General features: G+C 40.0%; 2 protein-coding genes across 12 annotated transcripts in view; both read right to left on the reverse strand.

The window, feature by feature from the left end:
• Nucleotides 1-18,466: 18,466 nt before the first annotated feature.
• stk33 (serine/threonine kinase 33) lies at nt 18,467-114,354 on the reverse strand. 7 transcript variants are annotated; one of them, XM_062967686.1, is made up of 14 exons: nt 114,201-114,352; nt 74,317-74,449; nt 59,783-59,902; nt 57,960-58,073; nt 56,249-56,353; nt 53,000-53,138; nt 51,472-51,560; nt 46,891-46,975; nt 40,959-41,034; nt 29,957-30,069; nt 29,598-29,683; nt 23,391-23,639; nt 23,140-23,220; nt 18,467-19,586 (listed from the first exon to the last, which is right to left on the reverse strand). In XM_062967686.1, the coding sequence occupies exons 2-14, from the start codon at nt 74,440-74,442 to the stop codon at nt 19,407-19,409; spliced, it is 1,563 nt and encodes a 520-aa protein (XP_062823756.1). In that variant the 5' UTR covers nt 74,443-74,449; nt 114,201-114,352; the 3' UTR covers nt 18,467-19,406. The 7 variants fall into 7 exon arrangements, 6 of the variants coding, with proteins under 6 accessions (XP_062823756.1, XP_062823759.1, XP_062823758.1 ...); XM_062967689.1 differs by having other exon boundaries at nt 74,317-74,445; nt 114,201-114,325; XM_062967688.1 differs by lacking the exon at nt 114,201-114,352 and adding an exon at nt 92,391-92,540.
• A 12,380-nt stretch (nt 114,355-126,734) lies between these two features.
• Nucleotides 126,735-144,179, reverse strand: part of trim66 (tripartite motif containing 66) — a 90,445-nt gene continuing 73,000 nt past the window's right edge. For all 5 annotated transcript variants that reach the window (XM_062967692.1, XM_008104387.3, XM_008104386.3 and 2 more), the window contains 9 exons: nt 140,005-140,224; nt 138,162-138,222; nt 137,375-137,549; nt 135,478-135,758; nt 133,639-133,777; nt 131,758-131,832; nt 130,600-130,752; nt 129,074-129,292; nt 126,735-128,048 (listed from right to left, as the gene is read on the reverse strand). In XM_062967692.1, the coding sequence (XP_062823762.1) occupies nt 127,989-128,048; nt 129,074-129,292; nt 130,600-130,752; nt 131,758-131,832; nt 133,639-133,777; nt 135,478-135,758; nt 137,375-137,549; nt 138,162-138,222; nt 140,005-140,224 (1,383 nt within the window). In that variant the 3' untranslated portion in view covers nt 126,735-127,988. The remainder of the gene's footprint in view (nt 128,049-129,073; nt 129,293-130,599; nt 130,753-131,757; nt 131,833-133,638; nt 133,778-135,477; nt 135,759-137,374; nt 137,550-138,161; nt 138,223-140,004; nt 140,225-144,179) is intronic.

The following is a 144,179-nucleotide window of genomic DNA, read 5'->3' on the forward strand; positions in this document are numbered from 1 at the left end:
TGAGAAATTCTCAACAATTACTTTAGTGTGAGGCTCACCATTAGTACTGATGATAGCTTTTTTTCTTTCTTCTGGGCCTTTTCTAATGGGTGAGGGAAGTAGGAGGAGAGGTGGCTTCCACTGAAAATGACAACATCAAGTGCACTGGCAAACCAGCAACAATTTTGCAATTTTCTTAACTCTAGGATCATTTTAAAGAATGCGCTTTTTCTTTCCTTCTCTCTCTCATATACAGACATACACAAAGATGGTAGTATTTGTAGGAAATTCTTCGGGGCAACATTCCTCTTCTGGTCAATGTGGGAAGAAGTGAAAGGGGAAATTGCAAGGTTGTCCCATTTTTCTTCAGCATTGTTTATCTGGGCTCCATGTAGACTAGTCACACAGCCATGCTTTTCATTGGACAGACTTGTCCTCAAAAGCTTTTATCCTGTCTTTATTTTCCTCATGTTCAGCCTTTCTACTTATGATGGCAGTAGGCCTCAGTGGGAGCCTGGTTTGCCCATGTTAAGGGTTCATAAAAACATCACTGGGTCATTTAATTCTTCCATTAAAAGGTGCTTCTTCCAGGATTAAAACTCCCAGGACCTTCTCTAACAACAGCATGATAGAAATTGTTTTCTATCTTGCTAAGTAAGGTGGTTTTCATGTTAACTAGTCCATTAGCAATCTGCCATGCCTACGCATTACAAGTTAATCTTGCCTCAGGCAACATTAATTTAGCTTTGCTTTTTAATGGCACCTCCTCAGGGTTAAATATAGATTATGCGGTACAAATATTTTCATGTGTAATCCCACACACAACCCCCACTCCCAGTTCCTGCAAATCATTCATTTCTTGAATTCATTGCTATAAAGATTCCTAATCAGGTGCCAAAAAGTAAATTTTAGATACATTAAGCAACATTCCTTCCAATCCATGACTGCATGCTCAGCAGTTTTCAGAGCTTTGTTTAATAATCCCTGTTTTGGTTTATTCACTAATATAGCACAGGTGCGTCATCTTAATGATTATTACAAATACTTGTAGCTCCAGTTGTTATTTGGGGAAACAAAACCAGGAAGCAAAATGAAAATGCTTAAGCAATGAAGTTATACTGCATTTTGTTGTTGTTTATTTGTTCAATCGCTTCCAACTCTTCATGACCTCATGGACCAGCCCACACCAGAGCTCGCTGTCGGCGGTCACCACCCCCGGCTCCTTCAAGGTCAAGCCAGTCACTTCAAGGATACCATCCATCCATCTTGCCCTTGGTCGGCCCCTCTTCCTTTTTCCTTCCTTTCCCCCCAGCATCCTTATCTTCTCCAAGCTTTCCTGTCTTCTTATGATGTGCCAAAGTACTTCAGCATTGCCTCTAATATCCTTCCCTCCAATGAGCAGTCGGGCATTATTTACTGGAGTATTTACTGGTTTGATCTTCTTGAGGTCCAAGGTACTCCCAGAATTTTCCTCCAACACCACAGTTCAAAAGCATCTGTCTTCCTTCGCTAAGCCTTTCTTAAAGCCCAGCTCTCGCATCCATAGGTTACTATGGGGAATACCATTGCTTTAACTATGCGGACCTTTGTTGCCAGTGTGATGTTTCTACTCTTCACTATTTCATTGAGGATGGTCATTGTGCTCCTCCCAAGAAGTTAACGTCTTCTGATTTCCTGGCTGCAGTCTGTGTCTGCAGTAATTGTGTGTGTGTGGGGGGGGGTGTTAGATACACACACACACACACATACACACACACATATAGAGGCCCAGCCTAAGGAAACTCTTTGTATTTAATTCTCTGCTTTAAGAAAATAACTTGTCACCTTTGTCTTTTCAAAATGCTTTATGTTGGGGTGAAAATCATATATCCCAATGCTATTTCTGCAGCATCTTGAGCCGGATGTCCCTTTGTGATCATTGTGGGAGCAGGTGCCCAGAACTTCCTTCATGTAACAACCCACTCATTGCTGAGACAACTATGCTGTGAAGCAATTTTGCTGAAAGAAGGTATAAATTCTCCCTTTGTCTGTCAGAGTGCTCTAGAAGGTCCCATGTTAAAGTGTGAACATCCCTAGAAACACTCAAATGTAGAAACTGGTGCTTTATGTTAAAAAAGTAAAAAGAGTGGACTTTTTGATGGACTTTGTGGTTCCTGAATTTTGATCCTCCAAGTTTTTTTTTTTTTGGACTTCAACTCCCAGAAGCCCCAGCCAGCTTGTCTAAAGAAATTATGGGAGCTGAAGTCCAAAGTATCTGAAGGACCAAAGTTTAGGAACTACACTGCTATAAGCACTCTAGGTGTGAGCATTTCACAGATGCCTACAAATAAATTCCCAGTTTATGTCTTTGGCTGTGGAAAGCTTAAATAGTATTTGAGCAACAAACCCCATCAAAGAAACTGGAAATAATCCCTTTTGGTATACAGTGATCTCACTCCAATCCAAACTTAGATGAAAATCAAAAATCACATAAAAATCATGTGATGAAGCACTAAATCATTATTGTGAGAATATGTGAACTAAGAGCTTTTACAGAAATTAATGCCATGTAGTAGCTAACAGCCATGCGCACACATTTTCAGATTCAATAATTGGAAATAAGCTTCTGGAAACACAGTACGGGAGCCCCTCTAATGAAACCTTTGGAGAGCATGGATAATCTTTAGTTCAACCATTCAACTTTAGGGTTTTTTCCCCTGTTCTTTTCAGATGTTTCCCCCAAGGTGTCTTTGCTGAGAGAATACCTTTATGGTTAGACAAGTTCAAACACAACTTAAAGAAAATGTGTTTCATGTAATTTTTACAAGCTGAGGTTGGCACCTCACTGTTCTACAATGTCCCTAGCAGGTAAAGAAAAAAGCGAATGGTAGATGCAAAGAGAAATTTTCAAGCTAAGCAGTAATTCACTGAAAAGTTTAATTATTTTTCAAGTGTGTTTTCCCCCAGACATGCTTATCTATTGACCAAGCCATTCCCACTTTTTAATGATTTGCATTCCTTGTCATGTTCAGTACTATCTTTCCTACCATATTGATTGAAAGAGTTACTTTGCCCTTTTTTCCCTTCTTTTTTCATGAGACAGCCATATTACTGGCAAGCAAATGACAGTATCATCCAAGTAAGTACAGTCAGTCTTCCACATTTTCTGGGATTAGGGACACAATATCCCCATGAAAGTGAAAAACCATAAATAAAGAAACTGCTAATTTTTTACCTGAGAGCACCTCTCTCCAGGAATGTCTAGGTCTTCCATCACATTGGAAGACACAAAGATTTCTAGAGAGGTGTTCTCTCTAGAAACCTCTAGGTCCTCCAGCTTGACTGGAAGATGTTGGCCACAAAGTCACACTAGAGAGCCCAGAGCTTCCGAGAAAGACTTTTTAATTATATCCATGAATAATAAATTCTACAAAAGCCAAAACCGCAAAAGTGGAGGAACAATGTATCTTAGTGTATAATAGCAGTGTTTTCATCTAAATAAAATATGCTCCTTACGCAGTCACTTTTTCATCATAGTTTTGTCCAGCAAGTTAGAAGATTGGGTACAAGAGGCAAGGATTGCCAATGGCACCACTATGGAGCTTTGCCCAGTGGAAAGTGCTGTTGTCTGCTGAAGTTCATGGAGCTAAGTTCCACCAATTTCTTCCACCCACTGCAGTTCTCTCCACCAAATTTCATTCTGTTTTGAAGTATCTTTGAGCACTCAATGTTTCATAAAAGTGCTGAGATATAAGATTAGGGAAGTTACAAACACCTGACTTACAAATGACTCATAGTTAAGAATGGGGTGAGACAATAGGAAGTGAGAGAAATCTACCCCTATGAAGGGAATTTCACTTCTGAAAGAGTTATCATGGGGAAACGGTGTCTCAGACGAAGCTTTCTCGCGAATCCTTGTTTTCACAACAAGCCAAATGTTTCAAAATCCAATTATCACAGGGACAGAAAGTGAGGTAAAATCTTTTGAACAGGGGACAGACAACAAAACAAATATTGCAGGGGTGTTAACTATGCTGTTCAAAATTTATATATATGGCTGGAATTAACTTTAAAATGTACCTGTTCCAACTTACATACAAATTCAACTTAAGAACAAACCAACAGAATCTATCTTGTTCCTAACTTGGGAACGGCCTATACATTATTATTATAGCCTAACAATTCATAACTTCACTCCTTTTCTAACATCACTATATACTTTTAATTACATTTAAAGCTCCAGACATACAAATGGGAAAAGAAACATATCACTTGGTTGAAATGTTCCTTCATGCTCTGTTATGTATATTGAGACAATCATAAGGTAGGCAAGCAAATACGTTTTGTACCACAGCACAACAGTCTGTGTCATTCAGGCTTTGTTAAAGTAAATTAAAACTACATTCTAATTATTTCCAGGTAACAGAAATGTAAGGAGTTATTTTTTAAATGGTTATTGAAGCCAAGCATTGTGGCTATAACTGCCTATTTACAATTTAAAGCTAATTTTCAGCCTAGGACAAAACCATCATTAGCTACTACCCATTGTAAGATGAAAAGAAAAGGAAGACAACAGATGGCAACATCAGTTTGCTCACACACACTCACAAAGCAGCAATATCCTCTTCCAGATCCAATAGACTATTTCTAATCATGTAGTTGAAAAACTCATGCCTTCTTTGTCTTTCTGAGTACAATATTTCTCTTTCAGATGGTTTTTCCCACTTTGGCAATATAAGGACTGTCTCTCAGGTGAGATAATTCCTCAGTTCAAAAGCCTTTCTTCTTCTGAGTAGTCTCTGTTCTATTGAGAGGTGTCTAAGTCTGCTGTACTGGAAGAGAGGTATATTAGCTCAGCCTGGTCAACAGCCAGTATGGCCCTCTGTGTGCAATTCTGCCAGAGGTTGACCACAAAGTCCCACTGGAGGACCAAGAGATTCCTAAAGAGAATATATTAATAGTCACATCAAACCCACAAATGTGGAGGGTCAGCTGTATTTTAAAATGTAGTACAACAGCTAAATTAAGTGGGGTGGAGGGAGAAAAAAGTATAGCGTAATTTCTGTCACAAGGTGACAGAAGCTGCTTGAGTGGCCTGAAGTTTTTAATTTACTTCTAATTCTCAATTTACTTTTCATTTTTAAATTAACAAAAGGAGAAATCACATCATGATTCTAAGTTAGGAAAGCTACCTCTACTCATCAAAACTCCAAAGAACCTCAGTCTTTTGCAATTTTTCTCCCCAAACCTGGGGAGGAAAATTCAGCTCAACTCTAAACCACAGCAAAGAATTGTCAGAGCTTGAATGGGTTAGAACTGGAAATGCCTTCAGTCTCTAGACTAGTGGTTGTCAACCTGTGGGTCCCCAGATGTTTTGGCCTACAACTCCCAGAAATTTCAGCCAGTTTACCAGCTGTTAGGATTTCTGGGAATTGAAGGCCAAAACATCTGGGGACCCACAGGCTGAGAACCACTGCTCTAGATAGCCTTTCTCTTGCTGGTCTCATTTGGGACAAAGTAATCATATAGTTACATTTTCGGGATGTCCATTGTCCTACAAAACATTTCACATGGAGAATCTTGCCTCTTCTGCTACAAAAATAGCCCAGATGGCTCATACTTCTTGCCAGGCTTTAATTTTATAGCAGTTTTGTGGAAATAGTTTCTCATTTGGAATATCACCAAATAAAATGGAATTACACTAATAAACACAGTTTCCCCATAGATAGATACATAGATGATAGATAGATACATAGATAGATAGATAGATAGATAGATAGATAGATAGATAGATAGATAGATAGACAGATGATAGTTAGTTTACTCCACCCTAGCTGGATGTGATTTTCAAACAGTCCAATTTCTTTGACTTAAACAGTGTGTTCCATCAGGCTCCTTTGAAAAGCCCGGCCTATAATTCTTGTATTTCTTTCTTTGTTCATTTGCTTTACTCCCAACCATATTTGCACATATGATTATAATTCTGGAAACTAGGGGCCAAGCCCCACCTGGTCATAGAAACCTACCTTGTCAAGCCATCTTTCTCAGCCTCAAAGGAATGCAAAGGCAACTCCCTCTGAATGAATCTTACCAAGAAAAGCCCATGATAGGGTCATCTTTATGTCACCATAATTCAGAAATGACTTGAAGGCACACAACAACAATAATTCTTGTAACTCTTTTTTATTCCTCTCCTGTGGAGATTGCACTTAACTGTAATAAGGCAGCTCTAGTCCTTCCATTGCATTAAAAACCTCTTTCTCCATGATCACAACTAATGTCTTTTATTCTTTGAGATGGAGAAATGCCCTGCATGTTGTTGCCTTTGAATTTGATGGGATTGCTCCTCATTAAGAGCAATAAAAAGGCCACTTCTTAGCCATGAAATTATATTAAGTGACAGAAATACCCTCTTTTTCTGATGTAAGCATATGGACAGCGGCATTCTTTCCCATGCCGTTAACATCACCCATCAAGTGCATTAATATTGAATTAGAGGCTGTAGATCACTTTTCCATTCTTAATGAGTACTTAAATTTTCCTATAATGAAAATACTAATTGGTATTATGTTAAAGTGAATCTTTTTAGTACAATTTGAAATATTCTCAATGCAAAGAGGCCTAGAATGAGAAGTGATATTTTTAAAATGAGTGATTCCTATAGGGAAACTATTTCCATATTGCATGGATATATGCTTATTATGCTTGTTGCAAACACATAATGCACTCGCAACATGTTTAAAGTAACTGAAAAATGGGACCTTTAAATGAATGGGAGATTTAGTCTTCACATTGCTGATTTTCCTTTGAGCAACCTCAGAGAGAGAGAACAGGACAATACAGTATGGCCCCTTATCGATGGATTCAATATACATGATTTCACTTATCCACATTCCAAAAAAAAAAAATCCTTCTCCAGAAGTTTTTGTGGGTCCTTGAGTGCAATTCTATAGTATGCTTCTGGCCCAAGTATAGACAAAATATAGAGTTCATTATTTTCCAGTTTTAGGTATTGATAGAGATCTTGGATCATATCCTTGAAGTGACTGGCTTGACTTTGAAGGAGCTGGGGGTGGCGACGGCCAACAGGGAGCTCTGGCATGGGCTGATCCATGAGGTCACGAAGAGTTGGAAGCGACTGAACAAACAAACAGTAACAACTATATTTACCAGTAAGAACTATCCTGGAAGAAAAGGTGAAAAATACAAACTAGCATGGTTATAATGTCTTGTAAAGTGTGTAACTCCTGCAAGAAATAAATAAGAGTACAAGGTTTGTATAGAGTATTCACATTTCCATACTCTCAAACATTTCACAAATGTGTGGCCAAGCAATATCCAAGTATGGCCAGGACAACAATAGTTGTTAACGAAGAATAGCAAGCGAACCACTCTTCATATGCAGAAGCTTATCATGTGTATATATCTATGCATAGAGAACCTTGTTTTGCGAATCTTTCTCCAATATATTCATCCAAAATTTATCAAAGGGGGGGGGGGGCAATTCCAGAAGTAGGCTGTACAGGATTAGCTCTGTGCATAGTCACTGAAATGGCAAAGCAGTTCACATGAGCATAAAGAGGGGTACATGTGATATCTCTCCCAGAAGAAGAAACTACAGTGGAAAGTTGTCACTGTATCTTTGATTCACTTTCCATGCCGTGTAGAAACTATTCGTAGAGCTTTGGTAATATTGGCCAGTAATGCAATCTAATATACCCTTTTATGCATCTGTGAAACCATTTGCAAAACTTTCTCCAATATATTCATCCAAAATTTATCAAAGGGGGGGGGGGGCAATTCCAGAAGTAGGCTGTACAGGATTAGCTCTGTGCATAGTCACTGAAATGGCAAAGCAGTTCACATGAGCATAAAGAGGGGTACATGTGATATCTCTCCCAGAAGAAGAAACTACAGTGGAAAGTTGTCACTGTATCTTTGATTCACTTTCCATGCCGTGTAGAAACTATTCGTAGAGCTTTGGTAATATTGGCCAGTAATGCAATCTAATATACCCTTTTATGCATCTGTGAAACCATTTGCAAAACACATAAACCGTGAAGAGATGAAATCTTCTCCCATACTCTCATGGTCATATATACACCTGAATCTTGATTATATTATTGAATCCATGTCTACAGGATAAATACTGCAGCAGCATTATATACCACATATTTTATACCATATGTCCTATTTTAAAGTAGGGGCAAAATCCTTCTAAGGGTCAATTTATCAGTTAAAGTAAAAAGTAACTCAGGATTGCCACTTTGGAGCATGTGGTGATCTCCATTCAAAATATGTCTGCAGAGACTTCACTGGTTTTCCAAGAATTCTCAAAGATTACAGAGGCTGAGAGTACATCTGCAAGTTCTTTTGTATTCTTGAATGTACTGTTCATTTGACCCTGGAGACCTCAAATTCATTTAAAATATTTAGGTATTCCCATATCATATATTTACCTTTCTTGGGCTGCTGCTCCACATTGTATGGTACGGCACCCATTATTCACGGTGCCAATAGTCATGGTTTCACTTAGCCACATTTTCAGTTCTTGACTTAGGACCTCCTGTACAAGCTACACCCTTTTCTCGGGACGTTCCTTATTTGTCCCATTGAAAATAATAGTTTGCTATTATCAACATGTATCCATGCAAAGTCTGGGAATGTATCTCCCACAGATATAAGGGTTGTACTGAATCTCTTATTTTATTCTGATCAGGTTGTGAACTGTTGTTCTCTTGGGAAAAGACTAGATACTGAGTAGTTCCACTTAGGCCCCTTCTGCACTGCCATATAATCCAGATTATCTGCTCTGAATTGGACTATCTAAATCTACACTGCCATATAATCCAGTTCAAAGCAGATGATTTAGATTTTATATGGCAGTGTAGATGGGCCCTTGTCTATGGAACTCATCAGTATTTTTTAATCTTTTCCATTCAGGGGACCTATTGCTCCTTTGTTTTTGTTTTCTTCATTTTCTTTCTGGAAATGGTGACTTATTTGTACTTTTCCTTGGTGATTTATCCCTTCTATCATACAGGCTAACTTTAAATCTCAAAACAGCCAAAAACTCCTTATGCAGAAATTCCCTTTTCCTTATATTCCTACCACTTTTCTCTTTGGAATTACAATTAGCACCAAAATTGCAGGTTTAAATTTTGTAGATTTGATTATTCAAAAAAGACATGCACAAGTGGAAAAAGGGAGAAATCACCAAATAAGAATTCATACAAATAGCCAACTCCTGTAGGGAAATGGTTCACAAGGCTAAAGCGCAAAATGATCTCAGGCTTGCCAGAGACATTAAAAACAATAAAAAGGGCTTCTTTGCTTATGTCGGTAGGAAAAGGAAGAACAAGTAGGCGATAGGGCCTCTGTGAGGAGAAGATGGGGAAATTCTGACAGGGGATAGGGAAAAGACAGAACTATTTAATGCCTTTTTTGCCTCAGTCTTCTCACAAAAAAAAAGCCAGCCTCAACCTCAGCAACATGGAGTGGATGAAGGATTTGGGGAAATCCAACCCCAAATAGGGAAACAAGTTGTCCAAGAACACCTGGCCGTTCTAAATGAATTCAAGTCTCCAGGGCCGGATCAACTACACCCAAGAGTATTGAAGGAACTAGCAGAAGTTATTTCGGAACCACTGGCAATCATTTTTAGAGTTCTTGGAGAATAGGAGAAGTCCCAGCAGATTGGAGGAGGGCGAATGTGGTCCCTATCTTCAAGAAGGGAAAAAAAGGAAGACCCAAACAATTACCGTCCTGTCAGCCTCACGTCAATACCAGGCAAGATTCTGGAAAAGATCATTAAGGAAGTGGTCTGAAAACACTTAGAAAAAAATGCAGTCATTGCTAATAGTCAACACGGATTTACCAAAAAACAAATCATGCCAGACTAATCTGATCTCTTTTTTTGATAGAGTTACAAGCTGGGTAGACGCAGGGAACGCCATGGATGTAGCCTATCTGGATTTCAGTAAGGCCTTCGACGAAGTCCCCCATGACCTTCTGGCAAACAAGCTAGTCAAATGTGGGCTAGACAAAACTATGGTTAGGTGGATCTGTAATTAGTTAAGCGAATGAACCCAAAGGGTGCTCACCAATGCGTCTTCTTCATCCTGGAAAGAAGTGACGAGTGGAATGCTGCAGGGTTCTGTCCCGGGCGCAGTTCTGTTCAACATCTTTATTAATGACTTAGATGAAGGGTTAGAAAGCACGATCATCAAGTTTGCAGACAACACCAAACTGTGAGGGATAGCTAATACTCCAGAAGACAGGAGCAGAATTCAAAACGATCTTAACAGATTAGAGAGATGGGCCGAAATTAACAAAATGACGTTCAAAAGGGACAAATGCAAGATACTTTACTTCGGCAGAAAAAATGAAATGCAAAGATACAGAATGGGGGACGATGCCTGGCTCGACAGCAGTATGTGTGAAAAAGACCTTGGAGTCCTCATGGACAACAAGTTAAACATGAGCCTACAATGTGATGCGACGGCGAAAAAAGCCAATGGGATTTTACCCTGTATAAATAGGGGTATAGTGTCTAGATCCAGGGAAGTCATGCTCCCCCTCTATTCTGCCTTGGTCAGGCCACACCTGGAATACTGTGTCCAATTCTGGGCACCTCAATTGAAGGGAGATGTTGACAAGCTGGAAAGCGTCCAGAGGAGGGCAACTAAAATGATCAAAGATCTGGAGAACAAGCCCTATGAGGAGCTGCTTAAAGAACTGGGCATATTTAGCCTGCAGAAGAGAAGGTTGAGAGGAGACATGATAGCCATGTACAAATATGTGACAAATATGTGAGGGGAAATCATAGGGAGAAGGGAGCAAGCTTGTTTGCTAGGACATGGAACAATGGTTTTAAACTACAGGAAAGGAGATTCCACTTGAACATCAGGAAGAACTTCCTCACTGTGAGAGCTGTTAAGCAGTGCAACTCTCTCCCCTGGGCTGTGGTGGAGGCTCCTTCTTTGGAGGCTTTTAAGCAGAGGCTGGATGGCCATCTGTCGGGGGTGCTTTGAATGAGATTTTCCTGCTTCTTGGCAGGGGGTTGGACTGGATGGCCCGTGAGGTCTCTTCCAACTCTATTATTCTATGATTCTATTCAACAATTTATTAATATGACATCTCCAGGAATATCTAAGTCAGGGGTCCCCAAACCTTTTAAACAGGGGGCCAGTTCACAATCCTTCGAACTGTTGGAGGGCCGGACTATAGTTGGCCACCGAGCAATAATAATGAATAACAACAACAACAACAACAATAATAAAAAAGAGGGTTGGAAGAGACCCTTTGGGCCATTGAGTCCAGTCCCCTTTTGCTTTTGTGCACCGAAAGCACAAGCAAAGCGCCCCTGACAGATGGCCACCCAGCCTCAATGTTAATAATAATAATAATAATAATAATAATAATAAATTAATAATAATAAAGAGGGTTGGAAGAGACCCCTTGGGCCATTTAATCCAACCCCCTTCTGCCTCTGTGCACCAAAAGCACAAGCAAAGCATCCTTGACAGATGGCCACCCAGCCTCAATGTTAATAATAATAATAATAATAATAATAATAATAATAATAATAATAATGGTTGTAAGAGAAGAAGAGACCCCTTGGGTCATTTAGCCCGACCCCCTTCTGCCCTTGTGCTGTGGGGGCCGGATAAATAGCTTCGATGGGCCGCATCCGGCCCCTGGGCCTTAGTTTGGGGACCCCTGATCTAAGTCCTCCAATGCATCAACCTCTGCTAAAAGTTGACCACAGAGTTGTGCTGAAGAACCTAAAGATTCCTAATGAGATGTTCTTTCAAATTAAAAAAAGTTTGTATTCATGGTTTTTCCATGTTTGTGGGGTCCTGCACCGCAGCAAATGTAAAGGGCTAACTGTATTTGCAATTGTGCCTGCAATATCTAATCCAAGAAATTCCTGTCTGTCATAAACCACCTTCTCTTTGGAGTATTTCTGACCATAACTTTTTGATGAGTATTTTATTGTGTTTATAGAAATTAACATTCTTAAAGTACAGAGTGTGCATTCATCTATGCTCAGCTTTTCTTTTTGGCGATACAACAAATCCCAAATTAAGTCCCACAGTGTTCATCAGAGCTTTCTCCCATATAACTGTGCGCTTGACTGAAGTCTAGATTACAGTATGTACCTGGATGCATTTCTAAACTTTGGATTTCTCCCACAATATAGTACTCAAGATATAGCAGCACTTCAATTCGAATTAAACATGAAATGAAGTAATACCAGTGCCGTAGTGATTTGTTTTATTTTATTTTCTATTCATAGGGAATGTCTACAACTCCTTACGGGGACTGAGTACAAGTTAATTAAGAATGCTGCAGAGCAGATCCTATGGGAGATGCTCGCATATGGCAAGATGCAATATGCAAGTTGATATTTTCGCCTTTTCGGTCCCTAAATGCTGGTTTTCTTTTTCAAATTTGGATAGGAGGATATTCCCTGCCATGTTTTTTAATGCAAATCAAATTTGATGTCTTTGTAATTTCAGGGTCTTTGAATTCAGAAATACTAAATATGCAAGATTTTTTTTCTTTGAAATAGACAACAAGCAGATTTAAAACCATTTTAGCAATCATATTTATTTTCAAAGATGCATTTATGAGTCTCTAATTCATTATAAAGAATGAGACAATGCTAGAAAAAATAGGCAAGACTTTGATTTCACAATTGTTAGAAACACATATATCGTCATCTATATAATGGAATTTGGAGGGCAGAAATGGTCCAGTAAGAATCATGCCCAAGATATGCATTGTAAACACTGCAGTACTTTGTGGACTTTATCTATAGATGTGTTTATGTAAGGTTAATCAACTAGAGCTAAGAGCAGCCATTCATGAAAGCCTGTAAAGGCTAGTATCTCCAACAAAAAAGGAAAAGTGGGCATGCTGAAGGTTAAAATGACTTGCTGTTCTGAAATCCCATTTTATTTATCTACCTCTGTAGGAATTTACAACCCTTCCATTATTTGGGATTTTATGTATTTATGTCTCTAGAAGGGCATAATATATTTTCTCCAGTTTTGATTAAAATCTTAGATGTCACTGATCTTTATACTTTCATGATTTGGGAAGGAAAAGTCTCCAGCTTGCATTAAAATTCATAAAAAATCATGAAAGTATGAAGATCAATGGTATCTTTACAGCTAATGGGGCACTTACACAAATGGTGGATAAAGTGGAAGAACGGGGTTTAAAAGTCTGCAAGAATAAATCCTGGCAAACATGTGTTCCCAGCTTCATAAATCTCCTCTTTTTGCTGCCTGACTGAAACAGGGAACATGTCTGGAATCTGGCCGTACATAATATACATGAACCATAAACTTTTGAAGTTCAGTTGTTGTGCAGTTCTTAGGCTTGAAGTGACACGATTCTGAGCAGAGCTACATTTTTGGACTGCAATCCCCAATCTTCCCCAACAGTATAACTATGATGCTGGCTTGGAAAACTTGGGAGATGCAGTCCAGAAAAGTAACTTTTGCTGGCTCTGATCTTGAGTCCAAGCACCTGGACATTATCCTATCACCCTGAGAGGCAATTGACTTTTTGTGCTGCAAGTATGCAGGCTATTTTTCTAAAAGTTCCCATTGAAAGAACTTTAAACAATACATTATTATTTCTCGAGTATTCAAAACAATAATTAATTCATTCATTCATAGAAAAAAGTTCACTTTCCATACAATTAGTTTCTCAAATTATATGCTGTGGAAGTTCTGGAATTTTTCATCTTTCTTTGTAGCACTCTAGCTCAACACAATCCCTGGGATGCTGCTATCCTGATTTATACTAGACACATTCAGTACAAGTGTAACAAATGCATAGCAAAAAAATGAGAACTGATTAAAATAAAGAATACAAATTGGTCTAAATAAATGACATATAACATGTTCCTATCCAGTTGAAATGGCAGCCAGAAAGTTCCACATGGGTAAGCTCTCCATAGAAAAGGGCCTATTCATATTTTCTAAAAGATAAGATGTTTAGTCTGTTAAAAAGATCAGCTCGACCAAGCTTAATTCCTATTAAGGTGCAAGGCAAGGCTTTTAAAAAAAATAAAAAAGGGAAAAAACCCTTAGGGCAAAAGTCATAGTCAACACTTTGAATTTCTTCTAGAATGTGTGTGTGTGTGTGTGTCTTTGGAAGCCAATGACAGAAACTGAGCAAAGGTGTTCTGGTGCTGGCTTAAAGTTAGCCCAAGCACAGCACATTACAGAAGTCCAATCTAGAGGTCACAATAACAAACAAAGGATTTCTGGAACCAGAGACATCAATTAGGCACCTTTAAGATGTACCAACATTCACTAAAAAGGTAAGAAAGGGAAAGATTAAAGTCCTTTTGTGGCTTTGAAACAGCTCATCCTAACCTTTCTTTACTCTAGTTACAAGGAAGCCCATTTTTCCCCCATCGATTATATCAAAGAGAAGCAACCCTTGTGCTACCAGGTTTGCTTTCTGTCCTTCACCTGCACATCTTTTCTTTTTTTCTTTGATTGTGAAGTGCTGTGTTCCATCTTCTTTTTTCTTCAAAACAGCTCCATGCTTAAATGCGAAGAACTTTCTACTACATTCCTGATACATTCCCTACATTAAGGGCACAGGAATATATGTAATTTAGTTTGCAACTAATCTGTTCATCTCTCATTGTTATCAGCAGTTAGCAAACTAGCTATATAAAGAAAGGCAGATGGTAGGCTCCCTCCCCCCCCCCACCCCCCAAAAATCTTTTATTTATCAATTGACTCAAAGCTTAGGAGGCCTTGAAATTTGCACAGTGCCTTTCTAGTCCTTTAGTAGATTACAAGCATACAAATAAGTTATGCTGTACAGTGTTATTTCATAACATCAACATGCAAGATGATTTTTTAAGAAACATTTTCATTAAGCTTCTCTTCTTTCATATAGGAGTCTGAAATATTCAAACACATTTTATAAAAATTTCTGATGGAATTTTAATAGAGATGCAGAAAAGATAGTATGAATCAATTTCTGAAAGAGCTTATTTACATCACACATCGTCAAAAACAATACCCTCCAAGGCCAACTATTTTTACATGAAATGATATGTTGTTGTTTTTTAGATGGGGACTCCATTTGGGATTTCTGCTAAAGAATTTTGTTATTTAGGTTTTTATCATTCAGTGCACAGATCAGATAGCATGATAAACATAAAGAAATCACAACAAATGGTAGGCAAAATCCGTTCACTTTAGCCATGACGGGGCTGAGTCCATACTTTTTAGATCAATTTGTGAATGCTCTAGCTTTTACGAAGATTTCTTAAAACTTGGAAAGGGACACTCTCAGAAGAGCTTCTCCTATATAACCTGGTCCTTTTCAACATTTTTCTCTCTTATCTAAACTTCTGACATTGCAACAGTTGAAGGCAGTGATCTGTCTTTTACCATGCCTTAATGCATGGAATTTAGCATGGTTTAAAAGCATGCCAAATGCAGTTAGGTGTGATACAATGGGAATCCAATATAATTCTAAATTCACACCACCAGTTTTGATTTCATTTTTTCTAGTATGGTAACAACTGGATTTGATGCCACAATTCCAGTGGCTGTGAGACTTGGGCCTGGGTCCTATGAAATTAAGTCTTGATAAGGTGTCCAGGAAAGGAATAGAAATGACATGCAATGACAAAAACTTTGATGAAGTTAACTATTACGGTCTTCTAATTGAGCTAATTAAGGAAATAGAAAATTCATTCACATTTCTATTAGTCAAAGAGAAGTCAAAATCTAATCATTGCAAAACAGCAAGACCCAGAACCTTTATTTTTTGGGCCAAATGCACTATCTAATATTTTGTGAATACTGTAGATCACTCTGCTATTCAAGAATGGATGTTCTCCAGACATGTTTTTTTTAGCTGTTCTACAGATGCAATTTTTGCTTTCTTAAATAGAAAGCACATTAGTGGGAAGAAATGGTTATATAGAACCACAATAATTACCTGTTCAGAGTTTTCAAGCATATATACACAATAGTGATATGGACCAGTTTGCAGAAAGGCATTTTCTGCTTAAAAGTAAGTAGAAGGAACCTAATGCCCTTATCAAAGGATACCATGATGCAGCAGTAGAGATGAAGGGGCTGCTTATTTCAGCAGCAGGCAAACACAGGTATATAAGTTGCAATACCCATGTAAAACATTATCTTTTTGGACCACATGTGAAGTAGTAGTCTCCATGCCTCCATTGCAATGTCACATAGCCTTCTGAGTAAATCTCTATCCTCCTTATAACCATTCAGTAGCAGAACCTTATTGTTCTCCACCTGACAAATTGCTGATGCAAAAGCCTGTATGGATATGTAGCAAAATATGTATCTGCAATTGTCAGTATTAGCCAGAGGAAAATCTGCAGAAACTTTTAGAACTGACATTTTAAACAACACTACTTTCTGTACATTGGCAGAGAAAGAATGTTAACATATTCACACATACCTTTCTTCTGTCCAGACACATCCAGTACCAAATTCAAAGCATAGCTTAACAGAGCACAGGCTTTTCAACAACTGGCGAGTTATAATGGAAGCACTACAGAATGTACAAAATTCAGTCCTAGGACACGACTGCTATTGACTCTGGGGAATCAGAGGTGATGGACACCATCAATAATCAGTTTGATATTTTCACAATCACATCTGTTTCAAAAATTTACATATGCAGACATACGTCCAGAGACAAGCAAGAAATATTCCAGTGGCCTCTTCTACATGTAGATGCATACATGCATTTATACATACACACTCTCTCACACAGAAGCAACTTTATAAAACTCAGCTTCAATTCTTCCTTTAACTAGATCTAATATCCATTAATAAAATCTTAGTGTAGAACAAAACTACTGCATGTGCAAACTACTTGTGCTATTCACAGCCCCTTTTTACATAAGTAGAAAGGTTCTCTGTTGTGTCTCTACATAGCATTAATATTTGAAACATTCTTCAAGGTGATTGTATCTATCAAATTTTCATGTAGATAGGCTGAAGAAATGAAATCGTATTGCATTTTTAAAGGATCGGGCTGCTGTTGATTAAGGCTTTGTCAGATCAGGCACTTTCCTTCCGTTTTCCCAGTGGTGTTCCTGACAAGCCACTTATACTAGCATTAGCATAGGCAAGATGCCATTACAATATGAAAGTGTCCTGGGATTGAAAAAAAACTTTTTAGGGACAAAAGCTGAGCTGGTTTCAAGCTTCCACCCCAAGACCCTGCAACAACAACCTTTGAGACAAGGGACATAAAGTGACATGCAAAGGCCACCCCAGTCAGCTTCAGAGCTAAGTGGGAATTTGAACTTGGACTTCCTAACTTGTACACCAAGACTATAGTCATTGTAAAGGGAGACCATCTTCGATGGCGAGCTAAAAGCAGGATGCTGGAAGCAGTGCATTATTGAATGTGTTATTGGATCCTTCAAGCAATTGTTTGCACACTCACAGTAAGTAAATAAATCTCCCTACTTACGAGGGAAATTTACCGATGTGCTCCATTTACATAAAACTCTACACATTCACAGGCCTATGGTACAAAAAGAGAGAGGGCATCATATATGTCAGCTTGGCTCATACAAAATTCCATTTACAATACCCAAGGACTTATTTGAACACAAAATGAAGTCACCCTTAACACTATATAGTCGGCTTGCAGCTAAGCAAGTACTGTGATCAGGTAGGACTGACCTGAGGTTGGCTAATGATGCCTCTGCCGCTCTAATAGAGCAAGTCCTGACATACCCTTCAAGCAACTGTCTCAACTAAAGGGAAAGAACTAGCGCTGAGAGTTAATAGCTAACTAGATCTGCTCTTTTAGGACAAAAAGGACCTATTGTGCTTCTGTCAGGAGAATCAGAAAGCTGGATGGACTTTCTAAGAGACTCTACCTGTTTTATATCAAACTAGAGAAACTGTCAGATCCAGTATCCAGAATGAGGCTTTGTTGAGAATAGCCTGAATGTGGATCGCAGGATGGCAGTGTAAGTTCAAGAGAAGTACTTCTGAACATAAATTGCTACAAAATTTAGCTCTGTCACAGTCACACGAACAATTCTTTCTCCAGCTTAATGAAAACATTATATTCTTGTAATAAAGCACTTAATTTTTCATATGAAATTAACACGAATAGATCTATTTATTTCATATAGACAGAGGCAATCTCCCATCACCCATTCATATTTAAAATAATTCAAATGTCAAAAAATTTAACTGTATATACAGAATTATTTAAGAAATAGAAATTGTATTTGGAACATCTGAAGTATCATTACTTAAAAAACTGTTAAATGCAAAGTCATCTAAGTAACAAGTTATATTGTTAATTATGACACTGGTGGGCACCAGGGTGAAGAAATCTCTCCACAGCCTGTCATTGGCACAATGGGTACTCAGCACTGACACAGTCACCTCCAAAGGGGGAGGGGAAAAACCATACAATCTGTACCATACAAGCCACAGGAACACAGAGGTAACAGATTATCTTTATAGGTAAGACTGCTTGACATTGCAGGAAGAATGAAGACAGAATTTATACAGTTTTCAAAACAATATAAACATATTTGAAAGAACCAAATGGATCAAACCACTATAGAAATATTTAGCCTAACAGCCTAGATAATTCACAGTCAAATTGTGTATTCCTCCAAGCATAATGTGAAAGCAGAATTTTAAAGAAAGAAGGCATTATTTCTAAATGAAATCACATGACATCAACATTTAACTTTTCATTCGCAACACAATTTAGCTTTCATTTACAAATGAAGATGAACTAGTATGTGAAAATAATTTCTCTAAGCTCTGGTTAATTTAAGCATGCACAACTTTTAGCAGCAAGAAAATACCTAATAATATCTAAAATATTTAAAATAAATTCTTTGAACAAACTATTATATTAAAATATCAGAAAAAAGATTCACTTGGCTTTAGTAGGTGGGTTATAATGTCTACAAATTTATAAGCAAACTCCTAACAAATTCTTAGAAGTGCAAAATGCACAGTTATTAAAACACAAAGACACAAAAGCACACATCATCTAGCCATCAAAGATTTAGCTTTTCATTTCCTCCTCTCACAAATCTTTGTGACAATACTAGGAAACCTTCAACAAAACACAGCAATGCATTCAAAGAAACTAGTTGTTTGCCCAAATGATGCATACTAGCCTACAATAAATAAAAACCAGATTTTGACACACTTCTGTGCTCTGAAAAGAATACTATTAGTGGATACCCTCATATAGGTTAGGAATTCACACTTTTAACAGCACTATTGTGAGGCTATTGCACCTAATGATGATAAGTCTCAAAACAAAAATAATTAGAATTTAGACTACATTCGTCCTTTCAATACATTTGCCATATTTTGGCACCAACAATAGTGACTTCATAAGAACTGCAATCTGGTTTCTCCTTAAGATTTCTTTTTTGTTTTGTTCAGGCCACTAGGGACAATTGGTTTTGATGTACTTTTGCCAGATGATCCCTGACTCAAAAATGAAGATTTTTCCATTTCCATTTTCTTCTCTTGATTATCCAGACTCCGTTTTGTGATTGATCCTGGAGACAATGGCCCAGATCCACCACTCTGTATCTTTAGAACAAACAACAGACCTCATGAGTACAAACAAACAATAGTGTATTGAACATATTAGTTAAGGTGTGGGAGTGAAAAAGGCTTTGGTGTTCATCTATGTGGGATACAAATCAGGAGTATTTGTCACGCACTTTATATAGTTTACTAGCTGTGCCTGGCCACGCGTTGCTGTGGCGAAGTATGGTGGTATGGGAAATAAAGTATTGAGGAATTGGTGGTAGTTAAGGTAAAGGGTAAACGTTTTCCCATGACATTAAGTCCAGTCATGTCTGACTCTGGGGATTGATGCTCATCTCCATTTCTAAGCTGAAGAGCCGGCATTGTCTATAAACTCCTCCAAGGTCATGTGGGATGACTGCATGGAGCAGCGTTACCTTCCCGCCAGAGCAGTACCTATTGATGCACTCACATTTGCATGTTTTCGAACTTCTGGGTTGGCAGAAGCTGGGGCTAACAGTGGGGGCTCTCTCCGCTCCCCCAATTCAAACCTGCAGCCTTTCGGTCCAGAAGTTCAGCAGCTCAGCGCTTTAACACGCTGCGCCATCAGGGGATATTATTTCCTAAAGGTTGTGAATATACAATATTTCTGATTGTTTTTTGTTTGTTTTTTTGTCTGTTGGAGGCAAGTATGAATGCTGCAATTAGGGAAAATGATTAGGATGTAATGACCTTGCAGCTTTAAAGCCTGGCTGTTTCTTCCCTGAGTGAATTTTTTGTTGGGAGGTGTTAGCTGGTCCTGATTGTTTCCTGTCTGGAATTCCCTTGTTTTCAGAATGTTCTTTGCGATATTTTATGTGCTTCTACTGTCTGTGGCTCTCAGAAAACAGAGGATTTGCCAGACTTTGATGGGAATACTTTGTTGGGAGGTGTTAGCTGGCCCTGATTGTTTCTTGTGTGGAATTCCCCTGTTTTCAGAGTGTTGTTCTTTAGTGTTCTGATTTTAGAGATTGTATTGTTCTGTTTTATTATACCACAGTAATTTTTATATATTCTGATTTTAGTGTTTTTGAATACTTGGAGCCAGATTGTATTCATTTTCACAGTTGACTGCAACACAATAATAGTAATAATAGTAATGATAGTAATAATGACTTTGGTAATACACAGTGCTTCACTCCCTTCTCAGGTTCCTTTCTGGAAGAATCCTTTCTTGGGAGGTGTTAGCTGGCCCTGATTGTTTCCTTTGTGGAATTTCCAATTTCCATGCTTTCAGAGTGTTGCTTTTTATTTACTGTCCTGGTTTTAAAGATTATATTGTTCTGCATTATTCTATCCCAGTAATTATTTCATATTATAGTAGAATCTCACTTAGCCAACATTCGCTTATACAATGTTCTGGATTATCCAACGCAGTCTGCCTTTTCGTAATCAATGTTTTTGTAGTCAGTGTTTTAAATTCATTGTGATATTTTAGTGGTAAATTTGTAAATACAGTGGAGTCTCACTTATCCAACATAAACGGGCCAGCAGAATGTTGGATAAGCGAATATGTTGGATAATAAGGAGGCATTAAGGAAAAGCCTATTAAACATCTAATTAGGTTATGATTTTACAAATGATGCACCAAAACATCATGTTAGACAACAAATGTGGCAGAAAAAGTAGTTCAATACGCAGTAATACTATGTAGTAATTACTGTATTTATGAATTTAGCACCAAAATATCACTATATGTTGAAAACATTGACTACAAAAATGCTTTGGATAATCCAGAACGTTGGATAAGCGAGTGTTGGATAGGTGAGACTCTACTGTAATTACTACATAGCATTACTGCACATGGAACTACTTTTTCTGTCAAATTTATTGTATAATATGATGTTTTGGTGCTTAATTTGTATAACGATTACCTAATTTGATGTTTAATCGGCTTTTTCTGAATCCCTTCTTATTATCCAACATAGTCACTTATCCTGCCGGCCTGTTTATGTTGGATAAATGAGACTCTACTGTATATTGATAATCTTATATTATCTGCTTAGAACTAGATTATATGAGGCCTTCTTCACAGCTGTATAAAATACACACTGAAGTGGATTATATGGTAGTGTGGAGTCAAGATAATCCAGTGCAAAGCAGATAATATAAGATTATAAATGGGTTATATAGCTGTGTGGAAGGGCCTTGAGTTTACACTGCCATATAATCCAGTGCAAATTAGATAATATGTGGAAGAGGCCTGAGGCCTAAGTCTGCCTGTCCCCTGGGCTGAGTTGGTTGCTAGGAGACCAAGTGGGCAGAGATTAGCCCTCTAACTGGTAGCAATTGGATAAAAACAATTATTCCTTTCCCTCTAATTAGGACTTTATTTTTTCTTTTCTTTTTGTTGTATCAACCTAGAGGCATGGATAATGGGTTGTGTTGTCAAATTTCGAGGTTGGGGGGCCTGTAGTTTTGTTGTTTTGTCGGTCGCCGTGATGCCATCACTCATTTATATATATAGATTTTGCCAAGATGGTGGAACTTTTTCTCATCAAAAAATGAGGGATTCACACTGTCTGGAGAAAACAATGTCAATATATTTGGGGAACCAAGTTGAGGAAGCTAATTTAAAAATATTTCCACATGATTCAAGCTGGGGTTTTTTTCAGATCCATATATATGTGTGTGTGTGTGTGTGTGTGTCAAAATATGTTGGTTTGTACCATAAAGGCTCCTAAAACACTTGATAGATCTGGACCAAACGTGGCGTACATACCCTTGATTACTCAATTTAAAATCTATCTTGTTTTGGGGTGAGTCAAAAATGGCAGTATATAGATAGAAAGGATTAGCTACTGGCCTATAGGTATGTGTGTATGCTCAGAAGGCAAAAGGATTGTACCATAAGGCCTACAACACAGCCCCAAAGGCCATAGCTGGAACATTCACACCATCAGGAAGTAAACAATTTAGTGAAAAATTATATATTAGGTGTGTGTGTCTGTGCCTTTTTCTGAGAGACTGTGAAAAGGCCAGAAAAAAAAACAAAGGAAAGGGATAAAGGGATGAGAGGAGGGGAGGGAAGAAACAAGGGAAAGAAGAGGAAGGAAGGAAGGGAGGGAGGGAGGGACAAGGTGCATGAGAGAAAAGGAGGAAAATAGACACAAGGAAAATGCAAACCTGGGCAATGCTGGGTATGCAGTAGAGTCTCACTTATCCAACACTCGCTTATCCAGCGTTCTGGATTATCCAACACATTTTTGTAGTCAATGTTTTCTATATATCATATTTTGGTGCTAAATTCGTAAATACAGTAATTACTACATAGCATTACTGTGTTTTGAACTACTTTTTCTGTCAAATTTGTTGTATAACATGTTTTGGTGCTTAATTTGTAAAATCATAACCTAATTTAATGTTTAATAGGCTTTTCCTTAATCTCTCCTTATTATCCAACATATTCGCTTATCCAACGTTCTGCCGGCCCATTTACGTTGGATAAGCGAGACTCTACTGTATATCCTAGTTAATAACTACTAAGGTGGTGAAATGGGGAGGGAAGCCAACACAATTGAATTGACCATAAGAGGAGGGGTTGGGGTGAGGATCTTTTTGTAAATGTGCTTACACTGCAAGTTGATCTTGGAGATGAATTTTTCTTTTTAAATGTCCCATTTTGTAAAGCATTCGTATGTTTTTTCTTGCTAGTCTGAAAAAAAATACAAATAAACTGGTCTGAAACATAATACATAATACAAGAAAAACAGAAAGAAATCTCTGTGATGCACAAAGTTTGATTTTCTCTAAGACAATCAGCCCTATTCTATGCTATTATCTCATTTACTTTATTTAATTGAGCAAGTATCAGTAAACTTTTACTTGTTTTGTTGGTGTTGAGGGTTTGCTGCTCCCACTTTCTGTTTCTGTGTCAATATTATGATCTGAGTTGCCATTGCTGCTAACAGGACTGTTTTGTCCTTCACAGATTTCATCCTGTTGGATAGTGGATGATGAGCCATTTAGTTCACCTTCAGAAATGCTTGCTTCTCCACCTTCGGTGCTGGAGCTCTCATTCCATTTCTTCATCAATTCTAGGACATTAAATTGCCTCTGAACGTTTGTTTCACCCTAAACAGTAACAGTGAATTCATTATTTGCTTTGAAATTATGAACAAGAAAAAAAAAACACTTGACATTTCTGATGGAGGACTTGTGTTTTTTTTTCAGTTCTCTGAAATGGGTCATAAGAGATGTCATGTAGTTAAAGAACTATGGGGCCTGGTTTTTTTTATCCTCGCTGTCAATTAATGTGGAATGAGGCCTGCACCATCATTTGCTTTGTGAGGCCTCCACAATTATGAAGCTGAGGTCTGGCTACTAACCAGTTGCGCTAGGCTGTGGCGCAGCTGGTTAGTAGCCAGCTGCAATAAATCACTACTGACTGAGAGGTCATGAGTTCAAAGCCTGGGTTGGGTTAAGCCCCCGACCATTAAATAGCCCAGCTTGCTGTTTACCCAAGCAGCTCGAAAGACAGTTGCATCTGTCAACTAGGAAATTTAGGTACTCTTTATGCGGGAGGCTAATTTAATTAATTTACAACACCATAAAACTGCCAGCAGCACGAGGAAAGGAATTAGGAAGTACAGTACTTGGTGTCACTAGTGGATGGTGAAGCAACAGCTCCCCCTGTGGCTGGAATCGAGCATACCCTCATGAAGCTGGAAATGTTAAATTGCCTCTGCGTGTGTCTATACTCTATGTTGTTTGTCTGATGGCATTGAATGTTTGCCATATATATGTGCATTGTAATCCGCCCTGAGTCGCCTTCGGGGTGAGAAGGGCGGAATATAAATACTGTAAATAAATAAATAAAAGTCCACACTCACATTACATGAAATAGCCTTCAGACACATTAAATAGACTGTCTTTAAAGTGGTACAAAGCTTAGAAAATAGCTTATTCTATGGGTTTTTGAAAACAAGCCACAGTGTGTTTCATACATTTATAGCCTGGATAATTTGATACACAATAGTTTTAATAATTTCATGCATGAAACAAAGTTTATTTACACTGAACCATCAGAAATCAAAGATGTCTCTATTTCAGCTACCCATGAGGACAATTTTAGATTTTGGAGCATTTTGGATTATGGAATTCCAGTTACGGGATAGTAAACCTGTACTGGACAGATGTATTGGTGCCTGGTCATCTAATTCTACATCTGGGAAAGGGATAGGTGTGACTGATGGACAAAACAAGGAGGATTCAGAATAATAATTCTGATCATATCTATGTTCCACAAAACATCAGAGCTAAGTATCCAGCCCTCATAGCTATTAAGGAACTGACAGTCTTTCTGAAAAGTGGCTATGTCAGTACTCCAACTAAGCATTAGGACAACTATATCATTGTATGTTAATTTCTATATCAAAGACAGAAGCATTGCCAAAACAGTTGGTGGTATAGTTAGAAATGCAGAAACTGTTTGTGATGTCAGGCTTGAAAGGAAAAAGACCCTGGTGGCATGCCACCACAGTAGGAGAAGCTAAAACAGAGTGCTGCATCACAGGAAATACCATAAGGAATACTTGAATCAGCCCAAGGTAGCTTTATAGGATTTGGATGGTTTGGTTTGGGATTGGGCAGTCTAAATACTGTAAACATAACAACAACCAATAGCAACTAATATGTCCAGTAAAGGGAGGCATAAATCTGATAGACTGATAATAAGTGTAGCAATCCCAATCTCTCAGTTCATTCTCTGTGTACCAATCTTCCCAAACAGAGTATTTAGACAGAGCTTGGTCCCACCTATACAGAGATCACCTGTTTCTTATTCTGACAATGGTATATTGGCTAAACAAGGCCTTCAAGGCCATAACCACTGGGATGCACAGAGAGCATCTGAAGGTAACAACTGAAGACGAAAGGAAATGAAGATCTAATGGCTAAATAGAGAGGTATAACTATAGAATAAAATATAGATGAAATTAGAAAAATTAGAAGTTGTGAAGATAGACAAAAATCTTCAAAAAGAGATAATATCACAAATGTTGCTGCAACATACCAACAGGGAATAGCATGAGCATCATTTCAGCATACATAGTGGCAAGTCCTTCCTGAAACAGTACTCAGTGCACATCCTCCCTAAAACAATACTCAACTCTCGAATGCTAGTATTGAGCTACACCAGCATAGAAATCATGTGTCACAGAAAGCACTAAAAAAACATAAGATTTCACCCATACCATACATCCTTCTATACTACAGCAAGACAAATTCAGATCAGTGTAACTCATGTCCTGTTTTCCAGCAACTAGTTTATATTGTCTCTACCAGTGAACTCCATTTTTGTCTTCCTGTAGTACATGTACACATATGTGTTTTTTTAGCACTTATTGCTAGGAGGAGGGAGACATTCAAAGGGGAAATTAATTCTACATGGATCAAGGTAATGTATTCACAGTCCTTCCAAATTTATAGAATGATTTCCCAATGTGGACTCCAATTCTGCAGGTGCAAATTTACATCTGTAATTAACTATAGACAAATTGATGTTGTAGACAACCAAATAACTACCTTATTTGCAAGCACATTCAGGTAATTAAATTTCTAAGTGCACCAAATCACACCTACAAAATAAGAGGCAGAGTTGTGGCCTCAGGAAAAAATACCCTATGTTTTAAAGAGCTACAAATACTTAAATAGCACATGAAATGGAAGGGTGGTTGTGTTCTGACAGTTTTTAAGAAAGTGGAACCACTTAAGTTAATTGTCTGTATTGCCTCATTTGAACACCTGTTGAGTTTAATTGGCTAGCATCTGGTGCTAATTGTAGGGAAAGTGGAGGATTACTAATTGGTTGCCTTTTAGATTGTTTCATTTTCTTTTGTCTTTCCTTCAAGCTTTTTTATTTCAGATTTTAAGGGAGCACACATCAGTGAGATTCAAAGCACAGAATGAAATAGTTCACCTCTCCATCATGTGGCACCCAGCATATGTTAGAAATACATTTTCCACTTTGTGATTTCTAGTAGATTCTGTTCTGAATGGCAATACTCCTACACCCCAGCACCCAGAGGGAAAAAAGATTTCTTGACAATTTTGCTCAAAATGAAAGAAGCTGTTCATAAACTAATTATCTTAAAAAGTATATCAACTGCATAATGGATACATTCAAAAGTATTTACATAACTGCAACTAAGTGGGAATGGTAAATTATCAATTGGTAAACAATTTGTGAGTGAGGGAACACACAAAAACAGAAATTAGATGTAATCATTTATATACTCAGATCAAAAATATGGTCAATAGGAAGGCAGGGGGAAAACAAGTGAGAAGGCTCCCAATAGTTGAAAGTGAAAATGTAATACTCAAATTGGGAAAGGTAGATAGATATAAACACTAATGGAAAAATATTCCATCAGCTCCAAATATGGACCAACATGTGGAAGCAAAATGTTTGTTAATATTAAGACAAAACATATATCGTTCTTATAAGAAAACCCCATTCCCTCCCTGAAGCACCAGAGAAATGCATTACAAATTCAAAGGACATGTCCTCACAAAAATCTGGTGCATTTGATTTTTAGGAATTAGTAACTAAAATAGTAGTTCCTAGAAATTCCCAGGCAGTATAGAATTGGCCGTGCTGACTGAAGGATTTGGGGAGTAACAGTCTAAAAAGTAACTTCCAAAGTTCTACTGGTAAGTAGGTTAAAAAAGCACACACACACACCCCGCCCCAAAGTAGCGAGAAGTCACTCCAAGGCATCCACATAACATATGGGGCTTTCTCAGTCCCAGTGCAGGTTTTGCCCCATGTTAGGAAAAGCCAGGGAATGCTCTGGAACTTCCTTAAAGCTCTGGAGCAGCTTCGGACATCAGTGTAGTATGAATAATCCACATAGGACAGTGCCGCCATCGGAATAGCTCTCATCCAGCACTGCAGCAATGAAAAAACCAGGCAAGTAAGGGTAGCTATCCAGTGGCACCAAACCAGGCAGTCTAGGCTCTGTCTGGCCACCACAGTAGGATGAAGGCAGGCAGCATAACCAGTCCTGTATTAAGAGGCTCATGTAGATGGACCCATAGATAGAGGAACAGTTCTGGCCTGGGTTGTTGTATGTCTTTCGGGCTGTGTGGCCATGTTCCAGAAGCATTCTCTCCTGACGTTTCGCCCACATCTATGGCAGGCATCCTCACAACCTCTGAGGATGCCTGCCATAGATGTGGGCGAAACGTCAGGAGAGAATGCTTCTGGAACATGGCCACACAGCCCGAAAGACATACAACAACCCTGTGATCCTGGCCATGAAAGCCTTCGACAACACAGTTCTGGCCTGGTTTAACTTCTGAGAAAGTATGAAATACTACATTTTATTTCTCTCCTTTTCCCTCCATTCATCATTGTAGTCCCTTGTCATTCATTTTCTCTAATTTGGGAATATATTAGACAAACATAACATCTATCAATATTAGCCTTATACATGATCTTTTGCCTCTAAGACCACCCAAAAAGTGGTATCAATGAGGTTTATCTGGTAGGTAGGAACAGCTGTGCAAGGTCAGACCTCTTCACCTGAAATCAGATTTCTCTCTTCATTCTCAAAGGGAACAGTAAACCCTATAACCCCTAAAACACCATGCTATGGACCATAGTTGCAGCCTAAAATTGGGAAGCACATACAAATGAATGATTTTTTAAAAGCAATAAAATACATATAATATTTCTTAGTCCAACTATTATGAGGGATTCATTGTTTTCATTATTATCAGGAAGTCTCAAAAGCCAACAAAAATAGATTGGTATACAGATAGATACACACACATATGCATTTTTATAATGAAGTGACATTTTACTTGCTTAAGGCAAAAATCTTTAATTCTGCAAATGCTTAATAAACATTAATCCAGCTGAATAGAGTCTTACATGCACTGGATTGGACTTTGCATGTAAGTAAGAAAACTACTTTGGATAACAACTTTCTATGAATACCATGTAAATGAAGTGTGGATTTCCCCAATGGACTGTGCCCTTGATTGTTTATTTAGAATGCATTATGCCACTTTTTAGATTTTTTTTACTGTCACATTCAATTATGTAGAATGATATCTTGTGCTTTATAACTTTTTGGTAACAGTAGTCTCCTAATGGAACAATTCAGTGCCACATGCACCAAGCCTGAAGAGCATTATATGACATTTGGCATCAAGGGGTTAATTTTTTTTAACACAGTAGAATCCTCTACATGATAAACCACTTTCAAGACTATACCTTTGGACATTTTGAAACCACCTTAGCTGTCAAGGCAAAAGTTTGAAACCTGTTTTGGTTTTCAGTGGGGCTGAACATGCAATCATGATGTAGCGTAGGGATGGGAAAACTTGCTGATGAGGGATGCATTCCTTGAAGGTCAGTCTGCTGAGATTTATAAACCAATGCAAGGGAAAGGAAGAGTATGAAACCAAAGACCATCTCTCTTTCTTTCTCTCCGCTATTCTCCTTTATTCCCATCTCTCCCTTTTTCTTTCAATTGACAAACTGCACAAGGAGAGATAGATAAATCTTACAAAGAGTCTTAACTGGTCACCTGCAGGGGATTAAATTAAACCAAAGGCCACACTCTCCTACCTACTGTACTGAATTTGGATCTCAGAATTTTTGAAAATTAAATTTGTAAAGGATATCTTAATAAACATAGATGGTGCACAGTACTGTACATATCAGTACAGTCTGAGTTTGTTCCCCTGCATTCCCTTATCAAATCTTTTTTACTAAAATCTTCCACAAAAATTATTTGTACAATTGTAACTATTTCTTTTATAGCTCTCTGCCACAAACGGGCTGAACATACACAGGCACTTCCTAAGGCATTATTAACATATGTATCAAGTGCTATTAGTATAGTCTGCATTCATACAAGACTAATGGCATGTGACATGTCCCTTGGCATCTTCATATTGGTCCACGTGTAGTATGTAAGCCCTGACATAAAAAGTAATATGACTTTCATCTAAATCCAGCATGAAAAAATTAAGGTTACCAGATAGGTAGATTTTTTAAAAAGAAAATAGAAAACTTACAGTTATCCACTGGCAGTCAAGCAGTTCATTTGCAGTGAATCTGTGAGCGGGGTCTACTTTCAGAAGTTGCTGTAACACATTTTTACCTATAAAGGGAGACATTCACAAACCTCATTTCTCATAACTGTTAGCACCCACATCTCCCAGTTTCCTCAGAGTACTTTAACCGCATATTTTACTTTTAATGCTGTGAAACTAATACTTGGCAACTATTTTGGAGTTCTTCTTAACATCACTTTTACATTTATGGGAAAACAAATCAGTTAACTGCTAAAGAGTTCATAATATTGCAAAAACAAGAAAGCACTTCATGCCAGTAGGGCTTTTGTCTTGTTTCTTTAATGCAACAGTCTACTTACCAGCTTCACTGACCGATTGCCAAACTAAGTGCTTAAATTGAAGGTCTCCTTTCTTTATAACTTCAAAAAGTTTTTCTTCAGAGCCTGCTATAAAAGGTGGAGCACCGCATAACCTATTTTGAAATAGGAAGAGGAAGTCTGTTTAATGTTATGATTCTGGAAATATGTCCCTAATCTCCTCCTACTCTCTTTCTATTCTGCCTTTTATTTGAGGATAGCATTTTTCACTATGTGTTGAATGATTATGATTGGGCAGCAGAATGTTAGCAGCTGAAGTGAATCTAGAATACATATGATAGCTCTCACCTCTCCAAGGATCCTGTCCACTTCTTCAGGCTGCACAAATTGAAAGGTATCCAGTAACACTGGACAAGCAGGAGCCAAAGTTACATCCATTGGAACTGTATCAATAACAGCATCCAAGTTGGAACAGATCTGAGCAACTTTATCTGCAAAATGCCTTGCAAATTCTTCACAGTGGGCTGTTGAATGGTCAGGAATTTTTCCTTGAGGACCAGTATGTAATAGCCCTCTGACCACTCGAAACAGCTCAGCTGAATGGTTCCTTGCAGATGCAATGGTGGCAGCAAGGAATAATTTCTCTGCTGTCTTCATTGCTGTGAAGTAGGCTTTCAAATACGCTCCAGTCCATGCTCAGTCAGATTCAATTTGAGTTCTCCACCAACATCTCTCTAGTCTCTGTCTCACTTGCTTCATCACCGCCAACTTCTTGGAAAACCAAGGTTTGGCTCTGTTCCATGAGAGGGGACATTCAGGAGTGAATTGTGTCCCCCACCCTGGTCATTTCCCCATTCCAGAAGTCAGCCAGAGCTTCGACAATCACCTGCCAAGTTGACAGGAAAATCCCCAAGAACAGTCAGAAATCCATCCACATCCATAAGCCTCCTGGGGCAGATCATCTTAATCAGTTCCCCACCCCTGCAGAGGTTGGAAGTCCTAGCAAGTCTAAACCTGACCAGGTAGTGATCGGTCCATGACAACGAAACTGTGACAAGTTCCTTCACACTACAATCACTGTCAACCCGTTCTGCACAGAAAACAAGGTCCAAAGTGTGCCCAGCAGAATGGGTAGAATAAGATACCTCTTGAGACAGACCCATGATTGTCATGGAGGCTATGAAATCCTGAGCCACTCCCGACCACCTCCCTGCCCCCCAGTTCTCGCTTGCTGCTGCACAGAGAATCCTGCACAGACCTGAGAGAGATTAACCCCTCCCTCAGCCTCATCCAACTAGGTTTCTGATACAAGTCAGGTCAGCATGCTCATCCAGAATCAAGTCCTAGATGGCAGTTATTTTTCCAATTACTGACCTGACATTCAACAGCAACATTTCTATCTAGAATTCAACTTATGGCTGGATTGTAACCCATAACCAGTTCCCATGTTCCAGTTGCTTCTCTATAATTAGATTAACAGATACCTTTTTTTCTGAACCACATCTGAAAAAGAAGCTTCTTTTTACTAAGTCTTTTTACACATGCCCAACTCCCTCTTTTTTTGTCCTATGTCTAACTGGAAGCCACATTAATGGTGAAAGATAGGTGGGTTTTCAAACTGGAAAGTATCCAGTAACACAAGCAGGAGCCAAGCTTACATCCACTGGAACTGTATCAACTACAGCATCCAAGTTGGAGAGGATTTGAGCAATTTCATCTGCAATGTGCTGTGCAAATTCTTCAGAGTGGACTGTCAAGTGGTCTGCCTTTTTTAATTGAGAACTAGTGTGTAATATACCTCTGACCATTCTAAACAGCTACTCCTTGTATATGCAATGATGGCAGCAATTAATAATTTCTTTGCTGCCTGCACAGCCAAGGAGTAGGTCTTTGAATAGGAACTAGTCCATGTTCAGTCAGACTCATTCTGAAGCTTTTGTCAACACAGTTGTTAAAAGCAACTGGAATGGGATACGTTTAAGGGCAGCCAAGCAAAGGGACAGACCCTCACTCTCGTGCAACCCTTGAAGTGGCTCCCCCAAATGAAGGCAAGCAGGTGTTTCTGTTGAGCCTTGCTTCAGCTAGGCAGTCAGGGAGGGCCTGAGTCTGCAAGGAGCAAGTCACCAGTCAAAGGCAACCTGCAGCAAACGAAGGCTTCCTCCTCCTCCAAGCTCCCTGCTGCTCATGTTCTTTTGGCTCTCTTGGATGATGCTGTGACTTACACAGGAGGTCAGCTTATACCCAAGTATATACAGTATATCCTGAGTACTGTTTATTCAAGTAAATAAATTACAGAAATGATGTTTAGCAGATGTTATTTCTGATTGCTGATGGTTCTATCAAAGGCACAACTTTGTTCTGTACATTCTACAGGTACATTTTTCCATAAATGTGCGTTCTTGTTGTCTCTGCTCACTAACTATAATAAAGTTTTAAGTGTAATCATTTGCATACTATCCTGCACCCTGCTTCTATATCAAACACACTGCTGTGGGTTGACCTTCTTTCAGTAGCATCTGCAACTTCTAGATCTTTCTCAGTTAAGAGAATGGCTGTATAACAGTAATGCACCAAGTATAATTGTCAAATGTGTTCCCAGGAAACACTTGGGAGTCACACAGAAAATAGGACGTTTTAAATTATTTTCTTGAGGTTTTAATAAGTTCACTGAAGGCTGGGACAATTAATTGAACCCACAGATACAATTGTTGCTTGTGAGTACAATACATCAACCTCTTCCTGTCACATAGTTTTTTGAAACAAAATTGGAGGAGTAAATATATGTATGCCTTGGCTTAAATGGTCCATTCATTATTCTGAAATAAAACATTCCATCTTTTTCTTAATTTGTTTAATATGGGGGGCAGTTGTTATAAGTTAATAACTCTAGATAGATTATTAAAAAGAGCTGAATATTGCATTGGGCAGGATGAATGGAAGAAACTATGGCTCAAACATAATGGTAATAAGACAAAATTGTCTCAAGAGCAACTGCAACAACAATCTGTTTTTACCATATTCTAAAACATATTCTTTTAACATTTGTTTTCAAATAACAAATACAAAGTCAAGGTGAAAATGAAATATATCTGCACCCTAAATGTATCATTTTGAAGAATCTTTTAAAACCTGGATCACTTCAAGCCTGCCATCAGAACTGCTTGAGTTGTACGTAATCATGCAGTCAGATCTAATCTGAATTTTTACTATACAGTATTTTGGATTACCACAGTATTCATGCAGAGCTCTTAAACACTTTTCATTGATCCTTGCCTGTCTTTCCCTTTATATTTTTCACCTTTCTAAAATTGCTTCTTGGAATTTTTGGATCTATTCCCATCTATTCTTATGAAACGGTCTTTTTCTCAGCTGAGATTACATTATTAATGAATATTTCCACAATATCCCTGGTAAGTAAAAGGTTATTCCAAATCATCTGTATTTCAATAAAATTTTAAGGCTCTAAAGATATTCACAACAACTAGATCATAGCCTGAACATCAGAGTAACATAACCAAAAAGTGTGAGCGGATCCTAAACAAATCAGTAGGAAAACGAGGTCACATTCACCAAATAAATTATGTGATACACATTTTTATTTTATGCCTGCTCTCAAAGCACATAAGTAGCTTTTGAATATGTTGTCACCAACATTTGATTGATGCCTGCCATTTTATATCAGAATGTAGAATCATTACTGTCAGGTTCACTTAGCTTTGTTCTTAAAGAAAGTGAAAAGTAGATCTCTTTATTTTCAACTCACTATAGCTTAATAAACATGTGAAATAATTTTCCATTCTCAAATCTTTCTATCCTTTTCTCACCAGCTTAACATTGGGAAATACATATTCTCAGGCAATACATTTGAATGACACTAAGTGGGACCAAATAAAGCAAAACATCTTAGGGCGAAAACAGGCAGGAAAGGTTTCTTGTTAGTTGCTTTATCTGTTGCTATTTGGGGGCGAGGTATCAATATCCACATGACACCGCCCTTTTCACAGAATAGTCAAAGGCCATTTCCAGCTCAATGAAAAACATTTTATTCCTACAGAGAAATTAGGGTTTTATTCAAGAATACATTGAATACAGCTTTGGAATGGCCTCCCCAGGGAGAGTAGGCAAGCACCCACGCTTATGATTTTTAGGAAGGAACTGAAAACATGACTTTTTAAACAGGCTTTCGACAATGGCAAAATGTAAGAATACCCAATAATCATCAATCTGATTTTATGGCTTATTTTACCATAGCAATGGCTGGGATTTCTTAATGTTGTTCGAAGTGCTTTTATATAATAATTGTTTATTGATGGTTGGTGTTTTGTGTTAATGTTTTATTTTATCTTAATTTAATATGTTATGTGTTTTGTTTTTATTATATAGTATGTTTTATTTCATGGTTGTAAGCTGCTCCGAGTCCCTTTTTGAGAGATGGGGCGGGGTATAAATAAAGTATATTATTATTATTATTATTATTATTATTATTATTATTATTATTATTGTTACATCGCAACAACAAAGTAAAAACCATTTGAAAAAGACCTGTTGATGCCTAGTTTTTTTAAAAGGGGCTCTTTGATGGATGAAAGGGGACATACAGGGACAGGGCCTATATGCTTGAACAGTAATGCTTTTGGAATACAGTACCTTTAAAAAAGAAGGCCTACCCATCTAGATCTCCAGTGTCAATAAAAAGTAAAGACAAAGAAGAGCTAAACTATTTGGGAGTTTTTTAGTTAATCAAATTCAAGCCTATGATTGTGTCACTGAGATGAAATGAATTGTGGGCTATGTTTCCTGAATAAGTTACATAGGGTTTCCCAGACTATCAGGGATCACACAGTGAATATAGATGACACCACTATAATAAGTATCCGATCAAATCTATGAATACAATGATATCATTTGCAAAAAAAACCAAAACAAATATAAATAACTGGAAGAAAAACACTGAAGACTATAAATTAATATTAGTAGACATCATTGAAATATCAGAATATTATTTCAATATTACCAAAACAATGTTCATGAAAAGCAGGGAGCATTTTTGCTCAAAATTTGCAAGCACTGCTGCTTTTCAGGATTCAGTAAAAAGAATATTGAACACATTTAATGCCATTTTAGGCCTGTAGCATACGTGATCCACCAAACTAGGCCAAACACACTCTACTAGGAGCCCAATAAAAACATAATTGCTTGTTTTATGGGTCTAGAAATGGAATGCACATTGCTACTACCTTTTATCTAAGAGTACCACAGTGACACTACTATAAAAAAGCATTACACAGCATTCAACATGGATGAAAAATATATTAATACTGAATCCTAAGGCCTGGATTTTCACGTGAGGTCAGGATCAAACCTAATGTGACACAAGTACACATGTTAAAAGAAGACATGTCATTTGTCCTTTTGCCATTGCCTTGGCAGCCAACAGCTAATGCAGAGTCATTAACATCTACTAAAACCACCAGCTAGTGATGGCAACATTAAACATTCACTTAGAAAGATTGGCTCAAAAGTCCATCTAGCAAGAGCAAGTTGGGCTGCTTATGAAAACTGCATGATAATGAAAATAATATCTTATACATCTCTTGAATATTATTTGCAAACAATAAAATGGGTGGGAACTGTATTCTATTAACTCTTAGATAGTTTCAATTTTTCTGTGAACTAGATGGAGTATAATATGTTACATTCTTATAATACCATTGTGATTATAAAATGCTAATTTAAAATATTTATATGTTAATTAAAGTATAATGTCAAGAGTTCTGAACTATGACTACAATCAGTGCAATTCACTGCTCTCTGTTTTACAAGGCCTGTGAATTGTGCAAACTGCAGAAACAGCATGGAATTCTTATTGGCCAATCAAGCCATTCAGTTACCACAGCCCAATTTATAATACATTCAACTGTACTACATTGTGCAAATATGACTTTTTCAGTGGCAACATTAATACTGTAAAGTATGATCATAAAACTGTTACTGCCTCTGCATTAAAAAGTTTGCAAAACACAGCATGTACCACAAATTTAACAAAAGAAAAGAAGCAATAAAACCATGCTGTGTACATTATACTGTAGTATATAGAAAAGTTACAACACAGGAATTCAAGAAATAATAGTTTCAGGATTAATCTAGCTCACCATATATCAAGATTAGATGAGAGGCAGATCGTCCTAACAGTGTATATTATTTCTCCTTATGAACTTGGTCAGAACAGAACTAACCTGTTTCTTCTACCAGCTCACATCCCATAGCAGGGAGAAATATGGGGTGGCTCTACACAGATACATAACCCAGTCTTGATCCAGCATGCTAAATATCATTGTGATCAGTGCCAGGTATGCTCCTCACAGGGATTCCCCCAGGGTGGCTACCTTTAATTGTTACTCCCCCCATTCCATTTCCTGACCACAACCTGGGCCATACCTGTTTGCCATAGTGTGTCATGACAAGGGAGTAGGGAGAGGAGGAAAAACCCCTCTCTCTCCCCTTCCCAGCATACATGCCACACGAGCCGATGTTCACAGCTAGTAGGCAAAGAGGTGGGATGCATGTAATTGATGGAAACCACTGCAACACAGAGGTGGTGGGGAAGGGGATTGTCATCCTGTCTCCCTGTGCTGCCAGTGGAGATAGTTGCAACCACTTCCATTTGGAAACTGTCCCAACCATCCCCACAGGCCCTAAGTCTCTGGCTGCAATAATAGTTTGGCCACAGTGGAGCTGATCTTCTATACACTGACCTATGTGGTCAGCGTAGATGGGGCCCTGGCTACAAAATAAGCAGAGAGATTTTCTCTCATTCCCCTCATGTTCAGCTCCCTCTTAGCCAAGAACAACAGATAGAAGGATGCTGCCCCAAAATGCAAACAATTAAGAAGGTAGGCGAAAGGAAACAGTGATAGGAGGAGATATGCCCAATTAAATGCACAATTCCAGAGGTTAGCCAGAAGAGGCAAGTAACTATTTTTAAACAAGCAATGCATGAAAGTGGAAGAAGACAATACAATAGGAAGGACAAGAGACCTCTTCCAGAAAATCAGAAACATCAGAGATAAATTTCAGGCAAAAATGGGTATGATCAAAAACAAAGATGGCAAGGACCTAACAGAAGCTGAAGAGATCAAGAAAAGGTGGTGAGAATATGCAGAAGATCTGTATAGTAAGGATAATAATATAGAGGATAGCTTTGATGGTGTGGTGAATGAATTAGAACCAGACATCCTGCGGAGTGAGGTTGAATGGGCCTTAAGAAGCATTGCCAATAACAAGGCAGCAGGAGACGATGGAATCCCAGCTGAGCTGTTTAAAATCTTGAAAGATGATACTGTCAAGGTGATGCATACCATATGCCAGCAAATATGGAAAACACAAGAATGGCCATCAGATTGGAAAAAATGCATTTATACCCCCATACCAAAAAAGGGAAATGCTAAGGAATGCTCAAACTTCCGTACAGTGACACTTATTTCCCATACAGTAAAGTAATGCTCAAGATCCTGCGAGACAGACTCCAGCAATACATGGAGCAAGAGTTGCCAGATGTACAAGCTACGTTTAGAAAAGGCAGAGGAACGAGAAACCAAATTGCCAATATCCGCTGGATAATGGAGGAAGCCAGGGAGTTTCAGAAAAACATCTATTTCTGCTTTATTGACTATTCTAAAGCATTCAACTGTGTGGACCATAATAAATTGTGGCATGTTCTTGGTGGTATGGAGATACCAAGTCACCTTGTCTGTCTCCTGAGAAATCTGTATGAAGACCAAGTAGCCACAGTAAGAACAGACCACAGAACAACAGACTGGCTCAAGATTAGGAAAGGAGTATGGCAGGGCTGTATACTTTCACCCTACCTATTCAACTTGTACGCAGAACACATCATGCGATGTGCGGGGCTTGACGAATCCAAGGTTGGAGTTAAAATTGCTGGAAGAAACATTAACAATGTTAGATATGCAGATGATACCACTCTGATGGCTGAAAGCGAGGAGGAGCTGAGGAGCCTTATCACTAAGGTGAAAGAAGAAAGTGCAAAAGCTGGATTGCAGTTAAACATCAAGAAAACCAAGATTATGGCAACCAGACTGATTGATAACTGGCAAATGGAGGGAGAAAATGTGGAGGCAGTGACAGACTTTATATTTCTAGGCGCGAAGATCAGATGCAGACTGCAGATGCAGACTGCAGTCAGGAAATCAGAAGACATTTACTTTTTGGGAGGAGCAATGGCCAACCTTCAAAAAAATAGTGAACAGCAGAGACATCACACTGGCAATGAAGGTCCACATAGTGAAAGCAATGGTATTCCCCATAGTAACCTATGGATGTGAGAACTGGACCATAAGGAAGGCTGAGAGAGAAGGAAGATAGATGCTTTGAACTTTGGTGCTGAAGGAAAATCCTGAGAGTGCTTTGGACCGCAAGAAGATCCAACCAGTCCATCCTCCGGGAAATAATGCCCGGCTGCTCACTGGAGGGAAGGATAATAGAGGCAAAGATGAAATATTTTGGTCACATCATGAGAAGACAGGGAAGCTTGGAAAATATCACGATGCTGGGGAATACAATCTGCCATCCTCCTGAAACATTCAAGACTTGCAAGACTTTAAGGAGTTTTATAAGAACACCTACATATGCCTCGGCTTCATTCGGTGGCCAGACATAGTATACACACTAAGTTGCTGCTCCTGTCCAGGAAGGAATTTTTTCATGCCATTCTGATTTTTTTTTTTTTCAGGAGAATAATCTGTCGGTTTACCTGCTGGTTATTTATTCTTCTGCTATCAAACTGATTTATTATCTGACAGACATATGTGTAATTCTAGATGGTTTACTGAATTTTACAAATATTGTTCAGGACAAGATTGCTACTTTTGTTACAAATATAACTGGGTTGAAAGGGTAAATCCCATATACAAGGAAGAGATGAGAACGGCATTTGAAGTGGAAAGGGCAGTCCTAGACGGGCCACCTTGCATATAGTAACTGCATGAGTTAGTGCTTTATTCAGTGGTCCCTTCCATGAAGCTACAGTTGTAAATGCTGCAGCTTGGGTATGAGCAAGGGACACAGGCAGGGTCCAGCAGATTTTAAGGAAACAAGAATTGACAGCCTTAGGTTTCAAGCCCATCACCTTTGTATGTTTTACTATGATAATATGCTCATATGCAAACAAAAGATGGGGCCAGTTTATCAAGTTCTTTATTGGTTCAGTAAACTTGTATCCCCTATAGTACTTACTAGACTACAGATTCACTGGAAAAGACGAGCAAGAGGATAAAGCAGGAGTAAGAAAAGAGGAAAACTGCAATACAGGCAGAAACCATAGCCCCAAATTTGCATCACTGGTGACTGAGACTCTTGAAGATTCCCTGAAGGTCCCCTCATTCATGGGTAGCCATAATTAAAGTTGATTTAAGTAACAACATCTATTGCCATTCCCTCCCCCCTAAATGTTTGTATGTTTAATTTAAAGTTATGTTTAAGAAAACAGTAGTCAAATGCCACATAATGTTTTGAGAGTTTAGTGTATGTTGAACATTATGCAAACAAGACTGTTTTATTTTGTTTGATTTATTAAAATAGTTGTTATCTCTGACACAGAAAGTAATGTATGAAACAGTAAATTATTAGTAAAAACATGTGCATATATACTAGATACAGTTGGAGCTAAACTGATTGCAGTGAATCCACTTAACTTAGCGTGGCTCTACATGGACCCTTTATCCCAGGGCCGATCAGCGGTAGTGAATGCTAGAATGACCCTGGGATGGTTTTGACTGCCAACTGCCCAGCCACTGTGGAGGCAGAAGGGAGTCAGTGCCACCAGGCATACACCCTAACAAGACCCTTCCTGCTCTTGTTATTGGGCACAATATGGCTAGTATCCATCACTTGTTGCCAGGGCACCAAAGTAATTAGGCTGGATCCAAGACATAGCCTTCTGCAGCTGTTTACATGGCCATCCCGTATTCCCTATTCTTAGGTGGTCCAGAGACATGGAATGGCACTTGCTGTCCCCCTCCTAGCCTTGATACTGTAGAGGCCAGCAGAAACAACATGGCTAGTGGCTGTCACTTGTCTGAGGAGAAGGGAAAAGAGGTGCAATTCCCTCCCCCTCCCCAATGTTGTCAACAGTTCAAGGCCACATAAACACAAATCAGCTCTTTGCATCATGTAGTTGTTACAGAGCTGATCTGGACCCTTTTTGGGATATAAAGTTGTAGCCTTCGACTTAAGAGTAGCTGCACTAAAATAAATGAGACTTAAGTATGACTAGCCCAGATATAAAAGAATACAGTACAATGAGAAAAGAAAATGATAGGCAGTGGGCATCTGTGGTGGGCGAGAAAGCTCTCCTTCATGCCCATGCCATAGTTCACATCACAGCACTCCCTTGGTTTTTCGTTGGTGTTTGTGGCTGGTGTTTGTAGGGGTTGCAGTTATTGGGAGGGGTAAAGCTAAACCACCAGAACCCCATTTGAAAGGAACATGGAAGAGTTTGGGGACATTTCCAAATGTAGTTTTGGGTTTTCTTTTCTCTAAATAAAATTATGGTTCCATTGGCTTTGTGGAAATCATAGAGCTTTGAGGGTCACAAAAACTGTTTTGGGAGTGCATACAGCCCACAGGTTTCAGTTTCTGCACCCCCAGCACCACAAAAATGCTTTCAGCACTGATATCCATCACTAATTGTTACTATTGTTGTCAAATCAACACCAACATATGTAGAAAGAATATTTCCACACATTTTACTTGTCCATTAAGGAGAAATTGAAAGAATATACTAACCCACTGAAGCATCTACATATAGACTTTGTAAAGATGTGATCCTGAGACCATTTACCTGAAAGTGTCTAAATTGGAGACATATTTGTATTGAAAATACTCATCAGTCATGTTAAGAAGTTGACAATTTTAAAAATGCCAGTTAGTATGAAGGTGAGCCAAGCAATAACTTTGTTTTAAAAATAAAGTTATCTTTTTTAGTAGAAAAAAACATTTTATATAAATATAGCAAACTACTTACAGCATATACATAATGACACCTATGCTCCAAACATCACACTGCTGGCTATAGTCATGTGCACTTATCACTTCTGGGGCTGCCAACCAAGCAGAAACAATAAAATTAATAATACAAAAAATACTTTTAAAAGCTTAAAACAAAGCATGTGCTGATGAATATACTTTATTTCTCCCTCAAGCAAAAAGAAAAGCAGCAGATGTTGAGATTAATAATGCACAGCCCTTAACAATTCATGCCGATGTCTCCTCACTTTGATCATTTAGGATGATGACATTGTGGCTAACTAATTGTGTTATTGGTTTTCTTTGCAGCTATGTATTGTGAAAACATTTCTTATAAAATTCTGATTGCAAATCCTTCATGATATCACATAAAAGATATTTCCATTTGGAAACCAAGCATTACACGTGAGGATATGTACTGGATGCAAAGTTAACAGAGGTTATGTAAATATCCATGTAGGGCAAATCACAACAAGTACAACATCCATTTTGAAAAGATGGTTCTAGACCACTTGGCTTGTTTTGCATATCTATAGACATTATAGATTTACCAAATGTTACACTCTGCTAATTATTAATTGCTATAGACCATGTGATTTTTGCTTATGAAACCAAGGGACTCCCCCACCCATCCCCGGGACATGCATTCTCCTTACTTCTTCGTTTGCATGAGACACAGTCTCAGCAGATTATTTCTAGGAAAAATATTCAGGACAAAATCCAAAATTCACAAAAAGAGTTAACTTAGTTGGGCAACCAACATGCAAACACAAAAATATTCCCAACTATGAAACTGTGATTCTTAAAGTGATATTTTTTGTTGTTGTTTGTTTGATTTTTGTTTTAATCTGCGACATTAGCTTGTTCCAAAAATAATAATTTTATTTTCAGGAAGGAATGTAAGGAGCAAAGGAGTTGAATATATGGTGGTCTGGTCCTTGTATTTTCAGTTTAATAAACAAGTATCATCCAAATGCAGCATTGAATATTAATATCACAGTATACATAACATTTGCTTTAAAATTTAACCTAACAAGCTCAAGCTATTATAATTTAGTACTGCAGACCAAAATGTTTTGTACAAAATGTTTCTTTTTCAGTTGTCCCTTTTTTGGCTACAAGAAACATTTCATCTCAAGAAGAAGTGAACATGCAATGCTACATACATCAGTCTACATGTAACATTAACACTGACAGTTTTAGAAGATTTTTTACAAGGGTTGAATGAAAAGTAATGCCTCCACCTTCGTTACTTGGATGGGAATATTTTAATAAATCAAACACAGAAATAATCCTTAGAATGTGCTCTTTAACTACCACTATTCACTTTTCCAAATAATCACTAGACAATTGGATACATTTCTGCCAACGATGAACAAGTTTTCTGAAACCGTCATGGAAGAAGTCGGCACTCTGTTTCCGCAACCAGCGTCTCACAGTACCCATCATGCACAGATCTTCCGATTGCCAAGCAAACCAATAATGTGACCCACACGTTCTTGTGAAATGCCGATTATGCTTGAAATTTCTCTCTGAGTGATACAACAATCGTCCTGAATCAATCTGTTAACCTTTTGCTTGTGAAACTCGGTGGTTGCTGTCTCAGGACTCCCAACTCTTTGTTTGTCATGCAAGTCAGATGTTCCCACTTCAACATCTTTAAACTTACTCGCCTAACAATGCACAGTACTCACATCAACACAATCACCATAAACAGCTTGCTTTCTCTGATGAATCTCCTTTGGGGTGACACCTTCTGCTGTCAAGAATTCAATGGCTGTACGTTGCTTAAGTCAAATTGACCGACCGTCTGTGCAGGGTTCCATACTTCGCACTTTAGCAACACAACCATTCAATGCTAAGGCTTCCCGCCAAATGGAACTGTAGAGGAAAGTCTACTGAACAAGCCAGTACTTGCCGCATACCAGTACTGCCATCTGTTGAGGAGTTACGAAGGTGGAGGCATTAATTTTCATTCAACCCTCATATGATCAATTGTCTTGACTATCCAAACTTTCCTTCAGTATGTCCTCAGATGAAGTAGCACCTCCATATTAATATATTCAGCTGTTGTTTCAGAGTTATTAACTGACTGCTAACATACTATAAAACCTAATTTTGCAATGTTATTGTATCACAGCCTGCCTGCTATTTGGTAAACAATAATAAGTCACAGTATCTTTGAAAAACTGAATCATAACAAAGCAGGAAACATGATGTACAGTATCAAACATGGGTCAATACACAATGCAAAACATAAAAGGCTGTGAGCAAGCTAGTAGTCATACATTTTAGCACAGAAAATCTGAGTAGAAACATAGTTTTTAAATTAAGCAAACCCTCTCTATTTTTCAGCCAGCAGTACAAGACTGCTGTTTTTATTGTCCTGTTCTTCTAGATAGCAGGTCTGAAACAGACATGCAACAGTCTCTAGATAATGAACTATATGCCCTGCTATCTTTACAGCAGAAATGTCTTAGTACAGCAGAATAAGGTCTTAGTAGATTTGCTTTCAAGAAACAATTTGAGCTTGGCTTAGAACCAGTCCTGGTAAACCTTCAATACAAACTATAACTTGCTAGTTCATAGAAGTAATTTTCCATCTCACTTCTGAATTTGATAAAAACAGCCAAGAAAAAACAAAATAATTGAAGATTTTACATATCCTGTGGCCTAATTATATCTTCAGTTTTTGTTTATGAAGTAATTGTACTAAAACAATACACATTTTTATTATTTTTAATATATACAACATGTTCAAAGCATGCTTACTCTAAGTCCAAGTGGAGTTCCTTCTATAGCACTCACTCCCAAGTAAGTGAATTTAAGATTGTACATTAATATATTTATGAAAAATAGATCTCAATCATTGCCCACAAATACACATTTTATACAATCAAGGTGTGCCCTTTCTAAACAAGTTTAAACCATTATGTATTAAGGGAAAGGCGGGGGGAAATAAATAGATGAATTCTAGCAATAATATTAGGTTTCCCTCCAAAATCTGCTTCATGAAGGATGCTGGAATATTAGGAAGGACCAGAGGTATTAGAAAATAGTTGTGTAGTCTCATACTTTAGGTTAAATTAATGGGAGAAATCAATTCCCCAAACTGAACAGAGGCAGTTGATACATGGGATTTTGCTCACATTTGGTTAATAGCTCCCTTCCACTGTAATGCCACATTTTATGAGAATTTCTCTTTTTAATTGATTTTAGCACTAATAATCTAATATAAAATTAAAAAATAAAATACACTCAAAGAAAATAGAAAAAATAAACAAGAGGAAGAGAGGGGAAAATGAGAGAGAGAGAGAGAGAGAGAGAGAGAGAGAGAGAGAGAAAAGATATACAGTATTCCCTCACTTATCACTGGGGTTAGGTTCCAGGACCACCCGCAATAAGTGAAAATCCGCGAAATAGGGAAGCTATATTTATTTTAATATTTATACATTATTTTGGTAGTTATACACTATTTTAAGTTTTTATCAACCAATTGTGTGTTGATAAATCACCTCCTCCTCCCATTACTGCTTGGGCTCCTTTTCTCTCCCTTTGGATTCTCTTTCCTCCCTTCCTTAGGATGTAAATTGTAATTTTTTATGATTTATAATAGTCTTTTAGAGTTTATTGAAAAACCGCGAAACAGCGAATCTGCAAAAAGTGAACCGTGAAGTAGTGAGGGAACACTGTATAACTAAAACAAAGTAGAGTCTTGTCAATAATGAAAAGAAAAATAAAAGAGAAAAAATAGTATTCTATCATTACAGATCCACCTAAATAATCCTCCTAAAATTACGAATAACCATAAACACAGATTAATATATCATTCAGTTTCTTATTGCTCATAAAAGCCATAAAAGTTTTCCAGTCTTTAAAAAAAATCTTTGATTGGCTTATCTGTCAAAATGTATATTAGGTTGGCAGTTGAGGTCAAAATTAACAACCTTAGCAATCTGTTCTTTCATCACAGCTGCTTCAGTCAATTTCCAAATTTTTGCTGCTGTTGTCATATATTGAAGATGTAATCAATTTTTACTATCCAGTTCATAATCCATAACACTCAATGAAAACCTTTCTGGTAACATTACAAAATCTATTTTTAAAATTTAATATATAATTGTTAAATAAGTAACCTTTTAATAAATCCACAACATATTAAAAAGCAAACCCCCCTTATCTTGACATTGGTTTGAAATATTCTGGGACCTTTCTGACAGCGTATTAGGGGTTACATACCATCTTATACCATCTGGTTTTCTTTTAAATCATTACATAAATCACACCCCTCCGGACAGAAGGGGCCAGATGGATGGCCAGAGGGGAGTACTTGAATTCCCCCACAAAAGACCAGCGTTTCTGACTAGTGTTCACGCCAGTCGGTGGAGGGGAGGGGCCTAAGTAACCTTCCGTAGGTAGCCCCTTCCCCTCTCCTCTTGGTGAACATTATGTCTTTGGACCACATTTCCACCCATACATCTATATGAACATCATGCCCCAAATTCAGGGCTCACCTTATCATGTAGTCTTTTGCAGATTCATCTTCTATTTCATTTTTCAGAAGCCGTGTTAAATTATTTGGTTATCAAATTTGCACGACTCTGAGTAAAATTCACTTTCATTAATCTCTATAACTGCATTTATTTTATGTTGATCAAATCTTTCCTTAAATTGCATATAAGCCAACCAATTAATATCTTTACCTTCTTTGGGGATAATAATCTCTCTTGATTTAAATTTCCTGCTGTCTTGTTCAAAACACAAAATATCTTCAAAAAGCAACCAACTCGCATTTTTAACAATTAGATGAGAATTGGGGAAAAGTTGAAAAACCCCTCACATTGAAGCAGAAGTCAATTTTCACTGCACTGAATACAACCTTTTGGGTTACAGCACTTTTTATAGAAATCAAAAATTACAACATAAAAAAACTTAGGGAGGATCTATGCTGACCCTTTATGAACAATGCAGGGAGCTGATTCAGTTTACCACAGGCCAAAGCCATTTAGTTTGAACCACATTAACAAGTCACAGGTGGCTCCAAATTCTCATGACTTTACCATGACTTTAGGCAAATGTAAGTAGTTGGGTTGATTCCAAGCCAGAAGCAGTCACAACTGTGTACATGACCATCCCATATTTTCCAAACGCAGACGGTCCCCTCCCATTCTCATTGTCACAGTGGCCAGCAGGAACAATATATCTAGTGTTCATCACTTGTCACTTGGATATACCCATTAGCCAGAGAACAAGGCAATTAGATTAGGGAGAGGGAGAAGGAGGGAGCGATTTCTCTGACACCCTGGCCAACTCCAGGTGACGAGTGATGGAGACCAACCATGTTGCACCGGCTGGTCATTGCTACAACAGGAACAAGATGGAGATAGTCAGGACTCCTTCCCGCTTCTGCAGTAGCCAGGGACTGGTAGTCAAAAATATTGGCACTCAGAATCAGCCCTGGGATAAAGGAACAGTGTAGAGCCACCCATCATAATGGCACTTCTTGGCATCCTAAATCCACTCGCTCTCCAGATAACTTTACACTGGATTCAATAATTTTGAAAGAATTTTATAAATAACAATAATAAAATAGGTCTATTTATGGTATGTTTTGCTGATTTAATGAATTGAATGTTGGGATTAGAAAGACAGCTGAATGAATCTTTTTCAATCATGATGGACATAGCTTAGTATCTGACTGAACCTTTAAGATGATGCTTATTGACAAGAATATTTTACATCTGCAAAAAGCTTGCAACTGTGAAAAAAGTCTTGCAAATTATGGAACACTGAAAATATCTATAAGGAGTGGACAAGATTAAGAGTCAGCACATATATACCACTATATAAATGGCAAATTCATTCAAATGCAATTCCTTTTATGAGATGAGACTGAATGGGAATGCTACCCTATGAAGCACTGAACTTACCCATGTAGATAGGAGTCCCACAGGTAGACTGGAACATGCTTTCACTTCCTCCCATCTTTTGTACGGCTAAACCAAAATCAGTCACCTACAAGAAACAGAACTCATCTGTCTTGAAAATTCCCTGTTGACATGTAGTTGCAGCTCTTCTATTTCGCTTAAGAGTTCATTGTTCCTAGCAAAACCACTTCAGTGAGAGTTAAAAGAATTTGACTAGATTTCTCAAATGATCACATGTAACAGTGAACCTTAAGCACAGAAAGCTCTACACCAATCCTCCTATAAATATTCAGAGCCTAGTTTTCAACAACTTTCATCCTTACTCTGCAAATTGTACTAGCATTTGAGCATACATAAAGCTGAGAAGATTATTAATGAGATTCAAACTAAGTAGATGCTGTTATCAGGTCCACATCAAACCCCTTAAATAAAAAGGCTGATATTTTAATTATGTTCCATTATTACAAGATCTTTAGGGAACACAAACATGGGATAAAGAAGTACTTTATGAGCTGAATGGAAACCAGGATGGGATTCAAGAGGAATGACTGGCCATTTAGCATCTAATTCTTACTTTATATGTGAAGGCTATCCGGATAAGCAAGAAAGAGAAATGTGGAAGGAAAACTGAGATGCTTCTTTTGAATGATCAGGTATTCTCCTTCATACTCATCAGCCAGAAATTCCACAGACTGAAATGATCAGTACCTATTTTTACAGCTAGTAATTTAGTCCTGCATTAGATAAAGTCTCTTTGTTTGTTGTTGTTGGTTTGTTTGTTTGTTTCGGGGGGCTTACTTACACATATCAACAGCAAACCAAGATGCTGCAGCTGGGTCACTCTTTTCGCATAACAAACTGAAACTTCAAATGCCCATTTCTCATCCAAAGACATTGTGCCTGCTTTGTGTTGAGTCCTAAAGTACTGCATTGGTAGGGAGAGGACATATCTCCTCCATTTTTTCTAACTTTTCGAATACACAGCTCTTACTACAGATAGGAAGAGTACAATCCTTACTCTGCACCTGGAGTGCACCAGGCCCAATGGCATTGTGGTGCCATTGTCTGCTATATTGCTGTGCACATGGAGAACAGAATTATGTCAAAGAGATATGCAACTAAGGGTGCTTCCAGACTGCATCAAAATGTGGGTTTTAAAAGTGGGGGTGAAATCCCGGGACCTGACAGCACGTCTATATACAGACCTGTCAGACCCAGGAAATGGTCCCCCGCTGGGAGATAGAGGGCGGACAGGGGACATCCAGCAGACCTCATATGGGCAAATACGAGGATCCAATGTACACACAAGCAGATTTCTTATCTCTCTCTCCACCCAATGATTACTTCAAGCTCTGTTTAATATTATAAGAAAGACAGGGATGGTTGCAGAGAGTTCTAATTGCTTTCCAATTGTGCTTTCCTTTAGCCACCTATGTGTCTGTGGCTCCATTTTTTGACAGCTCGATCAGCTGTTTCGGGCTTTTAAAACACGTGCGCTGGAGTAGTCCACACCAGGGGATCAGAAGGAAGTTACTTGTTTACTCTGACTGCAGGAATATACAGTCATGCGAAAATGCACATTTTGGAGGCGGAATCGGGTTTTAAGCACACCTTTTAAACACACACTTTTCAGCTGCTAACCAGATTCCACACGCACTTTCCCCAAACTTTGTTTAGCCTCCACCCCCTTTATCCCCGTTACTTCCGGGTTTTACTGCATGTGTAGAAGGGCCCAAAGACAAAGCTGCTGCTGCTGCTGCTGTTGTTGCTGTTGTTGTTATGTTTATTTATATCCCACTTTTCCTCTCCATACGAAGACTAAAAGTGGTTCACAACTAAAAACATTGCAATACAACTTAAAATATACAATTATACAAGTATTAAAACAGTATTAAATATCACTGAAAGTATATAAAATCACAGCAGCCCCTGATGATCTTAAAAACCTTCTTCTTTAAAAGCCTGCCTGAATAAAAAAGTTTTAACCTGATGTCTGAAAGATAGCAGAAAGGGGGGCATTCTGACTTCCTTGGGCAGGGAGTTCCAGAGTCAAGGGGCAGCTACTAAGAAGGCCTGCTCTCTCATTCCCATCAATTGAGCCTGCGAAGGAGAGCAAACTGAGAGAAGGGCCTCTCCTGAAGATCTTAGGGCCGTGGCAGGTTTGTACAAGGGAATAAGGTCAGCCAAACAGCCTGGACCTGGACCATCTAGGGCTTTAAAGGTCATAACTAGCACTTTGAATTGTGCCCAGTAACAGACTAGTAGCCAGTGGAGCTGTTTCAACAGGGGAGTTGTCCATTCCCTGTAGCCAGCCCCTGTGAGCAACCTGGCTGCAGCTCTTTGCAGCAACCTGGCTGCAGCTGAAGTTTCCAAGCACTCTTCAGAGGCAGCTCCACATACAGTAATCCAGATGGGATGTAACTGAAGTCAGACTATAAGGAAAATAACTGAGAAATGTCAGATTGTCAAGTTGGGTTCAGGAAAAGAAGAGGCCATAGGAATCATATTGGAAACAAACACTGAATGATGGAGCACACCAAAGAATTTCAAAATAAGATCAAACTATGTTCTATATATTATACCAAAACCTTTGCTTGTATACACCATAAAAATGATGGGTCATTCTTAAAGAAATGAATGTGTCACAACATTTGATGTGTAATTTATACTTAGGACATGAGGCTACTATCTGGACAGAAAAATGAGAAGCTGAATGGTTTCCTATAGGGAAGTTCAGGAAAGGCTGCATTTTATCACTCTATCTGTTTAACTTGCATGCTGAACATATCATATGTTATGCAGGATTAGATGCAGTGATGGGAGATGAGAAAATTGGAGAAAAGGACATCAACAAATTAAGATGTGCAGTTACATTATACTTCTATCAGAATGAAACAAAGACTTGGAATGATTACTGAAGCAAGTCAGGGAAGAAATTTCAAAGGCAGGTTTACAGCTGATTATTAAGAAAACAAACAATAATGACCACAGATTATTCAAATAATTTTAAATCAGACAAAGAAGACATTTTTCATACCTTGGTTCAGACATTAATCAAAATGGAGAATGCAGTTAAGAAATCAGAAGACAACTAGGATTTGGAATGGCAGATATTAAAAACCTAGGAAAGATCTTGAAGTGTCAAGATGTATCATTGAATACACATTTCACATTTACAAATTCTATGTATGGTTGTGAAAACTGAACAGTGAAAAAAGTTGACAAGAACAAAATGAACTCCTTTGAAATATGGGGCTGGAGAAAAGTTTTATGAACACCAAGGACTGCTTAAAAAAGGGATAAATAAATGAGTTCTAGAGCAAATAAGGCCTGAACCCTTCCTAAAAATCAATATGACTAAACCGAGACTATTGTATTTTGGCCACATCATGAGACGGCATGGCTCACTATAAAATACAATGATGCTTGGTAGAGTAATTGAAAAAGAGGAAGACTGAATTCCATACAGATAGACTTAATCAAGGAACCCACAGAACTCTGCAAGTTCTGAGCACAGCTGTTGAAGACCTAGTGGTCTATCATTAATATGGTCACCATAAGTCAAAGTCATATTTGGCAGTTAACAGCAACAAATTAGTAAGGTGAAAAGGTAAGATCACATGATGTCCAGGACAAAAAAAAAATCTTCAAGGCCTCAGGTATAGTACTAGCAATTAGCTTGAACCATAGTAAGTCACAACATAACAATATATAAATCTATGGGATAGGAAGGCTCACGCAAAACATAGGTCCATTTCAACCCGTTTTTATATTCCTAAAGTAAACCATGTAAGATGCCTCCCATCCAAATCCTGCTTCCCCCACACTGCTGACAACAAAAGGGAGACAGATTAGGCCACAGAATCTCAGCGTGCACCCATTAGTTAAGACAAAATACATTTTATCAAAGTAAGTTGCTTTATTTACCACCTATTGCAGCCCCAGCACTTTAGTTCTATGTGTCAGCATACACAATATATAAAATCCTCACAGTCGTTTTATATCAGCTATAAAAATACTAAGTATGGATGTTGTAATATATAATTTAGCAACCACAAAGGGCCAATTATTGCCATACAAATAAATGAGTATAAGTTCTTGATATATTTAATGTGCTTAGGTAGTAAATACTTATAATATCCAAAGTCCACAAAGCAAAACGTAGCTGGTATGTAAAGCATCACATGTTTTTCAAAATTATAAAATGTTTAAATTAAATTGCCAGTACATATAATCCATGGTAATTATGACTCCACATCTTATGCGTGCTAATAGCTTGGAACTATATCCAAAAGCTACAAGGAAAAGCATGGCCTACATTTAAAAAAAACATTTCTTTTTAAAATGACCTATAAGTATGTTATTCTTCATTGAACAAGAAGTGGCACTTGACTCCTACATTCTTGTCAATTGCTTGCATATCAGAACCTTTTATTTTGTCTTGATTATACCATTACACCTTGGTCTAAAACCAATAATAGGCATTTACTAGGAAACTTCACTTTTTGTTACCTAGATCTACAAAAAATGACACACAAAACAAAAGTACTGCTTGAAGTAAAGTGTTCCAATTTCTGGGCTTACCTTTATGTTTAATTTCATTGCATTTTCTTCATCAATGTCACTGCTTTTAACTAAAATGTTTTCCAATTTCAAATCTCTATGAACAATATCTGTCAAGATGGAGAACAAAAACTGAAAGTGTTATTTATCAATTGCGTTGAAAATATTCTGACAGAAGTGTTTTAAATCCTTTTGATTGAGTAATTTATAAGCTACATTTTTGGTGCATTTCATCTTACATTAATGCATATACGCAGACATGGTATTCTTTCTTTTCCTGAAAAAGTATTGTCTATCCATTCCACACCTGGATCAAACTTAGATCCATTCTTCTAATAAAGTGAAAAAGAAAAGTCTTCATAGATTTCATGACATTAAATAATATGGTTTGTCACATGATTTACTTTAAAAGCACCAATTTGTATGATTAGGTTACAATTTGGGGAGGAGGGGGGGAACCAACTCATTTCCCATGCTCAGGAATAAAAACTACAAGGATCATCAGAAGGAAAGATGAACAAATCTTTTTCAATCTTTCTCAGTTTACAATTCATAGTACTGTTTGAGAATTCCATTCTGCTGCCTCTCATCCTCAACTCATTACTTTTTTTCTTTTTCAAATAACATATTATTTTTTATTTTAAAAATTATTAAATTTTCAAAGAACATATTCTCACAATATTACCATATCTCACTAATGTGTTTTTAGGTTTTTGGCCATTCAAGGCGCAGAGGTCCAGGTCCCTCATTTCCATTGTGCTTCTCCCTTTGCAACTACCTACCCATTTTTTTCTCTGAGGGCCCCCTCAGCATGAAGTAGAGGGTGATCGCTACTCTGGGAAATCATGCTATATTCTTCTCCTGATGCAAGTGCTCCAGTGAGAACACAGAGCAAGTTAGAATCTTCGACTGGTCCTGCCTCACTCCAGTAGTGTGAGAAAAATGTAAGTCAAAGGGAAGGGAATTCACTACAGCTAACCCTGTCTAGAACAATGAAGAGTTATTATGGAAGATTTAAAGTACTCTACTTCTGCCTTCTTTCTTTCCTGAAACATTTAATTTTGGAATCTCCTGAAACACTGTATGAACTAAGAATGGTAATTAGAAAAAACAGAAAGTGATACAGAAGAAACAAAATAGTAATGTGTTAATTGCTGAAGAAGCAGTCACCACGACTACTGAGATGCCCAGAACTTTATGTTTTAAAGATAATTTTTAATTAAAAAAGCATGCCACAGACCAAAAGAAAAAGAAAATGAAATTTTGTGTTTCATTCACTAAGGCCAAAATTATAATATGAAATAATCCAGTGCTACTGAAAGTGGTGATGCAAGGACCAATGCTGTTTCACAAGCTATTGACTGCCATGCTTCACAAATTTCCAGGAAACCATTTGAATACACGAATAAAATAGTATAAATCTGACATTGGTCCATTGGACACTGGGTGGAAAATGTTATTTCACCACAACAAACAATTTGAGAAGCACTGAAATAAACAATACATATAAAATTGTAAATATATTACAATACAGAATAAGCATTCTTACCTTTCTTGTGAAGATATGCTATTGCTGATGCAAGACTTTGAATTATGTGCCGTGTCTCGTTCTCTGAAAACTGACCTTTTCTCTGAAGAATCTCTTTAAGTTCTCCATCCTCACATAACTCCATTACAAGATACACACGCTAGCATTTATAAACAAAATATAACTTTTTATATGCATTTACAATATGAAAGAATTGTTATTTTTAACTTTAAGCCCAGCAAATCTGAAGTTAAAAAATTGCAAATTGCATTTTACCAAGTCTGGCTAATAAATTAATTAGTTTTTGTGTCTTGACTGGCTGTCACTCTAATTACCAAAAACATTACAGCATTTAAAAGGTAAACTATCAAGAGCAATTTATATTAGTTATAAGTGGTTCCTCAATAAGAAAATATTCATTTCAGGTTAGAATTGAGGAATAATTTAAAAACTCTTATTATATGACCTTCAAAAAATAAACACAATTACTTCATCGTTTTTTAACCCTTAACTATGACCATTCATTGGGGAAAACAAATTAGGTTGGGGATTGGGGATTTTTAACACGGATCTACTTTCTACAACTCTGCCTGCGAGTAAGTTACTTCAAACTATATTATATATGATGAAATTACTTTCAGAGTATCAAAAGTAAAGGTACAAATCTCATATCATAATCCAACAAAGAGTATAATGTTAAAGGAGTAAGTAACAGACATGCAGTAAAGCATATGGAAACAACCAAGTCCATATTAGTCCTGGAGCTGCGTAAAATCTTGAGCCAATGGCAATCGTAGTAAAAATTGCTCTGAAAAATGTTAATTTAGTTGTCCATTTAACTAATTGAAGATTCCTCTACAGGCCCAATTTCCACAAGGACATAAAAAATATAAAGAACTAGCTGTGCCCGGCCACGCATTGCTGTGGCATAGTTCTAAGTGGGGTTTTGTTCGTGGCATGCAAGGTGGCATAAAGAGGATTCCCCTAGGTAGGAAGCAGGTAGGCTTTGAAGCTTTAAGGGTATTTAATAGTATTCAAGTTGGTCAACAGTGGAGTACCCTAGGTATGAAGTAGGTAGGATTTGAAGGTGGAGGGTTATTTAGTGGTATTCAAGTTGGGCAATAGTGGTGTCCCCTAGGTATGAAGCAGTCAGGCTTTGAAGTTGTAAGGTTATTCAATGGCATTCAAGGTGGAATAAAGAGGATTCCCCTAGGTATGAAGCACCCAGGGTTTGAAGCTGTAAGGGTATTCAATGGTATTTAAGCTGGGTAACAGTGGAGTGCCCTAGGTATGAAGTAGGCAGGGTTTGAAGCTGCAAGGGTATTGAATGATATTGAAGTTGGCCAAGAGTGGAGTGACTAAGGTATGAAGCAGCCAGGCTTTAAAGCTGCAAGGCTATTCAATGGTATTCAAGTTGGCCAACAGTGGAGTTCCCTAGGCATGAAGCACCTAGGTAGGGTCACTATTGTGCCAGTGGGAGGTTGGCGGTGTCACGCTTGTTTCAGGGAGGCCTGGAGGAGCTACGTGTGACTTGCTCATTGTCGGTGTTGCTGCCTGGCGTTTTCCCTGACTTGGGGAAGAAGCTGAGGAGGGTGCTCTGGTGAGAGATGATGATGATGGCGGGGAGGGGAAGGAGGCAGCCAGGAGGAGAAGCAGTGGCTCAGGCTCCCAGGGGGGCGGGGCTTCGGAGCACGGCGCACACAGGAAACAGTCGTTGTTGGCCAGGGAGTGATGTCACGGGAGGAGGGGTAACAGATAGAGGGGAAAGGCAAAGCTGGGCCTTCCCTATCCCGCCCTTGTTTTGGAGGAGTGTGGGGTGAGTGACATCTCGGGCGGAAGGATATTCTGGATAGAGGTTTGTGGAAGGGAAAGCGCCCTTTCCGTCTCCCAGCTTTGTTTTTGAGGAGGGAGGATCTAAAGTAGCTTGAAAGGTGCCATTACACGGGAAAGAAGCTCCCCTGCTCAGAGTGTGCCATCCAGTGTATAGCATCACAGAAGCATCACATAGGAAATGGTGGGGAGGGGTGCAGATGGTTATGTTGGCGCGAGGAGTCCGTTTTTGCAGAAGCGCACATGGTGTGTTTTGGGTGTTTGTGTTTTTAAGGTTCCTGGAGGTTCCTGACGCGATGTTTTGTTGTTTCAACCTCGAGCCGTGGATGATGGATTGTGTTGTCAAATTTGGAGGCTGGGGGGTGTTTAGTTTTGTCGTTTTGCTCAGCACCGGGATTCCATCACTCATTTATATATATAGATTCTGAGTTGTGAAATTAGTGTGGAAGTTCAACAGACAATATTTAGTATTTCTTCCATGTCTTTGATTAGCATATTTGAAAGCTACAAATAGTTAATGTCATTTCTATATAAGTGGGTACCTCACATGCACTCTAGTACTGAAAATCACAGTGGAGGTAAAAGGAAGCCCTGGGGACACAGAGCTACCACACAAGAAAGCAAATGCCACAATGTAACCAAAAAGTTTCAAGAGTAGTTTGCCATTCATTCAAGCAGTATTTTCAAGACAGCTTACAAGTTATCTCACCATTTCCAGTATATACATATTATGCTCCTACTTTCAGGAAACACAAAACACATGCTGCGACCAAAATAATGCTTCCCAAACAACAGATAGTGACTGGTTAAGATGATACGGAGGGTACAATAGAGTTGAAAGTATTTGTCCCCCAAAGTAGATACATCCATATCAGAGTGCTACTGAATGGCAGGCGGAAAGTGGAATATGTGTGTAGAGGTTTCATCATCCCTATAAAACCTGATATCCATTTTATTCAGTAGCAACTATTATTGTTTGTTGCCTATATCCATTGTGTGGACTTAGCAATGAATTTTATTGTTAATTTATATTGAATAATATCAATACGAGTTGGGGAAAAGTTTAAAAGAAAGCAGGGAGGAAAGTAAAACCATAGTGGAAGATTCAAGAATAGTGGAGATCAATATGCAGTTCAAAGAACTGAACCAAAGGTTTTGCTCAGATAGCTGAATAAAAGAGCGACAGTCTAGTTAGCTTAGCTGGATGTATTTATTCCTTGTTGTTCATGTTGTCCTATTGCTTATGTGGTGTTTTGAGGATCCTTCCACATTTAAAAACTTGTCCCTATTTACAATTTAGTTCAGTAAACTGAAAAAAATGTAGTTAGGAGGGAAAATAATTCATCAGCAACTAAGTTCTAATACTGCCAGCTTCCAGTATTACATCTTATTTGTCATTTAGTGAATTCTATTGTACAAGTTATATTCAGAAGCACTTACTTTTGGTGTCTCAAACACTTCTTCAAGATGTATTATATGGTCATGGTTGACTGTTTTCAAAATGCTTACTTCCCGTTCAAGTAGTTTTACAGCAGAACTCCCAGCCTTAATTAATGAGAAAAATAAATTTCTTATAAATAAGAAGATTAACACAGCAGCATATTAATTACATAGTTACAGATGTTTTTCAAAACACACCCTTGAAAGTCTGATTTGAAAGCTTCAGTCTTATCAGACCCCACAAGGGCTCAAATCAGGAACAGTGGGATTAGAGAAATGTTCTCTGCTGCTTGTGCCTTATAAGCAGTAAAATTTGGAATGTCAGTACCACAGCACAGAACCAGCCTGGTCTTGGGAAGGAATGATCTCAGAAAGCATTTCATTGCATTAAACCATTTCATTGCATTCTGTAAAGCTTGCAGACTTGCTGCACTCTCTGCAACCTGTTTAAGAAAGCCAACAAGTCACCATCCTGTATTTCTATACTCGGTGACCCCATACATGCCAGAACTCAGCATTTAATTTCTTCTGGTGTTCTTTAAAGTGATTTCCAACCTATGGGACCCCAACAACAAATCTATTATGGTTGTTTCTTGGAAAGATTTGTTCAGATTATGTTTGCCATTGCTTTCCTCTGAGACATGGGGCAATCATGCCAGAAATGACAGGGCTTATCCAGAGTGGGGTGCTTCAGATCAGCGCCCCACTGATGATGGCGTTTGCACAGCCCAGCAATGCTAGAATGAGTTCAGTGCCCCCGCTTTCCCCATCAATATGGCCTTAGCTGTGAACACCAAGCACAAAACTGACAGAGGTGGTCACTTGATGCTTGTAATGACAATAGCCAAGGTAATGAAGAGGATGTGAGAGAGGATGAAGAAAGGAAGAATCGCTAGATGTACCCAGGTTTAGGAACCTTAGGATATTTGAAAGATTGTATTCCATTTTTTATACAAGCAAGATCAAATTCTGAGTGCCAGTGAAATGCACTCTTAAGTTGTGAACTTCTTAACAAACTGCTACTAAATCTTTCCTCAGTACACTCCATTTCTCACTACAACCTCATCTTTGCAGTGCTTTTTAACCTAGTCTACTGTAAACTGTCCTGACTATATGGTATCAAAAGCTAAAGAACTGTATGTTTAGCCTGCAGAAGAGAAGGTTGAGAAAAGGCATGATAGCCATGTATAAATATGTGAAAGGGTGTCAAAAGGAAGAAAGAGCAGACTTGTTTTATGCTGCCCTTGAAACTAGGACTAGGAGCAATGCGTTCAAATGACAGGAAAGGAAATTCTACCTGAACATTAAGAAGAACGTCCTGTTTGTATGAGCTGTACAACAGTGGAACTCTCTGCCTCAGAGTGTGGTGGAAGCTCCTTCCTTGGAAACTTTTAAACAGAGGCTGGATGGCCATCTGTCAGGGATACTTTGATTGTGCTTTTCCTGCATGGCAGAAGGTTGGACTAGATGGCCCATGTGGTCTCATCCAACTCTATTATTCTATGATGCTATGAACATTATCAACCGTATACTGAAAACATATTTCCAGTTATGAAGGAAATAATAGTGTAAGGAAATACAACAACCAAATATTATCCACTGACATCAGGGGGGTTGCATATGAATAAACCATTATAATTTAAATGGCAAGTTAACATAATATTATCATAGTTTGTGAAAAGTCTCTTAATCTATGATAAATAATTCCTACCTTTTCCCGGTTAACTTTCTTGATCGCCCACTTTATGCCTGTTTCTTTGTGTGTTGCCTCAATCACCACACCAAAGCTGCCTTGTCCCAATTTCCTTCCAAAAGTATAAATTAGCTGAAAAAACAGATGACAATAATGGTAATAAAAGATGAAGAAGAGAAGCAGGGACTAAAAAGTAGGATGGTGTTACAGACGATTTGTTAGTAGCTAAATATATATATACATTAATATATATCAAGGCATGTGAATTTCAGTATTATATGCAAATTTCAGCACAAATTTAATTCTGATCAAATAAATACTGACTTTTGTTTCAGATTTACAATATCATGTAAGAATATGTACACGTAAATGATGTTTTAAGAATCACAGAGTGCAAAACCAATAACAACAACAACAACAACTTTATTTTTGTACCCCACCTCCATCTCTCTGAAGGGACTCGGGGTGGCTTACATATGGCACAAAGTGACTAAAACAACACATAAAATAAACACACAGTACAATACAGAATAAAACCAGTAGTGTATAAAACAATTTGAACTCAGAACTGGCCAATAAGAGTGAATGAATGAAAAAGAAAATAATCCATTGTCAAAGATAAGAGAAGTCCACCTGCTGTCAGCTAGTGTTGCATCTGTACTGGGTTTGTTACACATGGACCTTTCCTCCTGTTTTACTCTAATCAAAGTCCTGGTCACCTAAAAATTTTATGATTTATACAAACTAAAAGTTTAATACTAGTACTGTACTTTTATGAGTCCATGCAGCAAAGGCTGCAGTTATTCCATTTTGGAGTTTTGCAAAATTTGTAAATATATCATGCTCCCCCTGAAATCACATGTTTCCAACTTGTGGAAGTGGACCTGAGCCTAGATGCCAGGTTTTGGCAGTGGCTAGGAATGCATTTGCATTTGCACAGTTAAAACTGGTACAGCAGCTGCATTTGTTCCTTGACATCTTGCTACAGTAGCACATCCTGCTTAAATCCCATTAAGATTTCTGTGATGTTATGTGGGGCTGCCGTGGCAAACTTTGTCAATTTCAGCAATTGCCAGGCTGTTGACCAGGACTAATTACAGTAATTACTAATTATGTGACATCCCCTGTTAAAAAACATCACTGGCTACCAGTCCATTTTCAAGCATAATCCAAAATTCTGGTTTTTACCCGTAAGCCCCCCCCCCCTCCACACACACACACACACACACCTTAGATCCAGACTATCTGAAAGATCTTATCACCTTTTAAGATCTTCAGGGGAGGTTAAAGACATGAGAAAGAGCCTCCTTGATGACTACTCCCTTCTATGGGAAGTCCAGTTGACATGCCACCACTCTTTCCACAGGTGAGAACCTTTTTATTAAGGCAGGCTTTTGAGTTTTAAATTATGTAGCAGTAGTGTGTCTGACACAGTATGTTGAATTTTATTTTTTAATTTTTTATAAGTATTTATTTTTAAAATATATTTCGTTGTTTTAACAATGGTTTTAATACTGTTGTTCAACTGTTTCTAACTTTTGTGGAATAAATTTTTAATTTAACCTTGTTTCACAAATGTGTAAGCTACGTATCTGAGATACATATCTGTAACAAATGTAGCAAGTACAGCATGCTCATCTTCCTCCCACCTGTAGCTTGTTTTGTTTAACATTTACTTTGATGACTGATCTTGCAGAACTTGAAAGATTGCTGTTTGCGAGAATTTGGTTGGTCCTAATAAAAATATTTCCATAAAACAGTCGGCTCCCCCCACACCTCAATGGAGGGATAATATGGTTAAATATTACAATAAAGGTTCAGAAGGAAATATTGTTACCAACCTGAATTGCTCCTCCATCATCTATTCGCGTATGAGGGATTTTGCTTTCCGTATTATTGCCACGAATGCCTGAGGTAATGAGCATTTTTCTGTAAGAGTCTATTAGGTCTGACTTTGACATCTTTAAGGAACATAAAAAGACGAGCATGAAATTAAAATAGAAGCCATTGTTTTAAAAGAATATGTTTTTACATACCTTCCAGCACATGTAGTAAGTTACATATAAGATATTACAGAAAAAAAAACCAACAGAATATATGAGGTGGGAAAGCACTAGAGAAAGTGACCTTAATAGACAGAAAAATAAGAATATAGATATATGTCAGATGGTGAATCAGTCAAAAAGAAAGTGGTACAGAAATATCCAAAAACCATAAAGCAACCTGGACTTCTCATTCCTCAAAAAATTTGCATGTAAATTATTCAAGTCAAAATTAAAATAGTACTGATGCTTGAAAAAGAAATGAATATGTACTCTATTATCAAACAAGAGAGTGCTGAAATTATTTGTGCTACCCTGATGAGTCTCTTACTCTGAAACTGTAGTCCTATAAGCCTAACAGATTGCATTTCAGGAGCCACAAGACATTTCAAATCTCCCTCTCTGAGAGATGAGAGGGAGGGTCAATCTCAAAGTCAGAAGAGCTAAACAAAAACATCCACAGACTTTGCTGGGGGGGGGAGGACAGATTATGAGAAGCTAGGGTGTTACACGAGTCCCCTAGATTTTGGAGGTTTACACCCCTCCACCATACTCTCTGTAAAATAAAAATCAATATTTAACTCCACATGCTCTTTAGGGTGCATGGGAGCATTTCCCCCATGGTTTGGGATCCATGAGCCTTGGGGGGAAATCCAATTTTTTTACCCCTGGGAGCCACAAAAAAGAGCTATAATGGACAGTAGCAACCCATAAGCCATACTTTGTCCACCTTGCATTTTCCTTTATGACAGAGCTCTAGTGTTCACTATGGGTGTATCTATCTGTAGAATTAATGCAATTTGACACCACTTTGCCTGCAATGGCTTAGTGCTATGGAATCATAGAAGTTATAATTGTTCAATGGTCAAGAATTCTGGTAGTTGGAGGCCCAAACAGATAGAGTTTGAGAATGCCTGCTTTAAGGACTTTAGTCTTCACTGCCAAATAGTACAGATGCCTCACCAAACTACAGCTCCCATGATTCCACAGTGTAGATGCATTCCAGGGGAGAAGTGGAGGTATTTGCATATGTGAATTGCTTCAATTCACAGAATTCCTCCTACACTGCCTTCTCATTGGGTGATATGCAGGGCCAGCCCTAGGTAATTTTCAAGTGTAAGCAAACAGTATTTTGGCGCCCTCCCAAACCAATCACTGAAAAAGGTAGAAGGTAGAGGTGAATAAAAGAGTTCCTTTGCAAACCAGAAGTTTACTTACAACATTATGTTCATATAGTTACATTACAAAGAATTAACACAAATTAACTTTTTTTAGAATGCAAATATTTTATTAAACTTAGCAACAATTTTAAGTTTTTGTTGTTATTTTTGGTCTACAAGTACTACATAAAGGTTTCCTGGTCATGCTGTCTCTTCAGAAGACTTTTCAGACTTTGGGCTTGCTAATAACAGAGAACTCAATCCCATGCTTGTTGAGTCTGTCAATCAGTTTTGTTTTGGTGAACGCAGCCCCAGAAGAATAGACACCTCCTTTTTAAGGAAGTGAACTCTTATCCTTCAGAAGTGCCACGCCACCATGGACCATTGCAATGGGTGTGGAAACATAGCCAGCCTCTGGACCCTTCATTGAGTGGATATTTTAACATCCAGTTTTCCTTAACACAAATTAACTTGAACACTTTTAAAATTAAAAAGAGATTTTTCTCGCATCGGATTGACCTCGGCATCAGAGAGCTATAGTTTACTCTTATTAGAAAACATTGAACCCAGCAAGTGATGGATCTGGACCAAGCTTGGCACACAGACCCAACATGGCCAACTTTGAATCCTGAGGGAGCTTTGGGAGGGTTGACCAAAGATTTTTGGGAATTGTAGTTCACCAACATCCTTCTACATTTTCTCATGGGAGCATTCATAAAAAACAAAAGACTGAGTTTTTTCCTAAGACATAATGTAACATATGATATTGCCTACCCTAACTTCCAAAAAACAAACAATCCCCCTTTCAAACAACCCAGGAGTTGCCAGGTACCCAAGCTAGTTTAAAAATAAAAACTGGGAATAAGAGAAGGAGAGGGCGGGCATTAGGACCCCGCGGGCCTGGACCACGGGAAGAGGGAGACACGCAGACACACTCCAAGGTGCAATGGAGTCAGAGGAGGGAAACGGGAGGAATTGCCTTTGCCACAGGAGCAAAGGCAGCGGCAGCAAGGGACCCATAGTGCGTCCTGCCTCTCTCTCTCGCCTGCCTTGCCTGTGTGTGTGTGAGAGGGAGTGTGTGCACCGGTTTTGCTGGCTCACGCCTCTCTCTCTCTGTGTGCTGAACCGGGGGCGCCTCAACAGCGCCCCTCGGGGATTGGCACTACATACAAATGCGTATCTCACCTATTGCTTCAACCACCCCTGGTGATATGAGAGCCTGTACTGGAGCTAGTGTTTCCTTCCCAGTTTAGCATGAAAATTAAGAATATGCTTGAAAAGGTAAGGGAAAGAGAAAATAATTCTTTTATCTCTTTCCATTTTTCCTAGTTTATGTTCTGCAAGGTATTAGAGCAGAGGCTATCTGATCTTCCTCCCACTCACCCAACGGTAAAATTGTTCTGCTCAGGAATCAAAATGCAGGCTATAAAAAATAAAAGAAAAGGGGCAAAATGAATCTCGGCACAGATTTATTTTAGCATGAAATTTTGTGGGTTAAAATCCATTTTCACTGAGGCATCAAGCGAAAACAAAGATATTAGGCTTAAAGGGACACAAGTCTCCTATTCCCCCCATAGTGAAACAGATTAAAACAGCAAATAAATTAAAACTCATTTAAAAAATTGGTTCAATATATGTCAAGCAAACCGTTAATCCAGTTTGTATTTTTTTTAAATATCCTATATATCTTAGTAGAGCAATTGAATATATTTTTATACACTGCTGGACACCTTTATATACTGCTGGCCAAATTCCAAACACTGACAGAAAAAGAAGCAATTCTTTGAGATCACACTATATGAGAACATACAGATAATTGTGCATAAATGCCATTAGCGTTTTCTGTCAGAAATAAGATGCTCGCAATATGTTCAAATGTTGATTATTTTAGAGTACATTAAGTTTGTGTCCCTCTTTTTAAGAATGCTACTTTTAAGAAGACCGATTTATATTAATGTACCAAATTATGTATTTTTTTGAAATTTCTGTTTTAAGTGCTTTCCCATCACATACATTTCAAATGGGTATTTATTAAAGATTTTTGCAGAAAAAGCTTTTAAAGACAGCTCTCTATAAGTTTAGAATATATAGTATTAAAGATGCTATTATGATATGAGATAAACATGTTCCAAAATAAAGGCACTTAGACAATGCTGGACTGAAAACAAAGGAGAGGGCTCTTGAATACATTTTCTACAAAAATGTAAGTCCCTTATAAAATAACTTATCTATGCTTTATTTTAAAATTGTGTATAGTGATCTAATAGTGTCCAGGCCCATTCAAGAAAAATGTACAAATTGATATCACTTGCAGAAAAAATCCAACTTTGCACAGCTTTGAAACTCCTTAGCTCCCCTGCACCACACCAGTCACAACTTTATCACAACCTTCCTTTGTTAATCTCAATTAGCAGAAAGGGCATCTCTCTCACTATGCCCGTTACACCTATTATCAGGTGATGTTATTTATTTCCTTTTTTCTCTCTCATCTACCATACTCCTCTAGGGCAATATGCAACCTTATAAACATTCAAATATTAAACGCATGAATGAAAATATTTAAAACAGACTAAAACTTCTCTATGTAAAAAGCAGCCAGAAAATCCACCACTAGTGTTAAAGATCGAAGATCAACTTAGTTTTAGCCATACAACAGAAAGCCAGAAAGGATAGATCCAACCTGGCTCCTTGGGAGGGAATTCCATGGTGTGCAGCTATAGACAAAGCCCTGTCACATCTACCCACCAACCTGGCCTTCCTAGGTTTGACAGGAGGGGAACAAAGGCTGTCATTATGCCCACTCAGGTTCCAGTGAGGTTAAGTAGTAGCCCTTTGGAACTGACAAATATTGCAGCCATGTTAAATGAAGCAATCAGCATGGTTAGGATCGTTAGGAGAATGTTAACTGCCTGACCAGTAACTACACAAAGCAAAGCACCAAAACAGGGCAGTAACTGGTCCATAAAGCAGTTTTCTACTCTGGCAGACTCTTTTTGCAGAATCTTACCAGCTCTATCTGGTGAGAGACCAGGTGCAAGGCTTCAGTTTGGCCTTCTGTGAGTATACTCTTTATGGTATCTTGGTGGGCTTAGGATATATAGTTGCATAAACTTTGGTATTTAGAGGATAACAAATATTCCATTTTATCTGATTTGGTAATTGAGCAGGTAAATTGCTGCTCTGTGAAGCAATAAAGTATATGTTAAACCCTTGTCAGCTTTCTCTATTTTGTCCCCAGCATGAGTGCTACTGGCTACAGATCCACAAGGTGTAATCTTATCTGAATATATGTGTGTGTGCATGCATGTATGTACCTGTGAGTATATCTCAGGATTGGAAGCAAAAAAGAAATCTCTGAACTTAGTTTGCTTACATCTCCTACAAAAGATGTTTGTTTCCTTGACATGCTTTCTTCTGGTTCTGAATATTCATTCACCAAAGCTGAAGAAGTCAGTGTATCCGAGGTCTTAACTACATCTGAGGTCTCGACTACACCTTCTCCAGAGTGCACAAGGCCCTTTGTGCAATGGGGGCAAAAAAATACAACACTGCTTGATTGAAATAATGTGGAGCACTGGGTACATTTTACAGACTTTTTTCCTGACTGAGATCAACCATCTGTTTTGTCCTGTAGATCCTGCTGTGCAAATTAAATAAAAGAACAATGACTGGCACCTCTGTGTCCACTGTTGAGCGAGACAAAACAGAAAGCCGAGAAAAGGAATTGAAAGGTCACAGTTAGTGGACTGATGGTATATAATGTGCCATAACTGGCAATCATTATCAAGCACCAACAGTGTACTAATATAGGCTTCTTGTGTATACGCAACAATACATTTATAGAAGTCGAAGTAAAAAAAAATACAGTTGCTAAAAATTTATTTCTCACAAAGCAATTAGCACAATTGGAGAACTCTGGGACTGTTTCCACATGTGAATGATATAAAAAACCAAAATGCACTTGCTTGCAAAATAACCTCGTTTATAATCTAACCCTCATTTAAAACAGTATTGCATAGAAATAAGATACAGCTGACATGGAGTACTTTGTCCTTGTTTTCTTTTTTTTAAAGTTATAAGTCAAAATAGCAAAGACGCTGATCTACTAGTGCTCTCGGTCATTTTACTCTCTATCCTTTGTAACATCTAACATAAACATTGCATGATATGATGTCATCATGGCACACATCACTGGTAGGGGAAGGGTGTGCAATGTAATATCTTATTGTAGTTTAGAAAGAACAGAGAACAAAAAGAAGCGGACTAGAAGCAGCTTCTCATCTTTTATAACATCCAGTTTGACCTTAGCAGCATTTTTAATTTTCTGGGCTTGCACACACATTTGCTAGGCAAGGAGCATAGAATTCTTCTGTATTACTTATTGCTTTATTCCATAAACAATCTGAATTTCATATAGCTCTAGCAAACCAAACTTCCAACAAGGAGTCATATACACAATCTGGTTAGTAAAACCTGTTTAAATTCTTAAGAGGGAACTGTGCATATAGAATTTGGCTGAAATATCACATGTACTTTCAATTTTATATTTATTTTTTAATATTTTGAATAACTAATAATGTAAACACATGTATTGAGAAAACATAACCAACAATTATATATTGAAGATTAAGATTATGGGTGAGTCCACAGAACAAGCCAAATGTATATATCCAATTAATTAATGGAAGAAGGTAGCACATACATGAATCATTTAAGACTAAAAGAAAATTAATCACTTTGGCTTGACCATGCCCTAAAAGTTCCTCCCTAAAACTCTCCTGTGACACTTAAGCAAATTACGACTCAAAATTACAACTAAAAAAAGATCTAGCATTAATGCCTTCAAGGAAAAGAGGAGGATTTGCAGGTTCACTGTCAAGATATTGTTGGGAGGAAAACAAATAAGATATCCCAAAAGGATGAAAAGGGGGGGGGGGGCACCAAACAGATTTAGCAAAGTGCTGTGTACATAAACAGTATATAATACTATAAAGACAAGAAACATAAGAAAATACAACATGACTACAACCTACAATGACACAGTATACAACACTAGACTGATAAAAGCTACACAACAGGTGAAACTTTAGTTTCTAGTAAATTATCCTTCTGCCACACAGGAAATTTCATGATTGAGCTTAAAACCACACTAACATTCAAATCCATTTAAGGGCCAGATTTGCAACCAAAAAAAAAGATAAACTTTATCTTATGGAAGGATTGACTCAGGTGTCTAATCCTGAGATTTCATATACAGCCTCATCACATGAGGCAAATTACCAGTAAGCGTCCTAGGATGCTTTTGGATATCTCCACCACTGTCAGACCCCTGGGAGCAGAGCACCAAGAACCATACACGGAGGCCAATCTCTATCTAATATCTTTATTAAGGAAATATATAAAAGCAATAAAAACAAGTGAAGAATATAGTTCAGAAGCAGACCTTTCAAATGAGGTCAAATATAGTCCAAAAATGTATTGTCCAATAAATGATATTAGAGTTCTTTATCCAATACCGAAACACACACTATTGCCAAGCAATAGTGTGGGGAAATGTCAGAGTCTTAAGAGTCCAAGGTAGCTTGACAACAAGGCTGGAACAAGGCTGGATATAACTTGGTTCTTTAACAAGGTCCGTGACTAGGTACAAGGCAACCAGTGATTCCTGGAACAAGGTCCGTGGTTAAAAGCAAAGCGAGGCAAAATCTTTTTTTTTTAATCTTTTATTTATTCATTTTCCATACACCTTACATTGTTAAAATAGCAAAAAGAAAAAGAGAGAAAAAGAAACAAAAAGAAAAAAAAATTATAGAGAAAAACCCGTTGCCTTCCGGTCCTTTTACATGGCATACCCTCATCCTCTACTCCAATCAGCATTGCTGCAGCCTCCTTCTTCGCTTTTTAGTTTTACATTCATTTATAACTGTATGTTACATTCAGCTCATAATTTCTTCCTTCATATATTCACTCAACTGCGACCAGTTTGTCTCTCTGCCTGTAGTACTATCTTGTTTAAGTGCTTGAGTCAATAGGTCCATATTTTTGATATCCAAAAGTTTCAAAGTCCAATCTTCTTTTGACGGTATTTCTTTTGTTTTCCATACTCTTGCCAGGCATATCCTGGCTGCTGTCACCATATATATGAAGAGTTTTTCCGTATTACAATCCCATCTAAAGTCTAGTATCCCTAGTAGAAAATATTCTGGTTTTACCTCAAATTTCTTTTGAATTATTTTTTCCATTTCTTTATGTATTGTCTGCCAGTAATTTTTAACTTTTTTACACTTCCACCACATATGCATCCAATCCCCAATATGCTTCTCGCATTTCCAACATTTACCGTCCCCTTTTCCTTTGTTAATTTTAGCAAGTTTGCCTGGAGTGAGATACCACCTGTAAAAAATCTTGTACCAATTCTCCTTAATTTCTACGGCATATGTATATTTTAGGTTTTTGTTCCATATTCTTTCCCATTCTGACATGCTAATTGTATGGCCTACCTCTCTAGCCCACTTCGTCATTACCTCCTTGATCTGCACTTCTTCCGTGTCCCACATTAGTAGTTGTTGATATAATATTTTTATTATTTTCCTATCTGCTTTTAACATTCTATCCCATCCAGTCTCTCTCCTTTCGAATCCTATTTTATTGTCTTCATTAAAGCTTCCTTTTATTTGCCAAAAGTTTAACCATGTTATTGATGGCTCTAACTGCTTTAATTCTTCATAGCTTTTCAGACTTAGCCCTTGGTTCCCTGTATTCAGTAATTGACCATACGTTAGCCATCTTCTCCTTGGTAATTCCCTCTTGTGTCCGTGGTTAAAAGCAAAGTGAGGCAAAATCTTGAATGCTTGATCCGGGAGGCAAGGAACTGGGGTTACGAAGTCCACACACGATCTTACTCCTGAAGCTGCTCTGTTGACTCCGCCAAGATTCTCCCGCGTCAAGCACCTATATTGGGGTCTCGTTTTCCCGCCAACAATCTCTTTCCCTAGAGAACGAGAAGCGAAACCCAACTCTATCCAGATGCAAGACTCCTTAGAATTTCCCAAGGGAAGCAGGCCTAATCAGCCTGTTGTTTGGCAGCAATCCGTAAACTCCTGCGATTTTGTTCTCTGACTCCTCTGTCTCTAGAGTAAGATTCCCTTCTGGGGAACGGAGGCGAGGAATGCCCAAGGTCTGTTTTACTGAATTCTTGGGGACAAACATCAACATCCGGCAGGTGAAAGGCCTCCGGCTCTTGTTGAACCGGCGAAAGAAAGAAACGGGGATGAAAACCGTAGTTTGCAAAAAACGGGGCTTCCTTAGTTGAATTCTGAACACTGTTGTTGTATGCAAACTCTGACAGAGGTAATAGGGAAGCCCAATTGTCCTGTTGGTAGTTTACATAACAGCGAAGATATTGTTCCAAAGTGGCATTGGTGCGCTCAGTTTGTCCATCTGTTTGGGGATGGTGAGCTGAGGATAAACGAGAGTCTATGCCCAATAGTTTTTGAAGGGCTTTCCAAAAACGAGAGGTGAATTGAGATCCACGGTCAGTGACCAAACTCTTGGGCAATCCATGTAGTCAGAATACATGCTGAAGAAATAAGTCTGTGGTCTCTTTGGCCGTGGGAAGGCCATCGCAGGGGATGAAATGGGCCATCTTGGTGAAAAGGTCCACCACTACTAGAATCGTGGTGAATCCAAGGGAGGATGGTAGATCAGTGATAAAATCCGCGGAAATTATCTCCCATGGGCGAGAAGGAGTGGGAAGGGGATGCAGTAGCCCTGACGGCTTCTCCCTTCGCGTCTTGGAACGCTGGCATACAGGGCAGGTGTTGACATAATTCTCCACATCCTTGCAAATCTTGGGCCACCAGAAATCTCGCAGGATCAAGTGCATGGTTTTGAATAGCCCAAAATGTCCGACCGGCTTGCTGTCATGGCACAAACGAAGTGCTTTTTCTCTGCCGGGGCCTGGAGGGATGTAAACATGGTTCCTGTAGCATAATAGATCGTTCTTGAGTGAGAAAGGGAAACGTAGTCCTTGGCGAATCTGTTCTTGGGCCCAGGCATCTGTCTGTTGACTGGCCCTAATCTCTTGAGTGAGAAGGGACTCTGTGGTTAGGGATTTTGGGTTAGGAGGAGCTGGCTCAATTGAAGTGGATTTGGTGTTTCCCACTGTGAGCGTGGCAAAGTTCTCGGGTTGCAGCAATCGAGATTCTGAGGTGTCTCTGCGCCCTGCTGCATACTCTGGTTTCCGTGATAGGGCATCTGCTTGCTTGGTCTGAGCAGGAGTCACATAATGGATCCAGAAGTCAAAACGTTCAAAGAACAAAGCCCAGCGTTGTTGCCTTTGGTTTAGCTTTCGTGCGGTCCTTAGGTGCTCCAAATTCTGATGGTCAGTATGAACTTCAATGGGGAATTTGGCCCCTTCTAACCAATGTCTCCACTTTTCAAAGGCTACCTTTATGGCTAGGAGCTCCTTTTCCCAAATGGTATAGTTTCTTTCTGGGGCTGTTAGTTGGCGTGAGTAATAGGCACAAGGATGGAGATGTTCTCCCACTGGTTGCATCAGTACAGCCCCTATTGCCACATCGGAGGCGTCAGCCTGCACAACAAAAGGGGTTTTAGGATCAGGGTGCTGTAGAATTGGCTGGGTCGTGAATAATTGCTTTAGCTGTTGGAACCCTTTTTCAGCTTGTTCTGTCCAGCGGAAAGGCTGTTTTCCTCGGATGCAGCTGGTGATTGGGTCAGACCAGCGAGCGAAATCTGGGATGAATTTGTGGTAGTAGTTTGCAAACCCCAAGAAGTGCTGTACTTCCTTTTTGTTAGTTGGCGCCCGCCATTCCAGCATGGCCGAAACCTTTGCCGGGTCCATGGATAGTCCTAGTGGCGAGACGCGGTATCCCAGGAAGTCTACCTCTTGCAAATCAAAGGCACATTTCTCTAACTTGGCATATAGTCCATGATCCCGCAATCGTTGTAGCACCATTCTGACGTGCAGGTCGTGTTCCGTTTGTGATTTCGATAACACCAAAAAGTCATCTAAGTATATGATCAAGAACCAATCTAGGTAGTCTTGGAAAATATCGCTGACAAAATGCTGGTATGTTGCGGGGGCTCCAGATAATCCGAAATTCATGACTAGGGATTCGTATAATCCGAATTTGGTCTGGAAGGCGGTTTTCCATTCGTCCCCTTCTCTTATGCGAACCAGATTGTAAGCCCCGCGAAGATCCAGTTTGGTGTAAACCTTGGCCCCTCGGAGTCGGTCCAATAGGTCCGAGATCAGCGGCAATGGGTAGCGGTTCCGCTTCGTGATGTTGTTCAGTGCCCGATAGTCCACAACCAAGTGTAGGTCCCCTGACTTCTTTTTCACAAACATCACTGGGGAAGCGGCTGGGGATTGAGAGGGTCTGATGAACCCCTTGCGGAGGTTTGTCTCTATAAACTTCCTGAGAGCTTCTTGCTCTGGTTCAGTCAGGGAGTAGAGGTGTCCTCGCAGAATTGGGGCCCCCTCCACCAGATCAATGGCACAGTCATAGGGTCGATGTGGGGGTAGTTTCTCGGCTTCTTTTTCATTGAAAACATCCCAAAAGTCCAAATATTTCTTGGGCAAGGTGATGATGGGTTCTGTGTCTGTGGCATGGCAGACCTTGGCTACTAGACAATGATTTTGGCAATACCTTGAGGCGAACTGCAGTTCTCTGTTGGACCAGGAGATGTTTGGGTCCTGGAGTGTCAGCCACGGGATACCCAAGATCACGGGGAAATGAGGAACCTCGGTAGCGAAGAAGGAGATTTCTTCCATGTGTTCCCTTATCCACATTCTGGTGGGCTCGGTCCATTGGCTTACTGGACCTGTCTTCAGGGGTCGGCCGTCTATGGCTTGCACCACCCGGGCATTCTTGAAATCATGATATTGTAGTCCCAGGGAGTTAGCATAGTCTCTATCGATGAAATTGTTTGTTGCCCCTGAGTCTATCATGGCATGGATCATGACGGGTCCCTTTTTTACTGACCACAGTGTGACCACCAGGAGAAATAGAACCCCCGTTTGCGGCTCTTGAGTGGAGTTTTTGACCGGGTTGGCGAGCCCCTCTACACCTGGTCGCTGGCTTCCCCTACCGGCTTTGTTCCAGCTGCCTCGGCAGCCTCCGCTTCCGTGGAGGACGCCGCCGCCAGACGGGCGGGGGGCTTCTTCTTGGCTGGGCACTCCCTGGCGAAGTGGCCCCCATTCCCACAGTACCAGCACAGATTCAAGCGTTGGCGGTGGGCCTTTTCTGCAACATACATCCTGGGGCACACATTGCCCAGTTGCATTGGCTCCTCCTCGCTTCCCATGGGGTTAGTGGCTGGCTGTGGGGGTCTCCATACCGGACGAGGCTGGACACTGGCAGAAGAGGGGGGTTTTACTCCGGCTTCCACTCTGGCCTCGGAGCCACTGTTTCTTGTTGGCAAGCAGGACTTCAGCCCGTAAACAATGGGCGATGAGTCTTTCAAGAGTCCCAGGGGGATCCACCTTAGAGATTTCTTCCTGCATCTCAAGATTGAGGCCCTCGCGAAATTGTCCTCTGAGAGCTATGTCGTTCCAGCCGGTGTTTTGAGCCAACACCCGGAACTCAGCGATGTACCGGGACAGCGGTCTGTCCCCCTGGAAGAGGCGTCGGAGTTTGTGGCCGGCCGCCTCTTCATCATCCTCGATTCTCCAGGTGTTTCGAAGATGGACCAGGAATTGCTGTGCGGTGTTTAAGTGCGTGGAACCCACATCGTACAGCACCGTCGCCCATGTGGCCGCAGGTCCATCTAGGAGACTGTAAATCCACGCCACCTTGACATCTTCTTGGGGAAACTCGGTGTGGCGGGCTTCCAGGTATGCCATGCATTGGCGACGGAAAACATGAACCTTGGAGGCTTCTCCGGAGAACTTGGTTGGTAGTGCTAGGGCAGGGAGTCGGGCCCCGCGCTCCTTCAAGCCCCGAATTTCTCCCTCTTGCTCTCGAAGTTTGTCCCGGATCCGGTTGAATTCATCCTGGGAAATGGTGTAACTGGGTGGTGGCTGGGTAGGGCCGCCCGCTCCGGCTCCTAGTGTAACAGACATAATGGCCTTAGGTTGCTTGGTGCTTTTGGGGCAGAGTCAAACTGTCAGACCCCTGGGAGCAGAGCACCAAGAACCATACACGGAGGCCAATCTCTATCTAATATCTTTATTAAGGAAATATATAAACGCAATAAAAACAAGTGAAGAATATAGTTCAGAAACAGACCTTTCAAATGAGGTCAAATATAGTCCAAAAATGTATTGTCCAATAAATGATATTAGAGTTCAAAGTTCTTTATCCAATACCGAAACACACACTATTGCCAAGCAATAGTGTGGGGAAATGTCAAAGTCTTAAGAGTCCAAGGTAGCTTGACAACAAGGCTGGAACAAGGCTGGATATAACTTGGTTCTTTAACAAGGTCCGTGACTAGGTACAAGGCAACCAGTGATTCATGGAACAAGGTCCGTGGTTAAAAGCAAAGCGAGGCAAAATCTTGAATGCTTGATCCGGGAGGCAAGGAACTGGGGTTACGAAGTCCACACACGATCTTACTCCTGAAGCTGCTCTGTTGACTCTGCCAAGATTCTCCCGCGTCAAGCACCTATATTGGGGTCTCGTTTTCCCGCCAACAATCTCTTTCCCTAGAGAACGAGAAGCGAAACCCAACTCTATCCAGATGCAAGACTCCTTAGAATTTCCCAAGGGAAGCAGGCCTAATCAGCCTGTTGTTTGGCAGCAATCCGTAAACTCCTGCGATTTTGTTCTCTGACTCCTCTGTCTCTAGAGTAAGATTCCCTTCTGGGGAACGGAGGCGAGGAATGCCCAAGGTCTGTTTTACTGAATTCTTGGGGACAAACATCAACATCCGGCAGGTGAAAGGACTCCGGCTCTGGTTGAACCGGCGAAAACCCCATGTTTTCGTCTTCATCTGCCACGATGGCACTAGGAGCAGGACTACAAGGCCCATGAGGCATCACAACCTCTCCAGATGCCATAACACAACGTATGGCGACTTCCAGTGTGGAGGAAGTGTCCCAAAAGCAGTGTAGGAGGCTTCCCTCAGAACACGGGAGGATTCCTGTGTTCTGTAGAAAACTATGGGGCCAAGCCACAGCAGCAATGCTTCCCCACATGAAAGATGAAATTGAAGCTACAAATGCAGATACTGCCACAGGCTACAAGATTTTATCAATAGTGTGGTTCTAAACCACACTATTCTAAACTGTAAAATCCCCTATATGTATTAAATTCCATTTACTAGAAATGGAAGTATTTATAGTTTCTTTCTGTTCACATTGCATACTGTTTCAATGACACTGTGCTGACAAATTTGTTTGGAGTTTTTTCTTTCAATTTTCTTTCTTTTCTTTTGATCCTTTTTGGGGTATCTCATTTGTTTAGATTCCTACCACATTTCATATTGGAGGGAAGATAAGCAACTCATTTAACATTGAAGCACAGTACAGCCCCCATATTACAGGAGATGTTTCCTGGATGTCCTGTGAATACAGGTAATAAAGAATGCTGTTTTCATGCACAGGGCAAAATTTGAGCATTCACTATTGTCCTGCCTTGTAAAAGGGAGAGTTGCTGAAGTGCTTCTGTTTCTTTGGCTGAGAGAGAGGGGCAGCTTCCTCCACTTCTCCCCAATAATATAGCTCTTACTGTGTGTGCACATTCACACAACAGCCTCGGGCTTTGTGTGTGGGGGGGTTATATGTGGTAAACCATCCCCTTACCCCTGAGGCCCGGGGCTCTTGTGTGAGCAATGGATATATGAAACTGCACATATGGGGATCTCATTTTATAACCTAGTTTGTGGACTTTAAAAAACTTTCTTCACAAACCAGGTAATACTTTAATATTAAATGTTCTGTTTGCTTTCCCAAAAGAGAAGAGAAGTAGTGTGGATAGAAATCCATGCTATTATTCTTTTTTTTCTTTCCTTTTTTTCCTTTTTTTTAGGAGGGGGGGTAGGGTCTGTTTCTCTGCTGGTCCTTTCATATGAACAGGTTTTTTAAGTTTATAAATTCAATAACACTTCAGTATTAAATCAAAGTAAACTAAAGAAGCTCATCTCAAATGAAAGGAGCAGAGGTTTTTAGGTAATCCTTTGAAAACAGAAACACATAAAATGTCTTACCTCATAAAGTGAGTGCCATGATGATATAGGTAAAATTGGCATGGAAGGAAGTAGGAGCAACACTGGATAGAGAAAAATCACTGCATTCCCAAACCACAGACTAGATTCAATCCTCCTACTGTTCATGAACTATCTAAAAAAAACAAAAGATATTTAAAACATATTTCTTGGGAAATAAATTCATATTGGCAACGGAGTCTGGTGGCTTCTGTCAGAGAGGCTTGAAAGTCTTAACTTTAAAGGAACTATCCACAGTAATAAGTATATTTGGGGGAGAAGATTTAGTACCTTGGGCAATGCCTTGAAAGTCTGGACTAAGACTTGGAGCAGAATCACGGCCCTACTGCATGGAAGACATCAACCATCAGGATGTGCATCAGTGAAGGATTTGGATAGAAATCTAAAGTGATAGCCTTTGATTTTTTTAATTGTTTAAATCATATGAATCAGATACAATTCCATCTCCTTTCAAAATCTTATTTATATTCTGTACTTGCTCCCTATAATCTACCTAGGCCAGAGGTCCCCAAACTAAGGCCCGGGGGCCACATGTGACCCATCAAAGCTATTTATCCGGCCCCCCCGGCAGCAGCTCCCTCCTCCTCCTCCGAGGAAAGTGTGTGTGGCATGAAGGAGGAGGGAAAGGAGCACATCTTTCTCACCTCCTCCCTTGCCTGATGTGCGCCTCCCAAAGCTTTGATTGTTTATAATGGTATTTAAATTATTATTTAATTAATTATTAATGATTAAGGGGGGCTTTGCTAATGCTTTCAGTGCACAAAGGCAGAAGGGGGTTGGACTAAATGGTCCAAAGGGTCTCTTCCAACCCTCTTTTTATTATTATTATTATTATTATTATTATTATTATTATTATTATTATTATTGACAGAAGAACACAGTATAACACAGCAAACAAGATATATATGCTGGATTTGTTTTCACAAAATCACAAGTCGAACACTTCCCAAGCATTTAAGACTGTGTGATTAAGATAGATAGATAGATAGATAGATAGATAGATAGATAGATAGATATAACTAACATTGAGGCTGGGTGGCCATCTGTCAGGAGTGCTTTGCTTGTGCTTTTGGTGCACAAAGGTAGAAGGAGGTTGGATTAAATGGCCCAAGGGGTCTCTTCCAACCCTCTTTATTATTTTTATTATGATTATGATTATTATTAACATTGAGACTGTATTTGTTCCCATTTTGTTTTTTTACTTCAAAATAAGATATGTGCAGTGTGCATGGGAATTTGTTCATAGCTTTTTTTAAAAAACTATAGTCTGGACCTCCAACGGTCTGAGGGACCTTGCAGATACCCATGATGCTCAAGGATTTTTCAAAGCCACAAAGATCATTTACGGGCCAAGAAACCATGGCATATAGCCCCTACGCTCATCAGATTGAACCAAAATTCTGAAGGACAAAACATCAATTGCACTACATTGGAAAGAGCACTACCAGAACCTGCTGAATCGCAGCTCCAATGTGGCCGAAGAGACCCTCTCACAAATCCCACAACAACAAGCCAGGGATGAGCTTGCAGCACTGCCTAGTTTGGAAGAAGTTAGCAATGCCATCAGCCAACAAAAAAAAAAAAGCCAGCGGACCTGATGGGATTCCTGCTGAAATCTTCAAAGCGGGTGGACCTGAGCTGATACAACAACTCCACCAGCTCATTGAAAAGGTGTGGATGACCGACCGAGAAAATCCCAGCAGACTTCAAGGATGCCACCATCATCAACCTTTTCAAGAAAGGGGATAGAACAGACTGTGGGAACTATCATGGTATCTCCCTTCTAACCTCCGCTGGGAAAATCCTCGCAAGAATCCTTGCAAACTGCCTTCTCCCTGTTTCAGAAGACACCCTCCCAGAATCCCAGAATGGCTTCCGTCCCTCCAGAGGAACAGTGGACATGATCTTCACTGCACGACAGCTCCAAGAAAAATGCAGGGAACAAAACCAACCTCTGTACATGGCATTCATTGACCTTGCAAAGACATTCGACACAGTGAATCGCAGCGCACTCTGGACCATCCTCCAAATGACATGATGGCAACAGTCTTGGACAGCAATGGCTCCCAAAGTGACCCATTTAAGGTAGAATCAGGTGTCAAGCAGGGATGTGATATTGCCCCTACCTTATTTTCCATTTTTATCGCTATGATACTTCACCTTGTTAATGGGAAGCTTCCCACCAGGGTGGAAATCATCTGTCGGACAGATGGCAAGCTATTTAACCTCAGCAGACTGAAAGCCAAAACCAAGGTCACCACAACATCTATTATAGAACTCCAATATGCCGATGACAACGTAGTCTGTGCGCATTCAGAAGAAGACCTACAAGCCACTCTATAAACACCTTTGCAGAAGCATACGAGAAGCCTGGCCTCTCACTGAACATCGAGAAAACCAAAGTGCTCTTCCAACAGGCACCAGCTAATCCCTCTGCAATGCCAGGAATACAGCTTAATGGTGTAACATTAGAAAATGTTGACCATTTCTGCTACCTTGGCAGCCACCACTCCACAAAAGTCAACATTGACACTGAAATACAACACCGCCTGAGCTCTGCGAATGCAGCATTTTTCCGTATGAAGCAGAGAGTGTTTGATGACCGGGACATCTGTAGAGTTACCAAGGTGCTTGTTTATAAAGCCATTGTCCTCCCAACCCTGCTCTACACCTGAGAAACGTGGATGGTCTACAGACATCACACCCAACTCCTGGAGCGTTTCCATCAGCGTTGCCTCAGAAAAATCCTGCAAATCTCTTGGGAAGACAGGTGGACAAATGTCAGCGTGCTGGGAGAAGCGAAGACCACCAGCATTGAAGCAATGCTCCTACGCCATCAACTTTGCTGGACTGGCCACGTTGTCCGAATGCCCGATCACCGTCTCCCAAAGCAGCTACTCTACTCCAAACTCAAGAACGGGAAACGTAGTGTTGGTGGGCAGGAAAAGAGATTTAAAGATGGGCTTAAAGCCAACCTTAAAAACTGTGGCATAGACACTGAGAACTGGGAAACCCTGGCCCTTGAGCGCTCTAATTGGAGGTCAGCTGTGACCAGCAGTGCTGCAGAGTTCGAAGAGGCACGAATGGAGGGCTTAAGGGAGAAATGTGCAAAGAGGAAGGCCCGTCAAGCCAATCCTGACCAAGACCGCCTTCCATCTGGAAGCCGATGCCCTCACTGCGGAAGAACATGCAGATCAAGAATAGGTCTCTTCAGCCATCTATGGATCCATCCCCAAGATAGCAAAGACGGGGGACCATCATCCTCAAACTACGAGGGATCGCCTAAGTAAGTAAGTAAGTAAGTACTGAGGGACCATGAACTGGCCCCCTGTTTAAAAAGTTTGGGGACTCCTGACCTAGGCTATACCTGACTAGTTAATGGCTCTTCCATCTACTAGATTCATACATCTTTTGTTTGTTTTCCATCCTTTATTTACTGTTCAAAGCATTTGATTTTTTTCAGACCACAAGGAATACTAAAGCAATGTGCAATGAAATACTTTTTAAAACAAATTTAAAATGATTTTTAAACAAAGTTTTTTTAAAGCCAACAGACATAAGGAGTAATATAATTTTGGCCACATACCAAAAGCTTTTTGAGAATGGAACTAGCCTGATGTCCCTTGAACAGGAGTTTCACAATTGAGGTGCTTCTAGAGAGAAAGCTTGGTCTTAGGTCTCAGCAATCTAGTTTCCTGTGGTGCTGAGATAAATAACCAGGTCTCTGCTAATGATCTCAAATCCTGGGCCATCTTAAACAGCATTCCTGGAATGAACATACTTTTTTTTACATATACAGAAACACACTCATTTAGATTCTAAGAGAAGTGAACTACAGGAGGTTCATGGAAAAGATATTTCCTGTTCCCTCTTTGCTCCTTCAACTGACTGCACCCTCTGAGAATTGGTTCTCCCAAATGACATAGGATAGGATTTGGAGGGCACTGCTGGAGAAGGGGCAGGATCATCGAAAACTGGATGCTAATTTGAGACAACTCTCTTATTCCTGCCAGGCCTATAAAACCCATACTACACTGTTCAGGCGAACACCTATAGCTCCTAAAAATGAGAAGCAAAATAGAGAGATGAGGAGAAAAGATGGTATAAGAGAACTGAGTTTCATCACAGGAGTATGTTTCTATTTTCCTTCTCCTGAAAATACTTTTGTGTTTCTCCCTCCACTAAAAAGAGGGCATGAATTTATTAATAAAATTCAGGTCAGGTCCAGGTTCAGGTTTCTCTGCAGTTTCAATGATAAAAGAATAAATAAGAACACTTTCACTTTGTAAGAAACAAAGACTTCATACTTACCGGTATTATCACCCTTTTGAATATTGTATATAATGGTCTAGCTAATCCAAAGTAGAATCATAGAATATAGTTGGAAGAGACCTCATGGGACATCCAGTCCAACCCCCTGTAAAGAAGCAGGAAATCGCATTCAAAGCACCCCTGACAAATGGCCATCCAGCCTATGATTAAAAGCCTCCAAAGAAGGAGCCTCCACCACAGTCCGGGGCAGAGAGTTCCGCTGCCGAACAGCTCTCACAGTTAGGAAGTTCTTCCTGATGTTCAGGTGGAATCTCCTTTCCTGTAGTTTAAAGCCTGCTGTCGAGCCAGGCGTCCCCCATTCTGTATCTTTGCATTCCATTTTTTCTGCCGAAATGAAGTATCTTGCATTTGTCCCTGTTGAACTTCATTTTGTTAGTTTCGGCCCATCTCTCTAGTCTGTTAAGATCGTTTTGAATTCTGCTCCTGTCTTCTGGAGTATTAGCTATCCCTCCCAGTTTGGTGTCGTCTGCAAACGTGAAGATCATGCCTTCTAACCCTTCGTCTAAGTCGTTAATAAAGATGTTGAACAGAACCGGCCAAGGACGGAACCCTGCGGCACTCCACTTGTCACTTCTTTCCAGGATGAAGAAGACGCATTGGTGAGCACCCTTTGGGTTCGTTCACTTAGCCAATTACAGATCCACCTAACTGTAGTTTTGTCTAACACACATTTTACTAGTTTGTTTGCCAGAAGGTCATGGGAGACCTTGTCAAAGGCCTTACTGAAATCCAGGTACACTACATCCACAGCAATCCCTTTATCGACCCAGCTTGTAACTCTATTGAAAAAAGAGATCAGATTAGTCTGGCATGACTTGTTTTTGATAAATCCGTAAAGTACAAGTGCTCAAAAGTCATGATGCTTTTATAGTTATGCTCTGTCTACTTCTACCTATTACAAAGAATTACTCATGAGGAGGTGTATCTAATGTCATACACATTTCCTGCTCTCCGATCATTGTTTGGAGAAAGAAATGATGCCTAACAATATGGAAATCGGTCATCCTTGACAAACAGCACATCAAAGAGTTAAATGGCCAATCATACAAAGTGGTAGCATATTTTTTCTACCACATGATAAGTATATATAAAAATAATTAACCCAAAAAATCTTTCACATGCTTTTTGTGTTAGCCAGCCATATCAAATATTGTCTTCTCTCCTTTTCTGCATGAAGTACATTTCACAACATTCCTAAAATGCCAACAAAGCACAACACAGCATAATCTTTTTTAAAATATATATTTTATTAAAAATATTCCAAAATGATAAAATAAGAAAAATAAGAAAAGAAAAAAGAAAAAAGCTATATGATGACTTTCAATCCTCTTTACATGAAGTATAGTCCTTTAAAACTTTATTTCATATATGTATTCTTCCTCGAGATTTTCATGAGTTCCCTAGGGTTAATACCTTTTATTTTTTCTTTCTGCTTTAAAATAATATTCTCAATTCTTCCTATTTCATAAAGTTCATCAATAAAGTCCAGTCAGTTTCCCTTTTCGGTTTATTTTGACCTATAGCTAATTTGTATGTCAGTCTGTCCATGCTCATTACTTCTATCATCTTTGTCAGCCATTCCTTAGTGGAAGGTATTTCATTTGTCCTCCAATGTCTTGCATAAACAATTCTTGCTGCAGTTGTCAAATAGTTGAACAAGATATCTTTATTTCTCTCTAACTTTATATCAATGATGCCTAAAGGAAAATAGTGAGCTCGGGCTGTGGCGCAGGCTGGAGAGCAAGCCAGCTGTAACCAGCTGCAATGAATCACTCTGACCAGGAGGTCATGAGTTCGAGGCCTGCTCGGAGCCTATGTTTGTCTTGTCTTTGTTCTAAGTTAAAAGGCATTGAATGTTTGCCTATATGTGTAATGTGATCCGCCCTGAGTCCCCTTCGGGGTGAGAAGGGCGGAATATAAATGCTGTAAATAAATAAATAAAATAAATAAATATTCTGGTTTCAATTGTAAACTTATCTGTAAGATTTTCTGAATTTTCCCATGTATCTCTCTCCAATATTTTTTTGCCCTGTTGCAGCTCCACCACATATGAAAGTACTGATTTCTGTGTTACATTTCCAACATTTTGCATTCATATTCTTGTTACATTTTGCTAATTTACTTGGGGTGATATACCACTGGAATACAATTTTATACCAATTTTCTCTAATAACATACGCATAAGTATATTTTGATTTGGTATTCCACATCTCCTCCCACTGTTCTATTCCAATTGTGTGGCCAATGTGCCCACCCACTTCACCATGCTTTCCTTGACTAATTCATTTTCCGTTGATCACTCCAACAATATCTTATATATCTTTGTGATTAATTTATTCTGTGTCTTCATTATCCTATTCCAATAAGTGTCTTTTTCCACAAATCCTCTCTTCTAAGTCATTGTAATATTCTCTAATTCGCATATATTGAAACCATGAAATGTTATTCTGTAGTAGGTTCAATTGTTCTTGTGTTTTCATCACCCAATTCCCATCTTGCCTTCTTAGTATTTCTATATAAGTAAGCCAATCTTTCCCACCTATTTCACGCCTCAGGCAGACTGCCAGAGGTGCAATCCATATGGAGGTCTTTGCGTAAAATCTATCCTTATACATCTCCCATATTAATGCCGTTCTTATAAAGTGATTATTAACGTTTTTCTCATTTCTCTTTTTGTCATACCATAGATAAGCATGCCAACCCTGTTTTAAATAATAGCCCTCCAATGCCAATAATTTTGGGGTTTTTTTCAAGGTTGCCCATTCTTTTATCCAATCAAGACCACATGCATCATAATATAATTTCAAATTTGGGAGTCCAAAACCTGCTCTTTTCCTTTCATTTGTCAAATTGGTAAATTTAATCCTGGCTTTTTTTCCTTGCCAAATAAATTTTATAAGATCTTTATTCCAGTTCTTGAAAAATTGTTGGTTCCTTAAAATAGGTATTGTTTGAAATAGGTAGAACATTTTTGGCAGGATATTCATTTTAATAACAGCTATTCTTCCCATTATTGACAATTTCAGATATTTCCAATCATCCAGATCTTTTCTAATTTCTTTCCAATTCATAGTTGAGAATTTGTCGCAGTTATATTTATTCCTAAGTATTTCATCTTTTTAGCTATCTGTATTCCTGTACTTTCCGCTAGTTTTTGTTGTCTCAATTTGGACATTCTTTTGGTTAATATCATTGTTTTTTTCCTATTCATTTTAGATCCTGACACTTTTCCAAATTCCTCTATTTTCTTTAGCCAATTCTGTATGCTTTCAAGGGGGTCTTCGACAATGCAAATTACATCATTTGCAAAGGCTCAGACTTTGTAATTTTCTTTTTTTATCTTTGTTCTTTTTTCTTATTTCCTTTAGTAGAATTTCCATTGAAAATATGAAGAGTAGTGGAGAGAGTGGGCATCTTTGCCTTGTTCCCTTACATATATCTATATTATTAGCCAACAACGTCTTTATTAATGACTTAGATGAAGGTTTGGAGAACATACTTATCAAGTTTGCAGATGACACCAAATTAGGAGGGATAGGTAATACTTCAGAGGACAGGATTAGAAATCAAAATGACTTTAACAGATTAGCAAACTGCGGCAAAACTAATAAAATCAATTTTAACAAGGACAAATGCAAGATACTATACTTAGGCTGAAAAAAATGAAATGCAAAGATACAGAATGGGTGACACCTGGCTCGAAGCAGTCCATGTGAAAAAGATCTTGGTGTTTTTGTGGTCAATAAGTTGAACATGAGCCAGCAGTGTGATGCAGCATCTTAAAAAGCCAATGGGATTTTGGGCTGCATGAAAAGGAGTATAGTGTCTAGAATGAGGTAAATCATGGTGCCAATCTATTCTGCTTTTGTTAGACCTCATCTGGAATACTATGTCCAATTTTTGGCACCACAGTTCAAAAGAGATATTGACAAGCTAGAGGAGGGCAACTAAAATGATCAAAGATCTGGAGACCATGCCCTATGAGGAGCTGCTTAAAGAATTGGGTATTTTTAGCATGCAGAAGAGAAGGTTAAGAGGAGACATTATAGCCATGTATAAATATGTGAAAGGATGTCATAAGGAAGAGGAAGCAGACTTGTTTTCTGCTGCCCTGGAAACTAGGACTTGGAGCAATGGGTTCAAATTACAGGAAAGGAGATCCCACCTGAATGTTAGGAAGACCTTCCTGGCTGTAAGAGCTCTTCAGCAGTGGAATTCTCTGCCTTGGAATGTGGTGGCAGCTCCTTCCTTGGAAAATTTTAATCAGAAGCTGGATGGCCATCTGTCAGGAGTACTATGAGTGTGCTTTTCCTGCATGGTAGGGGGTGGAAATAGATGTCTCATGTGGCTCTTCCAACCCTATGATTCTATGATTCAGCTCACTTGCAAAATAATTATCTGTTAAATGTTGTTGTGAACTTTTCTTCCACCCAAAAATAAAAAAATACACCATTACAATATAGAATCTATTCAAAACCATAAATATCACAATTTGAATGACACAATTTGAAAATTGAGTATTTTTCTAATCTTAGACCACAGTTTCAGCCTCTTGGTTTTGGTAGTTTGAAAGGATTCCGAGAGCCAACAGAGAAAGGCAATGGTTTGGTGGGGAGGGTGATGTAGATTGCTACAGATACAAGTAGGTCAACAGTATACAAGAGGAAGAACCAAAACAAAATACAGTGATACCTCAGCATACAAATTTAACTCATTCTGTGACCAAGTTTCGTAGCTCAATTTGCTCATATGTCAAAGCAAATTTCCCCGGTGAAATGCATTGAAGTGCTATTACAGTGTTCCCTCGCTACTTTGCGGTTCGCTTTTCGCGCCCTCGCTGTTTTGGGTTTTTTAAATAAACACTAAAAAAATTATACATCGTTAAAAATTATCATTTACAGTGGCGGTGGTCTCAGTCGGGAGCAGGTGGTGGGGCGGAGAAGGAGCCCAAATGGCAGCGGGAGGAGAAGGAGGCAACACCATGTTCCCTTGCCTCTTCCTTCCTTCCTTCCTCCCTCCTCCCTCCCTCCCTCCCTCTTTCTACTTCTTTCCTAAGGAGAGGCCTAGCATTCCTACTTCACAGATTTTCACTGATTGCGGGTGGTCCTGGAACGTAACCCCAGCGATAGGTGAGGGAATACTGTAGTCCGTTTCTGAGCTTGGTCACAGAACAAATTTAACCCATTTGCCAAGGCCCCGCAGGGTTCAGGGGCTTCAGCCAGCCCTTCAATCCTCCTTCCATGAAAGGCTCCCTCTTGGACGCCCTGTTGCCATCTGCCCTTCAGAAGCAGAGATGGAGAGAAAGGAGGCCTCCAGTCACCCACACCAAGGCCTCTCCTTCCCTCCCTTTCGCCCTCCCATCTCTGAGCGGCTACCTCCTGTCCTCCCCACTACCATCTGCCCTTGGGAGGCCAAGAGATGGCGAGAAAGGAGGCCCCCAGTGCCCATGCCAAGGCCCCTCCCTCCAAGCTTGGACTGCCTTTGGGACCATCTCTGATTCTTCTCACTGCCACAGAAGCTCCCCTCAAGCTCCCTCACTGGCCTTGCATGACCTGCTCCGGACAGAAGGGGCGACAGAGTCCCCCAGCAGGTGGATGGAGTGGTCGGCGCTCTGGTTGTCCTCTCTCCGCCTCAGTCTCCCAGTGCAGCTGCCATCTGCACTGGAAGGGGCTTGTAATTCAAATCTGGCTCATATGTCGAATCAAAAAATCACACAAGTGATGGCTGGTAACTTAGAAAGCTCGCAACTTGGGACGCTCATAAGTTGAGATTCCACTGTATTTGGAAATCTTAGAAAATCCATTCTTGTTTCATCAGATCCAAATCTGATTTGTTTCCCTGGTGTACAAGCAGTACTCAAGGTACAAACAAGATAGTTCCTATAGGTTTGTTCTTAAGTTGAATTTGTATGGAAATTAGAACAGATACATTTTAAGTTTAATTCCAGATAAATATTATAAAAAAATTTTTATATATATATATATATATATATATATATATATATATATATATATATTACGAACACACACACACATATATATATACATATAGCTAGCTTTGGATAGCATAGAAAAGGGTTAACACCCCTGTAGTGTTTGTTTTGATGTCTGTGTCCCTATTGAGAAGACTTCACCTCACTTTCTGTTCCTGTGATAATTGGATTTTGAAAAAAAAATGGCTTGCTGTGAAAACAAAGATTGGTGATAAAGCTTCAGTGGAGACACCTTTTCCCCATGATAACTCTTTCAGGAGTGAATTTCCCTTCCTAGGGGTAGATTTCTCTCACGTCCTTTTGTCTCACCCTTGTTCTTAACTATGAGTCATTTGTAAGTTGGATGTTTGTAACTCAGGTAGTACAAAGTAGTAGTACAAAACCAGGGCTATATCAGTCTAGAGACAGCATGACAAAAAACCACAGAACACACACACCCAAATTCCACTCGTCTCCTGTCACTCTGCTTCTACAAACCACTACTTTGGATTGTTCTTCCCAGTTTCTGCAAACAGCTCAGGGAAATGGTAAAAGACCCCAATCTAAGGACACTCTCCTGGCGCTAAACCAATGCCTGTCCTCAGTAATGGACAGGATGAGAGTGAACAAACAGAAACTTAATCCAGGTAAAACTCAAGTGCTCTTGGTCAGTAGGAAGGCAGATCCGGGATTGGGATTCAGCCTGTGTTAGACAGGGATACCCTCCCCTTGAAGACACTGGCTCTCAGTTTGGGGTTATTTCTGGACTCAGCTTTGAACCTGGAGGCCTTGGTTTCTGCAGTAGCCAGGAGTGCCTTTGCACATTTAATACTTGTGCGCCATCTGCATCAGTTCCTTGAGACACTGGATCTGGCCACATTGGTACATGCCTGGGTTACATCCCCATTTAAACTACTGTACCACATTCAATTTGGATCTGCCTTTGAAGGGTGTTCAGAAATTTGTAGTGGTTTAAAGAGCTGAAGTCAAACTCTTAATGGGCGCTGGTTACAAAGACCTTACTATGCCTCTTGAAACAATTCCTTTGTATGTTTTTAACTGAACTGTAATTGTATTGTATCGCCACTTTGAGTCCCTATTTTGGAGAAAGCAGGATATAAATAACAACAATAGGAATAACAATATGCTGGAAAAGAAAAATGCACTTGCATCATAGCAGCAAGTTCACAGTACAGTGTTGAGGAGGTAGAAAGCACAGTGGACAAAAAGTAAAAAAAAGCAGTAATACATTACATTCATTGAAGCATTGCAATGGCCATGAATCCTCAACACAATAGTTGAGGCAAAAATCTGACAATTTTAGCAACTCATCTGCTATTTGAATAAATAGGATTTACAAAAAGATTTTTTGTCCAGTTACATTCCAAAACCTTACAAAGAGATGTTATTTTCCTTAAGTGAACAGAATATTGCTCTTATATGATATAAATTCTAGAGTAATTCTATTGAAACCAATACTATACTGTTACTATAATTTTAAAGAATTTGGTTCAATGTGATTAAAATCAACAGAGTGCACCATTTGATGATACCACTTCTCAAGAAAAGGCAATAAGCCTCAGGCATGCTATCATTTGATTACACAATTTCATTGACAGGTTGAAAGGCTTAAAAGGTAACTGAGAAATGTGGCAGATTTCATTTTCACTGGAAAAGGATTCATTTCCTCATTTGAAAGGACATCACCATGTCATTTCCTGAAAGCTAAAAAAAAAAACAATCTTTTGTTATAAGATACTTGACAAGAAAAAAAAACTATTTTATATCTTCTAATCTCAAAGAAACAGATCTCTTACCAGTTATAGTAGGGTCTTTTTTCCCACACTCAGCGTAATTTGAAAATATTAACAGTTTGCTGCAACTTTGCTTCATAGTTGCTTTTTTAAATTAAAGTTAATATTTTTGAAATCCATCTTTTTTCATGTCCATTTAGTTATTATAGACAGGATCCAACTGTACCTTCCACATAAATAAGGATTCTTTCCTACCACAGAAAGAATGAGGTGTAGCAAAGGAATACTACTAGAAAAATGAGGGAGGTGATCTTCACCCACTTTTTTCCTGCAACCACTTGCACCCTCTAAGAATCTCATTCAGCAAATCCTTAGGTTCCCTGCAGCACATTTCTGGAGGAACAAGGGAAATTATCAAAAAGCCATCATACCTATCACCAGTGCATGCATCCTTCCAGCAGAATTCCCAGTGAGAGGAGAAAGTCTAGATCTAACCTGATGTTTTTGTCTTGAGCCTTTTAGGTAGCAGACTTATACAGTAGAGTATCGCTTATCCAACCTAAGTAAGTAAGTAAGTAACTTTATTTTTCTATCCCGCCACCATCTCCCGGCTGGGACTTGGGGCGGCTACCACGGGACAAAAGCCCGAGAATACAAACAGGTAAAACAGTTAAAACATGTTACGATAAAATACAGTAAAATCGACAATTATACAAACAGTTACCTTAAGCAAACAATGCAATAGACCATCAAAACTCAATTAACAATTAAAATCAAATTAAAATAAAATAGAATAATGGATCAACCAGGTTGGTGGAGGGGATAGCATGGAGGGGCCACTTGACTAAAGTGCAAAAATATAGTTCTAAAGTGCTTTGGGGTCAAGGACAAAGTGCAAATGTTTCTAGACCGATTGAGTGGTAGACGGACGTCCAAATTATTATGGAAAGAGGGACCTGTGTGGAGAAAGGAGTATTAATCTAACTTTTGGTATTGGGGACTGATTTATTCAAAAGCGCAGCTAAAAAGCCAGGTTTTTAGCTGCTTTTTAAAAGAGGCAAGGGTGGGTGCCTGCCTGATCTCCCCCAGGAGGGAGTTCCAGATCCGGGGGGCAACTACTCATCCAACGTTCTATATTACCCAATGCAGTCTACCTCCCACCTGGATTCACAGCTGTTTCTTTTGGCAGCAACATGCAGTGGGCCTCTCCGTGCATTGGGCGCCTGCTGGGAGGGGCCTGCACTGGCTGCATCTCACCCCTCCCAGCAGGCACCCGGAGCACAGAGAGGCCTGCTGCGTATTGCTGACTAGAAAAACAAACAGCACATTGCAGTCCAGAAAAATGTTTTAATAGGCTTTTCCTTAATCCCTCCTTATTATCCTTATTATCCAACATTTTTGTTTATCCAACATTCTGCCAGCCCGTTTATGTTGGATAACTTTACTGATATTATGGTGTTAAACATCATTGTCAACATTTTGAATCCTCCAAATAGGTTAGAATTTAAATAAAATAAAATAAATATTCTACTGGATGGATAACTGAACAATCTATATCTCTATATCTCTATATCTATATATCTATATCTATATCCATAATAAAAGCGAAAATCCGTATGTGTGTATGTGGCACGGGTGTCCGCTCACACAGACAGTCTCCAGCCTCCACAAACAGGCTATAGTTCCCAGTGCTGAGGAGCCACCAAGTCACTCTTTTCCACTGACATTGCAGTTACAGCGAGCTCCTTGATACATGTAGCCCAAACTGTGCCAATGTCCTTCCCAAACGCTACGAACTACCACCCAAGGAATGCTTTCATTTGGGGACCATTTCATCCTGGATTTTGCATTGTCCTCCACCACAGGCAGGCATCCTGGGGTTCTCCATTTGCATGACCCTGCCTACTGCCCTTCCCTTTCAAATCTGTCTCCATAACAAACAGAGCACAACTGAGCAGTAACTAAATTTCCTGGAGGAATTTGGGGGATTGACTCCATATGGTGGAAGTTGTAGTTCACCCTGCATCAAGTCAGAGCACTGTGACTCCTACTGGAGAATTTAGAAGAGTTGTAGTTCACCTACACCCAGAACGCTATGAACCCAAACAATGATGGATCTGGGCCAAACTTGCCATGCATTCCTGATATGCCCAGATTTGAATACTGGGGGTTTTTGAGGGGAATTGACCTGGACATTTGGGAGTAATAGGTACTGGGATTTATAGTTCACCTGCAATTGAACCCTACCTATGATGGACCAGGACCAAACTTAGCACACAGAGTCCCCATGACCAATAGAGCATATTGGACAAGTTTGGGGAAAAGGGAGTTATAGTTCACCTGCATCCAGAGAAACAGCAACCCCCACCGACAATGGACCAGGAACAAACTTCGCACCGAGAAGCCTCATGACCAACTGAACATACTGCAGGGGTTTGTGGGAATGGGCCTTGATTTTGGGAGTTGTAGTTCACCTGTATCCAAAGACCACTGAACCCAGCCAACAACGGCTCTGGACCACACTTCACACACAGACTCAACATAGCCTCCTGTGGATGTTTTGGGACAATTGCCCTGGGAATCTGGGAGTTGTTGTACTTCACCCCCATCCAGAGAGCACTGCAGCCAGGCGATTACCAGCCAACGACAGATCTGGACCACACTTGGTACACAGACCCAAAATGGCCAACTTTGAATACTGGCAGGGTTTGAGGAGGATTGACCCACAATTCTGGGAATTGTAGTTCACCCACTACAAACTGAGAATACATAACATTCAAAGAAAACTAATGCCTTTTTCAAATAATCCAGGCACCGCCGGGCTTTCAATAGCTTTGGTTCCCACAGACCACTGCGATGCCCACCAGTGACAGAACTGGACCAAACTTGGCAGACAGAACCTCCATGGCCCCATTTACATCCTGGTGTGGATTGAGGGAGTATGGACCAAGAGTGATGGGATTTGCAGTACCTTCACTCACTTCCTCAGACCACTGCAACTGCCAGGAATGACAGAACTGGACCAAACTTGCCACACTTATCCCAAATGGCACACTATACACATTACAGCTGTTTGGGGGAGGAGGGACCACTGATGATGGTATTTGCAGTACTTTCAATTGCTTCAGCTACCAGAGACCACTGTTACTCTAACTAATGACGGATCAGGACCAAACTTGGCACACATACCCCCATGACCCATTTTAAGTCCTGGTGCAGTTTGGGGGAGCATGGATCACGGATGATGGGATTTGCAGTACTATCACCTTTTTTACAGACCATGCAACCCCTACCAATGATGGACTTGAACCAAACTTGAGACACAGACTCCCTATGACTTTCCACCTGGGACAGGTTTGCTGGAGGATGGAACATGGATGATGGGATTTGAAGTACCTTCACCCACATTCAGAGACTATTGCTAACCCCATCAGTCATGAATCTGCACCAAACATGGCACACAGACCCCCTATGACTCCTTTTATATCCTGGTGAGGGTTTTGGAAGGATTGACTACAGAGGATGGGATTTCCAGTAGCTTCAGCCGCATCCAGAGACTATTGCTAACCTCATTGGCCATGGATCTGCAGCAATGGGCTCAATCATAATATCCAAAACAACTCAATGCCTTTCTCAAATAACCCGTGCACCGCCGGGTCCCCAAGCTAGTAATATATAAAAAGGAGAACTCTACAATACCCATGCATGTGAAGTTCCCTTTTAAAATGACCTGCTTTCACAAATCTACAGTGGTCTCCAACATGCATTAAATAAAGTAGGCACTAGAGCCTACAAAACCATTTTTAAGTAAAGCCAAAAGCTTTGTCAGTATCAAAGCCTATCCTGTCACACAGTTACAATTTCTTACCATGGCCTCCCATTTCTCCTAGACTTTTGGCTTCTTCAAACATTAAAGGATCACACTCATGGCTCCAGAAAATTTTTCAGCTACACCAGCAAATGACTGCTTCTTAAAAACAAGACAGGCCTGCTTTAAAGACTTTGTGCAGTAGAGTCTAACAAGAGAGTACTGAGTTGGAAAAACACATCTTCCCTACTGAGAAAGAATGAGTTTCAGTCCAACTCTTACTGTGATAACATTACAGATTGTAGCTTCCTTATCTATGTATAGTAGCCTAAGTGCAGAACTCAAATCTCACTAACTTCCTAGAACTTATGTTTTTCCATCGTCTTGTTTCTAAATCCATTATGAACACTTCATACCTGATCCTTTGATCAGAGCCATTTTGAATCTGAAACAAACCAATAATTGCCTTGTCATTGTAGTCATGATTAACCCACTGATATCTGTCAGGAAGCTATGCAATGTCCTCTACTTTTGAAACAGCGTAAATGATTTTATTCTTTGACACAGAACAATTTGTATAGATTTCCATGGCCATGTACAGATTCAAATGCTGTTCTCCACAGTGCTAGCGCAATGCTCAAACCACAACATCGCACTGATTTAAATGTTCCCTAGCCCTGATTTTTTAAAAAGAAGTACATTTAGAAAATCCTATAAATTACTCTGACAATGTCTCTGAAGTCTTTTGGCACATGAAAAAGTGGGATTTTGTATTTGCCAAATGGTTAAAAGCATATAAAAACAACAGTAAATACTAGAGAGGCAAAGAAAAGTTAATCCACTTCTACATTGTTAAAATAATCAAGCACTAAACATATTGAGTTCAAATTTTTATCCAAGCAAATTACAAAACCACATCTGAATATTCCTTGCCTAAGGAAATGCTGTGAAATTCATGGGGTTGCCGTAAGTTGACAGACAACTTGGACACATACGTGAGATACCCCAATATACATTTATCAAGAAGTATGTCCCACTTATGATAAATGGATCTGAATACTTCAAAACGGGCTTTACTATTAATAAATCTTCTTAGGACTGCAACTTGAGTTGACGCTCTTTAAAAGAGAGAGAAAAATTGAGAGACAGAAAAGAAGCTACCATAGTAGGTGACAATGCGGTATCAGTGACCGAAAAGCTATTTCAGTGCCTTTAATCACAGCAGATCATGGCAACAGCTCCATGATTAGCATACAATATAAAGTAAATATACAGGAGAATTACCAACATTCATTTATTTATTCCTAGTGACATAAAGAGCTGAAGGCACATACGCACAAACACAAAAACTATGATAAACTGCTGGTACCTACTTAGATGTGATGTCATCTTTGCAAATAGCAACTGTATGAATTGCTTTTGTAAAAAGTGAATGAGTAGTCTATGTCTGGACTCTAATGGGGTGAAGTTTTAATCCTATGCTTCTCCATTCTGTGTTCCTGATTAATTTTCTATCTGCTATCTATACTGAATAGCAAAATCCTTGTATCGGGGTCTAAATACAAACTGGGTCCCTATTTCATCTAAGATTGGGATTACCAGTATATGTAATTTTGTCATTACTTAATTTTTATTTCCTACAAACAACTAAAATATACGGTTTCACTTCATTACCTCTTTTTTCATTAAACAAGACATAAAATGCAAAAGGGGAAGGTACTGCAAAAAGGGGAAGCTACTGCAAAAGGGGCTCGGGCTGTGGCGCAGGCTGGAGAGCAGCTGCAATGAATCACTGCAATGAATCACACTGACCAGGAGGTCATGAGTTCGAGGCCTGCTCGGAGCCTATGTTTGTCTGTCTTTGTTCTATGTTAAAAGGCATTGAATGTTTGCCTATATGTGTAATGTGATCCGCCCTGAGTCTCCTTCGGGGTAAGAAGGGCGGAATATAAATGCTGTAAATAAAATAATAAATAATACTGTGATCTCCTTTCTACCGGTGAAGTGCATTTTATATGTTAGATTATATATTAAAGTAATGTCAAAACTGAACAAATACTATTTATTTTAATGTATATTTCTAACAAAGAGATCTACTGTGTTTCTATAAACAACAAAACAACAAAAGTTTAATAAAATTAATAACTTTTTAGTGACACTAATAACATGTATTAAACATCAGAATTCTTACCTGATTCATTTAGATTTCGCTGACTACACAAAAGGAGCAATAGAACATCAAAATGCTCATAAAACCGATTTTTAAAGAAATTAATAATTTACTTTCTATTTATACCTACTTCTCCAAAATATTATGGAAACCTAGAAAGTTTTAATATTTAATATCAGAGTAGTGTAGTCTGATTTGGTCATCAGTGACTGGAGGTCAAGGCTTAAAATCAGAGGAGCACACTTGAGAAGGTAGAAATCAGCAAAAGGAATCCAATGAGACTCAGGGCAAAATAATATTAGCATGGACACAAAAGCATCCCATTGCCAAGGGCAACAGCACCAAGTCTGTACAAGTAAAAGTAATTCTTTAACTAACCAAGCCATTAACTAATGCTTCAGAATGTAGAGAATGCTACCCACAAAATATATTCCAAAGATAGAATTGAAAAGTAGGGACAGGGTGGGGTCTCTACGTTTTTAATGATGGATCAGAAAGTTACAGTGATGTTAATTAACCACCTATGAGGGGGAGAAATAAGCAAATAAGGCAGTTTTTTCTCCCTGAGTCATTTTCAGTTGTAAATGGCATGCAAACCTTAATGTCTCACTCAGTTTTTTTTCCCCTTGGGGAGGGCTGTGCATTCTAATGTTTCATAGAAAACACAGTTTATCCACCTGGCAGTTTTCATGAGATATATTGTTCTATAAACATGCATAATTATAGAAAATTACTATACAATATTATACCATTGTACATGATGCAGCAGGTTAAATTGCTGAGCTGCTGAACTTGCTGACCGAAAGGTTGGTGTTTTGAATTCGGGGAGCTGTTAGCCCCAGCTTCTGCCAACTTAGCAGTTTGAAAACATGCAAATGTGAGTAGATCAATACATACCACTCCTGCAGGAAGGTAACGGCGCTCCATGCAGTCATGCCGGCCACATGATCTTGGAGGTGTTACGGACAATGCCAGCTCTTCAGCTTAGAAATGGAGATGAACACCAACCCCCAGAGTCGGACACGACTAGACTTAATGTCAGGGGGAAACCTTTACCTTTACTTTACATGACAATAATGTGCATGATTCTTATTGGAGGTACTTCTAGTGTAATGTCTTTCTCCTATTTGTCCCAAAATACCATAATTCTGAAAAAAAAACATTATTATTGAACAGATAACTAGATATGTGGTCCATAAGTGATCCGCATTTTCAGAGATTTTGGCTGATAGTCTGATCCTTCTTGTTTGAAAAACCATGTATTTTGTTGTTTGTGTATTAAAATACATCAGAGCCATGGAATTCCCTTATGAAATCCAGGAAGAGGTCACTGAATTGCAAAATGACAGCAACTGCAAGGAGGCATTTAAATCTGGCATCAATTTTCAAGAATTCTAGTGCAAAAAAAGCAAATGCATATTCTAAGCTTCGAGAAACAGCCTTACAATATCTTCTTGTGTTTTCAACAACATTTGTATATGAACAGGCATTTTCCAGTCTGCTTTTGATAAACACAGGAATCAGTTGGATGACATGTGTGTGGCATTGAACAATTGTATAAATCCAAAGATTCCCCACCTGAAAAAAAATGCAATTTCATAAAATTCATATATGCATTAGTAAAGATAAAGGTTTCCCCTTAACATTAAATCCAGTCATGTCCAACTCTAGGAGGTGGTGATTATCCCCATTTCTATGCCGAAGAGCCAGCGTTGTCCATAGATGCTTCCAAGGTGATGTGGCCAGCATAACAGCATGGAGCGCAATTAGGTTCCTGCCAGAGTGGTACCTATTGATCTATTCATATTTGCATGTTTTTGGATTGCTAAGTTGGCAGAAGCTGGGGCTAACAGCAAGAGCTAACCCAGCTCCCTGGATCTGAACCGCTGACCTTTCGGTCAGCAAATTCAGCATTTCAGTGGTTTAATCTGTTGTGCCACCAGGGGCTCCATATAATGCATTAAGATGTATTTAACACAATGATGTGTATTATTAATCATAACTACTGGGGTTGTTGTTTGTACCTTCAAGTCATTTCCAGTTTATGGCGACCCTAAGGCAAACCTACCACAGGGTATTTTTGGTAGGCAATATTTGTTTGCGGTGGGGTGACTTTCCCTTGCTCTACAGTTAAATTTGACTTGCCCAACATGATCCAGTGGACTACCATAGCTAACCAGGGATCCAAACACTGTCTTCAGAGTCATAGTACAGTACTCAAAACACTAAACCATGTTGGCTGGTTACTGTACTGAGTGTTAAAGTGCAAAGAAAAAAACTTAGTAAAGCCTTTTCTACAAATTTCTACAAATTTGCCAAGGATTATGGGGATTTCAGGCTGAATCCCACAATGTCCACAAGACTGCACATATGCATACACAAAGAACCCTCTCAAACATTAATCCCACAACATCCTTGCAGTCTAGAGCTTCGTGTCAGTGCAGTGTTAGGAATGTGCATGGGTACAAGTCAGCATAGCTGTAATGTATTTTTTTTATCTCTCGAACCTAAAGATCTTCAAATCACACACAAGTGCCCATTAAATGCAAAATGTTATATTAAACCCAAAAACTGCACAAACTAATATAGACTTCAAGATCACCCACTCAATCTTGCATTAAAAATTAAAAGCCAGAAATTCAGAAACTCGGACATTATGCACACTGTTTCGGTACAGTATATCATATACTGTTCTCTGGTTCACACACTTCTGACAATTTGAGAATATCTTGCAGTTTTATCGTCTTCTTGCTACTTATATGTTACATATTACTTGGCACTCAAAATTTCTAAACTTCCAATCAATTCATAGATAATACACTAGCACTGGATTTTTCCCTTTCAATTTTACTCTTCCACACTCAAGCATGATCAGTTCATACTTATCTCATTAGCAGTACAATATATGCAGAAGTGCATAGTAGAAATCATAAAATATTATATATACACTAGCTGTGTCCGGCCACGCGTTGCTGTGGCGTTGTCTGGTGGTGTTTGTGAGAACTTGTTGAGGTAGTGGTGGTATTGAATGTCTGTTGTATGGTTGTCTTTATGTTTAGTATGCATTTGGCTGTTTGTGTACTGTGAAAGTGGTGAGGGTAGAGGGGGTCTATGTCCCTGTGTAGTATTGTATAGTATTTATAAGTTGTCCATGTGTTGTAAATGCTTGGATTGTATCCTGCTGCATAGTAGAAAGGGTTGGGCTGGATGGCCCTTAGGGGTCTCTCCAAACTCTTGGATTCTATGCTTTTATTATTATTATTATTATTATTATTATTATTATTATTATTATTATCTTCACCATCATTATTATGTAGAGACTGGATGGCCATCTGTCAGGAGTGCTTGGATTGTGTCCTCCTGCATGGTAGAAGGAAGTTGATCTGGATGATCCTTAGGGGTCACTCCAAACCTTAGGATTGTATGATGATGTTATTAGTAGTAGTAGTAGTCGTAGTAGTAGTAGTAGTATGGAGAGGCTGGGTGGCCATCTGTTGGGAGTGCTTGGATTGTGTCCTGCATGGCAAATTGGGTTGGACTGGATGGCCTTTAGGGGTGTCTCCTAACTGTCTGATGCTATGATTCAATGTGTATTATTATTGTGCAGATATTGGATGGCCATCTGTCAGGAGTGGTTGGATTGTGTCCTTCTGCATGATAAAAGGAAGTTGAACTGGATGATCCTTAGGGGTATCTGCTAACCTTAGGATTGTATGATATTATTATTATTATTATTATTATTATTATTATTATTATTATTATTATTAAGAGGCTGACTGGCCATCTGTTGGGAGTGCTTGGATTGTATCGTCCAATGGCAGAGTTGGGTTGGACTGGATGGCCTTTAGGGGTCTCTCCTAACTGTCTGATTCTATGATTCGATTTGTATTATTATTGTGCAGATCTTGGATGGCCATCTGTCAGGAGTGCTTGGTTTGTGTCGTCCTGCATGGTAGAAGAAAGTTGAACTGGATGATCTTTAGGGGTGTCTCCTAACCTTATGATTGTATGATATTATTATTATTATTATTATTATTATTATTATTATTATTATTATTATTATTATTATTATTGAGAGGCTGGGTGGCCATCTGTTGGGCATGCTTGGATTGTGTCCTCCATGGCAGAATTGGGTTGGACTGGATTACCACAGTAATTATTTCATATTACAGTAGAATCTCACTTATCCAACATTAGCTTATCAAGTGTTCTGGATTATCCAACACAGTCTGCCTTTTAGTAGTCAATGTTTTTGTAGTCAATGTTTTAAATTCATTGTGATATTTTGGTGCTAAATTTGTAAATACAGTAATTACAACATAGCATTACTGAACATTGAACTACTTTTTCTGTCAAATTTGTTTTATAACATGATGTTTGGTGCTTAATTTGTATAATCATTACCTAATTTGATGTTTAATAGGCTTTTTCTGAATCCCTTCTTATTATCCAACATATTCACTTATCCAACGTTCTGCCGGCCTGTTTATGTTGGATAAGTGAGACTCTACTGTATATTTATAATCTTATATTATCTGCTTAGAACTGGATTAGATGAGGCCCCTTCTACACAACTGTATAAAATGCACACTGAAGTGAATTATCTGGCAGTGTGGACTCATGATAATCCAGTTCAAAGGTTATAAATGGGTAATATAGCTGTGTGGAAGGGCCTTGAGTCTACACTGCCATATAATCCAGTTAAAATCAGATAATCTGTATCTTATAGGCAGTGTGGAAGAACCCTGAGGCCTAACTGTGCCTGTCCCCTGGGCTGAGTAGGTTGCTAGGTTGCTAGGGCAGAGCTTAGCATTCTAACTGGCAGCAATTGGATAAAAAACAATTATTCCTTTCCCTCTAATTAGGACTTTATTTTTCTTTTCTTTTTGTTGTATGAACATAGAGGCATGGATGAGGAGTTGTGTTGCCAAGTTTAGTGTTTCTGGGATGTGTAGTTTTGTTGTTTTGTCCTAGGCCGAATTTTTTTTTATTCTTTTATATATATAGACATATTCTTCTCAACAGTAGGATGAAATGATATCTCCAAAACAAGCCTTTTGTCCCAAGTACAGGACAATCAAATGTGGCACGCTTGTTTCTTTAAGAACAATGGTTAGACCTTGTTACTCTAGCATAGATCCTTAAGGGAACTCCAGCTTAAGAACAAGTGTTTGTATATTCCACCGTACTTCATCAAATGCATCTGATCAATTGTCCAGATCCATGAAAGCTTATGCCAAGTTTTGTTAATCTTGAAAGTGCCGTGAAGTTATTCCAAAACCTATCTAAACAAACTAAGAGGAAGCAATATTGTACCAAGATGGAATAAGCTTATAAGATTTGAGCATCTACAATATAGCGAACCACATTTATTTTAATATGAAGTATTACAATGGTACTTTGAGAAACAATCAGAAATTACAAAATCGCTTTAGTAAAATGGGAAAGTCTTAAATACAAGTCAATCAATACTCCTCTACAACATCCTATTATTTGATGTGGCCTATTATCGAATATAGTTGTTACATTATAAGGTTTTCCAAAGGGTAATCACAAATCTTCAACCAATATCAAGAGTATAATCAGAAGATGATAGAGTTTAATGCTATATTTACATATCATAAGTGTAAAGAAGCCATCATCAGTACATGTATGTCTGTATAATATTTACAATGCATGCAGATCTCTGATATATTTTCCATGTGTATAATTTGTTTTGAGGGCTAATGCTGGCATGCTCCTAATAAAATGTCTATTTTCATGCAATTGGGTTTCCTATTCAAATCTTTTACATATTACTAAATTGTAGAACTGTATGGTTATAGTTTTCAAAATTAATTATGTAAAAAGACAGATACAAATTATTAAAATCTTATAGTTTTGCAAGCTTGCTCATCATGAGTTGTAGCCAATTTTGTTCATTTTTTATTATGCTGGATATTAGCTCAAAGATGGAATTACATATACTAATGAAAGGACAAATGTTTCTTATCTACTCTCTCTGTGAAGGACAGTTAAAGCCATCTTTTGTATCTTCCCTCAGTAATAAAATGCTGCTTTATGGTGTTTGCTTTATCTGTTGCAGAAAGATAACAGAGCTGCTATTGTCCAGGTAGATTTTCATTTCATCTGGCAGCCAACATAAGATGCAAATCCACACCTTCACATATCTTGAACCCTCTGCCCTAAGTCATAGGTATAGCCATCAAGTACTCAAATACACAGATATTAATTTGAGAAAAATTAATATCAAAATAAACATGCTTATTGTTGTGCAATTTACAAAAAACCATTTCTTACCAACTACAGCATATCTACAGCTCTAAATGTTAAATAAAAAGATGAAACAGAGCTTCTATCATTTATTTCAGTTTTTATTGCACCCTTACAAGCAACTAAACAGCTCAAATATCCAAAGTAGTGTTCAAATGCCCATCAAAAAGGTTTAAAAAATAAAAATGAGTGTCAAATTATACTCTAAATTAAAATAGATTATGAAATGCGTAGTACCACATATATTTCTTTGAGGTTTCTGGATATATTTCAGTCTGGATTCAGTCCTAATTTTGACCCAAAAGTATCTTGGTCACCCAGATTTGCCAAGGCTGAGAAAATGATCAGATCAGTATGACATCTTCAACAAAAAAAAGCTTGTAACGTGTGGCTATTGTTCCTGGGTGCTTTGGGAGAGACTGGGCGGCAACTGTTAAATCTTGTGCCGCCTGGGTTTGCTAAGGACGCCGTGGCCAGTGGTGCTGAGACACCCGGAGGCTACGTGCACCCGGAGGCTCTGGTGGCGTCGGTACTGGCAGGCCGTATGAATTATCTGCTATGCACTTTGACCAAAGCGTCCCACTAGCTCAAGAACATTGAACCTCAAGAACATAGCCATCTCTACTAAGCACTTATTGGACAAGATCTCACTGTTGCCCTTTATGGAACCAAACTTTAACGTGTTACCTCTTATATTATATCACAAGACCCCCTATTAATTCGAACTGGCTCGATGAACTACTCCCGGATTGAGTAAAGAACACTACATCATCTATTGTTCGGAATAAGAAGCACTAATGCACTTTAGAGATAAACTGTATAGTTGCTATTATAATTAACATCAGCTGTTGGGTTAGTACACAATTAGGGTAATAGTGGGGAGCAGGGAGGGGTCAGTTAGGGGGTGGGAAGGTTCGGTGGGTAATTGGTGCAAGAAGTGACCTTCAAAACAACACAAATAGTACAAAGTACACATTATAGTGATGCATGCAGGCACTGTACTAGAGGCTGCGATCATTTTAACGGTAAGCTTGTTACTTCTTAACCTCCAGTCGAGCCCCCGTTACACCAATGATTTTAATTTAGCTCCCGCCACCTTAGCACATAGCACTTTAACATTTGGGAGACTAGAAGGGAGAAAGTTACAAAACCTTCTGGCATATAAGACCTGCGCTGCTCCCAAGGTGAAGGAGAAGGGGAAGGAGAGAATTTTAATTAACTTGAAAGGAGGGAGAGGTGCGACACAGCAAAAACAAGATCTGTGCCTTTATTTAAAAGCTGATGTTAACATAATGATGGACCATGTGGTGAGAGGGTGGCCATCTAACAGCCGAGAAGTCCCCATAGAAGTAATTCAGGGGAGGGGGAGATACGGGAAAGGGAGGCATAAATTAATTTGGCCTAGGGCAAGAAAAAGAGTTCTTATAGATTTAAAACGGCCTCCTGATATGGTAAACTTAGGTGCCCAGGCTGGCGGTCCTTCCAGGTTAAAGGTGGTGCTGTTGAACGCCAGGTCTGTCAATGGGAAAACTGCTATCATCCAGGATCTTATCCTGGATGAACAGGCAGACCTGGCGTGCATAACGGAGACCTGGCTGGACGAGGCTGGGGGGGTTAACCTCACCCAGTTTTATCCGCCAGGTTACACTGTGCAGCACCAACCAAGATCTGGAGGGAGGGGAGGTGGTGTCGCAGTAATCTATAAGGAGTCCATCCCCCTGACCAGGTGCCCCATCCCACAGTCAACCTTGTTCGAATGTGTCCACCTGAGGGTAGGTGACCGGGACAGACTGGGGATTCTGCTAGTGTACTGACCACCCCACTGCACTACAGTCTCCCTGCCTGAGCTAGCTGGGGTGGTCTCTGGCCTGGCATTGGAGTCCCAACAGCTCATAGTGCTGGGGGACTTCAATGTCCATGCCGAGACCAAACTTTCAGGCGTGGCTCAGGACTTCATGGCCTCCATGGCAACCAAGGGGCTGTCCCAACGAGTATCTGGTCCCACCCACAGAGCTGGGCATACACTTGACTTGGTTTTCTGTCAAGGATGGGAGGAAAATGGCGGTGTGGAGGAGCTTACCATCACTCCGTTGCCATGGACCGACCATCACCTGATCAAGTTTAGACTTGCTGCACCCCCTAACCTCCGCAGGGGTGGAGGACCCATTAAAATGGTCCGCCCCAGGAGGCTCATGGATCCGGACGGTTTCCTGATGGCTCTTGGGGAGTCTCCTGCCACCTCGGCTGGTGATTCTGTCGATGCCCTTGTTGCTCTCTGGAATAGGGAGATGACTAGGGCAATAGACACGATCGCTCCGGAACGTCCCCTCTCGAGTACCCGAGCTAAACCACCTCCTTGGTTTACTGAGGAGCTGGCAGCGATGAAGCGGAAGAAGAGGGGACTAGAGCATGTGTGGTGTTCAAAACCGAACGAGTAAAACCAAACACGGCTAGGCTCTTATCTTAAGGCTTATGCCGCAGCAATAGACGCTTCAAAGAACTCTTTCTTTGCAGCCAATATTGCGTCTGCACAGAACTGTCCAGCAGAGCTGTTCCGAGTTGTCAGAGGTTTGTTATATCCCATCCCTCGGGACAGGATCTTTGCGGACAAAGTCGCTTTGATCCGCTCTGGATTTGACACCATATTAACGGCAGTCTCCGAGGATGTAACAAGTGCACCTGCTTGTCCTATTTTGATGGATTCGTTTCAATTGGTTCAGCCTGAGGACGTGGACAAGGTGCTTGGAGATGTGAGGGCTAGCCATCCTGGCTGGTGAGAGAAGCCAGAGGGGGATTGGCCGAGTGGGTGAAGGTGGTGGTGAATGCCTCCCTTCAGGATGGCATATTTCCAGCGAGCCTTAAATTAGCTGTGATCAAACCGCTGTTGAAGAAGCCATCACTGGACCCCACTCAATTGGAGAACTATCGGCCTATTTCTAATCTCCCTTTTTTGGGCAAGGTCGTGGAAAGTGTGGTGGCCGCACAACTCCAGGCATTCTTGGTAGATACTGATTTTCTGGATCCGGCACAGTCTGGCTTCAGGCAGGGGCATGGTACCGAGACAGCCTTGGTCGCCTTAGTTGATGATCTTCACCAGGAAGTGGACAGGGGGAGTGTGCCCCTGCTGGTTCTGTTGGACCTCTCAGCGGCCTTCGATACCATCAATCACGGTATCCTTCTGGGACGCCTTGCCAGGATGGGTCTTGGGGGTACTGTTTTGCAGTGGCTCCGGTCCTTTCTGGAAGGTTGTTCCCAGATGGTGTCATTGGGGGATGCCTGCTCGGCTCCACAACCATTGACTTGTGGGGTCCCGCATGGGTCAGTATTGTCCCTCATGTTGTTCAACATCTACATGAAGCCACTGGGAGAAATCATCCTACGTTTCGGGGTGCTGTGTCATCTGTACGCAGATGATGTCCAGCTCTGTCACTCCTTTCCACCTGTCACTAAGGAGGCTGTTCAGGTCCTGAACCAGTGTCTGGCCGCTGTTTCGGACTGGATGAGGGCGAACAAATTGAAACTTAATCCAGACAAGACAGAGGTCCTCCTGGTCAGTCGCAGGGCTGAACAGGGTATAGGGATACAGCCTGTGTTGGATGGGGTCGCATTCCCCCTGAAGACACAGGTTCGCAGTCTGGGTGTTCTCCTGGACTCATCGCTGAGCCTGGAGCCCCAGGTCTCAGCGGTGGCCAGGGGAGCTTTCGCGCAACTAAGACTTATGCGCCAGCTGCGCCCATACCTTGGGAGGTCTGACTTGGCCACAGTGGTCCACACTCTGGTTACATCCAGTTTGGATTACTGCAATGCGCTCTACGTGGGGCTGCCTTTGAAGACGGCTCGGAAGCTCCAACTAGTACAATGGGCAGCAGCCAGACTAATAACAGGAGCGGCTTACAGAGAGCGTACTACTCCTATGTTAAGTCAGCTCCACTGGCTGCCGATATGCTACTGAGCCCAATTCAAAGAGCTGGTTTTGACCTACAAAGCCCTAAATGGTTCTAGCCCATCTTACCTGTCCGAACATATCTCCCCCTATGAGCCTTCTAGAACTCTTAGATCATCGGGGAGGTCCTAGCAGGTAAGGCTGGTGGGAACGAGGGACAGGGCCTTCTCGGTGGTGGCTCCTCAGCTGTGGAACACCCTCCCCAGCAACATATAGCAGATACCAACTCTCCTAGGCTTCAGGAAAGCCTTAAAGACATGGTTGTGCACGCAAGCTTTTAATGAATGAGAACATGGACTTTACATGACCTGTACAAAGATTTATTGAGGATTCTGGATGAATGGATTCTAATCTTGGACATGCTTAAAATTTTATATAATGTGATTTTATTTTGCAATGGCATCTGTTTTATATGAATTGTTGTTTTGTAGATTGTTTTATATGAATTGTTGTTTTTACAGTGTTTTTAGGCATTGAATTTTTGCCTATTTATTGTAAGCCGCTTTGAGTCCCCTTGGGGAGAAAGGCGGGGTAAAAGTGATGTAAATAAATAAATAAATAAATAAATAATTGTACACTATGGCACGGCATATGAACTCAAAGCTTACATTGAATCACCCATTTCTCTTTCATAGTCATCATAGACTAGCAGTCATGGCTGAGTATGATTGTCTTCCAGGGGTAGTTTTGGTGGTGGGTCCATAAATGACTGTAGAGACGAATTTGGGATCCACAAGGTCTTTCACAGTGGCGACATACATTTCCAAATGGAAGGTGGTCCTGACCTTCCATCTTGACGCACCCTCCTCTTGGCATGGTTCTCCCTATCGCCCTCTATTTGTGCCTCCTTAAAATCTATAGCATCGGTGTAAATAGCTGACCTCCAGTTAGAGCATTCAAGGGCCAGGGCTTCCCAGTTCTCTGTGTTTATTCCTCATTTTTTAAGGTTAGCTTTAAGCCCATCTTTAAATGTCTTTTGTTGTCCACTGACATTCTATTTTCCGTTCTTAAGCTGAGAGTAAAGTAACTGCTTTGGGAGATGGTGATTGGGCATTCAGACAATGTGGTCAATCCAATATTAACGTTAAAAAGTTGATGGTAGAGAATCATCACTTTGATGCTAATGGTCTTTACTTCTTCCAGAATGCTGACATTTGTCCACCTGTCTACCCAAGAGATTTGCAGAATTTTTCAAAAGCATCCCTGATGGAATTGTTCCAGAAGTCAAGAGTGACATTTGTAGAAGGTCCATGTTTCGCAGACGTACAAGAGAGTTGGAAGGACAATGGTTTTATAAATAAGTGCCTTGGTATCCTTACAAATGTCTCAATCCTCAAACACTCTCTGTTTCATTCAAAAAAAATGCTGCAGAGCACAGACAGTGTTGTATTTCAGTGTCAATATCAACTTTTGTAGAGAGGTGGCTGCCTAGGTAGCGGAAATAGTCAACATTTTCTAAAATTACACCATAAAGCTTTATTTCTGGCATTGCAGACGGATTGGTTGGTGCCTGCTAGTAAAGCACTTTGGTTTTCTTGATGTTCAGTGAGAGGCCAAGCTTTTCATATGCTTCTGCAAAGGCGTTTAAAGTGGCTTGTAGATCTTCCTCTGAATGAGAACAGACTACATTATCATCAGCATATCAGAGTACTGGAACATAGTGTCACAAACTGAATAGTATGTGGAACACTGGGATAGATAAAAGGAAGTATTTCAAGCAGCATAAACATTGTGGAGTTCACTCCCACAAGATACTGTGATGGCTGCTAATGTGGAAAGCTAAATGAAAAAAATCATGAAAGATATGACCATCAACAGCAACTAGTCGATATGGTTGTATGAACTTATATGATTAGAGGCCGTTTCTGAAGAGAGTGAGATGGTGTGTAGTTGCGCTAATTTCTTAATAATGGTCTTGCTGTGAGTAACTGATTGGCCATGGTGTGAATATAATGCTGTATGCCAAATTGGCCTTTTAATGTACAGTAAAAAGGTTAGGTAAAGGTTTTCCCCTGATGTTAAGTCCAGTCGTGACCGACTCTGGGGGTTGGTGCTCATCTCCATTTCTAAGCCGAAGAGCCGGTGTTGTCCGTAGACACCTCCAAGGTCATGTGGCCGGCATGACTGCATGGAGCGCCGTTACCTTCCCGCCGGAGCGGTACCTATTGATCTACTCACATTGGCATGTTTTCAAACTGCTAGGTTGGCAGGAGCTGGGGCTAACAGCGGGCGCTCATTCCGCTCCCGGGATTTGAACCTGGGACCTTTCGGTCTGCAAGTTCAGCAGCTCAGCCCTTTAACACACTGCGCCACCACCAGGGGCTAAAAATTAGAAAAATGGAGAGGGTGCTACATGCAACCCAACTTTCCAGATCCTGACCAAAATCCATTTTTGCATTATATTGTGATAATTATGAGTTCTCAGTTTACACAGTAAAGGTTTCACATGAATGCTGAAAATGTCTGAAATCAAGTCAAAGCCTGGAAAAGATCAGTCATTCATTTGATCCTTACCCAGGAAACAGACAAAACTCTGACCATTTCCACTTGTACACGTTGAATCATCTGCACCTTTCAATCAGTGCATTCAGAAAAGCCACTTTCAAAGTTGAGAAATATTATATTAACATGCTGCAGCAGGCTTTGGGATATCAAGGCTACCCTGGAAAGGAAATGTTACTTGGAATCTTAAAATTAACTGATTTATTACAGTGTCAGTTTTTGTTCACAAACAGACTTGATCAGATACATCAGATGGACAAGGCTGGTGTTGAATACAAATATATATATAGATATTCATTTATCTGGACGCAGAGTGAGGAGTTCCATCATACATCAGGATAATGCATTCAAATTATATTAAAGATACTGAAGTTCAAGGACAAAACAAATAAAGAAATACCTATTTCCGAATATTAGACTTTTTATTATGTGTCCTTGATTCAGAACCAAAGAGTAAGTTAAAGGAGTAAGTACACTCTACAAGAGAATGTAAATCATGTAGATATCCAATATAGAAAGTCTTTATATTTCAGTGTTAATCTTTCTCCTCAAAGAGAAATAAATCAAAGCTATTATCTGTGTAGTTTTATCTCAAAAAGAAAAACCTAAAGGAAAAAACTAGGCCTTTTTCATCATGTAAACGTCAATGAAATTGTTTAACATTTACAAGTCTGTTATATGATAAGCCAATACCTAAGAATAAACTTCACACAAAGATTACAGGTGACCTAGCACATACATCATCACTAAAAGAGAAAGGAAACAGCTGAAGGTACAGACCTGATAAGAAGTTAGCAAGATACAGAACTTGAAAGCTTGCTTTGAAAAAAGGGAAAGTGTAGATATCATAAAGATTCAGTACTGAAAGAGATACTACAGTTGACTACATTCACTTATTGAAAAAGTATTTAAATCTTGGGAGGGGAGCTTTCATCAATACCTTAAGTCAGAGGACCAACTTAAAAACCCCATAGAATTATCGTTCAGTATTTTACCCTCACTAATAAAACCAGTCTAATAAGTGTAGATTCATATTAATATATATTTATTTTTACCACATGGTGGCACCTTAATACCATACTTGCCTGGTACAGTAACAATGATTTAGCCAGTTTTTCAGTATTATACTGCTTGTCAGTAGTTGAAAAAAATATCCTTGTGATTCACATTTTAAAATCAGCAGTTTTGAAATACTCCCAAACATTTGCCTTCTGTTAACTATTTACAGTAGGCATATTAAGAACATATTTTAACATTGTTATCTCCAAATCATGAAATCATCTTCTGCTATTATGAAAGCTGAGAAGTACAAACTCAAAGGTAGACACATGTAGGTAACTGAAAGAGAGCGTTGTCTTATTCCCTTCTGGTTCTGCTTCATATTCACCTAGCTGTACCCGGCCACGCATTGCTGTGGCCATGTGTGGTTTAATGGTAATGAAAGAAGAGTTAAGAGCTGGGTTCTGATAAATATAATGTTTCCTTCCTTCCTTCCAGGGCCGGCCGGAGATATTTTTTGATGTGAAGCGGGGGTGCTGAAAAGCGCCCCGCCACCGGCCCCGCCTCCCGCGCCCTGGCCCCGCCCAGCGTGCCCTGGCCCCGCCTCCCACGCTGCGTGGGAGGCGGGGCCAGGGCGAATAGTGAGGGGGGCGGGGCCAGAGTTGGCCCCGCCCCCCGCCCAGCATGCCCTGGCCCCGCCTCCCACGCAGCGTGGGAGGCGGGGCCAGGGCACGCTGGGCGGGGGGGCGGCGCCAGAGTTGGCCCCGCCTCCCATGCTACTCCCGCTCGCCTGTCTGGCCTTTTCTAGCAGGCCAGACTGCAGCGGAGGTCCCTCCAGGCCGCAATCGCGGCCTGCAGGGACCTCCGCTGCAGTCTGGCCAGCTAGAAAAGGCCAGACGGGCGAGCGGGAATAGCGTGGGAGGCGGGGCCAGCTCTGGCCCCGCCCCCCCGCCCAGCGTGCCCTGGCCCCGCCTCCCACATTGCGTGGGAGGCAGGGCCAAGGCACGCTGGGCGGGGGGGGGGGGGAGCGGCGTCAGAGCTGGCTCCGCCTCCCACGCTACTCCCGCTCGCCTGTCTGGCCTTTTCTAGCAGGCCAGACTGCAGCGGAGGTCCCTCCAGGCCACGATTGCGGCCTGGAGGGACCTCCGCTGCAGTCTGGCCTGCTAGAAAAGGCCAGACGGGCGAGCGGGAGTAGCGTGGGAGGCGGGGCCAGCTCTGCCCCCCCCCCCGCCCAGCGTGCCCTGGCCCCGCCTCCCACGCTGCGTGGGAGGCAGGGCCAAGGCACGCTGGGCGGGGGGGGGGCGGCGTCAGAGCTGGCTCCGCCTCCCACGCTACTCCTGCTCGCCCGTCTGGCCTTTTCTAGCTGGCCAGACTGCAGCGGAGGTCCCTGCAGGCCGCGATTGCGGCCTGCAGGGACCTCCGCTGCAGTCTGGCCAGCTAGAAAAGGCCAGACGGGCCAGGGCGCACTGGGCGGGAGGCGGGGCACCGTCAGGGCGGTGCCCCGCCTCCCGCCCAGCCTGACGGCGCCCCCCCGGGCCTGCGCCCGAGGCGGCGGCGTCAGGTGCCTCAATAGTGGGGCCGGCCCTGCTTCCTTCTCTACCTCTTTCTTTCCTTCTGTCTTTCCCTCTTTGTTTCCATCCCCCTTCCCTCTTTCCCTCCAGCCCTCCTTCTTTCTTTTCTTCGGTCTTTCTCTCTTTCCTTCCTTCCTTCCTTCCTTCCTTCCTTCCTTCCTTCCTTCCTTTCTTCCCTCCTTCCTTTTCTCCTTTCCTCCCTCTTTCTTTCCTTTTCCGCTTTTTCCTTCCCTTCTTTCTCTCCTTTCTTCCTTCTCTACCTCTTTCCTTCCTTCCTTCCTTCGCTCTTTGATTCCATCCTTCCTTCTCTCTTTCCTTCCTTCCCTCCCACTTTCTCTCCTTTCCTTCACTCCTTCCTTCCCTCTTTGCTTCCTTCCTTCCCGTTTTTTTCTTTCCTTATCTTCGTCTTTCCTTCTCTACCTCTCCTGCCTTCCCCCTTTTCTTTCCCTTCTTCTTTCTCTTTCCTTCCTTCTCTACCTCTTTCTTTCCTTTCTTCCTTCTTCCTTCCTTCCCTCCTTCCTTCTTTTCCTCTTTCCCTCCCACCTTCTCTCATTCCTTCCTCCTTTCCCTCCTTATTTCTTCCTTCTTTCCCTCCCTCCCTCCCTCCCTCCTTCCTTTCCATCTTTTCTCCCCTAATACCTGAGAGAAAGGGGGTGCCTTTTTCCTTCCTTCCTTCCCTCCCTCCTTCCCTCCTTCCTTTCCACCTGTTCTCCCCCAATAGCTGGAGAAAATGGGGTGCTGCTTCTAGCCAGAAAGAAATGTTCTCACAAGAGAGGGGGAGGGAGAGGGAGGGGGAGAGGGAAACACCCTGCACACATACATCAAAGGGGTGCAAGGTCCATGGCCACAATGGAAGGGCAAGGGCAGGGGGAGGGCTGCCTTTCTGCAGGTCTGCAGGTCTTGCATTCGTTGTGTCAGTTATGTGTGGCCATATATGCACACTTGGCTCCCGAGAACCCTATGATGAGAGAGGTTGCTCAGTGGTGCCTCTCGCGCTCATTGTCAGTTATGTATGTGTGTGTGTTTGTGTGGCCATGTGCGCACACTTAGCTCCTGAAGCCAGCTCCCTCACAACTGATGCTTTGTTTTTTTTTTCCTCATGTAGGAGGGGAGCCAAGGCCAGGGCAGTCATTCTGCGCATGCGCTATAACGTCATTTAGCTTTTCCGGGTTTTTAAGTCCTTGCCACTTTGTTTTTTTGTGTTTTTGTGAGTGATGGTCACTTGATGGATTGATATGTTTATTGTGTCCAAATTTCATGTGAATTCGTCCAGTGGTTTTTGGGTTGTTTCTCCCACAAACAAACATTACATATACATATACATACATACATACATACATACATATGATTTAAATAAAGTGGCATAACTCTTGCCTATGAGTAAATTTGCTTCAGTGGAGAAGCCTATAATTCGAATCTCATTAGTGAGGAGAGATGTAGCAAAAGCAGTCAAAGGTTATAATGTAAAATCTAACCAAAATCATGTCAATAAGACATAAAGAAAAATTTATCAATATACATCTAACATGACTATAGAAGAAATTGAAAGATTCTCTGCTGGCATCCAGGAGGAAACTGATCACACACCAAAACAGGACTTCTTGTTAATTATAGGCACTTGGAAGACGAAAATTGGAAACACAGGGGAATGAAACATTGTAAAAAAAAATTGGTCAAAGATCAAGAAATGAAGCTGCTGACTGAATTTTGTGAGGTCAACACTTTCTTCATTGCAAACACATATATTCAAACAACCTGAGAAGTGACAGTCAAGAAATATCACTGAATACTAAAGTTAGGATGGTTCTATCACATTTCAGTTTCAATGTATGGTTGTGGAAGTTGAACAATAAAGAGTGTTGATAGGAAGAAATTCAACTCATTTGAAATGTGATGCTGGTAAATAGTTCTATAGATACAGTAGACTGTTAAAAAGCTTGTTTTCTGCTACCCTGGAGACTAGGTCATGGAACAATGGATTCAAATGCAGAAAACAAGATTCCATCTAAACATTAGGAAGAACTTCCTGATGATAAGAGCTGTTTGGCAGTGAAATATGCTACCTCAGAGTGTGGCAGTCTTCTTTCTAAACAGAGACTGTTATAGCCATCTGTTGCTATCCTTTAGCAACAGACAGCCATGCTTTATGGAGCCCTGGTGGCGAAATGTGTTAAAGCACTGAGCTGCTGAACTTGCAGACCGAAAGGTCGGAGGTTCAAATCCCGGGAGCGGAGTGAGCGCCCACTGTTAGCTCCAGCTTCTGCCAACTTAGCAGTTTGAAAACATGCAAATGTGAGTGGATTAATAGGTACCACTCCGGCAGGAAGGTAACGGCGCTCCATGCAGTCATACCGGCCACATGACCTTGGAGGTGTCTACGGACAACGCCGGCTCTTTGGCTTAGAAATGGAGATGAGCACCAACCCCCAGAGTCAGACATGACTAGACTTAACGTCAGGGGAAAACCCTTACCTTTACCTTTTAGCCATGCTTTAATTGTGGGCTCCTGCATGGAGGGGGTTTGACTGGATGGCCCTTGTGATGTCTTCCAATTCTGATTCTACTATTCTAACAGATTCCTTAATAGGAAAGGCAATAATGTTTGGTAAGGTAGAAGGTTGCAGAAAACTAAGACTATATTTCATACAGCTAAACTCAATCAAGAAAGGCAGAGCCCTGAATCTTCAATGCCTGAGCAGAGCTGTTGATGATAAGATTATTCTGGGGTCTTTCACCTTTCATGCAGGATAAACATAATCAAAGTGCTCCCAACAGATAGCCATCCAGCCTCTGCTTAAAAGCCTCCAAAGAAAGAACTTCCACCAAACTTGAAGGCAGAGAGTTCCACTGTTACACAGCTCTTATAGTCAGGAAGTTCTTCCTAATGTTCTTCCTCTCATTCATGTGGGTGTCGTAAGTCAAAGTCAACTTGACAGCAGATAACACCAACAACAATATATCCAATCACCAAAATGACTTTTCTTCTTTTTTAAGAATTCATGCTACATCACACTACTTCTCAAGACCTCTATACTTGATAAGAAGTATACTGTTGTCCTCACTTGTTGGTAACAGTTCAAATTTCAGTTAGATAGATTTGTACTGACAGAAAGCACTGTGTTGAATGACTGACCATTTAAGAAGCTTGATATTTTTCTCTGAACCCATCCATGTGCCCCATATCTTTATTGGTTTTCTAGATACTTTCCAATGCTATTCTTATGACAAGTTAGATCATGGTAGCAGCTAAAATCTTAATAATAATCTATACTGCCTCGCTGCATTATAGCACACCATCAGCACAATTTTCTAGTTTTTATGTTAATCCTATCTATGTCCCATGATCCTAATTTTCTTCTCCTAAACAAATCAAAACCTTCCTTCCATCCTGATGTTTTGGACTGCAGTTTCCCAAATCTGGCTGAGCTGTGTGGAAGCTGAAATCCAAGATACCGAGGATGCCCAAGATAGCCATCCCTGTCATATCAAAGTCTGAACACAACAGGATTATTCAAATTAATTTCATAATCTTTCTTTAAAAAGTAAGCTAAAAGAAAGGAGCAGTGATGAAGTAGCCTGCAGTCCACAAAAGTTAAAATGTCATGGAGTTTCAGTAATTTTTTCCACAGCAGGTTAACACAGCTTCATGTTTAAGAATTAATCATACTGGTGATCTAAACATTCCAGCTAAGAATCTGCTTGTAAAATCTTGTCTACAAAGTTTCATTGTTAAATAGAAACCACAAAAGTGCACATAATAAAACAGTTTGCCATGCTTATGTTTACTGGAGGCATTTGGCTGGTTGCTAGGAGTACTATGGTACTTTCAAAAGGAATTTCACATCCCTCAGATTATGGTTAAATGTGCCTAAATACACTCATACTTATGGTATGAGAAAACTAAAAAAGAGAAGAGCTTTAACAATCATTTCCTCAGATCATCGCTAATCAAAACATGGAGTAAATACAAGTTGAGAATGTACAACAGAACACCCAGATGGCTTTCCCCCCTAGAAGCATCCCAGAGAAGACTTCTCGGGTGGACAGACTGGCCTAGATATGGAGAAATAATAAAGAAAGAGAGACAAGAACATGAGCTATTATCACAACAAGAAATAAAAGATAAGTACAGTAATATTACGTGGTTGCAATATTGGCAATTAAAAGAATTCTTTAATAAGGATAAAAGCCACGGCTTCATGGACAAGGAGAATAAGTGGGACAAAGTATGGATCTCAGACAATAGAACTCTCTCAAAAATTTATAAATATCTAAACGAGTGGAATACTGAAACTGAAATAGTGAAAAACTGCATGACTAAGTGGGCTAAAAATATTGGAAGGAGCATTTTAATGGCAGAATGGGAAGACTGTTGGAATAGGAAGATTAAATTCACGTACGCTTATAGTATGAAGGAAAACTGGTGGAAGATGTTTTATAGGTGGCACTTTACCCCTAATAAATTAGGCTCAATAAATAAAAACAATAGTACAAAATGCTGGAAATGTGGAGAGACAGAAGGAACATACCATCATATGTGGTGGACTTGCAGAATTGCAAAGGAATTCTGGATAAAGATTCACGAATACACCCAAAAAATATTAGGCAAGAAGCTACCCAAACTGCCAGAAATATTCTTATTAAATATATCAAGAATCCAAGCAGGTTCGAATGATGAAAAGATCTTAACATTCCTTTCGACTGCAGCCAGGATAGTGTTTGCTAGATATTGGAGACAGAGCAAAGATCCTACAATAGAAGAATGGCTAATAAAGGTAGCGGAAATCAAGAATATGGACAGATTGACCTATCTATTGGCCAAACAACAAGGAAGACCAAGAAAGGAAACGGATTGGAATAAAGTAGAAAGTTTTTTAAATAGAAAGAAAATCTTATAATGCATGAGGAAGAATTAACCTTAGGAAGAAGTACCGGACCGAAACCAGAGAAGAGACAATTGAAGACAGCGGATAAGAAGAAGAAAAGAAAGGTAGAATGCAAAATGACCCCGGAGCAGTCCTGGAAGTACACATCATCAAATGCCTCCCCCCGCACACTGACCTCATCCATACCCGCACCCTCTTCCCCCCCCCCCCCCAGTATACCTATCCTACCCATACCTACCCCATCTATTCACAACCCCCATGGACAGTTCTTTTTTGCTTTTTTCTTTTAACATCTGTTAATAACTAAAAGTTAATAAAGATTATTTTAAACAAATGTGCCTAAATAAAGAACATAATGCAGCTTTAAATCAAAGTCACTTGTAGGCTTACAAATTCTGGTTATTTAGGTACACTTGCCATCAACCCATATTCAGGTCATACAAAACCCTTCCCTCCTTTGTTTGTTTAATTTCTTAAGAGGAGAGGAATGAAGTAGGGGGAAATAAGCTGCAGTCATTAGCACATTGCTAATTCACACTGTAGTTTATTAAAGAGATTTAAAGAGACAGATCTTAAAGAGGATGGGAAACACAACCATTAGCAGTGACTTTTAAATAGCTAAACAGCTAAACAGAGATACCAACTCAGATTAGAATTTAAAACTACACTTCCAATTCCTGACCATTCCCATCTCTTCTGATAGGTTAAAAGTATTGTATAAGACATCAGACTGAAACATAAACAAGGCATTGTTACTGGATTAATATGCATGTTTGCATTAGAAATAAGTCAGTACATCCATTTGCTTAACAGTAAACCAGTTCTGTAGGCTTCAGAATAAAATCAATTTCACTCTAAATTACCATATGTGTGTGTGTGTGTAAATAATTTTTTTATTATTACATCAGTGATTCAGAAATAATGGGCAAAAACTAGAGTCAATTCTGATGTTCCCATATGAAACAGTGCTAATAACATATACCTGGAAGAAGAGTGACATACGGTAGCAGCAATATTATCATCTTTGGAAATAATATTACACAATGTTTTGGAAGAAAACAGTACTGTGTTAGATACTATCCACAAAGAAAGTTTACAGCATTATTATTACTGTATTAATGAAAAGCGTGCAGAAGCAATTTTCAGCCGTAACAGTTCTTCAGGAGCCCACTTTGAAACAAGATTTGTAGGGAATACAATGGTTTTCTAGGCTGAAGAACATTAAGCATCCCCTTTGCCTCCTAAGCGGCTGAGGGGGAAAGGAAGGGGCCTGAGGCTGTTAGGAATGGTGGGAGTTGAAGTCCAAAACACCTGCAGGGCCCAAGTTGGTCCATGCCTGTTTTATAGCTACTTCCTAACCCTGAATGCCATGACTTTCGAGCGGCGTTCATTACTATTGTGAAACTTCGGTTGTATGAAGGAGAGGCGCCTCGGGAGCTCAGCCCCGGGAACCAGAGGAGGCGGGGACGCTGCCTCTGCTTCCCTCTAGCCGGCATCCTCTTCTGGCTGCCGTCGTCATGGCAACCGGACAACTCGCTGCCGACCGCTCTCCGGCGCCCGCCATTCGCGAGCTTGAACGCCCCAGAGTTTGCCTGCTCCGACGCCTCACGTCTCCCCCGTGACACGCACACGCCTCCCCACAACGCGCGGAACTCACCCTCGTCGCCTTTTGTGGCGGCAGCGACGGCAGCAGCTCCTTCGCGCTTACAGAAACTTTTCTCCCTGCCAGGGCACCACGGAGGGTACAGGAGCCCTGCGGGGACAAAGTAGCTCAGAGTGCGAAGACGGCAAGGCTGGTCAGCTGAGGAGGAGGAGGCGGGGGGGCGAGGGAGGGACACACTCCTCCTTGACCCGCGCCTTTCTGAACGTTTCCTTCTCGACTGTTACCTCAGCTGGCCTGCCTTCGGGTGTGTGAACAGTACACTACTCTGTGTTATCGAAGGCTTTCATGGCCGCAATCATTGGGTTGCTGTGAGTTTTCCGGGTTGTCTGGCCATGATTCAGAAGCATTCGCTCCTGACGTTTCGCCTACATCTATGGCAGGCATCCTCAGAGGTTGTGAGGTATATTGGAAACTACTCAAGTGGAGTTTATATATCTGTGGAAGGTCCAGGGTGGGAGAAAAAAATTCTTTGTCTATTAAAGGCAAGTGTGAGTATTGCAATTAATCATCTTTGCATTAGCAAACTATCAATAGACCCACTAAGAAAATCCAACAAATGCTACGTTCAGCGAAGGACAAGAGGGATCCTCACACCTCTGCAAGAGTCTACCCTATACCATGCAGCTGTGGACAAGTCTACTGTGTACAAGTTTAATTAGGGACCACCAAATGCAGCATTGCCCAAACACAAATCAAGGAACATGAAAGGCAGTGCAGACTAATCCAAGCAGAGAAATCAGCCAGCGCAGAGCACTTAACGAACCAACCTGGACAAATCATATTATTTGAGAAAATAGAAATGCTGGACCACTTTAACAACCACCATGTCAAGCTACACAGAGAAGCCATTGAAATCCACAAGCATGTGGACAATTTCAACAGAAAGGAGGAAACTGGCTACCAGTATTTTTTTTAAAAAAAACTCTAAAATCAAGACAGTAAATAAAGAACAACACTCAGAAAACAGGAATTCCAGACATGAAACAATCAGGTCCAGCTAACACCTCCCAACAAAGGATTACCCCAGGCAGGAATCAACCAGGTCTTGAAGCTGCAAGACCATTCAATGCTAATCAAGATGATTAATTGCAACATTCACACTTGCCTCCAACAGACAAGAGTTCTTTCTCCCACCCTGGACCTTCCACAGATATATAAACCCCACTTGACCAGTTTCCAATATACCTCACAACCTCTGAGGATGCCTGCCATAGATGTGGGCAAAATGTCAGCAGAGAATGCTTCTGGATCATGGTCATGTAGCTCGGGAAACTCACAACAACCCAGTGCACTACTCTAGCCGTGGCCCACTCTTGTCAAGAATAAAACTGAGCTCTGTCCACAACATGGCACTTTTGTACCCTCATTGTAAACCCATTTGCTGGAAATAAAGACTCTTTGGCTTCACCAACACAAGTTGGATTGCTGTTATTCAGAGTCAAAGCCCTGTCAGTCTGGAATATCAACATACAAAAGGAAGGGAAAGAGCAAATTAGAAACTTAAGAGTGCATCCACTTGATAGAATTCATGCAGCTTGACACCACTTTTAACTTCCATGCGTCAGTGTATTTTTACATGGTCTTTAGCTTTCTCTGCCAAAGAGTGCTGGTGCCTCACCAAGCTACAGCTCCAAGGATTCCATACCATTGAATTGAACTCATGTCACAAGTCCTGCCAAACTGCATTAATTCCACAGTGTATGCACCCTAAGACAACTTCCTCAGATAAGTTTCTATAACGCATGCATAATATGAAGGTGGACAAAACAGTTATATGTAAATTGTCTGAGTGTGTGCTGATAAATGCAGAATTCCAACAAATACATCTATTTGGGGCATTTTCTGCTTTGTAAGAAGGACCTTTGTTGTTGTTAACTGCTGTCTAGTCAGCTTCAGCATGTGGCAACCCCATGAATGAGAAACCTCCAAATCATCCTGTCCTCAACAGGCTTTGCACACTCAGAGCTAGAGTCTCCTTGATTGAGTCTATCCATCTGGAATGCAGTCTTCCTTTTTTCCTGTTGCCTTCTAGCTTACAAAATATGTTACATTCTAATATAGTTTCCAGTGGCACAGTGGGTTAAACCCTTGTGCTGGCAGGACTGCTGACCAACAGGTCAACAGTTTGAATCTGGGGAGCAGGTGAGCTCCCGTCTGTCAGCTCCAGCTTCCCATGTGGGAACATGAGAGAAGCCTCCCACAGGATGGTAAAACATCCAGGCGTACCCTGGGCAACATCCTTGCAAACAGCCAGTTCTCTCACACCAGAAGCGACTTAAAGTTTCTCAAGTCACTCCTGGCACGAAAATGAAATGTTACATTCTAATGCCTCCTTGTCAAATGTTCAAATCTCATTTCAAAAGAGCCAATTTTCTTTCTATTACCTTTCTTCACTAGCAATAGATACGAATCAGATGGCATGGAGAATCCTGACTGTGATATACATTTATATATCTTTACACTTCAGTTTCTTGTCTAGTTTTTTCCCAGGTGCTCTTCTAAGCCATAGTCATCTTCTGATTTCTTCGTTGCAATCTTCATTGTCTACTTCAAAATCTTCTGTGAACTTTTTAAAAAATGTTCAACTGTAAGCCTGCTTTTGCACTTTCTTCCTTGACTTTCTTCAGTATCTTTCCAAGTCTATTTTCTGCTAGTAGTATGCTGTCATCTGTATATTTCAAATTATTGGTTTTCTTCCTCCAATTTTCAAACCTCCTTCCACCAAGTCTAAGCCTACTTTACATCTGAAACACTCAGCATACAAATTTAAAAGAAAGAGACAACTGCGGTAAGTAGAAGTTAGGGAGGTCAACAGTGGTCTTTTCTAAAACAAAGCTTTCCTAAAACAAAGAACAGTTTGTCCTGTCCTCTCTAACATAGTTTAGTGCCTTCAGATGTCCTGAATGTACCCAAATATTCCTTGGTACAAGTGGTAACCAGCAAAGGAGTGAATGAGTGCATACAGATGTGCAGAACATTCATTCTTTTAGTCTGTCACCAATGCTGCAAGTTGCTTCTGGTGTGAGAGAATCAGCAGTCTACAAAGATATTTCCCAGGGGGTGCCTGGATGTGTTACGACCCATCTATGATTCCACAACAAGCTGGCTTCAGGAAAGGCAAAAGTTGCATATCACAAGTTTTGAACCTGACTCAACACATAGAAGATGGTTTTGAAAAGCAGCAGATCACAGGAACTTTTCATAGATCTGTCAGCAGCATGATACTGTACATCATCACCTTCTCCTGAGAAAAATTTATAGTATCACAAAGGACTACCACCTCACCCGCTTCATAAGAAATCTGCTACAAAACAGGAGCTTTTTTGTTGAATTCCAGTGCCAGAGAAACAGGTGGTGAAACAGAAGAACGGCCTGCCTGAGGGAAGCATGCTTGCTCCATCCATGTTTAGCATTTACACAGATGACCAGCTACTGCCAGAAGGGAGAGTTTCATTTATGCTGACAATCATGCCATCACCACTCAAGGGGGAGCTTTGAAATGGTTGAACAGAAGCTCTCCAAAACTTTAGATACTCTTACTGCCAATTACAGGGAAAACCAGCAGATTCCTAATCCATCTAAAACTTGTGTGTTTTTCATCTTAAGAACAGACAAGCATTTTGAGCTCTGAGGATTACCTGGGAAGGATCCCACTGGAGCATTGCAGCACACCAAAATACCTCGGAGTTACTCTGGACGGTGCTCTGACTTATAAGAAGCACTGCTTGAATATCAAGCACAAGGTGTGTGCTAGAAATAATATCGTATGAAAGCAGAACCTGGGGATCACAACCAGACACAGTGAAGTACTTACTTACTTACTTACTTAGGCGATCCCTCATAGTTCGAGGATGATGGTCCTCCATTTCTTGGAAGACGCCTGTGCGTGATTTTTTTAAATGTGTGGAGGTCGGTGCACGGCCGGTCAACACACAGTCTTCACAGAGTGAGGTCCCAGCAGTGGTGTGATTAACACAACGAGAGTGGCTTCTCAGTCTGTTGCAGCCTTCTTCCGCCTTCACAGCCGTTGTAACATGTACCATGTTATCCTCCACCTGCTCCGCCATTGAGGTCTTTGGGTCTTCGGATTGTTCTTGGTCTGGATCCTCCCCTGTGGCCACTCCTGGGAGTGCATGACTCCAGTGGTAGTGCCCGCAGGTTCATTGGAACACGCAAGCCCCCTCACCACATCAGGGTGACAATCCATTGAGGGGGACATAGTGAAGACATCTGCCCTTGCACTTTGCTACTCTGCTGCTGAGTACACACGCCCAGTGTGGAATACATCTCACCATGTTAAAACAGTGGATGTGGCTCTTAATGAGACATGCCACATTATCACAAGATGTCTGCGCCCAACACCACTGGGAAAATTATACTTTTTAGCTGGTATTGCACCAGCTGCTAGGAAGTAGCAGCCCTTCTCGGGCCCATCCTCTGTTCTAATATCAGCCATCAAGCCAACACCTTAAATCAAGAAACAGCTTCCTAAAATCTACAGAGATACTGGCAGGAACACCTCAGCAAGCAAGAGTCCAAAAGTTGCAGGTGAAAACCCAGAACCTCAATCATTGGCTGACACCAGATGAGAGACTCCCTCCTGGGCACACAAAAGACTGGGTGACTTGGAAAGCGCTGAACAGTCTGTGCTCTGACACCATGAGATGCAGAGCCAACCTTAAGAAATGGGGCTTCAAAGTGGAGTCCATGACATGCGAGTGCAGAGAAAAGCAAACCACAGACCACCTAGTACAATGTAACCTGAGCCCTGCCACATGCACAATGGAGGACCTTCTCACAGCAACACCAGAGGCACTCCAAGTGGCCAGCTTCTTGTCAAAGGACATTTAGCATAATGCCAAGTTTTTAACTTTGTGTTTTTAAATACTGTACATTATAACTGTACCCAATTCGCTTCTGACATGATAAATAAATAAATGTCACGAATGCTATTTTTATTTTATTTTTTGGTATTGGCATTGGATTAACAGGAGTCTTCAGGCAGCATTTTTGTATCAGGAGTGCTGTATTATTATATCTGGGACCAAAAAAAAAACCCATCCATATATCCATAGAGAACTGAGAATGTATTTTTGCTTACAGAATACAAACTTGATTGACTAACATGAACTACGTATTACCAGAAACACTAATGGGGTAGAATTCAAATACAATGATGTGTTAGTCTGGATCAGTATTCAAAGGGATCTTGTAGCACCCTTGATACTGAGAGAAAGAAATTGGTAGCACAAGCATTCATAAAGTTTACTTCATCAGATGCATACATCTGCAAAAGTTTATGCTACCAACATCATTCTTTTTTCTCTCAGTCTCAGAGGTGCTATAAGATCCCTTTGCATAGAAGCACTAATAAATGTGTTGTAATAGCATGGCCGTTGCCAAGGTTCAAACTATTGCAAGCCACCCTTGCAAGTTTCACCATCTTTATTTACCTTAGGTCAATAGAATGTTAACAATAACAAGAATTAAACTGCAATAAATATCATTTATGTATATAGCATCATCAATGTGTATGGTGCTAAACAATTTAAACAACTAAAAACAGTAGTTCTAACTGAAGGCATGTAAAATATATGTATATACATGTACTCACAGAGAGAAAAGTAAGAAATAATAAAAGAAATAAAAATTCTAATGATTACTAATGCAGTGATAGTAGTAATAGTGATAAACACTAATATATACCTAGAACAAATCCCAGTAAATTCAGTGCATCCCCTTTCAGAGTAAATATGTCTAGAATTCACTTGGGGTTTCTAATAAAATTACAATAGTAAAGGTCTTTCTCAATATAAAACAGTGAAATTAGCTACATCAGGTGTTCTTTCCTGCCCATTGTCTTCTACCTAAATCATGGGTTGTGCGGCATAGAATAATTTATTTAAATAGGCTTTAGATTCCCTACCTGAGATTTTAATCCTAAAATAACATTAAGTCACTTGAAATGTTAAATGATGTGAACAATTTCTTGTGACATGTTAATCTAAGGTTGAACTGTAATCCTCAGAGACTGCCATTTACTGGTATTATATCCTCCTGCCCATATTACTACTACTCTTCCTGTTACAACTCAGCAACATAGGTGTTTGGGGTATGATGGATTTGCTTTCTCCCAAATGGCATGCTTTATAATCTCTACAATAAATAGGGTGCAGGCTCACAAATTATACAAGCAGAAAATATATTGCAGAGGTGCTGCTGCATGGGCAGACCCTGTTGTGTTATCGCTCCATTCTCCACCTCATCGAATTGACTATACCATTCTAAAAATGAAGCTATCAAGGATCTAGAGGTGCAGATCATTTGAAACTGTTGAAGTGGTGTGCAACTGATGTTTAACCAACTTGTAGATTAATGGGCACTCAAATTGAGGCTTGAATTGAAGTTTCTATTTCATACTTTCCTGTCTGAACTTCACAGAGCTCTGGATCATGAAAATAAAGGAAATAAGATACTTGGATTTGGCCCAAATTAACTACAAAAACTTTGGCTACTAACAAATTGACTACAAATAAAGATGGAATTGCATAAAATGAACTTACAGTAACAACATTGTCAGAAATTAAATCCGTAAAAATTCAGTTCTTGCTGCCTAGAGAAACAGCTGTGGATCTGAGCCGGGGGGGGGGGGGGGGGAGGGCAGACTGCATTGGATAATCCAGAACGTTGGATAAGCGAATGTTGGATAAGTAAGACACTACTGTACTTATACTCTAAGTTACAGTGAAGACCTGTCTGCTATGCTATACAAATCACATTCTGAATCACAAGTTTGATACTAAAAACATTCTAAGGTTTTGGACCAGATCAACCACTTTGGGTACCTTCCAAACAGACACTTTGAAGAATTCACATTTATGGAACATAGAATCACACAATTATTATGTTAAATCCAAAATGAAGACCACAGTAAGGTTTTGGACCTGATCCATCAAGTATTTAAGACATTCCCACACAATGGAAAATTTACATTTATGTATATTGGACTCACCTAAAAACCTCAGTAATATTTTAAGAAATTGTGACTGTAAAGAATGATTCTAGTAGTGCTAGGAATTATTTGTCTAAATTGAACATTTCATATTGAACAATTCTTATGATGTGTGAAACTTAAGAATGTGATTCTATGTCTATTCCCATTTTTTCTTACCTTGCTTAGGCAAATATAGTGCTCTACCCTCTATAATGTATTTTAAAATGCTATCGCTGCTAAATTTTCTATTAGTTTCACAAAGTAATTTATGCACTGTCACAACTATATATATCTTTGTGCACTGATGAGTTTTATTTGAACCACTAACATTAGTTTCCATAGATGCTATTCTCCACCTGAGAAGCAGTAAACGCAGTTGGCACTTCATCTCATAGCAATACTCATTTCTATTTACAGTTGGCAAAAGAGAGTGGATGCCTTTGAGACTCAGGGCTTTCACAGTGCAACTAAAACTGCTGTCATTCATTTAAGGATATCTAAGAAACACTTCCCTGGAGAAAAGTGGTGGGTAACTTGTAAATATGGATACAAGTATGTTAATTATATTTGACCCCAATGCTGAAATGAAATATACATAAAACTCACACACACTACTGATATTTTTCTGAAAGTTATTTTTCTTTCAGTAATTATACTTCACCTTTCAATGATAAAATCAAATGCAGAACAGATTATGGAGAGCCTCCATTTATGCCATAGATAAATTCAGTTACCTCACTTGATTTAACACCAGGTAAATGACTAGCTAAAGAACCAGAACTAGGTTTGTGATTCAATAGGAGCAGGTATGTTGGAATGCATATGCGAATGGTTTCATAACCCTAAGTTTTAAATGCTTATATAGGAGGGAGAACTAAATATCAAAAAGGTTGTTCATTACTGCTGTCTTGACATTTGGCTTTTCCCTACTCCTAAAGGGACCATAAGCAAGAAAATAGTAAACTTTTGCCTATGTGGCTTTGCCTTTACATATCCCCCTCCCTTCCTATGAGCTGGTGCCTTTCTCCAGAAAGTTTTAAGACCAAAAGTTAGTTTGAAATCAACAAGTGAGGTCACAGGTATCACTTATGCCAAGTGGGTGTGGAAGGTGAGGAAGACCCTCAGCCATTGGTCAATTTTAGATAAGCCAAGGTATATATTCTTTGTTTGCTACAACATGCTTTAAGGTGGCCATTTGCATGGTACAAACCCATTGAAGTGGGTGTATACGGCCTTATCATAGCTGTGATAACAATAAACTTTGCTTTTTGCATCTCTCACGAGACTGGCTTTTCTGCCTGATTTCCCTACTGAGCCTTTGAAGGTAATTGTCTTACACAAGTCATTAGTTCCATCTGTTCAATAGTAGATGTCTATGTTGTCTATGTTGTAGTACAGTATAACACTCATATCTGCAGAAGCAACACCCAGGATGTCACCTACCTTCATCTGATAAAATATGTCCTCTCTAGGAATCTTCTAGATCCTCCAAGGTTTTTTTTCATGCCAAGAACAACTTGAGAAACTACAAGGCACTTCTGGTGTAAGAGAATTGGCCGTCTGCAAGAATGTTGCCTAGAGGACGCCTGAATGTTTTGATGTTTTACTATCCTTGTGGGAGGCTTCTCTCATGTCCCCACATGGGGAGCTGGAGCTGACACAGGGAGCTCACCCGTTCTCCCCGGATTCGAACCGCTGATCTTTGTCTAGCAGTCCTGTGGGCACAAGGGTTTAACCCATTGAACCACGGGGGCTCCTATCCTCCAGGTGAGTTTATGGTATACTTCTGCATCTGGTTATTCTAAAGGATCTTGCAAATTTGTCAAGCGAATACCCCTCTAGAAATTTTCTAGGTCCTCCAACGTGACCCAGTGGTAACTTTTGACAAAAATCATTCATCTCAATCAGGGCCGGTTGTTACTAGGCGGCCGCTGACGCGGCCGCCTCGGGCGCTGGCTGCTAGGGGCGCTGTCGAGGCGTCGACAGCGACCCGTAGCGCCACCGACGCCTCCGGTGTTGGCGCGGGCCCGCGGGGCTTCAATCCCCGCGCCCACGCCAAACCGCGACAAGCAGCTAGGCCATTTTGCCCTTAGTCAGCAAACTAAGGGCAAAAAGCGCAGATAGCCCATTCGGGCCTTACTTCCTGGTCGCGGCCGGCGATCGCCCGGGCGATCGCCGGCCGCGACCAGGAAGTAAGGCCCGAATGGGCTATCTGCGCTGTGCGCACGGACACCTAGGCCATTTTGCCCTTAGTCAGCAAACTAAGGGCAAAAATGGCCTATCTGTGCTGTGCGCATGCGCACAGCCAGATAAGCCATTTTTGCCCTTAGTTTGTTGACTAAGGGCAAAATGGCCTAGGTGTCCGTGCGCACAGCGCAGATAGCCCATTCGGGCCTTACTTCCTGGTCGCGGCCGGCGATCGCCCGGGCGATCGCCGGCCGCGACCAGGAAGTAAGGCCCGAATGGCCTAGCTGTGCTGTGCGCGTGCGCACAGCACAGCTAGGCCATTTTGCCCTTAGTCAACAAACTAAGGGCAAAAATGGCTTATCTGGCTGTGCGCATGCGCACAGCCAGAGAAGCCATTTTTGCCCTTAGTTTGTTGACTAAGGGCAAAATGGCCTAGCTGTGCTGTGCGCACGCGCACAGCACAGCTAGGCCATTCGGGCCTTACCTCCTGGTCGCGGCCAGGGCACGCTGGACAGGGGGCGGGGCCAACTCTGGCCCCGCCCCCAGCACTATTCGCCCTGGCCCCGCCTCCCACGCAGCGTGGGAGGCGGGGCCAGGGCATGCTGGGCGGGGCCAGGGCGTGGGAGGCGGGGCCGGTGGCGGGGGCGCTTTTTAGCACCCCCGCTTAACATTTAAAAATATCTCCGGCCGGCCCTGATCTCAATAGGATTTACTATCATCCAGAGCTTCCTGTTTACATGGTAAGTTCAGAATACAAAGTTTTACCATATCTGTTGTCAGTAATAAAAGTAGGACCAGGAAACCATTACTGTGTTTGTGTCATCACTAAAGCCTCTTTTTGAAATGAGAGGAAAGGCTTTCTTTCTGGTCCAGCCTTACCACTTGCCAGGGTGAAGTGACTACTTTACGGCAACAGATGCAGCAGCAAATTGGTTGTTATTTAATGTTTTATAATTACACTTTTACTTTCAGAAAGAATGGGTGGGTTTTTTTGGCTGAATTTGGGTACTATGCACCTAGATTTCATTTTAGAAAGGTGTGTGTTGGCTCTGCTGCTTTACCTCATACTGGCCTGGGGCAGCCCCATGCTTTTAATCCTTAAGCCTTTAAACCCTTAACATTTTTAAACATTTAAATACATTTTTATTATTGTTTTTCTAGCAAAACTGATGTAGACTTTAAGATAATCAGAGGAATACATACATTTTACTGATCAAGTGTGTGTAGAAACATCATTATGACTGAATTACAAAACATGAACTGTGTCTATAACCAATGTGTACATTGGGACAATCTACAAGCAGCAGTTGGTACAGAAAAACAACCTGTCTTATGGGAAAAAATGAACACGAATAGGTGAGCTACTTCAAGCTTATTTCAAGAGCAACCTAGTACTTATGTTGGTTCACTATAATCTTTGGGACATTGGTTAGTTTGGATTTTAAAACTCTAAAAGTTACAATCCCAATGTTTTTACACTTACCTGAGAGTAAATCCCACTAAATTTAATAGGCTTACATTTGAGGAGGCATGGATTGTACTATGAGATTTAAATCATAATATATGACTGTCCAGGCAAATGTACATGACTTGAACTGACACAAACAGACTCTAATATTTGCACCAGTTGAATGAAGGAAGCCTGGGGTGCCGTCATCACACAAATGGCTTTGCCCAGGCATAACATTATCAACAGGGATGACATAAAGAAGAGAGGAAAACCTTATCTTAAGATCTACATTACTAAGTGAGAATGATATATGAGAAGGTGCTCCTTTGGGATGCATGCCATTTAAGGGATTTAAAGTTAAATCAGTACCTTAAATTAGAAGGAAATGAGCAATCAATGCAATTTTTAAAGATTTTGTGTTATATTACTAGATTCCTACAACCAAAATCAGAACTAATTGAAGTTTCCAAGTCATCTTCAAGGGACATTGCACATATGATGAATGACAGTATTCACCCTCATAGTTGCTGGTACATTTGTGGTGTGCATTCTAGATGTTATCCTACCTACTTCATTAGCCCCAATCCCCTTCCACACAGCTGTGTTAAATCCACATTGGACTAGATTATATGGCAGAGTGGACTCAGATAACACAGCTCAAAGCAGATATTGTGGATTATCTGCCTTGATATTCTGGTTTATATGGCTATGTGGAAGGATCCCTAGTCATCTAGTGCACTGTTCCTGAAACTGTACGCCCTGACTCCAAATGGGGTCCCCTTAGTTCAATGTTGGGGTCACAAAAGATTTGGCAACAGTAAAAGGTTTCTAAATACCACCCATTTACACAAATCTGTTAACAACGTGCAGTGCTTACAGTGGAATCTGCAGAAAATGCTTCAGCGGTACTTTATAAAAACAAAACAGTCTGTTTAGTAAGTCTTGCAAATGTTGACTTATTATCAGTAAAGTTTAATTTTGAACCTTTTTATATACCTATATGCTTGGGGTTGCTTAACATATTTCAGGCAGAAAAACATAAGTGGAAAGAAATTAAGAAGCCCTGGTCTAGTGAATCAGAGAGTAGACTGTGCTCTACAGCAATGTAGATGATGATGTGAGCAATTCTATCTGTTGACTTTCACCTTTTGCTCCAAAGAGAGACAGGAATTCAAAATGAGTACCAACTTCATATACTGTTGCACCAGCATCTGTTGAGTTGCGCATCATTTTGAAAGTCCAATGCGTAAACTTATGACTATTATCATTTAGGACCTCAGTTTTTGAAATAAAAGGTTACTCCTGAACTATATTCTAACTGTATGGGATGAACCTTTAAAGCCCTGAACAGTTCCGACCCAACCTATCTATCCAACCACATATCCCGATATGAGCCTGCCCAAACTCTATGATCTGCCAGAGGGGCCCTACTCTCGGTCCCACCCCCATTTCAGGTGCAGCTGATGGGAACGAGAGAGGGCCTTCTCGGCGGTGGCTCCCTGGCTCTGGAATGCCCTCTCTAAAGTCATCAGAATGGCCCTCTCCCTGTTAACTTTCAGAAAGCAAGTAAAAGCTTTCCTCTGGAAGGAATCTTTTGGGGAAGACCATGGCTATTGGAATCGAATATGGCAATGAGATGGAATTGGCTTTTAATATAGTTGGTTTTAATATTGTTTTAATTCTGTTTATCATGTTTTTCATATATTGCTGTTTTAACTTTTGTTTTTTCCAAATTTTATGTATTTCTATTAGTATTGTACTACGTTTGAACGGTATTGAATTGCTGCCACGTGTTAGTCACTCTGAGTCCCTCAGTGAAGGAGAGAGGGTGGGATATAAAACAAAGTAAACAAATAAATACCTAAGAACATCTGTAGGAAAGGACATGACCTAACAGTTTACAATGTTTTTAGTGGTTTATTATATAATATGAAAAGAGACCACAATTTTCTACAGTATTTATGTCGAACAATATTAACATTGGCAACATGAAGAAAAATATTCAGGTATTGCTAAATTATGACATCCATTGATACCATATTCAATAAAGTCATAAAGAGCTCTCTTCAATTTACAGCAAATCTACAGAGAAAGTAAATTTACAGAGAAATCACTTCCTTTGTGAGGTCTGAAGACAACACTCATTTTAAAGAGCCTATGAAAGCTAGGGAACACAAAAAGAAAGCACCTAAGTATATTGCAATCATATCCAGTCTCCACTAACATAATATCTGGCACTGTACCAAACAAGTGAGAGGGTGAAAATGTCCATAAAGCCCATAAAAATGGCACCTTCCAGAACTGCCTTGGCCACTATTTTAAAGTAAACTTAAATAAAAGACTATGAGGAGCTGAACTGGGTATTGAACAAGCTACTAGTGCCAGATTTCATTAAAGCCACATATTGCAAATGATGGTTGCACCAGTTCACTACTAGTAGTCACTCTCCATGCATGAGAACCGACAACTTCACATTTTCTCTCTAGAATTAAAGATTAGCATTCCAGATATCTCACTTTATTTCTCCTAACATCATCTGGTCTTATAAATAGGTAACAAAGAAGTGGCATACAGCTTCTGATGCCACAGTCACTGCTTCAACTGAAGCCCAGGAATGGGATTTTATGTTGTCACACTGTTAGCAAGATAACATTACAAGGATAAGAAATACAATACTAAGTGCATTTTTCATACCAGAAAAGCATAGAACAAGTTTTATTCAATACAGAAGAAGATGGGCACTCTATGGTAAAATGGCTCCTGACTTTAATCCAGTATAAACATGGTGGAGTCTTTGGTGCCCTGAAATGGTAAGATTGCCAGAAGACTACTGTTAGCTATGATATGTAATGTGAGAATGTATAACATAATTTTAAGAACAGTATAACAATTGCCCTATTTTTATTAAACACTATTGCATATGGCTAAAATATTAATGTGAATACAACTTATTAGATAAAAGAGATAGCTGGGAGACTAGCCACTGAATTTACATTATGCTGAAAACATACCCCCAAAGAGTCTAGAAATGATGTTGGTCAACCACTAGAGTGCAGTCCAAGTGAAACTTCTCAGTGACATTTTGATCAGCTTTTATACAGTCTATTCTTTGATTTTGTTCTTCATGGCACTGTAAACATCACTCAGGAGGTCACACTTGAGAAAGGCCTTTAGCTGGCCAAAACATTGGTCTTTTAGTTTTTTCACTTTCCTGTGTACAAAAGAAACAAAAGGGTAAGTCAATAAAGGATCTAATCTTTTCAAATATTATTTTGCACTGTATTTCCTCTGGAAAAATAATTAAGCAGGTTTGGCAGGCCCTCATCTCACTGCCCTCCCCCTTCTTCACAGTGATCTTTTTATATAACTGACAATAAAGACCACGTAAGTCAATGCGTTTTTAACAGCTTTTATGAATACATGGGCAGCTGGCTCTAAATTTTGGACGCCTAGTGGAAACATGACAAATATGTTGGTATATTAATTACTGCAGCCCTCCAGATGTTACTGAACTACAAGCCGCAGTATCCCTTGTCATTGTTCTGCTAGAAGATGTAGTCTAACAACATCTGAAAGCCTGCATATTTGCAAAACAGAAAATTGTGTTTTCTAACTTTTTTCTAAGTTTTGATAAGACTTAAGGATTCATATTTTTAAACTTAGATACTTTCTGGTAGTGGGAAGGGTAATAAATATTACATGGACAGATATGAGTATCAATGCATTTGCAATCCTACATTCCTTTTTCTTCCTCTCCGCCCCCCCTCCCCCTCAACAACTTTTGAGCTAATCCATATCTCAGGATTAGATTTTTTGAATGGGAGAACAAGCATCCAGTAACAATTTATTTCAATATGCTATGATCTAAGTCAATGTGGTCCAACCCGCAGCCTGTGTGCTGCATGCAGCCCACTAATTCATTTTTGCTGGCCCTTGCCCTTCTTACTGGAAAAATATTTTAATTTAACATTTGGAAAAAAAACGTTAACCCTTCTTACTGCTTTAAGGTTTTAAGAAACGGCCATACTGAAGCTTCACTCTTCGACCAATTTAATCCGTGGCGTGCCTACTTGGCCCTCAGGTAACTAAAGACTGGACCATACTGATCTAAATAATTGACTCACAGAGAGATTAACCCAGTGTGATAATACTGTCAAAAACTTTGCCTCAATAGTTCAGATCAAAACCAGCTTTGTCGCCATTAGTAATCAAGTGTTTCTGTTTTTGTATTCTTACAGCATGCCGTCGCCTTCTTTTTGGCTGAATGCACTCTGGTCTATAGGAAGGCCACTGGAATCCTTTGGCAGCCACTTGGTTTGTGTCAGGCTCCACGTCATCTGAATCAGAATCATCTTGCTGTACCAATGAGAACTGTTTTTCTGGATAAATCTCCTTTAGTTTGCTTTCAAAGAATATTTCCAGGCATCGTCCAGCTTCAGCAACTTCTGAATCAGGCTACAAGGGAAGGCATCATACTTTAGTAACACATTGTTCACTTCAACAAATGTGCTCTCTATGTTTTGAGACCATGAGCCTCTAGAATTTCCTTTTCTTGTTGTTAAACATTTTAAAAAACAGATACAATTCAAGGTTAAATGGAAAACAACCAAAAATCAAAGGTATTTCAATATACAATGAAATGTAATGTCAAGGCAATGATATGTCAAAATGACATACATTGAAACAGTTGTATTAGTTTGAGCACTGGACTGCGATTCTGGAGATCAAGGTTCAAATTCCCACTTAGTCATGGAAACCGACTTGGTGACCTTGGGCAAGTCACACTCAGTCTCATGCCGAGAAATTAGGGTCATCATAATTAGGAAACTGCTTGAAAGCCTGCAAAAATACATTAAAGATGTTACCCTTCCAAAATGATAAATATGTACCCAAGGCAGGGATAGAAAAATATGTTCTTATTAACAGAAAATTAAGATATCATTAAATAACTCCCTCCCAAGAGAGACCAGGGTGGCCAGCAGGCATTTGGGGGATGAGGGGTACGTTGCTGGGGAGATTGTGGGTGGGATTCTGAGGAGAGTGTGAGTTTTAAACATGATTTTAATTGTATTTATTATATCTTAACTATAATTTTAACTTTATAACCACACAGTATTATTTAATTGTGTTTTTTTAATTTGTTCTGTTTTAAACTGTGATCAGACTGAGTGCTTAGCTGCCTTGAATCCCCATGGGAAGAAAGGCAAGATATAAATAAAGTTAATACATAAATAAAGACGTTTCCCCACCAGTGTTACAGAACGGACACTATCATCTGCCAATCATCCTGCAGAATTCTGGGAAATATAGCTTAGGGTGGAGCCTTTCCAATTATCAGCTAGCAAGGTCCTCAGCTTCCCTAAACTACATTTCCCAGAATTCTGCCAGAGTGGATTGGATGATTGGCCTCCGTTCTATAACGCTAGTGGGAAAATGTCATAAATCATGTCTCTAGATAGTAGAGAGAAAAACATTATTATATCTAAAAGAACAAGGGTAACAGGTTCTAGAATCAGTTTTGTAGGAACAAAGATCTAAGGAAAAGCCAAATTATTCTCAAAAGCCCTACATTTTCAAAAAGAATGGACAAGGGTGATTAGAGAAAACATAACAGTAATGCATAAGGATCAGCCACTTTCATTAATGTGTGAGCCAATAATTTAAAAGCCAAACATCTTTTTATTCCAAAAAAGAAAATGCCCGGTCCCAAGTGTCTTACATGGTAATGGCTGTGGGCAAATTTGGGGATCAAAAGTACTTACATAGTTGAATGTTGCACAGTTCCAGAACATAAGACGCACATCTGCTACAAGCTCCTCGGGGGTGGAGTAATGCAATTTGTTCTTTTTCTGGAGCTTTTTCCGGATGGAGGATAAGTCCATGGGCCTTTTGATGATCTGATAATAATGCCGAGCCTGGAAAGAAATGTTACTGGCATGAATTTTTGATAATAACAAACATTTTATTAATCTTAAAAACATGCTGTGAAATAAGAAAGCATTTTCCCATCTTGCATAATAAGTTAAAGTTCAAATGGCAATGAGATGAAGTCACAAGGAAATTCCGGAAAATAGTAGCCTCATCTCTTCATGAGATTAAACCAGCTCTATCTATTTTTCTTAGATGGAAAAAAGAAAGCTGCGAGGAACATACCAGCATGCTATAGAGCTACTGGAAGATTTAGTATACAGTCTTTATAGGTCAATCATAGCATCTAGAACAGTGGTTCTCAACCTGTGGGTCCCCAGGCATTTTGGCCTACAATTCCCAGAAATCCCAGCCAATTTACCAGCTGTTAGGATTTCTGGGATTTGAAGGCCAAAACATCTGGGGACCCACAGGTCAAGAACCACTGATCTAGAAGGTAGAAGGGAACAAAATGGCTATCTTATTTAACATCTGCCATGAAGGAATATGCAACTGAATCACCTCTAAAAGATGCCCATCCATCCTCTGTATAAAAATCTCCAAAGCTGGAGTCCACCATTATTCAGGGCAATCTATTCCACTGTAAAAAAAAAAAAAAAAAGTTCTACCTAATGTTTAAGCGTAAATTTCTTGTAATCTGAATCCCCAGGTTAACATTCAAATCTCTAAAGATGTTTGTTCTTTCTTCTCCAGGATATCCCTTCAGATATTTAAAGATAGCTACCATGTCACCTCTCAGTCTTCTCTTCTCCAAGCTAAATATATACAATCTGTAAGTTGTTCCTTATAAACAAAAACAAAACAGAAAACTTGTAGAGCCCTGGTGCAGAGCTATGAAATACCTAGAAATAGTCCACAAAAAGAATAGAACAAGGGGATGTAGAGGTGACAGTAATGGGCAGACTTCAGCAAAACTGAAGAAGCTATATAGCACAAGAGCTCTCAACTCTTCAGCCCAATCTGGGAGAGCCCTAAGATTGTATAATACTCACCAGAGGACTGACTGGTTCATGGAATGGAAGACTCAGGTTATTGCAGAATAGTGAAAGCACCAGTTTCTCACACTTCTGTAAAATCCAAGTTTACAATTCACATTCATTTATTTAAAAAAAAGGTACATGAATAATTCTTAGCATTCCTATCCTCTCCCAGTTCTAATCAGGTTACTCTTCCTGCAAAAGATCACACAAACGCATGGCTAATTTCCACTGGACATCTATTACCCATTAAAAATTACTTTCTTTTTCACATTAATTTTTACTGCCCATCTTACAACTGATTCTCAGGTAAAGTTTTGTAACTGATGTGGTGGGAACACTCTCCCCTCCCCCTTTTTTATTCCAAAACTGGCTAATAATATAGTCCTAATAACAAATGTAATTTGTCTACAAGAAAATCATATAAAAAGAAGGATACAAAATATTTGATTTTTAAAATTCCAGGTGAAGACTTTATTGTACCAGGATCAAAAAAGGAAACGAAATTTACATCCTCATATATAGCCAAAATTGGTTCTGACTGATTAATGTGACCTATACGCCACAGTGGAGATTAATATATACAAGACTAACACTCTGGTGGTGGGATTATATGATCCAAATGAGGATATATAAATTTATGGGAAAGTTGATGAATTTTTCATATGAAAATTGGTGCCTCATGGAAGACTGGAATGGGATGATGTCCCCCAAAGAATTGGAAGCCATGACATCATTTTTGGATGGCATGGCCTGATTATGGTAAGAAAAGTTCTTGCATTAATACCGGGGAGAGAAGTATGATTGTGTATTTATATAGAATAGCTGGGAGGAAGACTGGTAGTCATTTTTTTCCTTCTGTATCTGTTCCTTTTCTTTTCTTTCCTTTATCTTTTAATGTAGTGTTATAAACTGTGATAAATACAAAAAATAAAAAGCCTACAGCCTAAAAACTATTTGAGACATCTAGATAAAATTCAGTCCTTTAAAGTAACATTAAAACCAACCAGGTAACTAATGTTTTAGCTTATTTTTTAAATTAATGTAGGTTTTCTTGAATCTCGAGAGAAAGATGGGGGTATAAATTATATCAATCAACCAATATAAATATGCTTTGTCTTGTTTTTTCCTACTACCTGCAATAGTTTATTATTTATTTATTTATTTATTTATTTATTTATTACAATATTTATATCCCGCCCTTCTCACCCAACAGGGGACTCAGGGCGGCTTACAATAAAACACACATATAAAAACTGTACAATACATTATAAATCAGTTAAAAAATTAACTTACATAAGACATTCATAAAACACATTATAAAATACAAATAGGCATGTTCAAGTTTAAAAGACTGGGTCTGTCAATTGAGTTCCAGCGTACATCATAGTAATTAATGCTACTGATTCTTATTCGAAAGCCTGGCCCCACAACCAAGTTTTAACTTTCCTACGGAAGGATAGGAGGGAGGGAGCCTGCCTGACTTCAATGGCGTTCCATAGGCGGGGAGCCACTACTGAAAAAGCCCTGTCTCTCGTCCCTACCAGCTGCACCCGTGAGGCTGACGGGACTGCGAGCAGGGCCTCATCTGATGATCTTAAGCTTCGAGTTTCTGGAATGTACAAAATTATAACCTCAAAACATGGAGAAACATTTGCAGTAACATGCAACACATATTCATCTGGCTACACCTTTTCTACATATAATGATCGAGTGTCTTGATCTTGCCTTGTATTTGAGACAGGTCAAATCAATTGTTCTAGTTCACATTTTTGTTTCATGTAAAGTTCCTTGGGATATGTATCCTCACATACTGCAGAACAATACACTTTGTTGGAGAAGAAGAGAAGATCATATATCCTTTGTCTATATTCTTCTGTTGGTACCTGGACTTACCTTTTGGTCGTAGTCATTAAGACCATACATTTCTCTTGCTGGCATGAGCGTGTTACTATAGCTGAAACGTGCGTTTTCGCAGTCATATTCTACCTCTGGTTTCTCCACGTTGCTACAAAGTGTGCACACCCATTCACCTCTGAAGCACAGAAAGAAGATATGCATTGAGTTTGTTGCTGTAGATTGCAAATTTGCTAAATTAAACAGCAGTAATAGATGCCTTGACCAAAAAAAAGCTGGAAAAGAAAATCCTAGAAAGCCCCAGACCTATCATTGATTCTATGGAAGACAAATGATCTTTTACTAGTTGCCTCAGGCAGAGAAAGTTCATTATATGGATGCTGCACAAGTATATATAGACCCTGTGCACTTTAGGAATTAATTTTAACAACATAAAACATGGTGCACATATAGATGCTAGCTTTCCCTAAGCTATGTCTAACTAGGATATCTGAAAGGTGAGCAAAATGGACCCTATAGACCAGGGGTCCTCAAACTTTTAAAGCAGAGGGCCGGTCCACAATCTTTCAGACTGTGGAGGGGCCGAATTATCATTTGAAAAAAAAAACTGAACAAATTCCTGTGCACACTGCACATGTCTTCTTTGTAGTGCAAAACAACAACAACAATGAAAAAACAATAAAATATTTAAAAATGAAAACAATTGTAACCAACATAAACCTATCAGGATTTCAATGGGAAGTGTGGGCCTGCTTCTGGCCAATGAGATAGTCAAGTTAATTAGGATTATTGTTGTTGTTGTGTGCCTTCAAGTCATTTCAGACTTTGGGCGAGCCTAAGTCTAAAATTATTTATTTATTCATTTACTACATTTATTTATTACATTTATATCCCGCCCTTCTCCCCCCGAAGGAGACTCAGAGCAGCTTTATGTACATACAATATATTATATTATTAGCATAGCACAATATTAACATTATATATTACTACATTGACCTATACCACTATACTGTAATATTATATGTAATATATAACATAAAATTAATATTATTATATGGTATTATTATTAGCATTATACTGTATAACATTATAATATTATAATCAATATTATATGTATATACATTATATTATATTATTAAAAATGATATAAAATATTATATTATAAAACTGAGGGCAGGGGCCAGGTAAATGACCTTGGAGGGCCACATCCAGCCCCCGGGCCTTAGTTTGGAGACCCCTGCTATAGACCATATGCACTTTTCTCCCTATAATCTCACAGACACCTTGTGCCCCCCCCCCCCATACATTACACATGGGGAAAACTGAGTTTCCAACATGGTTAAAGCCTCCAGGGACAACCCAGGGGGTGGAGGGGGCTTCCAAGTTAGGTTTTCGAGTGAACTTTAAAAGAGCACCCAGTTGGAGAATATGGTTCAAAACATCGGATGGGGGTCTGATTTGGTATAAGTCATCTTCTATCATTAATTCTTTTTCTAGATTTAGGATAAGGGGATGTTTAACCAAAGACGCTGCAGCTTGATGAGTATCATTGGTTGTAATAAAAGTCTGATAGGTTCTTGCCATCTTCTCCTTTCTAAGAGAATTCCCATAGTTTTTTCCTGAACTAGGAAAATGTGTCTTGCTTCAATAGTACAACAGTAGTTCCTAAAGAGCCACCAGATGTTATTCCATACTTAAAGGATAGCCTATCAATTCAGGACAATTCTGAAAGTTGAAAAAGAACAATGAAACCTACACAGGGATCTTGAAAGGGTGGGTGGTACAAAATAGCTCCAAAGCACTGAGCCCAGCAAGTCTCAGACATAAGTATCAATGTTTCAGCTTGAACCAGTCCTCCTTCTTATATTATATACTCACACAGGAAAGCTAAGCAAAGCAGGAACATGGCATAAGAGATGAAACACCTTTGGGCAGTAATCACAGCACAATAGTTCTCCTCCATTCAGACACACAGCACAAAAGTCCTCATTCTCAATGGGATGATCTTCCTCAGAAAGCACTGATTTTTTCACATTGTTACTGAGCCTGTGAGCTACAGAAGGAAGTGACATTTGCTCAGGTTGGCTTGCAAGAATCCTTCTCTCTTCCAAATTGTCAGACACAGGATTCGGCCTTACAGGTGAATTTCCGTGATTGATCTTAAATGAAAAGTAAAGTCTTCATTAAGAAACATTTAATTTTCATGCACAATGAATTACTGCTGAGTCTGGAATGCAATGAATAAAGGCATCAAGGCAAACATCTTCATAACATCTGGGATCTGAAAAGCTAACTTATACCTTTTCAGTAAGTCATTGCACATTAAATATGGCAATTTCCCTCAATGATGTGCTGGTGACCTATTGGAATTTCAAGTATATTTGGATTGTCCCATTTACAGTCATTAAAATTATGCCTGAAGCTTTAACTCATATAATCAATAGATTAAACAACTAATTAGGAAAGCTGAGATATTGAAGCTTGAATGGCTGCATGCCCCTCAGAGTGTCAGAGCTCTTCCTCTCTCCATAAGATATATTGGGAAAGAAATTATAAAATGCCCTTTACTTCCAATGTGAATCAACAACTAGAATAATTTTGCCTTGAACTGTAACAAACACAATTAATTCTCCTTCTAGTGCTAGCGTTAGACAGTATGTTGTATCTGATGAGCAGAAGAATCATTAGATGGAACACAGATTCATTGGCAAAAGCAGGGAGAGGGTGTCACAATTTCTGCCAATTCTTCTTTCCCTCAGTAGTATTACTACAGCTCTCCAGAACAGATTTTGAGAAACACGAAGACTGTAGGGGAATGGGGGCATGTAAAACACGTTCATTTCTGTCCACAGGAACCTCCGGACCACTCCAGGCAATTCAGGATTCAAACAACTGACACCAGGAGCTATAAATTATTCCCAGCAGCAGCTAAAATCCATTATCATCTGAATTTTCCATTTAGACCAGTGTTTCTCAAACTCTGATTCTCCAGGTGTTTTGGACTCCAGCTCCCACAATTCCTAACAGCTGGTAAGATGGCTGGGATTTCTGGGAGCTGAAGTCAATAATCCCTGTAGGTGTAGAGTTTGAGAAACACTAACTTAGGCTTTAGGATTAGATTTTTTGTATTGTTAGTTTGTTACATCATTGCTCTCCTCAACTCCATTTTCTTATCACAAGACTCCTCTAATAAGAAGTTAAGGCAGAGGGTGATTGACAGAGGTCACCCAGTTAGATGCATAGCTAAGTGGAGATTTGACCCTAAATCTTACACAGCCCCATGCCCCCAAGAAAAAGAAATCCCTGAAGCATCAAGAGATATAGTGACGATATGAGATACGATTACAGATGGTTACTGTTACCTGTCATTTGGCCCCAAGTGTAATGACATAGTAAAATTCTCTGATCAAGGTCATCAGATAATTTTAACATATACAGGCAGTCCCCGGGTTACAAACATTTGACTTACAAATGACTCATAATTAAGAATGGGATTGAGATAACAGAAAGTGAAAGTAATCTACCCCTCGGAAGGGAAATTCACTCCCAAAAGAGTTATCATGGGGGAAAGGGCTCTCCACTGACGTTTTCTCACCAATCCTTGTTTCCACAAGTCAAATTATTCAAAATCCAATTATCACAGGGACAGAAAGTGAGGTGAAATCTTCTGAACAGGGGCACAGAGAGCAAAACAAACACCACAGTGATGTTAACCCTAAGTCTACTTTTTCATCTGCATGGAGTGAAGCAATCCAACCAGGCAAGCTGAGTTTACCTTTATAGCCATGCTTGAAGACTGAGTACCACATTCAATTATAAGTAGGAAAGTCCCGTCATGTTCATTCTTTTGTGGCTGCAGTTTAAATACTGGAAGCTCTCCAGAATCTGATGTGTGTATTTTCAGTCGTTCCAATCTCACGTAAGGGACTTTCATCTCTCTTGCGCAAGTTCTGAAAATGAATGTTTACTACAAGATTGATTTCATCAGGATTCTGAAAGGTCATAACTTCATTTTACCTGTATGAGTACCATGTAATTTGACAGGCTGGATTGTCTTGTAAAATAGTTAATTCGCATATTTTAATGGCATTTTATTAATTGATTTGCTATTTCAAGACAGAACTAAATTACTCATAATGAGGAATCAACAAAATCCTCACATACAAACAGGTTTGCTACTGCCTTCTTCAGAATTTGAGAGCATGACTTGCCCAAGGACACCCAGTGGGTTTCCAGGACCAAGTGGAGATTCAAGCCTTCGTTTCCAGAGTCACAGTCCAACTCTAAAACCATTATACTACACAAACCCCCATTCAGATAACATTAACAGTAAAATGTGGAGACATCTGCAGTCTTAAAGAATACTATTTGCATTTAGGATTGTAGTGTAAAATAATTTTCATAACAGATAATGTGATTGAGATATTTCATCAGCCTAGGAAAACTTATCTGGGTGGCTTCAACAATAAGTGCAATTTATATTATCTTCTAAGGAGAAAAGAAAAAAGATCAATTCCTTTGACTATCATTTAAATTTTACATGTTTTACAAAACCCGATTACCTGCTGCTCTGGTTACTTTTATCTTCCATTTCAAAATGTTTCTCCTCACAGTTATGGTAATCTGAAAGAAGGAAAATGAATGAAATATCGAGAAACTTATCTTGACTAAAACAACAATTACAGTTTGGCATCCATAATCTCCTTTGTACTGATTAAGAGATTGGTACTTGATTGGTAAGATGGATTCCATGTCACTTCCTAAGCTTTACTGGGCTCATATTCCTCATGATGGAATCAGGGAGTTTTTTTTTTGTCCCCAGTTGGGTTTGCTTTTGTTTTGCTTTTTTAATTATTGCATAGCTAGGATGGCTTTTCTCCTATCATAGGGCCATAGCCAAAGAGGGAGAGATCTAAAGTTTTCTATGGTCACAGAAGCCACTGAATCATAGAGCTGGAAGGACCATCTAGTTCAAACATTGCTATTCAGAAATATACAACAAAATCACCACTGAATCATAGCCATCCAATTTTTGTTTAAAGATCTCCCTCTGAAGCAGTCCACTGCATTATCAAATATTCAAGAAATTCTTCCTAATGTTTAAGTAGAAGCCTTTCTCTCGTCACTTGAATTCTCCTTATTTTGAGGCCAGTATGCAAAGGGATCTTGCAGCACCTTAGAGACTAACTGAGAGAACAAAGTTGGAAGCATAAGATTAGTAGACTACCGACTTCATCTTCTCAGTTAGTCTCTAGGATGCTATGAAATCCCTTTGCATACTGATATTCCAGATAGAGATGGTTATGATGCTACTTGGACAACACAGATTTCTGTCACCAGCCATACAAAGGATCTCTACAGATCATTTCCCTCTGATTATGCTATTTTTGGAACTTGGAAACCTCCTCTTCCAGAATTATAGAATTCCACCCTAATATATTTGATTCTTTTGTAACAAAACAGGGTACTCTGGGCATGCAGGGCCAGAAAGAAGCTTTGGAAGCAAACTGTTCTGGAATATAGCCAGACAGCCCGGAAAACTTACAGCAACCTACTGTTCAAATATATTTCATACATCTCTATTACAACCGAGAAAATATTCATTTCTGGTAGAGAATAAAGTGTTTGGATTTGTCAAAATTCAGACATTAAATGAGCTCTGGATAACAGAATTACCATGTCCAATTTGAGCACCTTATTTAAGTGGGTAAGATATAACAATCAAACATTACTGTGGTTTTTAAGTTAATATGCACTGTAGGCATAATTACATGGATTTGAACAGGAGAATGGTTCAGTTCAGAATGAAATATTCAATACAGCACAATGTATTGTAATTACATAATCTTACAATAGAATAACATGCACCATATCATCAAAAACATTAAACATTAAAAACGGTTTAAAATCTGCAACATATAACAACATAGTATGATAGAGGTCTCTACAACCAAGGCAGTATTGAAACAAAAGATGAGAAACTGAACATAAATTGGTACATTCCGATGGGGGGTGGGGTTGGTCCTTAAGATATTCTGGCCTTAGACCATTTATAGCTTTAAAGGTCCAAAAGGAACTCAGTCCAAAATAAAATTATCAATCTTTGGATATTAAATAGTGCCAAAGTGATATGCAGCGCTCTAAAGACTGGAGGTAGAGAAGCAGTAGTAGAAAAAATGTGACCGTGGCATTATTCTATGCACTATTGTGCAAGACTTAACAGGCAGGGAGTTGTTTACTACAGGCAAATATTGTGGACACCATCTCAAAATACAGTAGTTATGGAGAACATAGCTAGTTTTGTTATATCAGTAATAGAGGACATTATCTTAGCATCCTGAAAAACACGCAACATACAAGGAGAAATAGACATTTTGAATAGACGAAGATGAAGAAAACCAGTACCTTCACTATGTTTTGGAGTTGAATTAGGTGACTGCATACAATCAGTGTTGCTGACATGTATGGAAGGAGAGACACATGGCTGAGTCTTCTTTACTGAAAGATTAATAGGTTCTTCCAGAATATTGTGAATAGGAAGAGCTAACATGTCTTTTGACTCTGGTGGAGTGACAGAGTTGCTTCCAAGACTGAAACTTGCAGAACCAAAGTCTTCACTTTCCAGCTTGCAATTAAAAAAAAAAGACATTGAAATGTATAACTTTTATATATACTGAAGTTGAAAAATGATGTTAAAAACAGAGGAATTGAATGATTCAGAAGTTTTGGGATATACTAATTATGTACACAAAGGGTGGGATCTAAAGAGTAATTTTAGGACTACTCAAGGGGACATCTAAATGATTAATGCACATGCCATTTCACAAACAGGCTTTTAAATCACACATACATAGAGCTTCACTAAATGTTGTATGTGACATGGAAAGATGCATTTAATGGTACACAACCCCAAGCATCCCTTAAGCATACAGAACAAGTGATCCCACTATTTGATAAATCTATATCAGAGATTTTGCATAAGTAGATTTTGTTTGAAGTTACATAGTTAGGCTTGGTTACTACTTGGATAGCAGACCATCAAGGAATACCAAACGTTGTCAATTATAAATTATAGGAAGTCATTGGGAAATCACATCTGAATATTCATTGTCTAAGAACACCTGTGAAATTCATGGGGATGCCATAAGTAAACAGGTAACTTGAATGCCAATACACACAGAGAATGAGTTATATATTTGTGGAACTGCTTCCCGCATCAAAGTCAGTGGTTAACTCCTTGCAGCAAAACCTGAGGATACATGAGGATGTATGCATGTACGAAACATCCACAAGAATATAAACAAGAGCTTGGCAAGAGTACTGTTATGGTCTTCTGCAAATACCATTCCCTTCTATAGTGGTATTCTTGGCATATGATATTTTATGATATTAACAGAAATTATTGTCCCAACAACGATTTCTATCAAATAAACTATCTGATGTAATAATAATAATAATAATAATAATAATAAAACTTTATTTATACCCCGCCACCATCTCCCCAACGGGGACTCGGGGCGGCTTACATGGGGCCACACCCAAAACAATACAATGTAAACAGCATATAAAAGAACAGCAGAACACAATACAATAAACAATACAGTAAATAATATCCATTACAAAATAAAACAAGGAGACAATAAAAACAAGGGCAGACCACATGAACATTAAGTTAAAACTCGGGGTGAGAAAGACATAAAAATAAAAACCACAGCGAACAGGGTCATAAGGGAGTGGGGTATTCTGGAGGATAGATATTAGGAGGAGCAACGGAAAAGAAATATAAAATGGTTACTCTCCAAAAGCGCAGCGAAAGAGCCATGTTTTCAAGTCTTTCTTGAAGGCTGCTAGTGTGGGGGCTTGCCTAATCTCAGCGGGCAGAGAATTCCATAATCGGGGGGCCACAGCAGAAAAGGCCCTCTCCCTTGTTCCCACAAGGCGGGTTTGGGATATCGAGAGTGGGGACAGGAGAGCTTCCCCTGATGAACGAAGGGATCGTGTAGGCTTGTGATAGGAGATACGGTCACGAAGGTAGGTGGGTCCCAAACCGTTTAGGGCTTTATATGTGAAGGTATACACCTTGAATTGGGACCGGAAAATAAAAGGCAGCCAGTGGAGCTCCTTGAACAGGGGAGTAGATCTCTCCCTGTAACTCACCCCCGTAATTAACCTGGCAGCCGAGCGCTGGACCAATTGTAGTTTCCGGGCCGTCTTCAAGGGAACCCCCACGTAGAGCGCATTACAGTAGTCCAGTCTAGAGGTAACTAAGGCATGCACCACCGTGGTCAAGTCAGACTTCATGAGGTATGGTCGCAGTTGGCGCACAAGCTTGAGTTGTGCGAAGGCCCTCCCGGCCACCGCCGACACCTGCGCCTCAAGCGTCAGCGCTGAGTCCAGGAGGACCCCCAAACTGCGGACCTGTGATTTCAGGGGGAGTGCAACCCCGTCCAGCATAGGTTGCCACCCAATACCCCGATCCGACGCGTGACTGACCAGGAGGGCCTCTGTCTTGTCAGGATTGATCCTCAGCTTGTTCCTCCTCATCCAGTCCGCCACAGCGGCCAGGCACTGGTTCAGCATCCGAGGGGCTTCCTTGGAGTCAGATGGGAACGAGTAGTGGATTTGCGTGTCATCTGCGTAGAGATGGCAACGCCCTCCAAAACTCCGGATGACCTCTCCCAGCGGTTTCATGTAGATGTTGAATAGCATGGGGGATAGAATAGACCCTTGCGGGACCCCACAGGTCAAAGGCCAGGGGTCCGAGCAGGTGTCCCCCAGCTTCACCAACTGGGAACGGCCCTCCAGGAAGGACTGGAGCCACAGCAGAACCGTGCCACCGAGCCCCATCCCAGAGAGCCTCCCCAGAAGGATACCATGGTCGATGGTTTCGAATGTCAGGACCCAGGCTGCAGAGCACCAATAACCTTACACAGAGGCCAGTCTCTATCTAATATCTTTATTAAAGAAATATATAAAACCAATAAAAACAAGTGAAGAATATAGTTCAGAAGCAGACCTTTCAGATAAGGTCAAATATAGTCCAGAAATGTATTGTCCAATATAAGATATTAGAGTTCAAAGTTTTAATCCACTTGACCGAAACACACACTTTGCCAAGCAATAGTGTGGGGAAATAACAGAGTCTTTATAGTCCAATGAAGCTTGACAACAAGGCTGGAATTAAACTTGATTCTTGACTTGATCCAAGACTTAAAACGAGGCAAACATGAAGCATGAAACAAAGTCCGTGGCAAAACGTGAGACAAGGCAAGACTTGAAACTTGATCCGGGAAGCAAGGAACTGGGATTACGAAGTCCACACACGATCTCTCTCCTCAAGCTGATCAATTGACTCCGCAAGGTATTCCTGGCGCTAAGCACCTATATTGGGTCTTGTTTTCCCGCCAACAGAACTCTTTCCCTAGAGAACGAGAAGCGAAACCCAACTCTGTCCAGATGCATGACTCCTTAGAATTTCCCAAGGGAAGCAGACCTAATCAGCCATTTGTTTGGCAGCGATTCTCATGCTTCTGCGATTAGCCTCTCTGGCTCCTCTATCTTTGGAGTAATTTTCCCTCCGGGAAAACGGGGGGGACTTCTTCCCAAGGCCTGTTTGGCTGAATTCTTGTGGGCAAACATCAACATCCTGCAGGTGAGGAGGCTCCGGCTCTTGCTGAACCAGCGAAAATCCCATGTTTTCCTCTTCGTCTGCCACAATAGTACTAGGAACAGGACTACAAGGCCCATGAGTCATCACACTATCCCCGCCCTCAAGGCCCCCCTCAAACATGGCCCCTCTCCTCGAGTCCCGGGGCCGCGGCTTGGCAGGGTAGGCCTGATGGAAGCGGCGGACTAAGTCGGGGGCATGGACTGTGGAAGCGTCTTCCCAAGAGCGTTCTTCGGGGCCAAAACCCACCCAGTCAATGAGATACTGAAGGCGGCGGCGATGGAAGCGAGAATCCAAAATGTCCTGAACCTCTAACTCCTCCTCCCCGTCCACCAAAACAGGGGCGGGGGCCGGCCAGCTCGCATCAGGGCGTACACCATCCGCCGGAAGGAGCAGGGAACGATGGAACACCGGATGAATGCGCATGGAGCGCGGAAGTTGGAGTTTGAAAGTCATGGGGTTAAGTTGCGCCACCACTGGGTAGGGACCAATGAAACGGGCATCTAACTTCCGGCAGGGACAGTGGGAGGGCAAAAAGCGAGTGGACAACAGAACCCGATCTCCTACCTTGATCTCGGGGCCCGGCTGGCGATGGCCGTCAGCGTGGCGTTTATAGTCCTCCTTGGCTTGATCCAGTTGTTGGTGCAAGAGTTGTTGCACCGCTGTGAATTCTTGCAGCCAGTCCTCCGCTGCAGGGACTTCTGAAGTTTCAATGACAGAAGGAAAGAAGCGTGGATGGAAACCGTAGTTTGCAAAGAACGGGGTTTCTTTAGTTGAAGCCTGGACACCATTGTTGTAAGCAAATTCCGATAGAGGTAATAGGGAAGCCCAATTGTCCTGTTGGTAGTTTACATAACAGCGAAGGTATTGTTCCAAAGTGGCATTGGTGCGCTCAGTTTGCCCATCCGTTTGG

Source organism: Anolis carolinensis, chromosome 1 (genome assembly GCF_035594765.1).
Source record: "Anolis carolinensis isolate JA03-04 chromosome 1, rAnoCar3.1.pri, whole genome shotgun sequence".
NCBI lineage: Eukaryota > Metazoa > Chordata > Lepidosauria > Squamata > Dactyloidae > Anolis > Anolis carolinensis.

Excerpts from the sequence above, each read along its gene's own strand:
- stk33 (XM_062967686.1), bottom strand. The coding sequence starts at position 74,442 with ATGAACAGTAGGAGGATTGAATCTAGTCTGTGGTTTGGGAATGCAGTG. Across the intron at positions 58,074-59,782 it reads ATGATGGAGGAGCAATTCAG|CTAATTTATACTTTTGGAAG; the intron begins GTTGGTAACAAT and ends CTGTTTTTTCAG. Across the intron at positions 30,070-40,958 it reads GGTGTCATTATGTATATGCT|GTTATGCGGTGCTCCACCTT; the intron begins GTAAGTAGTTTG and ends ATTTCAAAATAG.